At 45.0% G+C, this 101,071-nt stretch overlaps 1 protein-coding gene across 1 annotated transcript; it reads right to left on the bottom strand.

Annotated features, from left to right (window-relative positions):
- Window positions 1-21,088: 21,088 nt before the first annotated feature.
- On the bottom strand, window positions 21,089-86,004 carry pcloa (piccolo presynaptic cytomatrix protein a). The gene is made up of 27 exons (XM_029761668.1): window positions 85,359-86,004; window positions 81,755-82,781; window positions 78,594-79,622; window positions 57,946-58,200; window positions 50,280-54,459; window positions 48,306-49,870; window positions 43,181-45,305; window positions 41,505-41,573; window positions 40,654-40,742; window positions 40,296-40,371; window positions 39,614-39,739; window positions 36,004-36,112; window positions 35,278-35,345; window positions 34,825-35,063; window positions 34,521-34,571; window positions 34,264-34,394; window positions 32,526-32,552; window positions 31,648-31,741; window positions 31,371-31,442; window positions 30,923-31,223; window positions 29,949-30,161; window positions 28,399-28,605; window positions 26,148-26,286; window positions 25,988-26,049; window positions 23,918-24,052; window positions 23,550-23,695; window positions 21,089-21,915 (listed from the first exon to the last, which is right to left on the bottom strand). The coding sequence occupies exons 1-27, from the start codon at window positions 85,565-85,567 to the stop codon at window positions 21,772-21,774; spliced, it is 12,888 nt and encodes a 4,295-aa protein (XP_029617528.1). The 5' UTR covers window positions 85,568-86,004; the 3' UTR covers window positions 21,089-21,771.
- Between the last annotated feature and the right edge of the window lie 15,067 nt (window positions 86,005-101,071).

Below are 101,071 nucleotides of genomic sequence, written 5' to 3' on the forward strand. Positions count from 1 at the left end.
CGACCTGTATGCTCTAATCGGCTGGCCCTCGCTACATATTCATCGCCAGACCCACTGGCTCCAGGTCATCTTTAAGTCTTTGCTAGGTAAAGCGCCGTCTTATCTCAGCTCAATGGTCATGATAACAACATACCACCCGTAGCACACGCTCCAGCAGGTATATCTCACTGGTCATCCCCAAAGCCAACACCTCCTTTGGCCGCCTTTCCTTCCAGTTCTCTGTTGCCAATGGCTGGAACGAATTGCAAAAATCACTGAAGCTGTAGACTTATATTTCCCTCACTAACTTTAAACATCAGCTATCCGAGCAGCTAACCGATCACTGCAGCTGTACACAGCCCATCTGTAAATAGCCCATCCAATCTACCTACTGTGGTGCTTATGTCTCTACTATCAAATGAGGAGAGACAAACTTATCACACAAGTCAGAGTTATACTTAAACTAAATCTTTAATAATAAGAGCTTTGCAATAGCAATGACTTGTCAACGATTCACCATTTCTAATGATCCTTTGAGAGAGTCAATACAAAAGTACAAAGGTCTTTTATAGCCAAGATACACCCCTTTCAACCTACATGATGAACAACAGATACATAGAATGTGTCACAAGGTTAAGACTCCAAACTAGAACCATCTCTTCCTGGTACGGTTATAGAGCAGAAACATTAACTCATGTTCTCTGGAATGCTCTTTAGGTTTTATCACCCAAAGACATCGTAAATCTCCTCTGTCAGTGCTTTCTCATAGAGGCCAATCCTCAGTAGAACACACACACAATAGTTAACAGAATACTCTATTCTGTTGAATAAAACAAGCATTATAATGCAATACAAGCATTAAAACATAATCTTGCAATTTCCATGACACTACCTCATCCCCATATTGTTTTTATTTACTTTTCTGCTCTTCTGCACACCAGTATTTCTACTTGCACATCATCATCTGCACATCTATCACTCCAGTGTTAATCTGCTAAATTATAATTACTTGCTACTACAGCCTATTTATTGCCTTACCTCCTCATGCCATTTGCACACACTGTATATAGACTTTCTTTTTTTCTATTGTGTTATTGACTGTGCGCTTGTTTATTCCATGTGTTACTCTGTGTTGTTGTTTGTGTCGCACTGCTTTGCTTTATCTTGGCCAGGTCAGAGTTGTAAATGAGAACTTGTTCTCAACTAGCCTACCTGGTTAAATAAAGGTGGATAAAAAAAAAGTATTACTAAATGTATCTGTATAGAATGCTAAATGTATCTATATAGAATGTAGAAAAGTTGTCATAGGCGTCGTAAGGATAGGACCAAGGCGCAGTGGGTAAAGTGCTCATCTTCTTTATTTATTAGAAATAACACTTAAAAAAAGAAACAAACAACGAAACAGTCCCATAAGGTGCACAGACTATACAGGAAATAACCACCCACAAAACACAAGTGAAACAAACCTCAACTAAATATGGCCTCCAATTAGAGACAACGACAACCAGCTGCCTCTAATTGGAGGTCCTACCAAAAACCCAACATAGAAATAGAAAACTAGATTGAAACATAGAAAACATAGAACCTAAACCAAAAACACCAAACTACAATGACAAATAACCCCTTTTACTGGTCAGGACGTGACAAAAGTGAATAGTATAGAGGATATGTTTTGGATATTGAATCAGATCGTGAAACTTCAGGTCGTGCCAATTCATATACATCTGCAATAGTTTAGTCCATTATCTGTTATGATGGTCCACATATTCCAGCATCGTACAATTCCCATAGCTGCCATTAAAATATCATATCCAGGGAGCCATAGCCTCATAGAGGTCACTGCGGCAACCAAATCTATCTCCGTAACCGACCGTCCCAAGTGACAACCGGGGTCGGATATGCTTCGCTGGCTCTCTGAGGGGAACGGATGGTGACTGTCTGGGATATGATGTTTGGGGAATACGACAGTGGTGAATGTCGTTCCCCATTTCAAGTGACTGTTGGCATTATCTTTTTGGAAGGCTTTGCTATCGGAGGGGAACTCGAGGAAGGACATATAAGCCTTTTGGGTACCCGGGGAAGATGGTAGGTTAAGGGAAGAAGTCCCACAGAGACAGATGATGGGAAAAACAAAGATGCCCATTCTCAAATCAACCCCTAGCTCCTAACCCTTAGACCAGGGCTCTCCAACCCTGTTCCTAGAGAGCTATCTTCCTGTAGGTTTTCCCTCCAACCCCAGTTGTAACTAACCTGATTCCTCTTAGCAACCAGGTAATTATTAGAATCAGGTTTCCTAGATTTGGGTTCAAGTGATTGGATAGGTTTAAACAATATGGTGAACATTCATTCTAGTCTATCATAGAGCAAGGTAGCGCCACTCCCCTGTTGTTGACACCTGTCCTATCGTTCCAATCTCGTGTCTAGATCTACATGTAATCCGCTAAGAGAAGGCAGTGTTCACCAATAAGTCATTCCCTCATGGAAGGAAGAGAGGAAGGGACAAATTGGATCATTTTAATCTATTTAATCAATTAAAGATCCCAATTGAATCACCACCAATGGGCCAAACGGGTGGATCATGGGTGATTCAGCAGTAAACCAGATCAAGTTTGTGCTTCTGTTTCTTGTGTCAGGCCATTAAGAATTACTATACAAGTCATAACTGCCTGGGATGCTGATTAAACTTTAACATTGACCGTTGCCATGGAAACATTGCCTGGCTCTGGAAGAATTATAAAACAAATTCCACTTGGCAGGCCCATAAGAGAATGAAAGAACATTATTTGTTGCACGAATGTAATTTCCAGTATTCCGCTGTCATCCAGAATGTCAGAAGGACATTAAGTAGAAAAAGAGAAATGGGGGTAAACCGGGACCCATATGTATTAAGCATCTCAGAACAGTGCTGATCTAGGACCAGGTCCCCCCTGTCCATAGAATCATAGTCATTATAATCTTAAAAGGTAAAACTAATCGTAGATCAGCACTCCTTCTCTGAGTACAGCCCTGATGCACAACTTCATTGCTTATTTAAACATTCATTCATGTTGCTATCCTTATTTGTATACATACATTAATTTAAATCCAGTCAATCTGAGATCATCACATCATGTAATTAATCTCACGTTGGCTATTTTATGTCTGAGACATTAGTCTCAGGTATAAGTGACAGCTCCTCCCTGGCTATCTGACAGCCGGGCCTGATCAGGTGGTTCAGTATAAATATAGTGGCCCAGGAAAAAGGGCCAGTCATTAAATTAAAGTCCAGATGGACCCCGCCTCTTTATCCAGCTACCCGGCAGGTCCCCCATGTAATTATATTACCCTGTCTAATGGCTTCTATTATGCCGCTTATCTCGAGTCTGGAGGGAGGGATGGATTGAAGGAGAGATGCAGGGGGAGGGAGAGATGGAGATAGAAGGAATGGAAGAGACAGGAGACGGCATGAGGAGAGAGAGAGAGAGAGCGAGGGAGGGAGAGAGGGAGAGAGCGAGAGAGAGAGAGAGCGAGGGAGGGAGAGAGAGAGCGAGAGAGAGAGAGAGAGCGAGAGAGAGAGAGAGGGAGGGAGAGAGCGAGAGAGAGAGAGAGCGAGGGAGGGAGAGATGATCCAGAAGGTTATATAACAAGACGGGGAGGGGGGCATTTTGATACACCACAGAACCCTCTCTGCACCCATTAACAGGTCAGGGGTCTCAATCTGGCAGCTGTGGTAATATCTGTATGTCCTAACATGGTGGAGAGAACAGAAGACGATTGGTGAAAGCCAAGTTATGACACACTACTGCCCACTGTAACCCATGGCACAACATGCCATTTGGTATTATCTATTGAGTAGAATGACAATGGTAATAGGTTAGTTCACAGTCACGTCCATGCAATCATGAAGCCATAGTACCATTCCACTCATACATTGAGTATAAGGCCTTTTTATTGAGGACATTTCTAGTTATGACACCCTACAGTCCATTGTTACACATGGCCATTTGGCACATACAGTATTTTCTGTTGAATAGAATAACCAAAGGTCGCAATTCTTTTTCAGATCAGTGCAGATGAAGCACACAAGGCAAACAGAAGATTGCACAACATTAGATAATTGACACATAGCTACAATAGGTAGATCAAACCCTTCAACTCAGTTTAGGACCAGAAAGTCCTTCACTGTTTACCCTGGCTTCAACCATGTTCGGTCGATGTCCCTAGCCTGAACTTTACAAGAGGATGAACCTCGTCTAGATGGCCTCTCCAGATCACAGTCAGTTTGATCATGCTCAAATCTGAGGCACACAATGACAGTTGAATAACCAGGCTTTGTTGATGTGACTGGTCTTTGAAGGCACAGAGGCACAAACAGATCTTTAGAAGTGCAGGATCTGAGAGACCTGGACGTAGAGAAAAAAGAGAGAGAGAGACACAATGTGGATGAAAGAGAGAGCTCAATCAGCGAAGGAAAGACAGCTGTGTGCTAATCAAAGCTGCGGTGTGTTCAAATGGAAACATGTACTAAGTCGGCAAACCAACATCCTTCAACGCTCGCCCTTCAAAGTCCATTGCCAGCTTCCACTCTACCATGGCTATATGTAGGCTCGGCAAACATGAAACAGTATCAAATAACCAGTATTTAAACTAACTAACTAACTAGTTAGCTAACAAGCTAACTAGCTACTTCTCAAGTTCAGATTTGTAGTTTAAGACCTTGCAGTAATTAACTTAAATGACCCTAGTAGCCTATCTCAGCGATGTGAAGGATATCTTCTAGACAAGACTCCCAGAGGGCATTGGGTGTAAAACAAATGTTCTGTGTCAACAAACATGAATTCGTTTGTGTAAGGCAGGGGCTAGCTAGCATCTGATTCACCCTTTTCACTTATGTAACGGCCGACGTAGAGTTGCCCTCTGGCCAGACATGGTGTTAACAAGGGAGAGATCGGACATAGCTGGCTTTCCCTTTCTGGAATGTTCTCTGTCTCACTTCAGGAAAACATCACTCAGGAAAACTAAAACCCTTCCTGTTTATAGTCAAGATTCTCCAATTCTGTCCTCCTCATGGGGTTTTAAGTGGATCCTTGAAGTTAAGACATTCCAGATTTATGGAATGAAAAGGAAATTCGCTTTCATATATTAATCATTAAAAGTCAAACTGCATCACTGCTATGCACCCTCCGTGACCGACCTTAATACTCTAGCCTAGCTAGTTGTGTAGATCTGAAATAAATCCTAGATTTAGGTTACATATAGCCATATAGGCTATGTGGATTGGGGCTAGGGGTTGTTTCTGGACAGGACTCGTTTCTGGACCAGATGGATCAGTTGGATGGAGGATGGCAGAATAAAGGTTGATGGTTCCATTCCCACATGGGCCTATGCACTTCACTTCAAGTTCTAGTCTATTTCTATACTGTATAGCCCGTTTCTGTGTGGAAATCTGTCCTCCCAGAACTGATTCCTGTCCTGATCCACTGAGGGAGCAGAGGCAGATGCCTGGAGGCTCCAGCTGCAGAGACAGAATGAACAGGTGGGCTGACTGCAGCTCTGCAGGTGCAGAGAGAGACACCATGCATCATCTGCCCAACGTTGGCCTGGTTCCCTACAGTAGGATTCATACAGACATCAAAACACACCTACACATGTGCAGTCAGGCACACACACACACACACATGCGTGCACACTAATGCAGGCACACCCAGAGTTTTCCTTGCCACTGTCAAGTCTAGGTTTGGAGGTGAAGGTCTGAGATTTGTTAATTGCTCTTTGACAAATATGTCAAAAGCATTAGCCATCTACAATTTTGCTTGATTGGTTGATTGAAAAAGACTTGTTCTCAGTTCATAAGAGGTTAGGGTTAGGGCCATGTGGCGAGATAATACTTTCCTGTATATAGTATATTGTGGGCCTTGCATATGGAGATGGAAGAATATTGCCCTCTAGTGATACGCTACTATCATTACTACTACCACTACTTCTGAGAAAGGGTTGCAGCTCAACCGTCTGAAGGGGCTTCCTCTCCTTGCCTTTTCTCAATCTGCATGGATCTGAGATCATTGGGAGAATCTCAATTGCATACTTCTCACTTCCTCCTCAAAACCCATTAGAGGAGAAGGTCAGAGGGGAGGGACCTCTGGCTTTCATATCCAATGGGTTTTGAGAAGGAGGCGAGGAGAGAGGATGCAGTGAGTATGCAAGTGAGATTCTAACACAGTATAGATGAAAACATTTTGGATGCCTACTGGGCATTTCCCTTCACCTTTTCAGATATTTCAGATCAGTGAAGATTAAAGAGATGAGACAGGGAGAGGAAGCTAACTTATACTATTGAGATGCACCCATGGCTTCTACGCAAGCTCCACTAATCAGAAAACCCAATTTACCCTAATGGGCAGCATAAACTGGGTCCAACGTATGAATGATTTGTTTCTGTTTGAGTGAAGGCGAGTATACATGCTCATCTGTTAAATCGTCTAATATAATATTGCTCTGGAGGTGTAATTCATGGGCACTCCCACTCGATAAGCTGATTCATCAAATGATTCACTGGCAGTAGTGTGTGTGTTCTGTATAGGCAGTCACATGATTTCTATATGTCCTCTGAGTATGTGAATGTCAACAGTAGAATGCTGTGTGGGTGTGTGTATTGGCCTGAACACAGGATATGCACAAGCATGCCCGTGAGTTTATATAATGAGTATTTGTGTGAGGGACTCTAAAAGAGAGTGTGTTGGAGCATGTTAGAGAACACACACACACACACACACGTGCACATGAATTTGTGTGTGTTTGCACGTGCTTGTGTTAACATTTCCTTTCCTTCACAATGTCAACACTGCCCCTTAGCTAGTATAGTGTCTCCTAACCTGAATGGGGACCAGATTTACTACTGTATCCGAGCACACACGCACACACACACGCTCACACACACACACGCGCACACACGGGTGCGGGGGGACCCACTGAACTTTAAGCGCCTCCACGGTGCATAGGCTCACCTCACACCCATATAGGCTCGCCTCACACCCATATAGGCTCGCCTCACACCCACATAGGCTCGCCTCACACCCACATAGGCTCGCCTCACACCCACATAGGCTCGCCTCACACCCACATAGGCTCGCCTCACAGCCACATAGGCTCGCCTCACAGCCACATAGGCTCGCCTCACAGCCACATAGGCTCGCCTCACAGCCACATAGGCTCGCCTCACAGCCACATAGGCTCGCCTCACAGCCACATAGGCTCGCCTCACAGCCACATAGGCTCGCCTCACAGCCACATAGGCTCGCCTCACAGCCACATAGGCTCGCCTCACAGCCACATAGGCTCGCCTCACAGCCACATAGGCTCGCCTCACAGCCACATAGGCTCGCCTCACAGCCATATAGGCTCGCCTCACAGCCATATAGGCTTACCTCACATCCAACAGTCAGAGGTCACCAAGCGCAACATAGCTTCAGCGTGTAAATCAGATAGAAAGATGTGTCGGCATCAAGTAATTGTCTCTGGCCCCCTTCCAGTTAGGGGGAGTGATGAGCTCTACAGCAGAGTCTCACAACTCAATCGCTGGTTGAAAACTGTTTTCTGCCCCTCCCAAAAGATAGAATTTGTAGATAATTGGCCCTCTTTCTGGCCTGGTCTGTTGAGGAGTGATGGACTCCATCCTAGCTGGAGGGGTGCTCTCATCTTATCCAATGAAATAGGGTGCAGGCCAGGCCCTGCCAGCTTAGTGGAGTCTGCCACTAGCACAGTCAGTGTAGTCAGCTCAGCTTTCCCTATTGAGACTGTGTCTGTGCCTCGACCTCGGTTGGGCAAAACTAAACACGGCGGTGTTCGCCATAGCAATCTCACTAGAATAAAGACCTCCTCCATTCCTGCCAATATTGAAAGATATCGTGATACCTCACATCTCAAAATAGGGCTACTTAATGTTAGATCCCTCACTTCCAAGGCAGTTATAATCAATGAACTAATCACTGATCATAATCTTGATGTGATTGGCCAGACTGAAACATGGCTTAAGCCTGATGAATTTACTGTGCTAAATGAGGCCTCACCTTCTGGTTACACTAGTGACCATATCCCCTGCGCATCCCACAAAGGTGGAGGTGTTGCTAACATTTACAATAGCAAATTTCAATTTACAAAAAAACCCAGACGTTTTCGTCTTTTGAGCTTCTAGTCATGAAATCTATGCAGACTACTCAATCACTTTTTATAGCTACTGTTTACAGGCCTCCTGGGCCATATGCAGCGTTCCTCACTGAGTTCCCTGAATTCCTATCGGACCTTTTAGTCATAGCAGACCAGTACGGAGAAAAAAATGTATGCACTCACTACTGTAAGTCGCTCTGGATAAGAGCGTCTGCTAAATGACTAAAATGTAAATGTATAATATTAAATTTTTTGGTGACTTTAATATTCACATGGAAAAGTCCACAGACCCACTCCAAAAGGCTTTCGGAGCCATCATCGACTCAGTGGGATTTGTACAACATGTCTCCGGACCTACTCACTGCCACAGTCATACTCTGGACCTAGTTTTGTCCCATGGAATAAATGTTGTGGATCTTAATGTTTTTCCTCATAATCCTGGACTATCGGACCACCATTTTATTACGTTTGCAATCGCCACAAATAATCTACTCAGACCCCAACCAAGGGGCATCAAAAGTCATGCTATAAATTCTCAGACAACCCAAAGATTCCTAGATGCCCTTCCAGACTCCCTCTGCCTACCCAAGGATATCAGAGGACAAAAATCAGTTAACCACCTAACTGAGTAACTCAATTTAACCTTGCGCAATACCCTAGATGCAGTTGCACCCCTAAAAACTGAAAACATTTGTCATACGAAACTAGCTCCCTGGTATACAGAAAATACCCGAGCTCTGAAGCAAGCTTCCAGAAAATTGGAACGGAAATGGCGCCACACTAAACTGGAAGTCTTCCGACTAGCTTGGAAAGACAGTACCGTGCAGTATCGAAGAGCCCTCACTGCTGCTCGATCATCCTATTTTTCCAACTTAATTGAGGAAAATAAGAACAATCCGAAATGTATTTTTGATACTGTCGCAAAGCTAACTAAAAAGCAGCATTCCCCAAGAGAGGATGGCTCTCACTTCAGCAGTAATAAATTCATGAACTTCTTTGAGGAAAAGATCATGATCATAAGAAAGCAAATTACGGACTCCGCTTTAAATCCGCGTATTCCTCCAAAGCTCAGTTGTCCTGAGTCTGCACAACTCTGCCAGGACCTAGGATCAAGGGAGACACTCAAGTGTTTTAGTACTATATCTCTTGACACAATGATGAAAATAATCATGGCCTCCAAACCCTCAAGCTGCATACTGGACCCTATTCCAACTAAACTACTGAAAGAGCTGCTTCCTGTGCTTGGCCCTCCTATGTTGAACATAATAAACTGCTCTCTATCCACCGGATGTGTACCAAACTCACTAAAAGTGGCAGTAATAAAGCCTCTCTTGAAAAAGCCAAACCTTGACCCAGAAAATTTAAAAAACTATCGGCCTATATCGAATCTCCCATTCCTCTCAAAAAAAATTGAAAAAGCTGTTGCGCAGCAACTCACTGCCTTCCTGAAGAAAACAATGTATACAAAATGCTTCAGTCTGGTTTTAGACCCCGTCATAGCACTAAGACTGCACTTGTGAAGGTGGTAAATGACCTTTTAAGTAATGGCATCAGACCGAGGCTCTGCATCTGTTCTCGTGCTCCTAGACCTTAGTGCTGCTTTTGATACCATCGATCACCACAATCTTTTGGAGAGATTGGAAACCCAAATTGGTCTACACGGACAAGTTCTGGCCTGGTTTAGATCTTATCTGTTGGAAAGATATCAGTTTTTCTCTGTGAATGGTTTGTCCTCTGACAAATCAACTGTAAATGTCAGTGTTCCTCAAGGTTCTGTTTAAGGACCACTATATATTTTACCTCTTGGGGATGTAATTCAAAAACATAATGTTAACTTTCACTGCTATGCGGATGACACACTGCTGTACATTTCAATGAAACATGGTGAAGCCCCAAAATTGCCCTTGCTGGAAGCCTGTGTTTCAGACATAAAGAAGTGGATGGCTGCAAACTTTCTACTTTTAAACTCGGACAAAACAGAGATGCTTGTTCTAGGTCCCAAGAAACAAAGATATCTTCTGTGTTGAATCTGACAATTAATCTTGATGGTTGTACAGTTGTCTCAAATAAAACTGTGAAGGACCTCGGCGTTACTCTGGACCCTGATCTCTCTTTTGATGAACATATCAAGACTGTTTCAAACACAGCTTTTTCCATTTACGTAACATTGCAAAAATCAGAAATGTTCTGTCCAAAAATGATGGAGAAAAATGTATCCATGCTTTTGCTACTTCTATGTTAGACTACTGCAATGCTCTACTTTCTGGCTACCCGGATAAAGCACTAAATAAACTTCAGTTAGTGCTAAACACGGCTGGTAGAATCTTGACTAAAACCGAAAAATGTGATCATATTACTCCAGTGCTAGCCTCTCTACACTGGCTTCCTGTTAAGGCTAGGGCTGATTTCAAGGTTTTAATGCTAACCTACAAAGCATTACAAGGGCTTGCTCCTACCTATCTTTCCGATTTGGTCCTGCCATACATACCTAGAGGTTTGCTACGGTCACAAGATGCAGGCCTCCTAATTGTCCCTAGAATTTCTAAGCAAACAGCTGGAGGCAGGGTTTCTCCTATAGAGCTCAATTTTTATGGAATGGTCTGCCTACCCATGTGAGAGACGCAGACTCGGTCTCAACCTTTAAGTCTTTATTGAAGACTCATCTCTTCAGTAGGTCCTATGATTGAGTGTAGAATGGCCCAGGAGTGTGAAGGTGAATGGAAAGGCACTGGAGCAACGAACCGCCCTTGCTGTCTTTGCCTGGCCGGTTCCCCTCTTTCCACCGGGATTCTCTGCCTCTAACCCTATTACAGGGGCTGAGTCACTGGCTTTCTGGTGCTCTTCCATGCCGTCCCTAGGAGGGGTGCATCACTTGAGTGGGTTGAGTCACTGACGTGGTCTTCCTGTCTGGGTTGGCGCCCCCCCCCCCTTGGGTTGCGCCGTGCGGAGATCTTTGTGGGCTATACTCGGCCTTGTCTCAGGATGGTAAGTTGGTGGTTGAAGATATCCCTCTAGTGGTGTGGGGGCTGTGCTTTGGCAAAGTGGGTGGGGTTATATCCTGCCTGTTTGGCCCTGTCCGGGGGTATCATCGGATGGGGCCACAGTGTCTCCTGACCCCTCCTGTCTCAGCCTCCAGTATTTATGCTGCAGCAGTTTATGTGTCGGGGGGCTAGGGTCAGTCTGTTATATCTGGAGTATTTCTCCTGTCTTATCCGGTGTCCTGTGTGAATTTATGTATGCTCTCTCTAATTCTTTCTTTCTTTCTCTCTCTCGGAGAACCTGAGCCCTAGGACCATGCCTCAGAACTACCTGGAATGATGACTCCTTGTTGTCCCCAGTCCACCTGGCTGTGCTGCTGCTCCAGTTTCAACTGACTGACTTTCTTGATGTCTATAGTATTTTCTCTGGTATGCAATCTGGTTTCCACTCAGGTTATGGATGTGTCACTGCAACCTTAAAGGTCTTCAATGATGTCACAATTGCCCTTGATTCTAAGCAATATTGTGCTGCTATTTTTATTGACTTGGCCAAAGCTTTTGATAAGGTGGACCATTCCACTCTTGTGGGCCCTCTAAGGAGTATTGGTGTCTCTGAGTGGTCTTTGGCCTGGTTTGCTAACTACCTCTCTGAAAGAGCGCAGTTTATAAAGTCAGAAAATCTGCTGTCTCAGCCATTGCCTGTCACAACATAGCTCAGGCAGTAGGAAGCTCTCTCATCCAGCTCTCTCATCCATTTATATGCAGATGGTACAGTCTAATACTCAGCTGGCCCCTCCCCAGATTTTGTGTTAAATGCTCTACAACAAAGCTTTCTTAGTGTCCAACAAGCTTTCTCTACCCTTAACCTTGTTCTGAACACCTCCAAAACAAAGGTCATGTGGTTTGGTAAGAAGAATACCCCTCTTCCCACAGGTGTGATTACTATCTCTGAGGGTTTAGAGGTAGTCACCTCATACAAGTACTTGGGAGTATGACTAGACGGTACACAGTCCTTCTCTCAGCACATATCAAAGCTGCAGGCTAAAGATACATCTAGACTTGGTTTCCTCTATCACCCCAGCTGCCAAACTAACCCTGATTCAGATGACCATCCTACCCATGCTAGATTACGGAGACATCATTTATAGATCGGCAGGTAATGGTGCTCTCGAGTGGCTAGATGTTCTTTACCATTCAGCCATCAGATTTGCTGCTTATAAGAAACGTCACTGCACTCTATACTCCTCTGTAAACTGGTAATCTCTGTATACCCGTCGCAAGACCCACTGGTTGATGCTTTTTTATAAAACCCTGTTAGGCCTCACTCCCCTCTATCTGAGATATCTACTGCAGCCCTCATCTTCCACATACAACACCCGTTCTGCCAGTCACATTCTGTTAAAGGTCCCAAAGCACAAACATCCCTGGGTCGCTCTTCTTTTCAGTTCGCTGCAGCTAGCGACTGGAACGAGCTGCAACAAACACTCAAACTGGACAGTTTTATCTCCATCTCTTCATTCAAAGACTCAATCATAGACACTTACTGACAGTTGTGGCTGCTTTGCGTGATGTATTGTTGTCTCTACCTTCTTGCTCTTTGTGCTGTTGTCTGTGGCCAATAATGTTTGTAACATGTTTTGTGTTGGTACCATGTTGTGTTGCTACCATACTGTGTTGTCATGTGTTGCTGCCTTGCTATGTTGTTGTCTCGGTCTCTCTTGTCGTGATGTGTGTTTTGTCCTATATATATATATATATATATATATATATATATATATATATATATATATATATATATATATATATATATATATATATATATATAAAAAATATTATCCCAGCCCCCGTCCCCGCAGGAGGCCTTTTGCCTTTCGGTAGGCCGTCATTGTAAATAAGAATTTGATCTTAACTGACTTGCCTAGTTAAATAAAGGTTAAATAAATAAGCTCACCTCACACCCATATAGACTCAACTCACACCCATTTGAAACATTAAAAAAATCCCCAAATAAATGTACAAACAGGGTATAAATAAACATCTCAATAACTAGAAATAAATAAAGAGGAGGGTCTAAGCTTCTATCAAAACGTGTGTTTCAACTCTAAACAATGAGTGCAGGAGGAGAGGTAGTTACAATGGAGGTGTCACTGATCCCCCCATGTCCCCTATGCTCATTGTGCATGACTCAACACATATTAAAAAGTACAATATGCAATATGTATTGGTGTTCAATTGTTCAACATAAATGGAAGGTTCCCGGGCCCATAAGTAGTTTGGTCATGACCAGGGTAGACCTGTAGTGCCATCTTGTGGTACTTCATGACTATGCCTCCCTTCACTACCACATATTAGGTCAATTAGACTCACAGGCAGACACCCAGCGTAACCTTTCCTATGACTATTTTACATTTACATTTAGCAGACGCTCTTATCCAGAGCGACTTACAGTAGTGAATGCATACATTTCATACAATTTCATACATTTTTTTTTCCTGTGCTGGCCCCCCGTGGGAATCGAACCCACAACCCTGGTGTTGCAAACACCATGCTCTACCAACTGAGCTACAGGGAGGACTATTCTAAACAATATAGTCATACATAGTTTTAATGTGAGGTTTTCTATGAAGTCATTGGGCGTGTTCCTTTGCCCAGGCGTTGCTGACGCATGCCAGATCTTAAAACGCCTGAATAGGTATTTTACGTATCAGCTAACCACATCATATGTTATAACAATCTGGTGGCCGACAGCACAGTCGATTACGTGGCACACAACCATTGGTTGATGCAACGTCTGAGCATGGGAAACCGACCATTGTTTAATTTGAGTAGGCTATTGACAAGGAAAATGATTGATCTTGAGGACTTACCAAACAGAGAGGAGGGTTGCTTGTGAAAGCCTTGACAGTCCTTGGTCCAACTCAAGTGAGCAACTTCTGAATGTGCATTTAGAGTTGGTTGGAGTGAAAAGCCATAGTTTCTGCAACTGAGAATTGAATACTTTCTTGGGGATATTCTCATTAGGGAAAAAGATGGTCCTCTCTTTGACTCCTCCGTCCTCTCTCCTCCATGACCCGGGAAACCGATGAGTGGTCGAGGAGAGTGTCAATTATTCGTTTTTTTTGTATTTTATTAGGATCCCCATTAGCTGTTGCAAAAGCAACAACTACTCTTCTGGGGGTCCCCACAAAACATGAAACATGGCATAATACAGAGCATTAATAGACAAGAACAGCTCAAGGACAGAACTATATACATTTCAATTAGTTAGTAGGCGAACGGAGGAGTGTCCTCGCTTCCTCAACAGCCTCGTCTCGCAGAGGAAGCACAAGAGTATCCTACCTGAGTACTCTGCGGAAGAGTTTTCAGATCCACCACACCCCCTCTGAATCAGCTGTTCTTTACTCAGAAGAGAAAAGCTTGCACGTTGCACGTTGCACGTTGCACGTTGCTTTTGTATAATAGCCAACCTCTACCGACTAGCAGCACTGTAGAAACTATTACATTACAACGGAACGACTTGATTAGTGTAGTGTTGTGTTAGTTAGCTAGCATTTTCGTCATTTTAGTCAATAAGATTTTCGCAACGTAAGCTTAACTTTCTGAATATTCGAGACGTGTAGTCCACTTGTCATTCCAATCTCCTTTGCATTAGCGTAGCCTCTTCTGTAGCCTGTCAACTATGTGTCTGTCTATCCCTGTTCTCTCCCCTCTGCACAGGCCATACAAACGCTCCACACCGCGTGGCCGCTGCCACTCTAACCTGGTGGTCCCAGCGCGCACGACCCACGTGGAGTTCCAGGTCTCCGGCAGCCTCTGGAACTGCCGGTCTGCGGCCAACAAGGCTGAGTTCATCTCAGCCTATGCTACCCTCCAGTCCCTAGACTTCCTGGCGCTGACGGAAACATGGATTACCACAGATAACACTGCTACTCCTACTGCTCTCTCCTCGTCTGCCTACGTGTTCTCGCATACCCCTAGAGCATCGAGCCAGCGGGGTGGTGGCACTGGAATCCTCATCTCTCCCAAGTGGACATTCTCTCTTTCTCCCCTGACCCATCTGTCTATCTCCTCATTTGAATTCCATGCTGTCACAGTTACCAGCCCTTTCAAGCTTAACATCCTTATCATTTATCGCCCTCCAGGTTCCCTTGGAGAGTTCATCAATGAGTTTGATGCCTTGATAAGTTCCTTCCCTGAGGATGGCTCACCTCTCACAGTTCTGGGTGACTTTAACCTCCCCACGTCTACCTTTGACTCATTCCTCTCTGCCTCCTTCTTTCCACTCCTCTCCTCTTTTGACCTCACCCTCTCACCTTCCCCCCCTACTCACAAGGCAGGCAATACACTTGACCTCATCTTTACTAGATGCTGTTCTTCCACTAATCTCATTGCAACTCCCCTCCAAGTCTCCGACCACTACCTTGTATCCTTTTCCCTCTCGCTCTCATCCAACACTTCTCACTCTGCCCCTACTCGGATGGTATTGCGCCGTCCCAACCTTCGCTCTCTCTCTCCCGCTACTCTCTCCTCTTCCATCCTATCATCTCTTCCCTCTGCTCAAACCTTCTCCAACCTATCTCCTGATTCTGCCTCCTCAACCCTCCTCTCCTCCCTTTCTGCATCCTTTGATTTTCTCTGTCCCCTATCCTCCAGGCCGGCTCGGTCCTCCACTCCTGCGCCGTGGCTCGACGACTCACTGCGAGCTCACAGAACAGGGCTCCGGGCAGCCGAGCGGAAATGGAGGAAAACTCGCCTCCCTGCGGACCTGGCATCCTTTCATGCCCTCCTCTCTACATTTTCCTCTTCTGTCTCTGCTGCTAAAGCCACTTTCTACCACTCTAAATTCCAAGCATCTGCCTCTAACCCTAGGAAGCTCTTTGCTACCTTCTCCTCCCTCCTGAATCCTCCTCCCCCTCCCCCCCTCCTCTCTCTCTGTGGATGACTTCGTCAACCATTTTGAAAAGAAGGCTGATGACATCCGATCCTCGTTTGCTAAGCCAAACGACACCGCTGGTCCTGCTCACACCACTGGTGTCCCCCAGGGCTCTGTTCTAGGCCCTCTCCTATTCTCACTATACACCAAGTCACTTGGCTCGGTCATATCCTCACATGGTCTCTCCTATCATTGCTACGCAGACGACACACAATTAATCTTCTCCTTTCCCCCTTCTGATAACCAGGTGGCGAATCGCATCTCTGCATGTCTGGCAGACATATCAGTGTGGATGACGGCTCACCACCTCAAGCTGAACCTCGGCAAGACGGAGCTGCTCTTCCTCCCGGGGAAGGACTGCCCGTTCCATGATCTCACCATCACGGTTGACAACTCCCTTGTGTCCTCCTCCCAGAGTGCTAAGAACCTTGGCGTGACCCTGGACAACACCCTGTCGTTCTCCACTAACATCAAGGCGGTGACCCGATCCTGTAGGTTCATGCTCTACAACATTCGCAGAGTACGACCCTGCCTCACACAGGAAGCGGCGCAGGTCCTAGTCCAGGCACTTGTCATCTCCCGTCTGGATTACTGCAACTCGCTGTTGGCTGGGCTACCTGCCTGTGCCATTAAACCCCTACAACTCATCCAGAACGCCGCAGCCCGTCTGGTGTTCAACCTTCCCAAGTTCTCTCACGTCACCCCGCTCCTCCGCTCTCTCCACTGGCTTCCAGTTGAAGCTCGCATCCGCTACAAGTCCATGGTGCTTGCCTACGGAGCTGTGAGGGGAACGGCACCTCCGTACCTTCAGGCTCTGATCAGGCCCTACACCCAAACAAGGGCACTGCGTTCATCCACCTCTGGCCTGCTCGCCTCCCTACCTCTGAGGAAGCACAGTTCCCGCTCAGCCCAGTCAAAACTGTTCGCTGCTCTGGCACCCCAATGGTGGAACAAGCTCCCTCACGACGCCAGGACAGCGGAGTCAATCACCACCTTCCGGAGACACCTGAAACCCCACCTCTTTAAGGAATACCTGGGATAGGATAAAGTAATCCTTCTAACCCCCCCCCCCCCCAAAAGATTTAGATGCACTATTGTAAAGTGGTTGTTCCACTGGATATCATAAGCGGAATGCACCGATTTGTAAGTCGCTCTGGATAAGAGCGTCTGCTAAATGACTTAAATGTAAATGTATATTAAAAAACAATATGCTACTTATCCTTTTATCTATGACATGTCTAGGACAACTAGCTAAATGCCTTTTTACTACTACTATACACATTTCATTTGGGATTCCACCCCTGTCCATGTCATTTGCATGATGGCACACTAGTGAAGGAAGTGAGGAGAGTACAAAGGACGGAGGAGTTGAGAAAACGAATTGGGAGAATCTCATTTGCATACTCCTCGTGCTCTCTTCTTGCATTATAGCACATCCAACTAGTTCAAATTGCTGCCATACAAATTAACAGACAACATATTTCTGGAAAAAAATGAATACTAAACATTTTGAAATACAAAAGAATCAATGCAATTGTGTGGTTTGCATCACTTAATGCCCAATGTTACATATACGGAACAAACTTTTAAGTGACTATACTTTGCCAAAAATAAATATTTTTCTAAGAAATGTATTGAATTTCAGAAACTCACCTTTTTGACAATTTACAACACCATTCGGAGTAACATAATTCACTTTTTTGCCATTGTTGAAGTCCATCATTTTCAGCGCCAATCTCTGATAGTGTAATTACAAAGATCGGGCATCAAATGGTGTCAAGTGTATACTAGGATCTCTTCTTGACGATCGTGGTTTCCTTTTATGTACTGATCGGGTTCAGACACTTTACCAGGTGTTTAAAGACACTGGTACATATATGTAACATTGGGCTTTAAAGGGTTAACAAGGTGATCAACTTTCCCATATTAATTTTCAGTACTTCAGTATTCGTTGCTTGTATGATAATCAGCAGGACAACAAGACGAGTATAAGAGGAATATACTTTTTGGATTTGACAGAACAATAATGATTAAATAAACTGAGATGGCTATATAATATGCTACACACTTTAGATGATATTATGTTGGAATGCCTTGGTAGATGTATGCATAGCCATCATCACATATCACATACAAAAACATTGTCAGGAAATCAATATACAAAGAAACACCCACCTTGTTTTCTTTGTACAGATATTTAATATTTAGACTTGGGGCAACAGCCGTTGTTTTTACAGCACAATTTGCATAATTTATCAATACCTCCTGTGTACAATCACAAAACCATGACGTTAGATTTTTCTGTTTACATAGAAGTGGAAAACCAGACGGATTTTACAAGCATAATCTTTGTACAGTCAGCATACATCTTTAAATAATCTGAGAATTATTCTTCAGAATTTCATTCCCCTCGTAACATTTGATCTCTCTGTCTATCTTTCTTTTTAAATAGAATTTCTGGACACAAAAATAGTATGAACGAACCACCAACTAAACATGCAACATCCATTGTTGTGAGCACATTTAAATTCTCCTGCAACTACTTGAGTTGATAAGATAAGGTTTGTCAGTGTTTGTATACTCTGGTAAAACTCTGTTGTGTCCGGTGTAAGGACAAGGTTTATAAGGTCTTTACTCCATCTAACTCCTGTAGGTATTCTGCCATGTCAAGAGAGTAACATACTGCTTGGGTTTTCATCCCGTGATCATATGCGTTAATGTCAGATATCAAGGAAATATTTCGGTTTCCTCTTGTAGAAAAAAAATATATGTATTTACAAGGTAGGAAATTAAGAGATGGCATTTCCGTGTGTGTGTGTGTATGTGTGTGTGTGTATCTTAGCTAGACCACACACATAGGAAAGGGAGGTCACTTTCAGGAGGACTTGGCCATGCATGGTGTGGTACGGAGAAACTACTCACCCACGCTTGTATCAAAAAGGATCCATCTCAGGTGGGTAACCATTTTAGATAGAACATCAAGTCATTACATTGTTCAACTTTTTTTGGTCATTTTTCAAATTACATATATACTGGAAAAATAAAACTATTTAAAAGTGGGGGTGCGTAAAAACTCAGTGAAAAGCTGGAATCTGGTGGGAATGTGTCTCTGGTGTTAAGAAAGTGTCTCCTTAGATTCTAGTCTATGTGAAGAGTCACTACTGTGTGTGTGTGTGTGTGTGTGTGTGTGTGTGTGTGTGTGTGTGTGTGTGAGAAAGAGAGTCTGCTGGGACATTGGGCTGAAGACTGAGATTCTGGGTTGAAATACAAGCACTGGATAATTTTGCTGAAAACAAAATACCTTTCCAATTAGCTATGTACTGTACATCTAACATGTGATGATGTAAAAAACATATGAAAACAACAGCTTATGTGCATTAAATAAAGTTGCATTTAACAGTATGAGAAAGCATACTTATAAAAATCAAATCTTAAAAGCTATATGTTCTTATTCATTCCCAAACTTGAAAGCAGTAAAAAAAAAAATATACATGTGAACAATACACAAACAGAATAACCCATTGTCCCCTAAAATGCATTGCTAACTCAGACTGTAGAATCTAGATTGACTCATATAATTCAGACACAACACAAAGTCTATGTTGCATAGAATCAGCTGGATAGAACCTGTGGTGTTTGGTCAATGTTTGGCAAAGATCAAAGGTCAAAGGTCAAACCAACCATCCCTCACACACCTTGACCCTAGACAGGACATCACTCTGAGTGTGTCCTTTCAACTGAAAGCCACGATACACACCTTCAAACCTCACAGGTCCATAGCTTATAGATGCACACCAGCCCATAGCAAAATAATGTGTCACCAGGACTATGACAAACATACCAAAATGTAATCATTGTAGCATTTCTTAATCAAAGCAACTTTGATTGAACTCATCTACAAACAATAGCCCCAGCTACCAACCTCTCCCCATAGACAAACAGAGAACCCCAATAGGATAGTTTGTACCTAGACATGTGATGGAGATAGACACACCAACAGAAACAGTCCAAAGCATGCCGCATCCACTAACTCCCCCACCCCACCCACCCATCCAAAGTATAGATAGACAACTGTTTGGAGGGGACCCTGATATATGAACCATGGGACACACTTTACTATACTATATGGTCACCTAAATTATATTACTATAATATATTACTATATAATTTATTTAATATATTCATTTGATATACTTATATATATTATATTTCTCTACGAGTGGGGACATACTGTATATTCATCTATACATTCCATAACTTGACAAAGTGCTAAGTAAAACATGACAGTGTGCATGTGAAGAGATATTTCAAATGTGTGAATGTAAGAAGTCAGAACTACGCTAGTCTTATGCATAGCAGTTCACTGTGTATCTTACTAGGAGACAAACCAGGCTTGAATCACAGCTAAAACCTGTGCCCAATATTTCACAATCCAAAAATAATACGTTAAGCCACAATCATCCACAACGGATTGTCTGTGATAAGAATATATCTATTTATCTCTCACAACGACAGTGTACTCAACTATATACAAAGTCAACCTCATAGGCAACAATGCAACTTTTCACTGTCACGTTCATTAGGTCACCCAACCTTAACATTTTGCAACGGAAAACTAAAATGAGCATTTCTTCCTGGACAACAGCAGGTAGTCCCCTCCTTGTTTCAGTCTGTTTTCTTCCATTTGGTGCCTAATAAACATGACCCTGTGCACAAGACTACCCAGTCTGTTTAAACCACACCAATTATACTTAGAACAATGTTTATATAATATATCTGATATATCAGCATCTAAATTTACATCTAGAGAAAGAAGAGAAGGGGAAATATTGTTGTCCCAAAATGTAAAAACATGCTTGCCAAGGGCCAGATGAGGGAGTCATTTCAAATGGAGAATTAGAATTAAAGTGAGAGTATGTCACAGAATATACTGTGCGTCCCTGGATTCAAAATTCTTCATTCATCATTCAGTACTTAAACAATTGAGGAGAATAATCAATAAAACTCTAATAATCATAATTATAATACAAAAATAAGAGGTGCAATCTCCATAGAATAAATCTTCAACATTTAATTCCCAAAATGCTTCATAAATGAATTAAATTCTTCTAACAATATACAAAGCCATGAGGGGAATCCACAGGTAGTTATAATTTCATTCATAAATAAAAACATCTCCAGTCAAATAAAGCAATGAGAGAATCTAAACGTGTCCATCCCCTGTATTTATGTGTCAGTCTCTTACGATCATCTTTCTTTGTGGTGTGTTTGAATGTGTTTGTGACTGTGTGTGTGAGCGTGTGTGTAATACCTGGTTGATTCTGTTCTTGCTTTGTTGCCTCATTGTCCTCCTCCCTCCCCTGGCTACACTACTTCCTGTAAACACAAGGTAATTTCCTGTAAACACATACCTACTTCCTCCCCACTACCCTTATCGCCAAATGCATGTCAAACAAAGGTTCTCTCCCCAATTCCCAGTCACAGCTCAAGCAATTCAAACGCTGACCCCTGACCCTTGACACCAAAACTCAAGATCCACAGGATACGTCAGAGATGTCTAACTCCCGCACTCTAACGGTCCTCGCCCCCACCCCAATGGTGGACCTGTGAGTATGTCCAGTACGTCCATAAAGAGCGGATCAGTGATGGAGAGATGTAAACTCGAGCGCCCTAGCCATCCTCGTCTTTCTCTCTGTGAGTTAAGAGCCTATAGAATAGACAAGGTTAATAGTAGGTTATTTAGGAGTGGATCTGAGCAGAGCTAGCCAGCAGTTTGTGCCAGCTGACCACTCGCTTCCGCACGTCCACCTTATCCAGCCAGATGTAGGCCTCTCCGATCAGGGTCTTCTTAATGAACTTCCCCCCATTGGACACCAGGAAGAGCTGGACAGAGGAGAGAGAAGAGTTAGACACCAGGAAGAGCTGGACAGAGGAGAGAGAAGAGTTAGACACCAGGAAGAGCTGGACAGAGGAGAGAGAAGAGTTAGACACCAGGAAGAGCAGGACAGAGGAGAGAGAAGAGTTAGACACCAGGAAGAGCTGGACAGAGGAGAGAGAAGAGTTAGACACCAGGAAGAGCAGGACAGAGGAGAGAGAAGAGTTAGACACCAGGAAGAGCTGGACAGAGGAGAGAGAAGAGTTAGACACCAGGAAGAGCTGGACAGAGAAGAGTTAGACACCAGGAAGAGCTGGACAGAGGAGAGAGAAGAGTTAGACACCAGGAAGAGCAGGACAGAGGAGAGAGAAGAGTTAGACACCAGGAAGAGCTGGACAGAGGAGAGAGAAGAGTTAGACACCAGGAAGAGCTGGACAGAGGAGAGAGAAGAGTTAGACACCAGGAAGAGCTGGACAGAGAAGAGTTAGACACCAGGAAGAGCTGGACACCAGGAAGAGCTGGACAGAGGAGAGAGAAGAGTTAGACACCAGGAAGAGCTGGACAGAAAAGAGTTAGACACCAGGAAGAGCTGGACAGAGGAGAGAGAAGAGTAAGACACCAGGAAGAGCTGGACAGAGAAGAGTTAGACACCAGGAAGAGCTGGACAGAGGAGAGAGAAGAGTTAGACACCAGGAAGAGCTGGACAGAGGAGAGAGAAGAGTTAGACACCAGGAAGAGCTGGACAGAAAAGAGTTAGACACCAGGAAGAGCTAGACAGAGGAGAGTTAGACACCAAGAAGAGCTGGACAGAGTACCCGGAGCGCCAAGTCTAGGTCCAAGAAGCTTCTAAATAGCTTCTACCCTCAAGCCATAAGACTCCTGAACAGCTAATCAAATGGCTACCCCGACTATTTGCATTGCCCCCCCCCCAATACGCTGCTGCTACTCGTTGTTATTATCTATGCATAGTCACTTTAATAACTCTACCTACAGTACTGTAGATGTACATATTACCTCAATTACCTCGACACCGGTGCCACCACACATTAACTCTGTACCGCTACCCCCTTTATATAGCCTCGCTACTGTTATTTACTGCTGCTCTTTAATTATTTGTTATTCTTATCTCTGACTTTTTAATTTTAGGTATTTTTCTTTGTATTTTCTTAAAACTGCATTGTTGGTTAAGGGCTTGTAAGTAAGCATTTCACTGTAAGGTCTACACCTGTTGTATTCTGCACATGTGATAAATACAATTTGATTTGATTTGAGAGAGAAGAGTCCTGTTTAGAACAGACATCTAGCAGGCACTTTGATCCAGAGTATTCTTGGTAACCAGGACCAAACATTGCGTGTGAGCGAGCTGGCCGGCTACTCGATTTATGTAACTTTCTGTCACAAGAGTTCATATCCAGCGTGACACACAGAGCATGTGATATAGGGGCAGCAGTACCCGACACATACGAGCATCTTACGTATTATACTTTAAATGACATATAACAGTATCTAAGACAAGAAAAGAGATGCACGAGGTAAATAGACATTCAGGCAGACAGACAGACAGACAGACAGACAGACAGACAGACAGACAGACAGACAGACAGACAGACAGACAGACAGACAGACAGACAGACAGACAGACCTGCAGAGAGTGGCCGGTGGGGTTCATGCAGAATCTGAAGGTCTCGTTGAAGGAGGGCTCGCGGTCGTGACGACATACCCGGGTCTTCTTCTTGATGATCCTCTTCTGGGTCGCAATGTTCACCACATACAGCTTCACATAGAGGTCTGTAGACACACACACACACACACACACACATGCACTCATATAAACACACACTACATTTGTCACAAAAGAGTTATCTTCTATGTATGTGTACCTGAATTCACATGTATCTGTACCATTTGAGTGTTCGTGTGTGTGCGAGCGAATGTGCATCGACATGAGTGTGTAAACGTGTGTGTGTGTGTACATGTTTGTGTGTAATGTACATGTGCATATAGCAGTACCTGGCAGGTGGTCTGGAGACTTGAACTTGTAGGTGATGTTTCTGCACTGGAGGATCTCCAACACCAGCTGGTCTCCCTCTGTCTTCAGTTCCTTCCTCAGAGCTATCTTGATCTCTCCCATTACCTGGGTCTTACCTACACACACACACACACACACACACACACACACACACACACACACACACACACACACACACACACACACACACACACACACACACACACACACACACACACACACACACACACCGGTGGAGGTCGGTGCCGTTTTAAGATAAGGGAGGACAATTTTTTTTTTTTTTACGAGCGTGGCCTTATTTCTATTACAGCATATTGGATGACTGTCATTCATATTCCAATCACCCAATTCAATGTAACAGCAATAGGTTTAGGCTACTACATGATACTACAATTTTCCCTGTACCCATCATGAGGTTGCTACAACCTAGTCTGTGAATGCAAGTTTACAATGTAGGTGCACAGGTGGAGAGAAATTTGAGTAATCAGTGACAGACATTGACACATTCACATTGCCTGCCTCTAGCTGAGCTAGGGTGTAATCATTAGTCCAACAGTTGAATATGAGAGTTTTCATTGGACAAATTCAGGTATGCTGATCCCCCGTTTCGTTCCGTTTGCTTCCGTTTAAGAAACTTTTTTTTTCAACAGAATCGGAGGAATGAATACACCCGTGATCACATGCAAACACAGTTCACTTTGATCCCTTTGATCATTGTGTAATCCCTTATCACATCTACATGCTCTCCTCCTCTCACCTTTTCCCTTCACTTGGGGATTTCACTGCACAACACATTCGCTGCCTGTGACCAGGCAAAACAAACTTTCCAAGCCAAACCTTCATATCATAACTGCTAACTGCTACACACAGCCTACATCGTTGTCACCATATTAACGTCATAGTCAACATAGCTACTAGAACTAATGTGTTAGTAAACCCGCTATAATCATGCAGTACAGTGTACAGTCAGCAGCAAGCAGTTTAGCAGTTACACCAGCGGGCCCCTGTGGCAATAAATTAATCAAACCAAAAGCTTACCTTGACTTGGAAAAGTTCCAGTGTTGGATAGCCATATCCAGCTAGCTAACATTGCATCCCTCTCTGTTTGAGCCGGTTTGTTTGAGTAGGCTAAACTAGCTAGCTGCATTCGCTAGCTAAGTGAAAGTGAAAAAAATACAACTAAATATATCGCTCTCTCCTTCATTTTTAAAGAAATGAATTTGTTCAAAGCTGTTCAACTATTGTCTTTCTCTTTGAGTCAACTACTCACCACATGTTATGCACTGCAGTGCTAGCTAGCTGTAGCTTATGCTTTCAGTACTAGATTCATTCTCTGATTCTTTGATTGGGTGGACAACATGTCAGTTCATACTGCAAGAGCTCTAATACATTGGAGGATGTCCTCTGGAAGTTGTCATAATTACTGTGTAAGTCTATGGAAGGTGCTGAGAACCAATAGCCTCCTAGGTTTTGTATTGAAGTCAATGTACCCAGAAGGGGACGGAAATTAGCTGTGCTCCGGCTACACCATATTGCTATCCTACAGAGTGCTGTTGAGTCTACTGTCGACCTTCATTGCAAAACAGTGTTTTAATAAATGCTTTGCTGTCGTGAATATATTTAGTATAGTTTTATCTAAAAAGGATAACTTTTTTAATGTTTCACTATTTTAATGAAATTCAATAAAGATGATGGTCCTCCCCTTCCTTCTCTGATCACTAGAGTGTTCCTTCCATGACACGTGTCAGTACTGTATGAAGTATGCTCATAAGGTCAGATGAATGTGACTGGTGCTGTCACTTCTTGATGACTTATGACTTCACACCAATCATAACACTCACACTGGGATTCAACTAAACCTGCCCTAGAGAGCAGACCAGCTAACCATAGTTATATCTGAGGGAGGTGTTGACACATACTGTACACACTGAAGCTCACAAGGACATACTCACACCTATACACACACATGCATGCACACCATAGAATTACACTTCCACCTCCAGGTGGTATACACACACACACACACACACACACACACCACTGTGACTTACCCTCAGAGTCCATATTGGACATTGGTGACATCATCACGTCGGTGCCATTTGGAATCTTCCCACTGTCCGGAACAAGATCATATCAAAATACAGAAATATATACACTGAGTGCACAAAACATTAGGATGTAAAATACAGTGTATACAATAACCAAACTCACAACCGAGGGACCTGGAAGATGGCACTGTCCACGGCATTAGTCCCACCCTCATCCTCCAATAGGCTGTAAGCACTGCCACTCAGACCGCTGTCCAATGAGGCGGCTGTTACCGGGGCGTCGCCGGACCTGCCGGGCCGTGCTGTATGGAGATTGGACCACACAAGTCATGAGAGAGAGAGAGGGAGCCCTATATAGGCCTGGTTGAGAATGTACTGCCTTATGTGGGTGCACTATAGGTCTCAATAAAGGCCTGGGTAACTGTCTCCTTTGGTTCCATTTTTTATATAGTATTACACCACCCATGCCTACTGTTACCATATTAAATATTATTTAGCACTTTGAGTGTGATGTATAGCTCTTCCACATTATGTGACATAACATGGTGTGTGTGTGTGTGTGTGTGTGTGTGTGTGTGTGTGTGTGTGTGTGATCTACAGAATAAGGGCAGCCAACACCTCTCATCCAATACACACCAAATTGAATAGCACCACAATACTATAGAAGACAGGCATGAAGCATACATGTATGGGCAGATGTAGTAGCATACATACAGTATCATCCCTCACACATAAACAACATTTTCAAACGGCTTCATCATTGGACACACAGAGAGAACACAAGGACATACACACATAACGATCCAGAGAAACAGTATCAAACATTAAGCAACATAAATATGTTCACAACAGACCAAACAAAAGACCCACAGACCCTATTACACGTTAGTAATCTAAATGTTGGACTACGTGTGTGTCTCTGCTTTGTGGGGCTAACTAATCATTTTACTCTAAAACACATTGACGTAACGTTACTTATAAGCAATTTTACATTTGTTACGCAATCATCACAATTACATCTTAGTAACTGATCGTAATTTCAAAACTTGAATTGTTTAAATGCCTATTTATGTGTTTGCTTTGCAAAAGTTACGTCTTATAAATGCACTGTTTATATTCACAGCAACTTCTACAGTAAGTAAGTGTGTAACTGACTGGGTTTGACCTGGGTCTTCTTTGTTCCACAAGACTGTGTTAGCCAGCTGAGCTAAAATCTAGGCACTTCTTTAGGTCTGGCAAGGTTATACACAAAACCACCTCTGTTACATAAGTGCAGTGGTGAGATAGATATAGAGTATGACTGGTTGGTTGTGAATGGCGTGGCGTGGGATGTGTGAGTCACGTGACATGAAACTGGATCTATGCCGACGCTCTTCTCTCAGGCCTCTCGACACGATAAGAAAAAATAAACGTTTGCTAATACCATTTAATGACCCAAGGGAAAAACGGAGTAAAAAAGTGTACAGGTACTTTATAAAGTATTATAAACTGCCCTGAATGCTGATTGGCTGAAAGCCGTGTTATATCAGACTGTACACCATGGGTATGACAAAACATTTATATGTACTGATTTAATGACGTTGGTAACCAGTTTATAATAGCAATAAGGCACCTTGGGGGTTTGTGATATATGGCCAATATACCGCTGCTAAGGGCTGTGTCCTAGCACTCCGCATTGCGTTGTGCTTATGAACAGCCCTTAGCCGTGGTATATTGGCCATATACCACACCCCCTCGGGCCTTATTGCTTAATGGTTTTATGCTAATTGCTGTCAAAGCCTGATTTATTGTTAGGGAACAATGCCTGAGCCCTGGATTGATAGTCTATTTCCTGGTATTAGCAAACTGTGTCTCGCTGCATGAATCTCTGGCTGTGTGGCTGGCTGTGTGGCTGGCTGTGTGGCTGTGTGTTAGCTCTTTCTCTCTTTCTTTCTCTCTCTATGGTCACAATCTCTCCTAATATCCCTTTCTGTCTGTTGTACCTTGTCAGATCTCTTTCTGTCTGTTGTACCTTGTCAGATCTCTTTCTGTCTGTTGTATTGTGTCAGATCTCTTTCTGTCTGTTGTACCTTGTCAGATCTCTTTCTGTCTGTTGTATTGTGTCAGATCTCTTTCTGTCTGTTGTACCTTGTCAGATCTCTTTCTGTCTGTTGTATTGTGTCAGATCTCTTTCTGTCTGTTGTACCTTGTCAGATCTCTTTATGTCTGTTGTATTGTGTCAGATCTCTTTCTGTCTGTTGTATTGTGTCAGATCTCTTTCTGTCTGTTGTACCTTGTCAGATCTCTTTCTGTCTGTTGTATTGTGTCAGATCGCTCTCTTTCTGCAGGTGTGCGTTAGTAGTATCCCAGCCTGTCTCTCTCCGGCTGCAACAATCTTTGCAGTCAGTCACACGACAGAGACGTGCGACTCTCACCTCCTTCCCTCTGTGGCCTCTCTTCAGACATGGCTTTCCTGAAGGTCAGGTGTCTGCCGTCTGCTTGGCTCCCATTGGCCGATGCTGCCGGGCCCGGCGGGGCGGGGAGCGAATCGGATTGGGCTTTCTGAATGGTGAGCACGCCCACTATGCTGTGTCTGTGGTGCCTCAGGGAGAGGCGGCCTCTTTGGGCTGGGGGGTAGGAGACTGGAGGGGGTAAGGGGCGCAGGCGCGGGACAGGGTCACGCCAAGGGGGTAGAGGGCAGAGGTCAAGGCCGGGGCAGGGGGCAGGCAAGATGGAGACTCAGAAAGCAGGAATGTCATCACCATTGAAACCAGCTTTACTGTCAGTCACATGCAGCCACAGTGCGCGGTGCACAGTCGCCCCGGCCCTCCACATCACATAGGGGTGGGGCATGGGCCGTGGGCCGTGGGGCGTGCAGCGTCTACTGATGTGCATTGTGGTCCAAAAATAAAAAAAGGGTGGGTGGGAGAGGGGCAGCGGACTGCATGCACAGCCATCTCCGAGTAGAGTAGCTTCAGAAAGCCGGCCATTTTGGTATAAAACAGAAACCAAAATAAGTCCAAAACACAGGGAAAAAAAGGGATCATGAAATTTAAACGGAGGGAGAGGGTTAGGTTGGGAGACTTTCTTCTGAGTTCATCGTTGTAAATGCTTGGATCAGGTAGTTGAAACGATTCAAGTGATATCTAAGTGTAATTCCTAGCCTTCCCTCTCTTGGACCATGACACCATGACTAGTCCAAACTGAATAAAATATACTGTGTCTACTAATCTACTGAGTCTACTGTGTGTACCATAGTAGTCATTGGCTTGATTAGTCATGTGAGAGCTCTGGCAGTGGTGCTGTGTTCGGACACTGATTGACAATTGGTCCCAAAGTGACTTTTCAAAAGCCCTACTTCTTAGTTTGGAGTCAGTCTTGTTTAAGATCATCGTTGTCATTCTGTGACATTGTGTTAACTGTCTTACGAAATGAATTAATACAAGAACATTTAAAAGAATGTTTGAAACAAACTTGGTTTAAGGGAGGATGATTAAGACTGCAACCTTATAATTTGTTATTTAAACGTTTAGTTCCAATTTATGACATAATTTAACAGAGGGTTTAGTGTCTGTTTTTAGAAACGTTAGTTTAATTGTAGTAATTGTATATTTCCTTTTTATCAAACTTTTAATCAATGAAGTATAAAATGTTTTTAACAGCAATCTTTGTGGCTCTGGAGGTTCGTTGAAACAGGGTAAACTTAGGAGTAAACTTAAGTGTAAACTCTAAAACAAGAAGTGCTAGAATACGGTAAGTGTGATGCTGGATCTACACACCGTGGGAACATACAGAAGAGAAGCAGTGAGAGGGGGGGGGAGTACGGAAGGCACCAGAAGTAGGAAAAAGAAAAAAAAGGAGGGGAAAAAAATAGAAGGAATAGGGGAAAAAAGAGAAAACAAAGAAAACAGCTCAAACTGGACAGAAGGGGGAACAGATGAGCGCAAGGCGGCCATGCTGCGGAGGCTTTATTTGCGTCTTTTACTTGGTTGGAGGCGGTGCTGTTGCTGCGAAGCCGGAGCTTCACCCGTTGCTACAGCGACACCGCCGTCGCCATCCTGCTGGTGTTGCCTTGCACTTTTGCGAGGCGCCGCACGTGGAGCCGCGCGTGGCGTATGTTGGCTGTGGCCCTCGGACGGGGAAGGCTTCGATGTGCCGGGGCTACTGTGAGATTTCTCAATAGTGGGCACCTGCGTGTCTAGAACAACCAAATTCACCAATTACCATCTATTACTACCATTAAAGCTACCATCTGTTGTTGTGCTCTTCTGTTTTTACATCAGGGCTAGATAGCTACTAAGCTACATGCCACGTTCTGTAGCGCCCTGTTTAAATGACCCTTTGGAAGTGGGTATTTTCCAATTGTTCGGGCCACATAAGTTTTCCACTTAAATTTGGGGTTTTCCAATGAAGTTTAGGGTTAAGACTGAGGAGGTGGGGGTTGTTTTCAAGCCTTCCATGGCCATGTTGTGTCAGGACGAGAATGGAGGAAGCTGAGAGTAGGAAAAGTCTGAGCTGAGTGGAGTCATGGCAACAGCAGAAAATAAAAACATGGCAAAGCAAAGAGCATGAATCCAAAGCTATAATGGGTGAGTCTGAATAGTGAGGGAGAAGTGACAGAGGGGGGATAGAAAAAGAGACAGAGAGAAAGAGAGAGACAGGCAGAGAGATAGATAGGCAGACAGAGAGAGAGACAAAGACAGCTAGAGAAAACAAGAGAGAGAAGTGAGAGACAAAGACAGAGAGAAAACGAGAGAGAGAAGAGAGACAAAGACAGAGAGAAAACGAGAGAGAGAAGAGAGACAAAGACAGAGAGAAAACGAGAGAGAGAGAAATAAAGAGAACAAGGGAGAAAGGGAGAGAGAACCAGAACAGGTACAGATAGAGAGAAAGGAGTGGGGTAGGTTGTTCATGATGACTAAGAGGTCAGAGGGAAGGGAAAGACAGAACCTCTCCTACCCTTGGCTGGATCAGGGAAGATCCCGTGGCTCCGGCTCTTGATGACCGACGACTTGGGCGAGTCCTGGTTCCCGTGGGCGGGGGTTTTGGGGGAGGCGTGCTGCGAGGAGGGCTTGGGGGAGTCCTGGTTACCGTGGGCGGGGGTTTTGGGGGAGGCGTGCTGCGAGGGGGGCTTGGGGGAGTGCTGGCGCCCCTGTGCTGAAAGGGAGCGCCGGTGGTGCTCTCCCTCACTCTGTTCCTTCAGAGGGAGCCAGCGTGGGACGTTATCCATGTTAGCTGTGTTGGACAGGTCCATCAACACCTAGAAGAACACCCACACACATCCCCTTTAACATCAACCTCACATACTGGATGGCTGCTACTTATAGGTAACTTACAGCAGCATCACAGTAATGTACGTCACCCTCACAGAAGTGCTATGGACAAAATGCATGTCTCTCTCTCTCACCTCTCCCAGAAAGTCGTTGGAGGAGCACTTGTCGTAGTCCCACACGCTCACCTCCAGCAGCTTCTTCCTCAGCTGAAACACACCACACACACACACACACACACACACACACACACACACACACACACACACACACACACACACACACACACACACGCACACCACACACTATTATTCCTCTAAACTCACAAATGCAGTATTCACAGTAACCAACACACGTGAAACACACAGGACATTGTGGTTATTCCAAAAGCAGTTAGTGATACTGTACCAGTACCTGTTCCAGGTGGATGTTCTTATAGATAACGGTCTGGTTCCACTCTGGGTTCAGACTCTGGCCAGCTTGTTTTGATCTCCTCTTATTCTCAGCACTGGAATCACACACAGACACGTAGACAGAGCAGGCCATTAGTAAGGTATGCACACACACACACACACACACACACACACACACACACACACACACACACACACACACACACACACACACACACACACACACACACACACACACACACACACACACACACACACACACACACACACACACACAAACACACACACACAAACACACACACAAAACACAGAGCACAATAGCACAATGTTAGGGTGCAGGGCACAATGAAAGGAAGTAGCGAGCTATGTTAAGATGTAGGGCACAATGTAAGGGGGTACGGAACAATTTAGGGCACAATTAAAATGGAAGACTATAGGGAACAACACTGGATACAATGGAAACCACAATATCAACGTCAGGGGTGGTACAAAGTAAAACACAATGTTAGAAAAACAATTTAGGGTATTTTATATGTCTGACAGACATGTAGGGAAATGAGTTATGGGAAAGTGGGGAATCATATGTCAGGTCATATCGTAGCGATTAGAGGTAGAGTCTACTGTAGTATGCATATTAGAACACAATCTAAGGAGGTAGGGAACAATATGAGGGCATAGGGCAGAAGTGTACAATGCATGGGAGTGGAAAGGTGTTAGAGTGAGTACATGGTGACTTGCTGGGGTTATACGCTCGTCACCAGCTCCACATGCATTGGGCCCTGAGCCTTCAACTCAATCGGCATCACAATCCAGGTCCAACCTTACTACAACCTAACAGCAACCATCAAAGTCAAAAGTCAGAGTGGGCAAATCACATACCTGGCATTCTGGACAACCATGACCTGACTGAATGGGTCCAGCATGCATTAAATATAAGAACAGCATACAAAAACAAAGGTCAGTGTCAGGGGGAGGGTGTAGGAGTGTGTGTGGATGTAGTTTTGGTGGGGGGGTTAAGTGAGCAGTGAGGGTTCAGGTGTGTGGTGGGGAGGGGGGGAGTGTGGTGTGTGTGTGTGTGTGTGTGTGTGTGTGTGTGTGTGTGTGTGTGTGTGTGTGTGTGTGTGTGTGTGTGTGTTTGGGGAGGTCAGTAACAGGGAAGTGGGCATGGGGCACAGGATATGTGTTGGGGCAGTGAGAGAGGAATGTGTCTGTGTGTATTGTGAGTGTGCATTTTCCCCCAGCGTGTGTGTGCTTGTATATGCATGTGTGTAACACTATAAAAGTCCAGTGGTCTCTAAGGACTCCATAGATAAGGGTAGGGTAAGTGGTAGAGCTGATTACAACATGACATAATCACATTGAGCACTGAGATCCAGACGGCTACAGTGTGTATCGTATTACGAGCTATTATGAGTCTTATCGATTTCCCTGCTCTATTCCGCCTAGCAACAAGAGCAAAGGGGAAAACTCAGCAGAATTACATGGCAAAATATAACATCATTTACATCCTGTTTAGGGTATTACATGTGTGTCGTTTGACGCTGGTTAGGTGTTAGTGACTCCCTTCATAAAAACTAGGTATCAAATGTCTACATAGAAACAGTTCCTAGAATGGTAATTACATTTCATGTCATGTGACAGGCTTGTAACAGGCTTATCATAGTGGCATGATGGAATTGATCTGACATCAGGTGTGGGTGCATAGAACACAAAACATGCCATGGCCAGCTAAAATCAATCGTTAATCGATTTTAAGATGAATGGGAGTTCGTTTTGAGCTTTCCAAAATGGCTTCCTTTTGAAGCGGTCTAGCCATGGTTTTAATGGTTATTTTGGTTCTATGCATTTCTTCCGTATGAATGCGTTTGTCTACATGACCTGAAATTCATAAGGCCTTTTACACACGTGAAACACCCTGAAACTAAACGAATCACCTTTCCAGTGTTTTATATACACTTAACACAATTACAGTAACACTTTACCACACAACCATTCAACACTGCTATCGATAATGCTTCCACTGCGATATGACACAGTTCCTTATTAACTCACAGTGATGCACATCCGATAAGGAAATGCTCTGGTAACATTACAGAGCATAGATACATGGACAGAGCACAGCAACAGAGCAAGGATGAAAAGTGAAAGAGTTACATAATGGCTGCAGGGTGTAGGCTACTATAGGTGATCTGTGAAGTATACTGTGAAGTATACTTAACTTCTCTCACCAAAGAGATTGTTCTCTCCTTAACTTGACTTGTTCCAGTGTTTCTGTCCCTACCTCTCTGCTTTAGTCTAGAATCCAAATGGAATACCACTCCTCACTGCTTGCCTGCAAACTAAAGTGTATATACTTTCATTTCAATTTAAAAAAATAGTGATATTCAGTTTGGATTCCAGACGAGCTTTCTTTCTTTGGTAGGGTTGTAGAATTCTGATAAGTTTCCCAAAATTCCCAAGTTTTCCAGAAATCCGGATCGGAGGATTCCGGATAAGCCGCTTATTCTCTCCTGACTCCAAGAATCTTCCAGACAGGATTTTATTTAGAAACCTGGGAATTTTGTGAAAGTTATGAGAATTGTGTAAACCCTACTGGTAGCGTATCCAACAGACTCACCCCCTCCCCGGTAGGAGGTAGACTTTGACGAAGGGGTCGGAGTAGCCGTTGTTGTCTCGGGGGGCCAGGTTCCTGGCTTGGAGCACGTGAACAATCAGGTTCCCCAGCTGCTTGTCATAGTTGATTTGAAGCTGCAAAATCAAGAGACGGTGGAATCTCAACGAGACGACTGGTCTTAGTAAAACACCTTATGAAGTGCATGGATATACAAGCAGTGGTGAGTCAAGGAATCTCAAAAGAAGGCTTGGTCAGCTGACCTGTATCTCTCCAGTAACAGGGTGGGATTGTGTCTTCACTGCTTCCGCAGACTGGAAAATGAGAGAAACACATTTAGAAACAGCAAGTGTGTGTGTGTGCATGCAAAGAACTGTCAATGAGTACAGAATTATGCATAAGATTAGTTAGAAACGCTTTCAAACTAAAATGCATACAACATACAGTATGTGCCAATATAGAATTTCCTCTATTGAAAATTAGACAGTTCTTTTGAACATAAAATATGTTCTAGTCATGCAACCAGAAGTGTTCAATTTATCTCCACATCATCCTCCACCCGTTCACCTTGCTGCTGTGGCGTTTCTTGCTGACGGAGGGCGACCCCGGCTGGCCCGGACTCTGGATGGCGCTAGAAGTGGCCGAGGCGGTGCCTGAGATGGCAGAGTGCGGACCTTTCTCTCCCCCCACCGTGGAGGAGGAGGACGTGGCGGTGGTAGGTGGAGGAGCCTGCTGCTGGGACACCTTCTGTAGCTCTGCAGCCAGTTGCTTCGGATCCACCCCCGGAGACCTGGGGGGTCTGTCACCTAGAGCACAGACACACACGTATGGACACAAATTCACAAAGAGAAACACACACACACGTTTGAAGTTATGGAATCATTCACTGTGGTAGAGGCCATAGTGATTGAAATATTCTAGTTGCAGAACCTTTAGTGAGGAGAGTCAAGGGAGAGAGGGGAAGTTGAGAGAGAAGGGGACGGACACCCTGGGGGTGAAGAGGCTAAGCTCTTAGTCTACCTGGTTTGTTCTGGTCTGGGAGATCAAGGTGCTGAGAGCCCTCAGAGTCAGCCAGCATGTTCAGATCTCTGAGAGAGAGGGAGAGAGAGAGAGAGAGAGAGAGAGAGAGAGAGAGAGAGAGAGAGTGAGAGTGAGATTATGAGAGAGAAAGTGAGAAAGAGAGAGAAAGTGAGAGAAAGTGAGAGAGAGCAAGAGAGAGTGGGTGAGAGAGAGAGAGACAGGTTGGGAAGAGAGAAAAGAGAAAAAAAATTTGTCAAAAAGAGAGGACAGAGATGAGTGTGAGAGAGAAGTCACCAGTAAAGTGAGGGAGTGCGAGGCAATGAGATGAATTTAGAGAAGACTGAGATTTTAAAAAGAAATGTACTCTATGTGAATCAGAAACAGCCCACTCTAGAGAACAACTGAAGCTAATGAAGACTGCTCACTTTCAAATATTTGAGGTGGAACCCCCGCAAGGCTCTTATCAGTGAGTGTAGGTGGCTGTGCTCAAATATATATCTTAAGGCTTAAATTCCTCCTCCTCTATCAAATCGTGACAAACGATAAAGGGAGAAGAGAGAGAGGAAGGTAGCTGGACAGAGAGAAACTGAGAAGGAGAGGGAGAGACATAGAGAGAAGGAGAGTGACAGGAACAGAGAGAGAGAGGTAGCCTAAGACCAATAAGAAAGGGAGAGACAGTCACAGAGAGAAAGTGGGACGGACAGGGCGAGGAAAAAATATGCTCACAGTCTCACGCAGAGTTCTGCCTCGCCACACTGCTGTACCACAAGCCCCTGCACTTCCTCGTAGGTCTTCCCCGTCAGAGGAAGCCCGTTCCACTCCAGCACCTGCATTCCTATATTCACACACACACACACACAAACATAGTTAGTTTATTATATGAAATGTATCACACCTAATTCTCACACTCGAAAACTGAAACCAATTAGCTAAGTGTAAAGTGTATCACCTCACACACATACAGAAACACACCACACCCTCATCAATAACACACAGTACCAATGAGTCCTGTTTTAACACCACAACTCACTGCTGTGCAGCCTCTTATAAACGCTCTCTTTCTCCAACAACCCCATGCTTCGAAGAAAGTTAAACCACGTGACCACAGGGTCAGTAGCAGGGTTTGGATCAATTCCATTTCAATTCAGTCAGTACATGAGGTCACATTCAAATTCTAGAATTGAAAAGTGTTGCTTTTTCAGGTCTTGTACTGAAGTTTTGATTCACTTCCTGAATTGAAATGGAATTGACCCTGGTCAGTAGAGGTCAGATCAGGAAAAAGCACTACACACACACACACACACACACACACACACACACACACACACACACACACACACACACACACACACACACACACACACACACACACACACACACACACACACACACACACACACACACACACACACACACACCAGTCCTACAGCACTGCAACGCACACACACTCCGTGCTGTCCAGCAGCACTCACACAGGTGAAAGCGAGTCTTGACGTAGGCCAGGTAGACTCTCTGACTGCGCCGCTGCTCCTGAGCTGTGTTACCCACATGGAGTTTCACACTAGTTACTCAGTGACACAGTATGGCAGTATGACTCATCACACACACTCGGCCTGAGCCTTCGCACCTGCTAGAATTGACACAGTTCTGTATTCACACCGCTCACTGTGAGAAACCATGTTCCAAAGTTTCAGCGGAAGTGTCACCTTACACAGAGACACTTTGTTTGGAACTGACACAGTCATAGCTGCAGCTCTCCATGGTAACGTTTTCACTGACAAAACGATGAGCTCTGTGAGAGTGAAAGGTAACAGTGTCACTAGGCTGCTACCCATCTCTTTCAGGCCTGGATGTTTTAGTCATCGGATAATAAATACTTCTGGTGAATGCACCTTCTTGGGATCATCTTAAATGTGTGTGTTAATGAGTGCATGCAGATATGTGGAGTAAGAAGAACATGTATTTAATTTGAATGAGGATTGATGATCTGCACTGTTTGGAGATGGACATTTATTAGGGCCGTGTTCAGTAGGGAAAACATCTTGAAACAGAGAGCTACTGGATCTGAATTTGTACAATAAGAAGAACACAGGTGTTCATTATCAGGTGCAAAATGTTTTGCGATGGTGTGCCCTAATGAACACAACCCAGGTGTTGACTGTATGCAGAAGAGATTGAAGATGGTGCCTCCACAGCTGACCTATTAGACGAGTGCAGAGGTGAGATCCAACCTGTCACAGCATTGATAAATACACACACAGGTCCAGACCAACCTGTAGTTAAAGATCATTCTGAGACAGCTGATACAGAGGAAGAACAGCTGTTATTCAATTTATAAAAATGTTATTTAACCTTTATTTAAGTAGGCAAGTCAGTTAAGAACAAATTATTATTTACAATTCAAGCCCATGATAAATCAGAGAGGGAAGGAGGGAGGGAGGGGGACAAAGATAAATTGAAGGAGGAGAGAGGTCAGGTGCAGGGAAAAAGGGACAGAGATAAAGCAAGAGGGAGGGAGGGAGGGAGGGAGGGAGGGAGGGAAAGATGAAGAAAAATGGAGAGAGAGGGCACACACACACCGAATGCATGCACGCAAACACAATAACACAGACACACACACAGTGTGACAGATGGTTGGCCCTAGCTCCCACCAGGTGGCTCTGGGCTGTATCTCTTCCCTCTTCTCTTTACAGTCCTCCGACCCACCTCTCATACATCAGGCCCCAGACAGCCCCTACAGAGGCAGGGGCCACAGCCGTGCTAATTCACAACCGTCCAGCATGGACCCTGTACAACCCCCAGACTGAGACAGAGAGAATGAGAGAGAGACCAGAGAGAGAGTGAGAGAGATACCAGAGAGACCAGAGAGAGAAAGAGAGAGACCAGAGAGAGAGAGACCGGAGAGAGACCAGAGAGAGAGTGAGAGAGATACCAGAGAGACCAGAGAGAGAAAGAGAGAGAGAAAGAGAGAGACAAGAGAGAGAGAGACCGGAGAGAGACCAGAGAGAGAGTGAGAGAGATACCAGAAAGACCAGAGCGAGAAAGAGAGAGACCAGAGAGAGAGAGACCGGAGAGAGACCAGAGAGAGAGTGAGAGAGATACCAGAAAGACCAGAGCGAGAAAGAGAGAGACCAGAGAGAGAGAGACCGGAGAGAGACCAGAGAGAGAGTGAGAGAGATACCAGAGAGACCAGAGAGAGAAAGAGAGAGAGAAAGAGAGAGACCAAAGACACAGAAAGAGAGAGCGAGATAGAGAAAGATACACAGCACCACTGCGCGTGGTCTCCCTCCAGTCAAATCAATAAGTCTCATGAAATTCATTTCTGTTAATAGGACATAGCCATCCATCTTCAGATAGTGTTGTATTGACAACTGGCCAGGAGTGAGACTGTCTAGGGATAAATGGACAATGCTTACTGCTTGTTGTGCCTAAGGCCCCTTAGTTTGGATTCAGATCTATACCACTCTGGGCCCTAGCCCTACCACTGAGTTTTAGCACATTCCCAGAGATGTAGTAGTGAAATAATATGGGTAAACCCTGACCGAAGGTCAAGATGACAGGAGTAAAGTAACAGAAACGCTAATGTGAACATTGCTAAGTTGGAGTAATAGTTGCTAACTTACAAAGCCATTCCGAAACATACAATGCATTTTGAGCTTTGATTGAAGAAAACCTGTGATATCATTACATTCAGAATTCTGAAAGCGCTTGGGTGAAATCTCTCAAACATTTCGTTCTCTAAAGCTCCCCCCCCCCATGGACCATTGCCTGGAGGTGACAAAACAAAATGCAAATTAACTTCTATTTTTGTCATCTCCGTGTCATTCCCCCTCAGTCCTCACATCTCACTCAAGTCAGATTCCTCTCAAACCATCTGTCAACAGTGAGCCACTGCTGCATTTATACACACATACTAAGGATAGAGAATGACAGGAGAGAAAGGTAAACAGAGAGAGATACGGACAGATAAACAAACGGATTTAAGGAAACAGACAGATGGAGAAAGACAGATAGAGCTACGATTCCTTCTTCTGATAAGAATCACTCATGTCCAGGCTTGGACTACTTGATTCTTGCAACTGATTGATTCTTAAAGGGGAAGTACATTTCACATATAGAAATGTCTCTCTCAAATGTTTTTTTGAGCAACATAAGCACTTGACTGATATGCCCATTTTGCACCATTTCATATTCATTATGGCCACGCAGAAAATGAAAACAAGCATTTCTTATTGGACGAGTTCAGGTAGTCCCTTCCTGGTTCAGTCAGTTTGGTGCCTAATGAATACAACCCAGAAGTACAGTATATATCCCAAGATTTGTGAACGTAACTTACCCTCTAGTATCTTCCCAGTCTGTTGAGCAACTCCTCCAGGTAAGACTTTAGCTACGTAGGCGCCGATGTCTCCGTTGGTCCCTGGAACCTCTTTACCTCCCACCACTCTGATACCCAATCCATTCCCTGGAAATGAAGAGGTAGAAACCCACAAATGAGTGAGAAGCATGAACACACAACTATACACATGCACGTACAGTGGTCAGACACCCATTAAGAGTATGCATGCACAGGAATATGTATCCAGTGTAGAATGTAGACACACACATTTATGTGCATGCACTCACACACATACATACACATGCACACGCACACATGCAGACACACAGTCGTTTAGAGATCAGTCATTTAAACTAAAGAGTAAATACACGCTTATCACACTGACACAGTCATCCAAATCCCACAGACAAATGGTTCATTTTAGCACTTCTCCACATAAACAAGCACCTTCTTTGTGGCCTGCTGTCTAATTGCAAAACGCTAATCCGGTGTGTCAATGATATGCCATTTTGAGCCAGGATGGATGACTGATAAGAGTGGAGATGTGCCAAATCAACAGAGGAGCCACGAAATGTCTACCCCATTTTGGGTCAAGACAAACATTAAGTCCTGTCACTGTGATAAGACAGCTGTGTTTATGACAGATTGTGTCCATGTGCAAGGTAAACTGTGTTTCCCTTACCTGATACGCTGCGGTCCTTGGGATCCCTCTGCAGTTTGACTCTGGTGTGAGGAAAGGGGTAGTAAACACCCTTCCCCTGAGAGACACATACAGGAAACTACATAAGTATTTTATAGGCTATTACACCTCAACAGATAGCTGCAGTTACAGATACAAATGCATGCTTGAAAAAGTCTCCACAATTATGTAGTCATGAATATGTATGTAATTAGTTTGGGTTATTTCTGCAAGAAAGAATAAACAGTAAAGCATTGTTTAAAAGTCTGTGTGCATACGGGCATTTCTCAACTTTATGACTTGTGCCGTGGGTGGGTGGGTGGGTGCGTCGTGGGTGGGTGGGTGGTTGCGTGGGTGTCACCTGTCTCCTGTCTGGCCCTTGTCCGTTCTCTGGTCGTCCCTCACGTGGTTTGTCAAACCAGTCCGTTTCCTCTCGCTGTAGGTGGTAGGCTTCAGAGACAAATAGGCCATGATCATTAACCATGTCAATCAGTCCCTTCTAACCTATCAGTGGGGACAAGCTTTCTGATTGGTTGGAAGAGGATTGCATGCTGGAGAGGGGACATGCAGTTGAAACAGGAAGGAAGAGAAAGAGGCCTCCAAGAAAAGTAAAAATGTAATAATTTAGGGCATTTTAAGATATAAATGACAAGCAGCTAAATGATAATACTTTCCTGTTGAAATATTTAACGCCAGGGGTAACTTTAACTTATCTTAGCTCTCGCAGATGTAATTTATTGGCATTAATGATTGGCATGTTTTTGGTGGCATGTTTTTCACACTGTCATGCCAACCTGACCAATGCTCTTTTTAGTTACTATGGCACAGTATAGGGTTAGTCCGTTTTCTTTCCATAGTTTATCACAACTGGCACCAGTTATTGTACAGTATGTAACCATGGTAACAGTCTGACGTTTAGGCCAGTGTAGCTCACTTTTGGAGTGCTGGTAAATGTGAAAATAAATGTACGGTTCTGTATCTTTAGATCAGCATTGACAAACTGCAGGTTTGAATTTCTGATTGGTGTAAAGCAACCTCCCTGACTCATCAATAAGGAACAAACGGTACACAGAAGCCAGCTAACATCTACCAACATTGAGTCATATTGGAAAAACATGTTGACGTCTGGAATGGTTAAGATGTTGGCTTATGGATGATTGACAGGTAGGGGGCAGGGGAGGAGAATGGAACACCCTAGAACTAATACTCTACCGTTTGGGATATTCTCATGTGATTGTGGGGGATCATCTCTGTTCAGTGCCAGCATGGAGTCACTTAGGGCTGTAACCAAGGGAAATTGATAAACATGGAGTTTTCTGCCCTATATGACATCATGTAGGTCAAAGGGTCAAGTTCTACACACTTATTATGGGATAGGGTCATAGGGACTAGGGTGTTTACTTCCTGTCATGACAAGACCTATTGGCACAGCTGTAGATTTTTTTGTTCATATGTATATGAAATCAAGTAAACGGTGTTATGAAGGGGATTGTTTTAAAATAGACATGGTTGTCAGCAGAATAGAGATGGAGACATAATCGTGAGAGAAAAGAGAAAAGTGTAATGCCTGCATTTTGTTGGAGCATGCGTAAAAAACCCTGATAAAGAGTGACAACACAGAATCAGGAAGAGCTTTGTTCATGCTACAATAAACATTATATTCCCCATGCAACATGTACAACAAAGGTATGACACCCATGCACGTATTCAGACAAACACATGCAAATTAAATGTATTTATTATAGATTAACGGAACATGCATTAACATAACATGCATTGGAAAACCCTTAGAGATGGACATGCAAGAAAGTGAGAAAGAATTCTAGAAAAGAGAGAAAGGATCCTTCCCATATCATCTAGAAATTGTCAAGTGTATATCATCCAAATAAGAAATACTGCACTGATGCAATGATAATACTGTATGTATCTAACTACCACAACAAAATACTTTTTAAACCTTCCAATAGATCTGTAATAGGCCTATCATAGTCTAAATAGATCATGTATAATGTAACATAACATGCAGTGTTCACACAGATACACATTCCTATGATGTATCATATTTTGTCCTCAATTGAACTACTGAATTTGAAATAAACATCAAATATCTGAAGGACAAAGCAATAAACACATTCCATAACATTTTGCTAGCCAGAGGTACTTTTTCAATTTATCACTTTTGAGAAAGCGAGGCTCTTTTCCCATTTCCCTGCACAATCTGACCTGAGCTTTCAAGTAGAGGGATTATTCTACTCCCAACACCTGGCATTACATAAACAAGCAAGTTGTGAAATACTACGGAAGTCCTCTAGGACTTAATGTACAAAACCATATTTTCAAGTATGTCAGTTATAGAGCAGAAATGACAACATTTAGCAAACTACACTGCTGATCAGTTTCAGAGAGAGAATGCTATTGGAAGAAGGATACCTTCTACATATCTATAAGTGATAGACATTCTAGAGTAACATATATAGAGATTAAATAGGAAAATATATCTTATATAATGATTCCAACGCAGACACAATCACATGCATTTAGAGACCAGAAGAGACCCAAATGAGGGCTTAAACACCAAAGGACATCAACATAGACAAATACAAAATACAGTAATTACATTCAGTAAAGTCAACTTGTCCTTTGTATTGAGACCAATACATCAAATCAAAGGAAGAGGGAATGAATACATTCAGAATAGACAATAGATGAAGAAACCAGTAAAGACACAGATAAGACATAAAGAAAGTCAAAAGTCATGGGTGGTGGAGGTGGGTGGTTCATTGGGTGGTGTATTGGGTGGTATATTGGATAGTATATTGGGTGCATACAAGCAGAGTCAGTTTGAAATAGGAAGAAAACAATTCTGAACTGATGCCGTTGTTGTTTACCTTCGCAGTCCGACATGGTGCCCTGGAGGTCGTCCATCAAGACGTAGCCCCGCCCCCTCGTTGGCTCTTCCCTCAGGTGCTGCTGCTGCTGGGAGTCCTGCAGGGAGAGGCACGAACCAAACTGGTCCCGTGAGTCGGCCGAGATGGGTGGCAGGGGCCCCGCCGATGCCCGCGCCATGCCCATAGGCTGGCCCACAGGACTCAACGGGCTCTCCTCCTCAGAGTTCTGCGCCACGATGGGGATGCGCCCCCGGCCGCCCTGCACGATGGGCAGGCTGGTGGGCTTGGCACGCCCTGATGGCATCTGGTAGCTATCTGAGGCCGCCTCACCGTCCCCCTTGAGCCTCAAAGAGGAACTGGATAGGTCCCGTTTGAGTGAGAGATCCAGGCCATAGACGGAGTTGGGCCTAGAAGAGGGCCGTGACCGGCTGCCACTGGGGTAAGAAGTCGAGTCCAAGGCCAGGCTCTGGCCGAAGTTGAGCGAGCCAGCCAAGTTGGCACCCAACGTTGAGCCCAGGTACTTCTGCTGCTCTGCAATGTTCTTGCGTAGTCCAAAGGTGATCTCGTCCTGAAGGAGCCGGCTGGATCTGGGAGAGGCACTAACGTTACTGGACCCTAAATAGCTGGTATAGTCTGTCTCCAGACTCCTGCCGTCTTGCATCGAGGAGTACTTGGAGACTTTGGGATCGGTCAGCGGGGCTTTGTGCTTCTGGTACAGCATGGACGCCGGGAGCTGCTTGGCTGCCTGCTTCTCTAGGGTCAGCCGGCTGATGCTGTATTTCTCCGTCTTGGGGTAGTGTCTTTGGGAGTAACTCTGGGAGGAGGAGACACCCGAGCTGGGGGTGCCGTAGTAGTTGTGGGAGAGACCCGTCAGCGGGTCCAGGCTCTCTGTTCCCCCTGTGCTCCTTCGGAACTCCTGCTTCAGCTGCTGCTTGAGGAGCTTCAGCTCGTAGGGGTCGTCCATGGAGTCCTCATCGTCTGGGGTCTTTCCATACCCGGAGTGGAGCCTGGAGCTGGAGCCCAGGTAGTCGGTGGAGGTCAAGTCGGCTGCACTTCTTCGCAACAGCCTTTCTGCTTTAGCCAGCTCCTTCTCGGCCTGGGCGTAGCTGGATGAAGCCAGACTCGTGGAGCTCTTGGCCAGCTCTGCCGCATCTTCTAGGAGGACGTAGCTTCGTGGAGTGTGGTGGTGGTGCTCCACGTCTCCATAGAAGGAGTCGGCCGACACGTTGGACATGGGGCTGCCAGCCATACTGCCCCCCACCTCCAGGGCCCGGAGGTCCAAGTGGTTACCGTACTTGTCGTACCTGACCCCTCCCATGTAGGCAGAGGACACGGGGTCGGGCTGTCGGCTGATGACTTCGTACTTTGACGACGCGTCCAACTCTTGGATCAGGGCCGCCTGCCTGGCTGCCTTCTGCTGGAGAAGGAGCATCTGGTGGTAGCTCTGCTGCTGCGAGCTAGACAGGGAGGGGACTGAGGAGTAGATGGACTGAGACTGGTAGGACTGGGGGGACTGGTAGAGTGACTGCTGCTGGTACAGCGTCTGGCTCAGTGGGTACTGGTACTGGGAGTACGTGCCATACTGGGCCTCGTGTGTGGTCTGTGGTGGCACAAAATCATCCAGCTCTGACTGGGGTGCCGTCCTGGGGCGCTCCAGCCCGTGGCTTCCCATCTCTTCATCTTCTCCACTGCCGCGGCCGCTCCGTGTCTCCCGGATGTTGCTGACCTCGCTGTCTGACATGTAGTCACGATCCTCGGCCACGCTCTGCAGGTAGGCCCGCTCCCTCTTCTCCCTCTCCTTGAGGAGGGCGTCTTTCCTGCGGTTGATGCCCATCTCCAGGTAGCGTAGCTTGGCGTCAATCTCCTTCTCTTCTTCGTCCAGCTCCGCCTGCTTGTGGCGGAGCTTGGACGACTCACGCTCCACCATGTCCAGCTCACGGTCGATATCCTGCAGGATCTTGGCCCTCGCCATGTTGGTGTTGCGGCACATGCGACGGCGGGCCGAGCCAGTGCTGTAGGCCGTCTGGCCGGCGGCTGTTGCCTCCTCCTCCGAGGGCGGGTTGGGCAGGGTCCTTTTCACCTTCTTGCCGGTGCCAGTTGGGGTGCTGCCCGACGAGCTTTTTCCCTGGCGGAGAAAACCAAAACAAACAAATAGTTATAAAAACGAGAATAAATTGCTTCTTTAATTATTTATACTCAAACGTCACATTGTGATTTCACACTGAATGGGTACAGCATCTGAATGATGACTTTCTCCAAACCTTTACTACATGGACTAAATTAACCGGAAAGAAGTGTTAAATCTTTCATGATTTCAATTATCTGATTAAATTAATGGATGACTAAAATAGAAGAGCGATCTCTATCCCGGTGTCTCTGTGTCCTGATTACAATCAGGCACGGACAAGAATCTGGTGTCCTCAGAGTGAGGGAAATCTTATTGAGAAACACAGCATATTGATTGCTGGTGAGTTTCACAGGAAGATACTGTATGTGCCCCTGGCCATAAATGTTACTTACTACCTTAAGAGCAGCCTCAAAATATGTAATTTATTCACATTAAACCCCTATGGATCTGTGGCATATCAATACTTTCCTACAAGCTCAGCTGTTTGTCCACCCCTTGTATGCACAGTATGAGGAGCTCTGTGGTGTATCACTCAGGCAGAAAACTGATTTATATACCCCGGGAGAGGGCCAGAGGAACAATGAGAGGCTTGATTAAGTATGTATAATGCTTGGCTGGTATACCATATACAGTGCCTTCGGAAAGTATTCAGACCTTTTAACTTTTTCCACATTTTTTTTACGTTACAGCCTTATTCTGAAATGGATTAAATAAATAAAAATCCTCAGCAATCTACATAACCTATATACAGTACCAGTCAAAAGTTTGGACACACCTACTCATTAAAGGGTTTTTCTTTATTTTTACTATTTTATACATTGTAGAATAATAGTGAAGACATCAAAACTATGAAATAACACATATGGACTCATGTAGTAAACCAAAAAGTGTTAAACAAATCTAATCTCTATTTGAGATTCTTCAAAGTAGCCACCTTTTGCCTTGATGACAGTTTCCTAGAGCTGGTCGCCCGGCCAAACTGAGTAATCAGGGGAGAAGGGAGGTGACCAAGAACCCGATGGTCACTCTGACAGAGCTCTAGAGTTCCTCTGTGGAGATGGGAGAACCTTCCAGAAGGTCCACCATCGCTGCAGCACTCCACCAATCAGACCTTTATGATAGAGTGGCCAGACGGAAGCCAATCCTCAGTAAAAGGCACATGGCAGTTTGCCAAAAGACTCTCAGATCATGAGAAATAAGATTCTCTGGTCTGATAAAACCAAGATTGAACTCTTTGGCCTGAATGCCAAGGATCACATCTAGAGGAATCCTGGCACCATCCCTTCGGTGAAACATGGTGGTGGTAGCATCATGCTGTGGGGATGTTTTTCAGCGGCAGGGATTGGGAGACTAGTCAGGATCGAGGCAAAGATGAACAGAGAAAAGTACAGAGAGATCCTTTATGAAAACCTGCTCCAGAGCACTCAGGACCTCAGACTGGGGCATAGGTTCACCTTCCAACAGGACAACGACCCTAAGCACACAGCCAAGACAACGCAGGAGTGGCTTCGGGACAAGTCTCTGAATGTCCTTGAGCGGCCCAGCCAGATCCCAGACTTGAACCCGATTGAACATCTCTGGAGAGACCTGAAAATATCTGTGCAGCGACGCTCCCCATCCAACCTGACAGAGTTTGAGAGAATGGGAGAAACTACCCAAATACAGGTGTGCCAAGCTTGTAGCGTCATACCCAAGAGGACTTGAGGCTGTAATCGCTGCCAAAGGTGCTTCAACAAAGTACTGAGTAAAGGGTCTGAATACTTATGTAAATGTGATATTTCCGTTTTTTATTGTAATACATTTTTATGATAAAAAAAAGAGTTTTTGCTTTGTCCTTATGGGGTATTGTGTGTAGATTGATGAGGGATATATTTTTAAAAATCCATTTTAGAATAAGGCTGTTACATAACAACATTTGGAAAAAGTCAAGGGGTCTGAATACTTTCTAAAGGCACTGTCTCTGGATACCGCCCAACTCTAGTATTTATAACCTACTGTAAGTATATATCTTAACTTAATCATCTTCCATTACATTTTGACTATGTCTGAAACCGGTCCCAAAGTTAAAAATAGATATTACATGTACTTTATCTGTGCTTGATTGAGCTTGTCTGACCTCATGGAACAATAGAATCATCACAAAACGACAAAAAAAAAAACTAAAACCTGGCTCTCTAGGCAAGCTAGAGCAATGTTATGTTTTAATACAACTAGTAGATACTAAACGAATAGCTGTAACCTTTGTACTAAGTCATTTGCAGTATCTCAAATATATCCTGATCTAGTTAGTCTGGTTGGAAAGAAAGAATGTGGAATATCTACCAAGGATGCTACCAGTCCCAAATCACATTGAAGAGGCACTGTGCAATGACTCAATGTATGAAATATGAAAAATGGAAACTCTTCTAGAAAATTGCCTCCAGTCTTGCGGGCTTTGCCTTCAAACTAAAATGCCAATATAAATATATCAGCTTTAGTGCAGCAATGCCTTTGAAAGGGCATTCTATGAGAGGCTCATATGAATTTAGACAGCAAACTCGCCAAATGAATAGCAAGCTGGGGGCTACATTAGATGTGTATGAGAGAAACGGAACTGCAATAAGACATCATTTTCAGGGCAATAATGGAGTAGCGTTATGACAAGAAGTGCAACCTGAAAATACATCCAAATCTGGTTTCAAAACAGAACAGAAATGCATCCAAATCTGGTTTCAAAACAGAACATTATCCTGGATTATGCTCTACTTTGTTTGTCCAATGTCACAGTATATCATACTTCGAAAAACTCAAACTCTAGTTGTCTTAATATAAAATGACAAAATAAACCCAATTATCTATAAATAATAATATGCATGTGTTAGCGCCCTTTTGTACTGTTTCTCCTTGGGGTGAGAAAACTGACCTTTTATATAAAGCCTGCGTGCCTAAGGGAGAAACTCTATGCCCATTTGAATAGAACACATCACAACTGCAAACAATTATTAAACCAGAACTCACGGAGTAACCGTCGCCATACTGGAAACTGGATGATGCCTTCTCCTCTCCAGTGGGACTCATGGGCTTGGGGTCGGACATGGATCTCTGCATGGCCTTAGGTCCCTTGGGGCTGCCGGTTGGAGAAACTTTGGTCGGATCAGTACTCCCTCTTATTCTCTGTGGGCTTGTATCACCCAATGATTTCTCATAGGACACAAACTCAAGGGATTTGCTCGGGGATATGCAGGGGGATATGGGAGAGTAGAGAACATTGGGGGATTTGGGCGGGGCCTGAAGTGAGGAGAGGTCAGCTCTGAGGTGGCCAGACTGTTCTATCTCCAAGGGCGTGGGCCGTCTCTTGTCTTCCCAATGTGGACTTTCCGAGTCGGAGAGCTCCATCCTGGCGTCCATTCTTACATTCCCCGCAGAGTCTGTCTGTATGGAGATCTCAGAGTGAGCCTGAATGGACATATCGGAAGTCTGTCCGCCTCTGTCCCCCCTTGACGTGCGAGGCCTGCTACGTCTGGCCCGAGCAGGCTCCCACTCCTCCTGGTCCTCATCGTCCGTCTGCACGCAGCTGTCTACGCTCTTCTTGGCTGTGCTTCTCTTCTTCCTCCCCGCCGTGTAGGCTTTATCGACAACACTGTCCTCGTCATCCGTCTGACACCCACTATCCATGATTTTCCGGGCCAGCTCGGTGCCGTCCGGCCCCAGGACGACTGCCTCCTGCTGGCCGTGCCCCAGCAACACCTCCACCGGGTACATCTTCCGGAACTTCTGCTCCTCCAGTTGTGCTCGGAGCTGCTCCTGGAGCCTCTGGATCTGCTCTAGCTGCTGCTGCTGCTGGGCATAGGTTTCCTTTTGCATCATGAGGTGGGCCTGGCGCTCATCCTCCTGCTGGCACAGGATGGCTTGCTTCATGGACTGCAGCTCCTCCAGCTCCTTCTGCACCAGCATCTGTTCCTGCTCGCGGAAGCGCTGGATCTCCTGACGCTCCCACTCCAGTTCTTCAGCCAACCGCTGCTGTTTGAACTTCTCCATCTCCAGAATCTCACGCTGCATCTGGTACTGGCCCTCCCCTGGCACACAGGGCGAGGACAGGGCCTCCAGCGAGGCGGCGATAGCCTCCAGGGACGCGTCCGTGTACGAGTCCAGCCTTTCCAGGGCCAGGGTGACCGTTTTGGTGGTGAGGGCCGTGGAGGTGGATATGCCATCTTTAGCGAGCTCCAGGTTGAGGGGGACGTCCCCTTGATCATCTGCAGAGGTGGTGGAGATGAAGCTGTTGGACCGAGTCATGGGCTGGTTCTGGAGAGTGGACAGGGATGGCATCGTGTCGCTGGTGTGCATGCCCGCCGACAGGGAGTTGTAAGTGGTGCTGAATATGGACCCAGGTTGTGTGGTGATGGCATAGGGCGATGGGATTGGTACTGAGACTGAAGAGTACACCACCCCATTGGAGGATCTCAGGACACTGCTCGTGCCAAAGTGTGTCCCAACAGCTCCATTGACTCTGGCTTGGGAATATGGGGGGATTATCATTCCTGAATATAACCCTGAGCCTTTGGTGGAGAAGTCCAAAGCTACACCTGTTGGGGAAAATACATCTATTGAGTCCACAAAAACAGGTAGCCTTAGTGGTGAAACATCAGACAGAAAGCCATGCTCCATCGAAAGCAATGCTCCATCGAAAGCCATGCTCCATCCAAATAAATAAAAAAGCAACAACAAAAATGGAAAAACCTCCAGTCTTGCCAGATCATGGATGATGTAAAGTCAAAGCAAACAGCATGCAAGCACATGCATCGGTGTACCAAAAAAATGATCATAAAGGTAGAACGAAAAAATAAGGTAAAATGTCCATGCAAACAACTCATGAAAAAAAAGAAGTGAACGAAACAACAAAATACACTAAAATGCCACAGGATCAGCCATGAATAAGCAGAGGCATCTCAAAGTGACATTTCAGCGAGAGGTCGGCGATGTCACTGCACAAACCTGCATCAGATGTCTTGGAGGATGTCAGGTCTACTGCACCCTCTGTGGTGCCATGGAAATTGTAACTGTTCTTGCTCTTATAGAGGAAAAGCCCGGCCTCAGCCAGATTGGTGTCGGACATGGAGGGTTTGATGCAACCGAAGCCCCTCATGTTGTAGGGTGAGCGGTCGTATTGGTAGTGGTCGTCTCGGTAGCCAAAGCGGTCTTCGGGCAATGGCGTAGTGGGCTGCTGGGTGGTGCAGCTACCTGTAAATGGCAGCTTGTAGACAACATCACAGCAGACGGCTCTTCTCCCAGCCGTCAGGTCCACGGGTTTCCCATCCTCTTCTGTGATCACAGCCGTGACCACTTCTGCGGAGGAAGCGTCGACCGAAACCACGGTGTTGAAGGGTTTGGCTGTGCTAAGGTCCACCGCACCTGCTACTGTCGGCATCCCGCTGCTCAGACCATTAGCCACACACCCTGGGGCAGGGGTAGGGGCAATAGTGACAGGTGTCTGGAATGTCCCTAAGCCTGTACCAGGTCCTACAGAAAGGTTCATCGGGATCTCAGCATTGTTGCTGGTTGTGGGCTGTGCATCTATGGGCCGATAGATGATCTGACAAACAGGCTCGAAGGCTTTGTTTGTGGTTGTAAGCTGAAGGGGCAGAGAAGGGACTTGGGATATGTTGGTATTTTCGTAACTTTGTATGGTGGCAGCACATGTAACTATGGTGATGCTGTCAGTCACTATGGAAACACTGGTTGACTCAGTGCTAAGATTGACCACTGGGGACTGCACTGCACTTGTCTGACGACCGTTGATGTCTGTGGCCAAGGACTGGCGTCTAACATCTGACGAAGACAGATCCACCACTTTCATGGCCGATTCTGAATTCACCTTCATGGTACGAAGGTCTACTACCTCCCCTGGCTGGTAGCCCTGTGGACTCTGTGTCTGTTGTGGTTTAGGTTTCTCCAGTGAGATTGGAACACCGTTCGCTCTTGGGGCTGGAGGTGGGGGCGGCGACCTTTCGTGTCGGACAGACACCATGGTTCTTTGAACTTCTGTCGTCACAAACTGAGTGACCTGCCCTAACCTGACCTCTGGGGGTGGAGCGGATGCTGAAATAGCCTCAATGACATGACAGGAGCTTGACACAACTTTCTCTGGCCCACATATCTCTTGACTTTCCATGGACTCAGTGATGCGAGTGAATGCCAGGGGCACCCTATTTGTGTGTGGTGGAGGTGGCTGTGGTTGTTTCTGGGGTTGAGGATGTGATTGATACTGTGTTTGAGGTTGAGGTGGAGGTTGGGCATGTCTTGAAGGAGATGCTGGACCTGGACTGGATGGGGCCTGGGTGGTGATCCCTTCCACTGGAGAGCTGGGCTGGGATGGCAGAGTTATAACCACATAAGTTTCGTGTCGATTGCCGTATCGTGGAGAAGTGGGGGATGGGTGACCCGAGGAGTGACCCGAGGAATGACCTGAGAAGTGACCTGGCCTGCTTTCAGCTGAGGGGCTCAGATTCAGGGCTATATCAGCATGGCCTGTGTGGAGGGCAGTGGGTCTTGGATATTGGATGTGGGCAGGAGAGCCATGCTGAGAAACAGGTTTTGGAGCAAGGGGTGGTTTGATGTTTTCCCCTGGCCTGTGGCTGTACCCCATTCCAGCAGGGATGGCTGGCTTTGGAGGAACCGGTGGGGGGACATGAGGCTGTCTTACCGGCGACCCTTGGGCTGTTGTCATAACAACATGTTCTGACCTGATTATAGCCTGAGATGGAAGCGGAACAGGGGGTTTCCTGGGGTAAACCGATGGCTTTGGCATGGTGGGAGGGGGCAGTGGAGGGGGTTCAGGAATGTCTGCTTTTTCCTGAGACAGAGCCCTGTGCAGGATGGCTGGTTTGGGGGGCACTGGTGGGGTGGTTGACACTACACTGGGGACAGTGGGGGTGTACTGAGGGAGGGTGGGTAAGGGCGATACACTGGCAACAGCAGGGGCTGAGGACTTCATACTAGACAAGTCCATGACATCCTGTTGGGTTATGTCCAGAGGCTGGTCAGCCTGGGAAGTTTCAATGTGTGTCTGTGGTTGGTCTGAAGTTGTTGATGAGGGGACCTTGCAAGCAACTGATTTGGAGTCAGTTTCTGCAGCAGCTGTTAAGGGTGTCTGATCAGCTTTAGGAATGTCTGATGAAGTCTTTGGCTTATCTTGACTTTTGGTCTCAGTGGCCTCTTCATCAGCGTCCTCCTCCCCTGAGGAGCACTGTGTAACCCTCAGGTCTGGTATGGGACGCAGAGCCCTTCTGGATTCAGTGCCTTCGAACTCACCACCAGGGGCCGCCCCAGATATATCAGGACCTTGCTGTGTCGGGCTAGTCCCAGGAGTCAGAACTTTCTTCATGAGCTCCTCATACGCAGCCTCAGCATCGAGCAGTGGTTTCCCATCCTTGCCTATAGTAACTGTAACACTCGTGGAGCTGGTTGGCTCAGTGGGTTGCAATACGATCTCTGGTGTGGGTCTTTCTGACACGGACTGTGCTTTTTTCAGTTCCTGCTCCAGCTGCATGAATTCTTTCTTCTTCTCCATCATGTCTTCGTAAACCTCATCTGGAGATCTCAGAATTTTGGGCTGAGCTGGCACTGAGATTTTCTCAGACTTCTGCTGCTGGACTTTCTTTCCATTTTCATCAACAAGGGACTCATAGGCATAATCTTCTATCAGCATCCCACCATAGAGGGACTCTTTCCCCGGAGGGATGTCCACCTTTTCCTTTGTGGGTGTTCTAGCCTTTAGCATGATCTCTTCGTAGGCTTCGTCTGCAGTTTTCAGGGCTCGTTTTTCAGGGCTTTTATTAGCACCTTGATCAGCTGTTGGAGAGTAGAGAGAAACAGATGTAGGAAGTTGGTATACTTTCTGTACTGCTGCAATCTTTGCAGCATTGATCTCAACTCCCTCTGGTTCTGACTCGATGCTGGGAGAGAAATCAGATAAAGATGATCGCCTGAACTCCTCCATCTCTGCCTCTTGCCTCAGCTCTTCTGTCGGGGAGGCATCTTCAATGGGAGAGAGGTTGCTGGGCGGCGTTTTGGGACGCTCCCGCCTCCTCTGAGCTCTGATCTCCTCTTTGTCCTTCTTCGACTTCTTCCCAGAGCCTTTCTGCTTCTCCTGTTCTCTTAGCAGCTCCTCCTCCTCTCGTAACTCCTCTTCCTCAGAAGAGTCTTCGATGGTGGGTAGACCTTGGCCTTGTTGTCTATGCTTCGCTTTCCTGTGCTGTTTCCCCTCGCCACTGTGCATGCGGCTGGGACTACTGCTGTCACTGTCCTCATCCAAAGAGGACAGGGATGTAGGCGATGTCCCAGGGGTGAAGCTGGATGCGTGCAGGCTGGAGGACCCATCGCCCCTGGAGCGATCATCAGGGGAGTTGGTGAGGCTTTCCATCTCAAGTTCTCCATCATCTGACGTACCCGGTATGCGCACAGGGGTGGTAGTCGTGTTGAGCTCGATGGTTCTGAATTGTCGTACTGCCACGACTCTATCTGCCGAAGGCTGTTCCCCTTCCTGAGAGTCTGAGACTTTGGGTTCCGATCCCTCTTTCCATGCCTTGTCAGGTTTATCCAGTGAGAGTTTCTGCTCATCTTCGTCCTCAGGGCTGATGGTGTTCTTCTTGAGGAGCCGCCTGCCTTTTGCCATTGCACTTCTCTCCTTCCCCTCCCCTTTCTCCTGCTCCATTCTTTTCCTGTCATGATCTCGGATCTTTCGCCGGATGAGGTTTTCTTCGTCGGACGGCGAAGCATCCTCGTTCTCACTCATCTCCATGATCTGTTTACGAATGAAGTCTTCGTCATCCCCTGACACGGGACTATCTTTCCCTAAGCTCTCACTGCTCTCCTCCAACGAGTCACCCCTGATGTCTGTCGGCACCAGCAGCTTTTTCTTTGCTGAGGCGTCCTTCTTCTCTGAGAGTTCTGGGTCATCCTCTGTGCTGGGAGATTCAGGTGAGAGGGGTAGCACCTCAAGTTTGCGTCTGGTCTTGAGTGAGTCGGTCAGTTTGTCCGAATTGTCCTTTGGTTGTGTAGCCTGGGCCTCTAGTATGGGAAGGACAGTGCTCTCCAGCTTAGCAAGGTCTGAGGGGCTGGTGGGACTGCTATCCTTGGCGACTGTGTTTTTTTCTCCAGGGTCTTTCAGCGTTGCCTGTAAATTAAAATAATAAAACACAATTATTGTATAATAAATATGTAGATGATAATCATCCATAATTGATCATAAACATTACATTATTTGGAACATTTAAAATGGATATATGAAGATGTATAAAGGGAAGATATTTATTTTACAACTAATGTCTGTAGATTATTTTACATAACTAAAAGGTCTGTAGAAACATTTGTGAAAAGAGCCCTTCTGACTTGAATCATCTAATTCTCAGCCACTACTGTTGCTACATACTACAGTCACCTCTCCAACTGCATCCACTTCAGCCTCTATTATCCCTTGAATTTCAGGCATTGACTTCTCTTCATTCAGGGGTTTGTCTTCGTCCTGTTTACCAACTACAGGGACTAGGGTGTCAGGTTCTACTACAGGGGCTGGGGCTATAGACACATTTTCAGATACAGTTTCAGATGTTTTAGTCTGCTCTGGTGTTGTTTTGTCTTCTACGCTGCCCTCTCTGTCACTCATAGCTTTCACCTCTGATACTGAAATAGGTTCCTGCTTTTCACTAACTACAGGTGGTGACACAACCACTTTCTCTTTCTCTGGCTGAATGCTCTCAGACACAGAGTCTGTCTTTGGAGTTTGCTCGGATTCATCTTCTTTGGATAATTCTTTCTCTTGCACTGCTTTCTCATCACACACAGTAGGAGTTGGCTCCCTACTCTCAGCTATAGACACCTCTTGTTTATTTTCAGCTATGCTGCCAGCTTCTTCTCCTTCCTGTGTGGGTTTCTCCTCAGAAACGTTCTCAGGGGCTTGTGGCTCACTAGCAGCAGATGATAGTGACGATGCCTCTATAGCTTGTTCTAAGTGCTCTGTTTTGACCTTTTTTTGCTCTTTAGTTTCAGAAGCTGGGGGAGTAGACTCATCCTGGGATTTTTCAGCCTTATTATCGGCTGTTGGCTCTGGTTCAACCTTGGTATCCACAGATGTCAGATTTTCCTCCTTCGGACCTACACGTTCTGATCCAGCCTCAGTTTCATCTGTGTTTTTTTCTACTACTGGTGCTGGAGCTTCTACAGCCTCCTGAGGTGGGATCTGATCAACTTTAGCTGATTGTGGTTCAGGTTCTGGGAGCTGTTCAGGGACTTTTTTCTCAAAAGGGGATGGTGAAACTGACTCCTCGGATTTGACTTCTGGGCTGGGTTCAACCACTGTTTCTGACTCTGTCCTTTCGGCATCTCTCTCAGGGCTAACGTTTTCTGGTTCAGCAGCAGGAGGTGCAAGAGAAGCCTCTGGTACTTTCTTTACTCCTGCCTCACTTTCTACAGGCTTCTCCTCAACTTGGGCTGGCGGAATTGGCTCTGCCTCCTTCTCTACAAACTTCTCCTCAACTTTGGCTGGCGGTATTGGCTCTGCCTCCTTCTCTACAGGCTTCTCCTCAACTTGGGCTGGCAGAATTGGCTCTGCCTCCTTCTCTACAGGCTTCTCCTCAACTTGGGCTGGCTGAATTGGCTCTGCCTCCTTCTCCTCAACTTGGGCTGCCTGAATTGCCTCTGCCTCCTTCTCTACAAGCTTCTCCTCAACTTGGGCTGGCGGTATTGGCTCTGCCTCCTTCTCTACAGGCTTCTCCTCAACTTGGGCTGGCGGAATTGGCTCTGCCTCCTTCTCTACAGGCTTCTCCTCAACTTGGGCTGGCTGAATTGGCTCTGCCTCCTTCTCCTCAACTTGGGCTTCATGAATTGCCTCTGCCTCCTTCTCTACAAGCTTCTCCTCAACTTGGGCTGGCGGAATTGGCTCTGCCTCCTTCTCTACAGGCTTCGCCTCAACCTGGGCTGGCGGAATTGGCTCTGCCTCCTTCTCTACAGGCTTCTCCTCAACTTGGGCTGGCTGAATTGGCTCTGCCTTCTTCTCCTCAACTTGGGCTGGCGGAATTGGCTCTGCCTCCTCTACAGGCTTCTCCTCAACTTGGGCTGGCTGAATTGGCTCTGCCTCCTTCTCTACAGGCTTCTCCTCAACTTGGGCTGGCTGAATTGGCTCTGCCTTCTTCTCCTCAACTTGGGCTGGCGGAATTGGCTCTGCCTCCTCTACAGGCTTCTCCTCAACTTGGGCTGGCTGAATTGGCTCTGCCTCCTTCTCTACAAGCTTCTCCTCAAATTGGGCTGGCTGAATTGGCTCTGCCTCCTTCTCTACAGGCTTCTCCTCAACTTTATCAGTAAATAGAGGAGGAGATGTGGCTACAGACTCAACTGCCTCAGTTTGTGGAACGGTCTCTACCTCTTTAGGCTGTTCATTCTCAGCAACTACAGGGGGAGTTTCTTCTACCGCAGGGGGCACCTCCTCTTTTTGTGAAGGCACAGGCTCTAGCTCTGCTGGTTTGGGAGATGTACAATCCTCTACCGGCTCATTTGGGGCTTCGGGAGCTGACGCCGAATTCTCTACAATCTTAACTGGTGGAGCAGGAGCCACCTTTGGCATCTTAGTCTCCACAGCCGTCTCCACAGCTGAACTCTCTGCTACTGGACCTGTATGTACTGAAGACACCTCAGTTGGAGGCTGTTCAACAGTAGTTGCTTGAGGCTCTGGCCCTTTAGGTTTCTCCTCCTGCTCGGTGAATGCAGGGGGTGAAGAAGCTGTCTTCTCAGCTTTAGGTGGCTGGCTAGGTTCTTCCTCAATCACCACTGCTTTCCCTTCCTCCTCAGTGACAACAGGAGCTGGCGGTACAGGCTCTGGTGATTGGTCAGGTTGGACAGTAGTTTCCTGTGTGACCGTTTCAGGTGTTGGAATCACCTCTGGCTCTACCGGCTTAGCATCCTCTTCAAGAACCTTCTCTAGGATGGGCTCCTCTTTCTCACTACCTGCAGAGGGAGCCGGTGAGATCTCCTCTGCTTTAGACTCACTCTGCACTGTATCTGGGCTTCGAGTTGGCTCGGGTGCTGCCTCAACAGACTTTTCTGACTCATTCTCTACAGGGGGGGCAATGACAGGCTCCTCTACAACTGCAAGCTGGAAATCTGATTCTGCCCGAGTAGTGTCGGGTGGTGACTGTTCTTCTGTAACTTTCTCTGGCATACTCTCTGGATGATTCACTACCGGGGCCTCGACAGCACTCTCTGCTACACTCTCTGGCACAGGCTCATCCAGTATAGTCTCAGATATAGATTCTATCGTTTCAGCCTGCTCTGGGTCTTTCTCCACCGCTGAGGCTTCGACAGCACTCTCCACTGCACTCTCTGTCACAGGCTCATCCAGTATAGTCTCAGATATAGCTTCTATCACTTCAGCCTGCTCTGGGTCTTTCTCCACTGCCGGGGCCTCGACAGTACTCTCCACTACACTCTCTGGCACAGGCTCATCCAGTATGGTCTCAGATATAGATTCTATCATTTCAGCCTGCTCTGGTTCTTTCTCCTCTGGGACACTATCAGAGGGAGGGGTGGCATGCTCAGGTGGGATGGGTGTGGTGTCTGTGTTTGCAGACACAGCGTCTGGTGTTTGGGGTGGGGTGCGTTCTGTTACTACCTTGGACATGGAAAGCGGCTGGGTGTCTTCCTTTGCTGCTGCTGCTGCCTCTGCCTGAGTGACTGAGGGGCTTCTTGTTAATGGAGAGGCAGCAGCAGCAGCAGCAGGGGAGGCAGGGACTTTGGCAGGGGAGGCAGGAGGGGTAGGGGTAGCTGTGGGTAGTTGCTTCTTCACAGGAGATGGTGGAGGGGGTATATCGCCCAGCTGGCCAGAGAGAGCTCTTTGGGTCTGGCAGTTGAGACATAACCATTCTTTCTGTAAGACAGAAAAACAAAGAAAATGTTAGTTAGTGTTGACCTTGTAAAAATGCTCACTCTAATACATAGTTGTTGTAGTGGATGATTAAAATGTTGACTTTAAATAGTATTTATGTTTTATGATCATTATTAGAAAACTGGACCCACGGTTTTGTAACACTTGGACTATGTGTAGACACGGGGCCAGTGTAGCCTATTCTAGTTCAGGCAAGCTTTTTACATTTATGTAACTTAACAGATAGTCCTTTCATAATGCATGGTAATGGCACAGAGGTTTACCAATGCATGTCAGAATGACTCGGGCAGCGGGTGCAGACATTCCACAGCAGAGCCAGGGTGGAGGCTGTGTGTGTTTGTGTGTGTCTAGCTGACCCATCTACACAAAACTATTTTACACAGTGCATCCATCAGGATGAACACATATTAGGCCCTATGACTTAATGACACAAGACCATAACCCCAGACCACTGTGCCCCTTAGTCCCATGTCCTAAATTCAGCATGATGTACAGTATGTTAGGGATGAGCAACTGTTGGCCCGTGGCCCCCCTTTTGAAGGCCCTCACATCAATTTCCACAAAAATATTTGTATTATTTTTGAAATGTTACCTTTATTTAACTAGGCAAGTCAGTTAAGAACAATTTTTATTTTACAATGACGGCCTACCGGGGAACAGTGGGTTTAACTGCCTTGTTCAGGGGAAGAACGACAGATTTTTACCTTGTCTGCTCGGGATTCAATCCAGCAACCTTTTGGTTACTTGCCCAATGCTCTAATCACTAGGCTACCTGCCGCCCCATAGTACAACAAACATTTGGAACTAATTTGGGGTCTCAAACATTTTAAGATTGCTAAGTTAGTTTAGCGGCCAGCTATCTAAACTTGTTATTGTGGTCGAATGATCAGCTGGGGGGCCCCCATTGATTTTGTTTGTCAGTCTCACTCAGATCATATTAAAAACAGCTAATTTTTCTTTCCGCCCCATGGCAAAATTTGTATAATTGCATGAAATTAGTTATAAAATTGCTAAATGTTCTCTCCGCCACTTAGCAAAATGTGTAGAATTGCAGCAAACTTGCTTTAAAACTGCAACATTTTCTCTACACCCCATGGCAAAATGTGTAGAATTGCAGCAAACTTGCTTTAAAACTGCAACATTTTCTCTACACCCCATGGCAAAATGTGTAGAATTGCACAAAATGTACTAAAAAATTGTAAAAATGTCTCTCTGCTGGGTTCTGATTTTTTTGTAGCCCCCACCTCCATCAAAGTTGCCCATCCCTGATCTATGTTTTACATTCCAACCGTGGAACACTAATGTTTCTGACAAGGACCTTACAGTGGGATGAACTGAAACATCTTATGTCAGACCAATTCAATCTGTCAGTAAACCCAGCTCAAAGGCAGGCAATTAAAAGTGTGCATTCAGTAAACGGTTTATCCTGCGTAGTGCGATAACTTCGGCATTGCTTATTCTTCCCATCCCGCGGTTGGGACCAAACCGACCCTCTATCTCTGAAAATAACCAGAGTGCATCAGCAAGAAAGACAACAAACCGCCACGAGTACAGCTGTTCAAATCCTTTGTCTCGGAGGGCCTCTAATTCTGTCCTGTCATGGTTATCTGACTCAAGTCGACAATCACAGCACTAAAGAAGTCATTACAGAAGGGCTCCACTGAGAATTGTGGTTTAAGTGTTGTACCCGTTAAGACGCTTTAATATTCGATATCTCGACAAGAAAGGAGAGAAAGAAACGATGGTAAACATTTGATTCCTAGGGACTTTGGGTCTTACACTGTAGCACACCAGAGCTAATGTAAGTGGGACTAACGATGGAGAGATGTTGTACTGTATGTGTAGTTGTACTGTAAGTGTATTGGTAAAATAACACATCCACGCACCATACATACATATTCTCTCTTTCTCTCTTGGGGTCTAGTCAGCATGGGTCTAGCCACCCCTCCAGTCTCCGTTTCAAGTAAACACCCTATTTCCTGCATACCCGTTTTGTGTGCCTCCACAGGCCAGTAACGTGGGTGTGTGCCCTCCTGTGCCTGGCTTAAATGCGGGGCTTATGCTAAATCCATACCAGATGGTGTGAGGCCTGCTAAGCAGTGGTGGAAAAAGTACCCAATTGTCATACTTAAAGTAAAAGTAAAGATACCTTAATGGTTGCCTCATAACGTTCTCCATGTTAAATGGTTGGCATGAAGGTTAGAATGGCATTTTGTTATCATACGATTGAAATGGAGAGTGTGTGTAAAAAAGAGCAAGAAAGAAGAGGAGAGGGGAGGGAGAGAAGAGGAGAGGAGAGAAGGGGAGAGAAGAGGGGAGAGAGAGAAGAGGGGAGAGAGAGAGAGAGAGAGAGAGAGAGAGAGAGAGAGAGAGAGAGAGAGAGAGAGAGAGAGAGAGAGAGAAGGAAATAGAGTGAGAGCAAGAGAGGAAAGAAACAGGGAGCCGTAGGATTTCACCTTTATTATATATGACTTCATTAATAATATCATAATACAGCCCCATAGCCATTCCAACCCTATGTAGAGGTCCCTCTCCCTACAATCCAGGATGCCGTGCCACCCCCACAGGGCATTGGCTTTCGTAGCTTGACTGCTCCATCCATTTACACCACAGAGAACAGCTCGAGAGGCAGAGAGATGGTTCCAGATTGCCACTGATAGGGAATAATGAGAGCCCGGACAGAGCCAGTCAGATATCTGTCGCTTCAGCTTCAAACCACTTTTACCCTTGTCATCACCGACGCTATCAGAGATCTGCAGCCTACGGTCCCTGGATATCACCCATCCACCAGATCACCATCATAAAAAGCATCCTGTCTCTCCATCTCTGTACTTGTCAAATACACACGTGCACACAAACACACACCCTGTCTCTCTCTCTCTCTCTCTCTCTCTCTCTCTCACATGCACACGCACACAGACACGCACACAGACACAGTGATACAGACACAGTGATCCACACACAAACACAGACTTCCACACACAGACACAGTTAGCCACACACAAACACGTATACGCACATAAGTGTCACACTACAACTTTGTCGTATTGAAATGATTTAACCCCCTTTAAGCCATTACATTGACTCCCTGATTGAAGCTAGGATGCTAATGGGTGTTCATGTTTTCCTAACAAGCCAATTACAAAGCATTCCTAGTAACAGATCACTGCAGCTTCAATTCCTTGAATTAAGAGTCCAGTCTTGTCCAGTCTTGTCCAGCGCCTCATTAAGATAAGAGAAACGATGAGTCATGTCACAGAGTGTGTGCCATCAGTTGGTCATCATAGTAGCGATGGGGGATGTATAATCATCAGCATCCTCACATTTGTATAGCTGTGTGGCTGTATGGCTGTGTGGCTGTGTGGCTGTATGGCTGTGTAGCTGTATGTCTGTATGGCTGTGTGGCTGTATGGCTGTGTGGCTGTATGGCTGTGTGGCTGTATGGCTGTGTGGCTGTGTGGCTGTGTGGCTGTGTGGCTGTGTGGCTGTATGGCTGTGTGGCTGTATGGCTGTGTGGCTGTGTGGCTGTGTGGCTGTATGGCTGTGTGGCTGTATGGCTGTGTGGCTGTGTGGCTGTGTGGCTGTATGGCTGTGTGGCTGTGTGGCTGTATGGCTGTGTAGCTGTATGTCTGTATGGCTGTGTGGCTGTGTGGCTGTGTGGCTGTATGGCTGTGTGGCTGTATGGCTGTGTGGCTGTGTGGCTGTATGGCTGTATGGCTGTATGGCTGTGTGGCTGTGTGGCTGTGTGGCTGTATGGCTGTATGGCTGTATGGCTATATGGCTGTATGGCTATATGGCTGTATAGCGGTGTGGCTCGATGGCTGCATGGCTATATGGCTATATGGCTATATGGCTGGGTAGCTATATGGCTGTGTAGCTATGTGGCTTTATGACTATATGGCTTTATGACTGTATGGCTTTATGACTGTATGGCTGTATGTGGGATCCACCCTCTCATGTACATCCCTGTGGGTTGTGAATCAGCCATGCTGCTGTTTGCTAAGCACACACACACATATACACACACACACACACACACATATACACACACACACACACACACACACACACACACACACACACACACACACACACACACACACACACACACACACACACACACACACACACACACATGGTATCACAGCTGTACAGTGATATGCACATCCCACATGGATCTGGGTATAACACTGTAGATAGAAAGTAAAAGGAGCAGCATTAGTGTGGGAGCCTTTCCTTTCTTTACTAGAACTATACAACCCTGACTTTACAAAAGAGTTCAAACGTTCAAGGACGCTACAAGAAACAACACTTTCAAACTACTAAACTACCTCAAGTCTCAAGACATTAACATAAAAAGTCTGAGATAATTCAGCAAATCTGGTGAGTCTATCCTCCGTGTTGGGTCATTGGTTCCTCCTCTCAGGGGAGGTAAGCGACGTGAAGGTCGAAGTGATATCCTTTTATTAGGATCCTGCAAGGGTTTACCTCCTAAATTTGGTCAAGTCTGACATGAGAATTCCAATGGGTGGAGAAGGGAGAGGATATTTGAGGTGACTTCACCTGTTGCAGATAGCAAATTAGCTAGTCAGTATTAGTGTTTCTTAAATTATTTTAAAAGGGAGGCTTCTGATATGAAATCATTTCCCCCACAAATACGGATATAAATGTAGTGATTTAACCTGCCTTTAAATGGGCCAAATCTGGTCTCTGGGGATGGGAGTATCACACTTTAACCAACTAGACCATCAAAATCATTTGGTTCAACTGTGCACCATGTTGTCATAGAAACTACACTTTGACATTTCTCTGGTTAGGTTGTTTTCATAGAAGGTTGAATCCTTAGCAACCTGCCCAGTGTTGAGAATATGTTGCTTGGTGTACTGTACAGTACACCCGCATAGCTACAGTGGACTAGAAAGCCTTGTTAGTGCGAAGGTCAAGTAAGGAGTTGAGGTGTTCATTAGGATTTTCTCTTATCTGCTATTGGCAGCATCACTTCAGAGTTTCATGTCATCCAACACACAATGTCCAATGAAATATTCACAACATGGATTCAACTATCCAGCATTACATTCCAAACCTTTCTACTAACCATACAAACACTTCCCAAATACAATTACACAACAAATACTCTCTGACACCAACAAATGTGTACCTCAGTATTGTATTTTCCTAGTGTTTGACAGGAGTAAAGAGGTGCTGTGGTGTCCCAGGTGGTTTGGGTTTGTTTCCCAGGAGGTTGGGGTGTGTGTTAAGGGATACTGACAGGGAAGGTGAGAGACAGCACCATATTTACTCTGAGCTAGGTGAGAGACAGCACCATATTTACTCTGAGCTAGGTGAGAGACAGCACCATATTTACTCTGAGCTAGGTGAGAGACAGCACCATATTTACTCTCCAGCTAGGTGAGAGACAGCACCATATTTACTCTGAGCTAGGTGAGAGACAGCACCATATTTACTCTCCAGCTAGGTGAGAGACAGCACCATATTTACTCTCCAGCTAGGTGAGAGACAGCACCATATTTACTCTGAGCTAGGTGAGAGACAGCACCATATTTACTCTGAGCTAGGTGAGAGACAGCACCATATTTACTCTGAGCTAGGTGAGAGACAGCACCATATTTACTCTGAGCTAGGTGAGAGACAGCACCATATTTACTCTGAGCTAGGTGAGAGACAGCACCATATTTACTCTCCAGCTAGGTGAGAGACAGCACCATATTTACTCTGAGCTAGGTGAGAGACAGCACCATATTTACTCTGAGCTAGGTGAGAGACAGCACCATATTTACTCTGAGCTAGGTGAGAGACAGCACCATATTTACTCTGAGCTAGGTGAGAGACAGCACCATATTTACATTGAGCTAGGTGAGAGACAGCACCATATTTACATTGAGCTAGGTGAGAGACAGCACCATATTTACATTGAGCTAGGTGAGAGACAGCACCATATTTACATTGAGCTAGGTGAGAGACAGCACCATATTTACATTGAGCTAGGTGAGAGACAGCACCATATTTACATTGAGCTAGGTGAGAGACAGCACCATATTTACATTGAGCTAGGTGAGAGACAGCACCATATTTACATTGAGCTAGGTGAGAGACAGCACCATATTTACATTGAGCTAGGTGAGAGACAGCACCATATTTACATTGAGCTAGGTGAGAGACAGCACCATATTTACATTGAGCTAGCTGAGAGAGAACTTAGTAAAGGAGGAGAAAGGAAGACCCAGCAAAACTAGGTAGGTGGGTGTGTCCGTCTGTATGTCTGTCTGAAGTGTTCTTCCGTTTTGCCATCTGTCTACTGAACTTTGAACCCAGTGTTATTTTGTGTGTATCAGCTTTTTGCTTCATGGTATCTTACACAGTACATTAGGTCGGTTCGCCAGCTGCAGTTAAAATGGGCTTATCAGCTGGTGTGTGTGTGTGTGTGTGTGTGTGTGTGTGTGTTATCGGGTTTCCCCTAGCGGGTATGTCTATACAGATGGACAGGTGTGAGATGCTAGCTTTCCTGTGCTACTGGAGGCAATGAGAGAGGGATGGAGAGGGGGGATCTCCTCTCCTCCTTTCAGTTTTAAAGGAGGGATAATTAAGACCCACAACAGCCTGCGGGAATGAGCGGCATTTGGAGTTCGGCTGCTGTTTTTGCTTTTCTGTTTGGGGTGAGAGAGAAAGAGACTGTATCACTTTGTGACTGACAGACCTGGGATCAAACACCAAAATCATTGCAAATATACTCAACAAAAATATAAACGCAACATGTAACGTGTTTGTTCCATGTTTCATGAGCTTATTTCTCTCACATTTTGTGCACAAATTTGTTTACATCCCTGTTAGTGAGCATTTCTCATTTGCCAAGATAATCTATCTACCTGACAGGAGTGGCATATCAAGAAGCAGATTAAACAGCATGATCATTACACAGGTGCACCTTGTGCTTGGGTCAATAAAAGGCCACTCAAAAATCTGCAGTTTTGTCACACAACATAATGCCACAGATGTCTCAATTGCATGAGGCAGCATGCAATTGGCATGCTGACTGCAGGTTTGTCCAACAGAGCTGTTGCCAGAGAATTTAATGTTAATTTCTCTACCATAAGCCGCCTCCAATGACGTTTTAGAGAATTTAGCAGTACGTCAACTGGCGTCACAACCGCAGACCACATTTAACCACGCCAGCCCAGGTCCTCCATATCTGGCTTCTTCAACTGCGGGATCGTCTGAGACCAGCCACCCGGACAGCTGATGAAACTGTGGGTTTGTACAACCAAAGAACTTCTGCACAAACAGTCAGAAACCGTCTCAGGGAAGTTAATCTGCGTCCTCTTCATCATAACCATGGTCTTGACCTGACTGCAGTTCGGCGTCGTAACCGACTTCAGTGGGGAAATGCTCACCTTTAATGGCCACTGGCATGCTGGAGAAGTGTGCTCTTCACAGATGAATCCCGGTTTTAACTATTGGGCAGATGGCAGACAGCATGTATGGCATCGTGTGGGCGAGCGGTTTGCTGATGTCAACGTTGTGAACAGAGTGCCCCATAGTGGTGGTGGGGTTATGGTATAAGCAGGCAAAAGCTATGGACAACGACCACAATTGCATTTTATCAATGGCAATTTGAATGCACAGATATACCGTGATGAGATCCTGAGGCCCATTGTCGTGTCATTCATCCGCCGCCATCACCTCATGTTTCAGCATGATAATGCACAGCCCCATGTTGCAAGGATGTGTACACAATTCCTGGAAGGTGAAAATGTCCCAGTTCTTCCATGGCCTTCAAACTCACCAGACATGTCACCCATTGAGCATGTTTAGGATGCTCTGGATCGACGTGTCCGACAGTGTGTTCCAGTTCCCGCCAATATCCCGCAACTTTGCAACGCTATTTGAAGAGGAGTGGGAAAACATTCCATAGGCCACAATCAACAGCTTGATCAACTCTATGCGACAGAGATGTGTCTTGCTGCATGAGGCAAATGGTGGTCAGACCAGACACCCCTACTTTCTTTTAAGGTATCTGTGACCAACAGATGCACATCTGTATTCCCAGTCATGTGAAATCCATAGATTAGGGCCTAATTCATTTATTTCAATTGACCGATTTCCTTTTATGAACTGTAACTCAGTTAGATCTTTGAAATTGTTGCATGTTGCGTTCATATTTGTGTTCAGTGTAGTTTAGCTGGGCTTGATTGATTTTGCCAGTTGGTCTGGAACCAAAAGAAAAGTCCCAGGAGTCAATGCTGACAAAACTAGCCTCCTCTCCACTAGCCCTAATGCTAACAACACTAGTCTCCTCTCCACTAGCCCTAATGCTAACAATACTAGTCTCCTCTCCACTAGCCCTAATGCTAACAATACTAGTCTCCTCTCCACTAGCCCTAATGCTAACAATACTAGTCTCCTCTCCACTAGCCCTAATGCTAACAATACTAGTCTCCTCTCCACTAGCCCTAATGCTAACAATACTAGTCTCCTCTCCACTAGCCCTAATGCTAACAAAAGTGGTTTTGTACTCAATAGCTTGTTAGCATTTTATTAAAGCAGCATGTAGCTGGCACACGTACATCCTCTGTGACATGACATCCAACCCCTCCTACTGCTTTCCTCAATCATCCTGTTCCTCCTCTCCCAACCACCTCCTCTCCTTTGTTCACACTCATCCTACCTCCGCTAATCACGTCTCTCTTCTCTTAAACATCTCCCTCAGTTTCCATCACACTCATTTTCTTCTTTCCCCTCCCCCTCCCCCTGCCTCCTCTACCCTTTCTCCCATTCCCTTCCAACTAAAGGCTACAACTAACGTTACAATTCAAGATCTTGATCAGCTTGTCAAGTTCCTGAACGCCTGTGAAAGACTAGACCAGTCAGAAGATGTAGAATCGCTGATACTCAAAAGCACTTTCAAAAGTGACTCTCCATTGGAAGTGCTTTTGAGTCCAGGAGTAGGTTTAACCTGAGCATGCGAAATAAAGGTCTGCGTCTTTCACAAGTGTGTGTGTGTGTGCGTCCCTTAGTGTTGCACGGTATACCGATAGTAGAACATGAAAAACGATTCCGTAATAGAACTTTTGTTACTTTCGGTACTTCTGTCAAGTCTGTCTATCAGCTGATGTCTCCTTATAGCTCTAGAGCACCGTGCCTGTCAAGTCTGTCTATCAGCTGATGTCTCCTTATAGCTCTAGAGTACCGTGCCTGTCAAGTCTGTCTATCAGCTGATGTCTCCTTATAGCTCTAGAGCACCGTGCCTGTCAAGTCTGTCTATCAGCTGATGTCTCCTTATAGCTCTAGAGCACCGTGCCTGTCAAGTCTGTCTATCAGCTGATGTCTCCTTATAGTTCTAGAGCACCGTGCCTGTCAAGTCTGTCTATAAGCTGATGTCTCCTTATAGCTCTAGAGCACCGTGCCTGTCAAGTCTGTCTATCAGCAGATCTCTCCTTATAGTTCTAGAGCACCGTGCCTGTCAAGTCTGTCTATCAGCTGATGTCTCCTTATAGTTCTAGAGCACCGTGCCTGTCAAGTCTGTCTATCAGCTGATTCCTCCTTATAGTTCTAGAGCACCGTGCCTGTCAAGTCTGTCTATCAGCTGATGTCTCCTTATAGCTCTAGAGCACCGTGCCTGTCAAGTCTGTCTATCAGCTGATGTCTCCTTATAGCTCTAGAGCACCGTGCCTGTCAAGTCTGTCTATCAGCTGATGTCTCCTTATAGCTCTAGAGTACCGTGCCTGTCAAGTCTGTCTATCAGCTGATGTCCCCTTATAGTTCTAGAGCACCGTGCCTGTCAAGTCTGTCTATCAGCAGATGTCTCCTTATAGTTCTAGAGTACCGTGCCTGTCAAGTCTGTCTATCAGCTGATGTCTCCTTATAGCTCTAGAGCACCGTGCCTGTCAAGTCTGTCTATCAGCTGATGTCTCCTTATAGTTCTAGAGTACCGTGCCTGTCAAGTCTGTCTATCAGCAGATGTCTCCTTATAGTTCTAGAGTACCGTGTCTGTCAACTCTGTCTATCAGCCCAGCAGATGTCTCCTTATAGCTCTAGAGTACCGTGCCTGTCAAGTCTGTCTATCAGCTGATGTCTCCTTATAGCTCTAGAGTACCGTGCCTGTCAAGTCTGTCTATAAGCTGATGTCTCCTTATAGCTCTACAGCACCGTGCCTGTCAAGTCTGTCTATCAGCAGATGTCTCCTTATAGTTCTAGAGCACCGTGCCTGTCAAGTCTGTCTATCAGCTGATGTCTCCTTATAGTTCTAGAGCACCGTGCCTGTCAAGTCTGTCTATCAGCTGATGTCTCCTTATAGTTCTAGAGTACCGTGCCTGTCAAGTCTGTCTATCAGCTGATGTCTCCTTATAGCTCTAGAGTACCGTGCCTGTCAAGTCTGTCTATCAGCTGATGTCCCCTTATAGCTCTAGAGTACCGTGCCTGTCAAGTCTGTCTATCAGCAGATGTCTCCTTATAGTTCTAGAGCACCGTGCCTGTCAAGTCTGTCTATCAGCTGATGTCTCCTTATAGTTCTAGAGCACCGTGCCTGTCAAGTCTGTCTATCAGCTGATGTCTCCTTATAGTTCTAGAGCACCGTGCCTGTCAAGTCTGTCTATAAGCTGATGTCCCCTTATAGCTCTAGAGCACCGTGCCTGTCAAGTCTGTCTATCAGCTGATGTCTCCTTATAGCTCTAGAGCACCGTGCCTGTCAAGTCTGTCTATCAGCTGATGTCTCCTTATAGCTCTAGAGCACCGTGCCTGTCAAGTCTGTCTATCAGCTGATGTCTCCTTATAGCTCTAGAGTACCGTGCCTGTCAAGTCTGTCTATCAGCTGATGCCTCCTTATAGCTCTAGAGCACCGTGCCTGTCAAGTCTGTCTATCAGCTGATGTCTCCTTATAGCTCTAGAGCACCGTGCCTGTCAAGTCTGTCTATCAGCTGATGTCTCCTTATAGCTCTAGAGCACCGTGCCTGTCAAGTCTGTCTATCAGCAGATGTCTCCTTATAGTTCTAGAGTACCGTGCCTGTCAAGTCTGTCTATCAGCTGATGTCTCCTTATAGCTCTAGAGTACCGTGCCTGTCAAGTCTGTCTATCAGCTGATGTCTCCTTATAGCTCTAGAGCACTGTGCCTGTCAAGTCTGTCTATCAGCTGATGTCTCCTTATAGCTCTAGAGCACCGTGCCTGTCAAGTCTGTCTATCAGCTGATGTCTCCTTATAGTTCTAGAGCACCGTGCCTGTCAAGTCTGTCTATCAGCTGATGTCTCCTTATAGTTCTAGAGCACCGTGCCTGTCAAGTCTGTCTATCAGCTGATGTCTCCTTATAGCTCTAGAGCAGCGTGCCTGCTCCACTTCCTCATTGCTAGCTCTAGTCTGTTCTAAGTAACCACTGAACTAACTGGGCTGCATCACCACTTATGCTGAATAGAAGTTAACACACTTGAATAATGCAACACAGTAGAAATGTTGAAACTGCTAATTACTGTTCCCAACACAATGTACAGGCTAGAACACTACAGTGCAAGAAGATACTGGTAGCTTCCAGCTTTGTAGGATAACTTTCCTTGCTAACTTACAGCTGAAGCCAACACCAATTCACAACCCCAGTATTTCAAAATATTGCTGATTACAAAGGTAATTCTCAGCAAAAACGTTACTCATTCACTTCGTTTACCCCGGCACACATCTCCCCCAGTCAAGATCATCTTTGCTTCAGCCTAGAAAACTGACTCTGTGTGTGAATGACATCACGGGTCTTAAAGAGACAACGCACACTTTTATAAAATAAGATATTGCTTCTTCTATGCAAATGTTGTTGATCAGTACAATAAAATAAGTCAAAATTGGAAGGTAAACAGATTGTTTTTCATCTGTAGCCTCGTGAAATCAACCAAAACAAGCTCAATAACTCAATGCATGCACACACTCCTATTGAATATGCCTTCACCTGTATTGTGAACAGACCAAGACTACATCTTGATTTACCCAGATGATCAATAGAGAATTACCATTCAAATAAATTATTACCATTATACTGTTATGTAGATTGGTTAAAAAAAATGCAGTGAGTCATTAATGAATACATTCAAAAATCAAACATTTCAAATGATATTGAACACACAAGATCTGTCCGGATCAAGTGCCATTCATTTAGCTAATACGTTGTCTTTTTTGTTGCATTGGTATCGTTTTGGTATCACTTTGGTATGAGGTATCGTGATGGTATTGAGTATTGTGATACTAAACCTGGCATTGAAGTAAAAATTCTGTGTGCATACGTGCCCACGTGCGTGTGTATGACATATATCTGGCAGTGTGTCTGTGTATCTTTGCATCTGACATAAGCCAAAGCTGACCTGACGCAAATACAACAGCTTGCGCTATCGGAACCAGGGTCTCAGTGTGTGTCTCTGTGCATCTCCCCCTCTCAATAGGACTTAACACTGGCACCTCATCGATTTCCTGGCGCCGGTATCTTTTGGCCACAGTCGCTCACTTGGCTTGGCTAAAATATGGCTTACGTCTCCTAAACCTCCAATCCCTCGTAAATGTGCTGTAGATAAAGAAGAATCATGACCCAGTAATAGGTCTGTATAACAGGGGGAGCTGTACCGACTAGGGACCTGGAGGTCTGCTAACCCCATATGTCACACAGAGGAAAACCCCAAACAGATAGTACAAACACTTTACTACATGTGATGTTCAGGCAGCTTCCATTTGAAGTTGGACATTTTACATTTCACACTACATAGTATTGGTCTGTGGGAAAGGGAATATTAAACACATAAATGTACACAAACACAACTACATTCACCAGGCCTCCCTAAAACTGACCCATAGTCACACATACTTTATTGGGTGTACATGCTAAAGTTTTCTCTCTTCCTAAGACTCACACACCTCCATGGTCGAGAGAGAGAGAGAGAGAGAGAGAGAGAGAGAGAGAGAGAGAGAGAGAGAGAGAGAGAGATATGATTTCCCATGGCGCCCTGTAGTTGCTTGTATCCTCAGTAGCTCTTTTATAGCTCAGGCTATTTTTGCCCATTTCTGTCCTCGGGGCAAGTGATGGGAGTGAGAGTGACGGTAGTGTATACAGAGACAGACAGAGACACACACACGCACACAGAGGGACGCACAAAGACACACGCACACAGAGGGAAGCTCAAAGACACACACACACACACACACACACACAGGGAACTCAGGTCTACTGTATACAGCAGACTTGGCTGGCATGGTGGATTAGTAAGGCTTGGGAGAGAGAGAGAGAGAGAGAGAGAGAGAGAGAGAGAGAGAGAGAGAGAGAGAGAGAGAGAGAGAGAGAGAGGTATGCTTACATTAACACTGCACAAGGCTGTGTGAGTGTGTGTATCTCTGTGTGTGTCTGTGTACAGTATTGATGCTTTCCATTTGTCTGTGTGTGTTTCTGTGTCTGTATCTCTGTATGTGTGCATTTCTTTGTCTCTGTGTGCATCAATCTGTGTGCATCTCTGTATGTATGTACAGTTGAAGTTGGAAGTTTACATACACCTTAGCCAAATACATTTAAACTCAGTTTTTCACAATTCCTAACAATTAATCCTAGAACAAATTCCCTGTCTTAGGTCAGTTAGGATCACCAGTTTATTTTAAGAATGTGAAATGTCAGAATAATAGTAGAGAGAATTATTTATTTCAGCTTTTATTTCTTTCATCACATTCCCAGTGGTTCAGTAGTTTACATACACTCAATTAGTATTTGGTAGCATTGCCTTTAAATTGTTTATCTTGGGTCAAACGTTTCGGGCTTTGTGGGCTTTGTGATGGCCACTCCAACACCTTGATTTTGTTGTCCTTAAGCCATTTTGCCACAACTTTGGAAGTATGCTTGGGGTCATTGTCCATTTGAAAGACCCATTTGCGACCAAGCTTTAACTTCCTGACTGATGTCTTGAGATGTTGCTTCAATATATCCACATAATTTCCCTTCCTCGAGAGTCCATCTATTTTGTGAAGTGCACCAGTCCCTCCTGCAGCAAAGCACCCCCACAACATGATGCTGTCACCCCCATGCTTCACGGGTGGGATGGTGTTCTTCGGCTTGCATGCCTCCCCCTTTTTCCTCCAAACATAACGATGGTCATCATGGGTAAACAGTTCTATTTTTGTTTCATCAGACCAGAGGACATTTCTCCAAAAAGTACAATCTTTATCCCCATGTGCAGTTGCAAACCGTAGTCTGGCTTTTTAAAGGCGTTTTTGAGCAGTGACTTCTTCCTTGCTGAGTGCCTTTCAGGTTATGTCGATATAGGACTCATTTTACTGTGGATATAGATACTTTTGTACCTGTTTAATCCAGCATCTTCACAAGGTCCTTTGGTGTTGTTCTGGGATTCATTTGCACTTTTCGCACCAAAGTACGTTCATCTCTAGGAGACAGAACGCGTCTCTTTCCTGAGCGGTATGACGGCTGCGTGGTCCCATGGTGTTTATACTTGCGTACTATTGTTTGTACAGATGAACGTGGTACCTTCAGGCGTTTGGAAATTGCTCCCAAGGATGAACCAGACTTATGGAGGTCTACATTTTTCTTTCTGAGGTCTTGGCTGATTTCTTTTGATTTAACCATGATGTCAAGTAAAGAGGCACTGACTTTGAAGGTAGGACTTGAAATACATCCACAGGTACAACTCCAATTGACTCAAATGATGTAAATTAGCCTATGATAAGCTTCAAAAGCCATGACATCATTTTCTGGAATTTTCCAAGCTGTTTAAAGGCACAGTCAACTTAGTGTATGTAAACTTCTGACCCACTAGAATTGTGATACAGTCAATTATAAGTGAAATAATCTGTCTGTAAACAATTGTTGGAAAAAATACTTGTGTCATGCACAAAGTAGATGTCCTAACCGACTTGCCAAAACTATAGTTTGTTAACAAGAAATTTGTGGAGTGGCTGAAAAACAAGTTTTAATGACTCCAACCTAAGTGTATGTAAACTTCCGACTTCAACTGTAGATACCGATGAACTTACTGTATGTATGTATGTATGTATGTATGTATGTATGTATGTATGTATGTATGTATGTATGTATGTATGTATGTGTGTGTGTGTGTGTGTGTGTGTGTGTGTGTGTGTGTGTGTGTGTGTGTGTGTGTGTGTGTGTGTGTGTGTGTGTGTGTGTGTGTGTGTGTGTGTGTGTGTGTGTATGTGTGTGAGCCAAAATAAATACATTCCTGTTCATATGCTAGCAGTGTGGGCTGAAGCAGGCTCACAGGGTGGGAGGCAGTGTGGGCACCAACCTGGAATAATAAGGAGACTACAGGAAACACCACACAAAGCCAAGAAATAGAGGTGTGTGTGTGTGTGTGTGTCCAGCCAAAATAACACAGACAGTAAGCAGATCATTCAGGGCAGAGGAAACAGGTGGGGCTGTGTGTGTGTGTGTGTGTGTGTGTGTGTGTGTGTGTGTGTGTGTGTGTGTCTGTGTGTCTGTGTGTGTCTGTGTGTGTGTGTGTGTGTGTGTGTGTGTGTGTGTGTGTGTGTGTGTGTGTGTGTGTGTGTGTGTGTGTGTGTGTGTGTGTGTGTGTCTGTGTGTGTGTGTGTGTGTGTGTTAGTATATAGGGCCGGGACGATACCAGTATTGCAATACTATCTTGGCAAGGAAACAAAACAAAGCGGATTTAACTTCTTTATGAAAACAAGCACCATTTTGTTGTCATCCAGAGTCACATTTTTATTTATTTTCCAAGGTATAGAATACAATATTTTCCATACGGCAGGTTTTTAAAAGGTTTTTAAAAGGTGTACCCAGCTGACCACAGGTGTACCCAGCTAACCACAGGTGTACCCAGCTAACCACAGGTGTACCCAGCTAACCACAGGTGTACCCAGCTGACCACAGGTGTACCCAGCTGACCACAGGTGTACCCAGCTAACCACAGGTGTACCCAGCTAACCACAGGTGTACCCAGCTGACCACAGGTGTACCCAGCTAACCACAGGTGTACCCAGCTAACCACAGGTGTACCCAGCTAACCACAGGTGTACCCAGCTAACCACAGGTGTACCCAGCTGACCACAGGTGTACCCAGCTGACCACAGGTGTACCCAGCTAACCACAGGTGTACCCAGCTAACCACAGGTGTACCCAGCTGACCACAGGTGTACCCAGCTGACCACAGGTGTACCCAGCTGACCACAGGTGTACCCAGCTGACCACAGGTATACCCAGCTGACCACAGGTGTACCCAGCTAACCACAGGTGTACCCAGCTAACCACAGGTGTACAGCCATTCATTTATCCAGGATGAATAATGTCACATCTTATTGGTCCTGTAGACCTATTGGTAAACAAACACAAACTTCCTCAGATAAATACATATTTATCTTTGATATGATGGCCAGATAGAAAAGTTGAATGTTGGATCATGAACCTAAATGTTGGATTCAGCTTCCCCATGATGGTGATGGTGTCTACTAGAAAGTATAATAAATGATTTATATGACTACAGCATATTCATTGTCTCTGTATGTTGGCACAGAGACATGTCTGTGAGGTTGTCCACCAGAGCAGGCTTTGGAAATGGCTTAGTAAATGTTGTAGCTCAGGTGTCAAGGTTCCTCTCCCTAGGTTATATAATATCATTCTGACAAGGGCCTTGGATGCTGTCTGATGTGAGCAACAAGGCAGTCTCATACAGAGTGTCTGCATCGCAGCAGTCTCATGCGTTACTGAGTGGACTATAAATATAATATAACAAAAATGATTTGAAATGAATAAACTGCATATTGTTATTCTAACACACCTGATTCAACTAGTCCACTAATCAGCGAGCCCTTGAGGTGTGTTAGTGCTGGGCTGGAACAAAAATGACAGGGAAGAAGTTTTAAAGTGTTGTGCAGGGCAGAAGCCACTTCAGAGACAGAATCAATGTATTTTATGCTTGATGAGAGCAAGAGTAAGTATTGTCAAACAGTAGAGGCAGAACAGTAGAGGCAGAACAGTAGAGGCAGAACAGTAGAGGCAGAACAGTAGAGACAGAACAGTAGAGGCAGAACAGTAGAGGCAGAACAGTAGAGGCAGAACAGTAGAGGCAGAACAGCCAGAGATCCTTGAGAACAACATCTAAACTACTAAAGAACAGATTTGATTTGATCAGCTGATGGGTAGAAGAGAAATAAAAAGAGGGAGAAAGAGAGGGACAGAAAACAAAATGAAAGAGATCGTAAGAGAGAGAGAGGGACAGAGAGACAGAATCTAGGTTCCCATCCATTTGTCAAAAGATTTCCAAGCAAATATTCTAATATTCGGACAAAAAAATGAATTATAATCCACCTGTAAAACGTAATTTGTTTGATCAACATTTAGGAAAGGTTCCCAACAATGTTCTGTTTCCATCAGGCCTGTTTTCAGTTTTTTATCTGACATGTACAGTTCTTTACTCAAATAAACATGGAAACAGAGAAATGAACAGAGATAATAACAGAAGAGAGAGAGAGAGAGAGAGAGAGAGAGGCTCATATTGAGGAAGGTTAAGGGACACCTCCTCTGACTGGGACAGGCTTCCTGATGCCCTTTAAATCCTTTTAGGAAGCAGAGATTACTTTTTCTACAGCACGCCTACACAGCAAGCAACACACACCACACACCAAACAAACACCAACACACACCACACACCAAACAAACACCAACACACACCACACACCAAACAAACACCAACACACAGATAAATGCTCCTTCAGACTCAATGCAATGCATGCACCAATCCCCACACATACACACAACCCCCTAAACACACACACACACACACACACACACACACACACACACACACACACACACACACACACACACACACACACACACACACACACACAGAAATGAACACAAACAAATACACAAACAAATTGTCAGCTCGGAGCAAGTGTTGGGAGAGTGACAGAGGTGAGGCATGTCTGCTGACGAAGCAGAGAAAGGGGTGGATGAGTCAGTGTACTGAGGTAGGTAGACTGAGGCAGTAGCAGCCTCGTTCACATGGCCATCCAGCACCACGCTCTGTCCTAGACCAATGACTCACATCATCTATCTATTCCTCTTCATCACAAAGGACTCAGGGCTCTACGTAGCTCTCCATCAATCACCACAAGTTCAGTTTCATGAAGCATCCTTGAATGGATTGGATCAGATTAGATGTGTGTCTCGTTGGGTTGAATTTCAGCTCAGTTAAAATCAGGTTTGGGATCGAAATTCAACATGTATCAATCAGGAAATTAGGACTTTTCAATTAGTATGTTTTTCAGTGAACCTTTTCAATCCATGATCAGAATGTCCTATTCATTCTCCACTGAGTAAAGATGAATTTACATAGTCCCTGAAACATGGTGGTATTTCATCTCTGCCGGTTATACTCTGCACCTGGGTTGTGTTCATTAATGCACACTGTCACAAAGCGTTTTGCATTGGAAATGAAAATGAGCATTTCTTATTGGACAAGTCCAGCTAGTCCCGCACTATTTCAGTCAGTTTTCTTCAGTTTGGTGCCTAATGAACAACACCCTGATTTTGAGCAAAACAAGTATTTTGGTTGCAGTGTTAAGACACACTGGTCCAGAGACACCTAATCTTTGGCTCATTAGGCCGTCTAAGAACATAATCACCTAGGATGCTGATCTCCCCAACGTAATTACACATTTCCCCATGCTTTGGACTTAATTCGAGGAATACGCTGCTCCTCATTACTGCCAAAGATGAGCCAGTACGACAACACAGAGATACATACTAGTCTATGATATTGGTAGCATTTTATATTGAGTTGACCTGTGTAGTCCAGAGGCCGTAACCTGAGGACCTTTGCTCCTCTAGGAGCTAAAATTAGTAGGTAAAGTAAGTGCCACCTGTGTAGTAATGAGGTAATTACACTAGTAACAACCTTAGGGTACATAGTAATACTATAGTAACTAGCTGTCTGAGCCAACACAAAGACACATGAGGATCTATGATGTGTGTTTTACCTCTATTTTAACTGTCTTTTGAAGTACTGTATGACATCACAGTGTATGTGTTTCTACATACAATAATGTGAAATAAACCTATAAGTAAATGATGAACTCCATCAAAAAATGGAGAGCCTCTTCAGTGACGTTGTTTCATAATGGAGTGGCGGCCATCTTGTTGGGGGTGGTGGTGGAGTCATGGTTCTCACCATGTGACAAGGAGTTAGTCTGCCTAATCTCCTCGGAACACCTTAAATAGACCAGTAGCATGATTACTAAGGGAACTGGCCACGTGCTACGCCGCTAAACACTAAACTACAAACTAGCATAGTGAAGCTAGCATGTGAAGCTACGCCAAACCTGCCATCGCGTGAGCTCAACTATACCTGCTTTCAACACTTTCACTGCTTTCACTCAAGGTTGAACAACTTACACTGTGAGTAGCTCCTAAGCCGAGCCAGACATGGTCGATAACAAATACAATCTAGTCACAGTTCAACCAAACTTGCTATTAGAATTGAGAAACCAACGCTACCCGTATTACACCCTATTAACCTGTCAACCAAAATATACAAAAGTTACACAGTAGACAAGCAATAAGTAGGCTACTGCTGTATTTTCCCATCAGAATACTGTTTGACAGCGAGCTATGATTCTCCAAACTGAATGAAATGCTGTGCAGTTCTTCCATTAATATAATTTGATGACCCCATAAACCATCTGTTCTTGTGAACTGAATGTAAGTGATGTATGTTAATTCAGCGTCAATGGGACACGCTAGTAATAACACTCTATAACCCCCTAGGAAGATGAGAAATCAAAGAGTATTTGGTTCCTATGACCACACACACACACACACACACACACACACACACACACACACACACACACACACACACGCCACTCTCTTAGATTACAGAGTCAAGTGGCAGCCTTTTGAAGTGTAAAGGGAGCTCAATAATGAGATGGCCATTTAAATGGCATTCATGTAGCCTTATTAACCTAGCCCCACAATGGCTTAGTTAGACTACAGGGCAGCTAGGAGGCTAGGGAAGGCTAAACACATCAACCACAAACCACTCCCTCAAAGGTCAAACACGTGCAGCAGTCATGACAACCAAGACCGTGACCAACGTTCAGGTTCACTTATGGTAAGAGGGGTACCTTTAAACAGGGTGTCAATATTGGTGTCCTGTTTACAATTGGAAGATATAAAAACCAAATTGACTGCAGACGTGGTTTTTATATAGCCAGTGAGTGACTGAACAACATGGAGTGTACAGAAGACTGTAGCCCTAACCCACCTACTGTAACAATGGAAACGGCTGAAATCCTTGTATGGTGTGTGTACCTTTCAGCAGAACTGTTTCTATTTTAGCAGTAGTGAAAGCTGTACTGGTCTTACCTCCCCAAGATGAGGTGTGGGGTTGAAGCCACACAGGTTGCACACACTCTTCTTGCACTCAGTGCAGTTGCTGTAGTTAGGGGTGTCTGCTGATCCAACGTTCAGCTCCACCTTACACAGAGGGCAGTTTTCCTGGGCCCCCGAGCCTGGGGCCGGAGTAGGCGGCTCCCCCGCTTTCAGAGGCTCTGCGGGGGGCTCTGCTTCAATGGACTTCTGGTCCTTCAGCAGGGAGACGGCACGTTTGGGGGCCTTCTTGAAGGCAGGCGGGGTGTCAGGGCTGTCTGAGTCGGGGGGAGACCCGGGAGCGGAGAAGGGAGAGTCTGGGGGAGAACTGGGGGGAGAACCGGGGGCAGAGAAGGGGGAGTCTGGGGGAGAGCCGGCAGGAGAACCGGCAGGAGAATCGGCAGGAGAACCAGCTTTCTCATCCACAGAGTCCACAGAGTCGGTGGTCAAGAGGTTAGTGGCCGAGCTCAAGATGGACGAGCCAAAGCCGAACATCTGGGAGGCAGCCGCCGGGGGCTTGGCTGTCTCGGTAAAACCACCGAACCCGCTGAACATCTTCCCCGTCACCGACTCTGCTGTTTTTTGGGGACCAGCAGCGGCTTTGGCCCGATCAGGTTTGGCTGATCCAGTGAACCCACCAAAGCCACTGAACATTGTTCCTGTGATGGACTCGGCCGCCTGGGAGGCAGCGGCTGGAGGCTTGGCCACGTCGGTGAGTCCCCCTAGGCTGATGCCCCCCAGGCCTCCGAAGAAGCTGGACTCCTGTTTACTTTTGGCCGGTGAGGGCTGGGGGCTGCCTTTCGGGGAAGATGGGCCGGGGGATTTCTGTTTGGGCGTGGTTGGAGGGGTTAAGCCTCTGTCGGAGATGCTCTGCTGCTTAATCAGTAGATTGGGCTTCTTGCCATCTTTTCCAGGGTCTTTCCTTGAGGGTGAAGGAGGGGCAGAGCCCTTGCCCATCATAGGAGGGTCATCCATACCCCCCATAGCCCTCTGCATCTGGCAGTTGAGACACAGCCACTCTTTGCCCTGAAAAGATCCAAAACATGGTCAGACACACATACGACACACACATATACACACATGTACTGTATGGCCGGGACGGTACCAGTATAGTGATACTCATTAGTAACGTGGCAAGGAAACAAAACCCGAAGCGGATTTAACTTCTTTAGGAAAACAGCCCTAATGTTGGAAACAAATACCATTATGTTGCCATCCAAAGTCACATTTATTTATTTTCCAAGTTATAGTACACAATATTTTATATAGAGCAGGTTTTTAAAGGACCAAACAGTATGTTCTGCTTTGTATTTTATTTTTGCCATGAAAACAATATTGCGATATCACTGCCCAATATCACAGCCCTAATACAGGTACACACACACACACACACACACACACACACACACACACACACACACACACACACACACACACACACACACACACACACACACACACACACAATCCTTTCCATTAACTGAAACATCCCAGTAATTCAGAGAAAAAACTACTTCATTAGTCAATTTCAATAACATGCATGATTCTCTTTTCACACTGTAAATTGTTTTTCGCTCGGTTCATGAGGGATTTAAAAGCAAATTGAATGATTTATACTAATTACGTGTTGCAGTAACGGGAGCTGTATTTGCAGATTGTGGCAATTTGCAGAACCACCATTAAATGTACTATTCGACAAGGCTGCATTACAAATGGAATATTTCCCTAATTTGAGGCAAAAATCCTATCATCACAAACCATTTTATTTGTTTTATTTGAGATGTTTATTGGTCGATTCATTCTTGAAATACAAGAAAAGTACTCTGATGAAAGTAGATGCATTTCATGGTTAGTTAGAAATGGGAAACTACTGTATTGATGCATCTGTAACACTTTATAAATATATCATTAGATAATTATACTGATTTCCTACACGATATATACTGTATGTTTGTTCTAAAGATGGAGTTTCGTCACATATCCTGACAACTAGCTTAGCTACAGTGTAATGTTTTTGTTCCCTATACAGGACATGGCCTTGGTTACCATTGTCTACAACAAGAAACCCTACAAAAGAGGACAATATTGACATGGTTATTATCAGTATCTTGCATAGAACAACACTCACATTTCCGTTCCCTCTTTGTGATTACCATGCTCAATAATTCTACCCCCAGAAAAAGAGATGCTAAATATGATCACTTTGTGATTCTGCTGTTTTATCTGATAACGTGTGCAAAGATATACTTTTTTTGAGGGGCACTGATGACCAAATCTTTGAATTCATTATTTGCATTGTATTTTCTGTATATCTATCTATAATAAATACCTTATATGGATAAGTATCAGATCACCTGCCCCCCTCAGTTTCAACAGGCATGATGCCTCGGGGGTGTATGGCTCGTGTGGTTGGTTACTGAAATCCGCCAGTGGCCAGCGGTTGGAGGCTTCCTGTGCCCATGACATGAGTCACCTTGATAGCTTCCCCACTGTCCATATGGCCCCTCTGTTCCTCAAGCTGTGTGGCGTTAATATGAGGGGCATTTCCAGAGCTAGGCCTGACTGCATGGGCATCTCTGGAATGCTAAATGCTCAAAGGCTAATGCTAAAAAGGCTCATGCTAAAAAGGCTCATGCTAAAAATGCTAATGCTTAAAAACTATCGCTCGTCTTCTTTAGATATCAGACTTAACTGTTGGTTTTTATTGATTCACCTTTTTTATGTATATTTTGTACTGTAATGGTGTACTGTGCTTCTCTTGTGAAGTTGAAATGTCATTTAGACATGCTGGGTGAATTTTGTACTAATAAACAGGAACCGAAAACTGAAACTAATTCAAGGCATGCGTTGGTTGTTGTATCTATGCAACGACACTGGCAGTAGACATTTAATTGAATGAAGTGTCTGATACATCTGAGACAGAATGTGATGCGAAAAAACACCATATAATAGACCTCAGTCAGTACAAACTACAGTACAAATACATTTTAAGGGTAAGAGAGAGAGCAAGAGAGAGATAGAGAGGAACAGCGACAAAGGAAGTGTGGGAAAATTGAAATACGGGGGAGAGAGAGAAAGGGTAGTATAAATATATACCAGAGAACAGGAGAAAGAGAGAGAGGAAGAAAGCAAGCTAGAGAGAGAGGGCCTTCTCTTACCTCCGAGTCTGGGGGGCTGAAGCCACATAGGCTGCACACCTGGTTCTTACACATGGTACAGTTGCTGTAGTTGGGCGGCTCCTTGGAGCCCACGTTGAGCTGGGTACTCTTGCACAGCGGACACAGTCCACCTCCAGGTGGTTTACCAGGGCCTTGTGGACCAGGGGGACCCCCAGCTTTAGCTGGCCCGCTTGGCTGTGCACCGGGGCCAGGGGGTCCTTGCTGCCCAGGGGGCCCTTGACCGGGGCCAGGGGGTCTAGGTCCTTGCTGCCCAGGGGGGCCTTGACCAGGTGGTCTGGGCCCTTGCTGCCCAGGGGGCCCTTGTCCAGAGACAGGGGGTCTGGGTCCTTGCTGGCCAGGGGGGCCTTGACCAGGGGGTCTGGGCCCTTGCTGCCCGGGGGGTCCTTGACCAGGGGGTCTAGGCCCTTGCTGACCAGGGGGGCCTTGACCAGTGGGTCTGGGCCCTTGCTGCCCGGGGGGTCTGGGCCCTTGTCCGGGGCCAGGGGTTCTGGGCCCTTGCTGCCCAGGGGGTCCTTGACCAGTGGGTCTGGGCCCTTGCTGCCCAGGGGGTCTGGGCCCTTGTCCAGGGCCAGGGGGTCTTGGCCCCCCCTGCTGGGGGCCCTTGCTGCCCGGCCCTGGGGGCCCACCTTGGGGCTTCTCTCCAGGCTTCTCTTCCTTGTCAAACAGGCCAAATGAGGGCATGTTGACCCCGGAGCCCATGGAGGTGACCTCGGAGGACATGGAGGACATTCCAGAGGACACCTGGGACGTCATGGACGAGACAGCGTTAAGCGGGTTGGCCCCACTCAGGAAGCTGGAGCCAAACATGCCTGTTTTCTTCTCCGGGTCCTTAGGCTCCTGCCTGAATCGGGACTCTAAGAGGCTGAGGGACGAGGGACTGCGGCCAGGGGCCGGCCTGCCAGTGGGGCCCTCTCCAAACGCGTCTACGGTGCGACTCTTGCTGAGCCGACCAGAGTGTCCAACTCCTGGCTGCTGGGGCCGCTGCTGAACATCTGCCTCCGAGGGCCTGAGAGAGAGAGTGCGAGAAAGAAAGAAAGAAACAAAGAAACAAACAAAGAAGAGTCATTTGGCAGTACAAATGGAAATAGATGGTGTATATGAATTTCAATACTCTGTGACTTCCTTTCTTTCCCTCCTTTCCTTAATCTGTACTGATGTGACAGAGCTGGATAAGTGAAAGCAAATTGCCATAGGCTTCCACCATGTTGTTGCATTTTCAGATCAGCGAAGAGGAAGGAGAGGAGACAAGGAGGGGAAGCTACTTTACACTATCAAATGGCTGATATTTGCCGGTTGCCAAACTTAGAGATGAGACTAATTAAACACTCATGATCACCATCGCCGCAGAAGAGCTCCTAAATACATCATTCAACACACATACAGACACATATGTATTCCAAATAAACAGATCTTCCAAACAACCAAATCATTAAGAATGATAATCGTTATGTGACAACTCATCACTCAAATTCTACAGACATCTCAACAATCTGGTTTGATGTGTTGTAATAACATAGCCTACTTAACTACAAGGCCTACATGAGATGTGGCTTTTGGGGGTATTGCGCAATACTGTAGGCTAAATGCTCAATGATGAAATGCACTTAAGCCTCTGCCCGACACAACAAGCTAACCTTTCACCCCAAAGCCATTGGACATAGGCCTATCATCGGCACAGTGAGCACAAAGCAAGCATAGCACCAGCCCTAGGCTAGTGCTGATGGGAAGGTGAATAGCGCTGAATGACATCTACAGTTGAGAGATCATGGAGATATAGGAGAGTGAGAGACAGCTCAATGGGGTAAGATGAGATGGCCTTATTAGATGGAGCTGAGAGGCGGGATAGACAGCCTCGACTGAGATTGAACCTGTCACATAGATGATAGATCAATGCCGAGCACGAAATAAGATCAAACGGTTCAGGTTTGAAACAGTGAAGCATCATTGTGAATTTGAACTGCAGGTAAAGCATGACTTACAGAGAAAAATAGCTTGCCATTTGAGGCTAACAGACCATAAGCTAATTGGTGTTTAAAAGGAAAACTCCACCCAAAAACTATCTTTTGGTATTTGTTTCATTAGTCCATTGTTGACATAGTCCCAACATGTTTTGCTTGTCAGAAATCAAGTTTTCAAGTTATGTAACTTTCAAAATACAGAAATCATCCCTGTATGATGTATTTTGCATCATGTGATGCAAAACGCAGCATAATATGATGCAAAATACATCATATGTGGATGATTTCTGTATTTTGAAAGTTACATATCTTGAAAAAACTTGATTGCTGACAAGCAAAACATGTTGGGACTATGTCAACAATGGACTAATGAAACAAATACCAAAAGATCGTTTTTAGGTGGAGTTTTCCTTTAAGTGCCCAAAACAGCCCGCCAGTTCTGCCATTGGCAACTGTTGGTTTCAGCACCATGGAAAGCAACTAGCTCACAGACAGACCGCTCATCCACTTGGCTAATGCGTTTCCTTCCACAAGATGTTCGATATCTTTCCATTTCCAAAATGAAATTCAAAACCCACTTTCAAGAAGCAATAAGGGGGAAATCAATGACTGTGATGACATTTGCGATCGCTATTCTATATATAGTCACATTAATATGTATGTATCCCCTCCCCCTATTCTGGCTTGGGTAATAATAACTGTTCTCACCAACAGAGCGAATTAGTGATAAGGAATTTGTGATAACGTGTATCGTGTGCCAATGTATATTTTAATGATATACTGGGGGAATTGTTGGTTAATAGGGGACACACAAGCAATCCCATTCAACACCATTGATGGCTTGTTATTCACACAGCCAGCGTCGGCCTGAATATCGACTCTTGACATATATTTGCAATAGAAGCTACGTAAATACGATTAGGCTATGATATATAATTGACAACATTGGAACGGTTATATACAATGTTGGCACCGTGAGTGGAGAGACTATTTGTTTGGTGTGATAGCGTCCTTCGTGGGGAAAAATACAGTGGCTTGACAGAGTCATTTTTACCCAGGAGGCATTTCGATTCTTTACAAACGCTGGTGTCTTACCACCGATTTTACAGAGGCTATCCTTCGATAATGGTACAATTAAACGATTTACGCAGTAATTCGCATGCAAATAATTGTTTCAAGAGATTATTTCAGTATCATACCATTTAGTGCATTCTAATATTTGATCTGATGCGGTATTGTGAACGAACTGACAAATTGTCCAGCATTTTATCAGATGCTTTAATTTAATAAATTAAGCGAATTAACAATTTAGGGTAAAAACAGGATTGGTCTTATGCCTATCAATGCTTCAAGACTATCTTTGTAAATGTCAATAACAACAACCAACTATGATTTTTGAATGGTATCATCTATTCCCATGGTAAATGTGAATGGGTGTGAACATGCATTCTCCTTTCCTGTGCATTCATAGTGATACACGGCTGACAAGCTGCAGTGCTCTGCCTAATCAAAACACGGCATAAACACACGCCTTTCCTTCTCTGTCATGAGTAGGCCCGTTAAATGACGGGGTACAGAGAGGAGTGGACATTTTAAAGTGCACAAAAATGCCAGTAAAATCCTGCCTTCGAGCGGGCGCGCCCCCGGGCTTGTTGGCTTGCGCCCTTGACATAGCCGCGGCGAGTTGCTTCCTGTCGTCCTCGCTGAGTTGGCTCAGGTCCACCTGTGCCCCCGTGGAGGTCCGAATGAAGCCTCCTTTCCCGTCCGGTGCGAGCCCCTCCGGTAATCCAGCAAGCACCCCTTCGCCGCCTTCGAGGCTCGCTTCGTTCCCCATGATGGCCCCTCCCGCCGCCCCCCGTTTCGATTTCGACGCGACGCTCTGCGTTTTTAGCTCCAAAGAACGTGGTGAAAAGCGGTGAAAACGACCCCCCTCGACTCTGCGTGCATCTCAAATTATTTCTCCATCTTTACATCGCCCTCTCCCTCGTTCTCTCAGTTCTGTGTTGATATCGCGCATCTCTTCAGTCGATGGACGACGGTTTTCCTTGTGGGTCTGTTTTCAGTTCTATCCTACTACACCACATCCTCTCCCTCTCTCCCTGCGCTCTCAAACGCGCATGTTCCGCTTCTGACAGGTGACAGAAGACTTCACCGAAGGAAAATATGTAGGCTTTAAAGGGATCAACGTTAACCGTTAAAAACATAACGTGTAGGCTACAGAAGAGCTCTTGTTAGTTCAAAGGGGCAAGTGTATTTTCCTTTACTCATTTGTAACCTGAACGACAATGACACGACCTAAGTTGCTGACTATTGATTTCTGTAATACATGACGTCCCGGTGACATTTTGGCTATTATGTAAATATCACGATGATCATGTAATCTTAAAGTAGGCCTACAATGAGTGGGTTCAAGTGATTAGGCGTCACACATCCAGATGTATACACACACACACACACACACACACACACACACACCTAAATGCCAGTGATATGCCATTATAGCATTGTAGTGCTCTGGGTCAAGAGTGCAGGTGTGCATGCTTTTGTTCCAGCCAAAATACCTCTTCAATATATTATCAACATTTTGATTGATTTAATTGAAACTAAACCCTGCAAATCATGTAGTTCTCCTCTACCAGACTGGCAGCATACTGCCCTGCATCCCACTGCTGGCTTGTTTCTGATGCTAAGCAGGGTTGGTCCTGGTCAGTCCCTGGATGGGAGACCAGATGCTGCTGGAAGTGGTGTTGGAGGGCCAGTAGGAGGAACCCTTTCCTCTGGTCTAAAAAAATATTGGATTGTGTAGAATGCTGTCTTTTGGATGTGACGTTAAACAGGTGTCCTGACTCTTTGTGGTCACTAAAGATCCCATGGCACTTATTGGAAGAGTAGGGGTGTTAACCATGGCGTGCTGGCTGAATTCCCAATCTGCCACAGACACCTAATCATCCACAGTTTACAATTGGCTCGTTCATCCCTTGTAACTATTCCCCAGGTTGTTGCTGAGAATGTGTTCTCAGTCAACTTACCTGGTTTAATAAAAACTACCAGAGTTGGTGAACATGGGGCTTGGATGAGACTTCATTTCCCAGAGTGCATCACTGTGGCTGGATCTGTTTATCTGCACTGAACCTCAATTAGCTGCTTTTTCCTCATACTTTACCCATGACACTATTCAATCAAATCCTATTACCAGGTTTTTGGGGTGTTCTGGTACAATTTGGATTCATGTTCCAAGCAGAATAATGTTTATAGTTTGGACATTCATGTAGCATGTAGCTAATCTTGGAAAAAAAGAAAACAGTTTTAGACTGAATAGGGCCCTGATATGCATAAACAGTATTTACACCACGTTAACAGTTTGGTATTTACACCACGTAAACAGTTTGGTATTTACACCACGTAAACAGTTTGGTATTTACACCACGAAAACAGTTTGGTATTTACTCCACGTTAACAGTTTGGTATTTACACCACGTAAACAGTTTGGTATTTACACCACGTAAACAGTTTGGTATTTACACCACGTAAACAGTTTGGTATTTACACCACGTAAACAGTTTGGTATTTACTCCACGTTAACAGTTTGGTATTTACACCACGTAAACAGTTTGGTATTTACACCAAATGTATTAATCTACATATAATAATCATTAAGTGTGTGCTTACATTTGTCCTATTTCACACATGTTCAAATTAGATTTTTTGTTGTATATCCCACTGAGACAGCAATCAGCCATTATTGACAGCGACCCTGGAGCAATTAGGGTTAAGTACCTTGCTCAAGGGCACATCAGCAGATTTTTCACCTAGTCTGCTTGGGGATTTAAACCAGCAACCTTTCGGTTACTGGCCCAACGCTCCTAACCACTAGGCTACCTGCCACCTGAACATGATGCCTAGTTTATGGGGAAAATATGTACCATTCTTTTAATTCGTAACAGATTTATACATAATACTCTCAAAAAAACATCCACAAAATGAAAACTATTCAGCACAGTTGTAGCTCAAGCGGAATTCCACACTCACGTCCTCCACACACAGGGATTCTAATTCTATATTCCAAGCAGGCACACCATCCAGATCACTGGTTATGATATTAAAGAGCGTCCACTGTGCTTTCCATCTGTGGGATGCGCTGTCATGTGATGGCCAGTGCTTATTCACAGCTTACAGAGCTCCAGGCTGGATGTGTCCTCTGTGTACCTAGCTTTAGGCTCTCCCTTCCTGGGTAACGGCAGAGGAGAGGTCCTAGGGTGGGAGAGTCATTGCGGTGAGCAATTTCTCTACAGATATCTTGTTATTGGCTGTGTTTCAATCTAAAAGATCCTTCGGTCTAAATTCATTGCCCTCATGGATAGAAACAACTGAGTAGGTGTAATCACTAGATCCATCTAGTTCCCACCATATTGCTTTCACCTATCCAGCCCTATCAGACCTGTGAAAGGGAGTGAACGAGGTCAGAGGAGAGGGAACATCCTCTTGGAATAAAACGCAGCCATTAACTTACAGTGCTGTTTTACTTGTGTTTATTATAGCAGTGGATGGTCATTGTGTTTATTATAGTATTGGATGGTCATTGTGTTTATTATAGCAGTGGATGGTCATTGTGTTTATTATAGCAGTGGGTGGTCATTGTGTTTATTATAGTATTGGATGGTCATTGTGTTTATTATAGTATTAGATGGTCATTGTGTTTATTATAGTATTGGATGGTCATTGTGTTTATTATAGCAGTGGGTGGTCATTGTGTTTATTATAGTATTGGATGGTCATTGTGTTTATTATAGTATTAGATGGTCATTGTGTTTATTATAGTATTGGATGGTCATTGTGTTTATTATAGTATTAGATGGTCATTGTGTTTATTATAGTATTGGATGGTCATTGTGTTTATTATAGTATTGGATGGTCATTGTGTTTATTATAGTATTGGATGGTCATTGTGTTTATTATAGTATTGGATGGTCGTTGTGTTTATTATAGTATTGGATGGTCATTGTGTTTATTATGGTATTGGATGGTCATTGTGTTTATTATAGTAGTGGATGGTCATTGTGTTTATTATAGTATTGGATGGTGATTGTGTTTATTATGGTATTGGATGGTCGTTGTGTTTATTATAGTATTGGATGGTCATTGTGTTTATTATGGTATTGGATGGTCGTTGTGTTTATTATAGTATTGGATGGTCATTGTGTTTATTATAGTATTGGATGGTCATTGTGTTTATTGTAGCAGTGGATGGTCATTGTGTTTATTGTAGCAGTGGATGGTCATTGTGTTTATTATAGTATTGGATGATCATTGTGTTTATTATAGTATTGGATGGTCATTGTGTTTATTATAGTATTGGATGGTCATTGTGTTTATTATAGTATTGGATGGTCATTGTGTTTATTATAGCAGTGCATGGTCATTGTGTTTATTATAGTATTGGATGGTCATTGTGTTTATTATGGTATTGGATGGTCATTGTGTTTATTATAGCAGTGGATGGTCATTGTGTTTATTATAGTATTGGATGGTCATTGTGTTTATTATGGTATTGGATGGTCATTGTGTTTATTATAGTATTGGATGGTCATTCTGTTTATTGTAGCAGTGGATGGTCGTTGTGTTTATTATGGTATTGGATGGTCATTGTGTTTATTATAGTATTGGATGGTCATTGTGTTTATTATAGTATTGGATGGTCATTGTGTTTATTATAGTATTGGATGGTCATTGTGTTTATTATAGTATTGGATGGTCATTGTGTTTATTATAGTATTGGATGGTCATTGTGTTTATTATAGCAGTGCATGGTCATTGTGTTTATTATAGTATTGGATGGTCATTCTGTTTATTGTAGCAGTGGATGGTCGTTGTGTTTATTATGGTATTGGATGGTCATTGTGTTTATTATAGTATTGGATGGTCATTGTGTTTATTACAGTATTGGATGGTCATTGTGTTTATTATAGTATTGGATGGTCATTGTGTTTATTATAGTATTGGATGGTCATTGTGTTTATTATAGTATTGGATGGTCATTGTGTTTATTATAGTATTGGATGGTCATTGTGTTTATTATAGTATTGGATGGTCATTCTGTTTATTGTAGCAGTGGATGGTTGTTGTGTTTATTATGGTATTGGAGGGTCATTGTGTTTATTATAGTATTGCATGGTCATTGTGTTTATTATAGTATTGGATGGTCATTGTGTTTATTATAGTATTGGATGGTCATTGTGTTTATTATAGTATTGGATGGTCATTGTGTTTATTATAGTATTGGATGGTCATTGTGTTTATTATAGTATTGGATGGTCATTGTGTTTATTATAGTATTGGATGGTCATTGTGTTTATTATAGTATTGGATGGTCATTGTGTTTCAGTTGAACAGAACAGCCTTCTGCGCGTTTCAATTGTAAACATAGTAAGGCAGTAGACTCCTCCTCTCTCAGTAGTGTCTCTCCTCTCTCTTGATCTTTCCATCACTTTCCCTTCTCCTTTCCATTGTATCTTTCCTCTCTCTCTCTCTCTATCTCTCTCTCTCTCTCTCTCTCTCTCTCTCTCTCTCTCTCTCTCTTTCCTGCTCACTGTCGCTCTTCCTCCCCTCTACCCCTCTCTCACTCTCTCACTCTCCCTTTCGTTTCCTCTATTCCTCCTCCTCCCCTATCCGTCACTCATCCCCTCCTTCCTCTCCCTGGTGGTGACAGTGTGTGTGTAGATGGAGGTGTGTTTTAGTCAGGCGCTGGGTGCTGTCTCCAGTGATAAACTATGGTATTGAACAGAGAGCCTTCCCCACACTGGGCTGGCCACTGGAGCGAGCCCTAATGGCCTGAAGTCTGTGGAGCGGAAACAGCCCATACGCGCTCACACACACACACAGGCATACACCCTACACACCCACACACACACATAAGCGTGCATACACTGGTGTACACACTCATATCCGTACACTGACGCACACTCATTTGCATACATGTATACACACCATGTGTGTGTGTGTGTGTGTGTGTGTGTGTGTGTGTGTGTGTGTGTGTGTGTGTGTGTGTGTGTGTGTGTGTGTGTGTGTGTGTGTGTGTGTGTGTGTGGCTAAGCCAGGGAAGAATGTAATGGAATCTGGTAACCAGATCACACACACTGGGCTGTGTTCATTACATTTTAATACACACCTGAGGGCCAAATGTGGCTAACTAGTTTCATTTCAGTCTGAGCTATCTAAAATAGATCCAGAAGATTTGTACAATATTAATAGAAATGCCATAATATATATTTCACATAGTAAGGGCTCAATATAGAAATAGATTTCTCTTACCAAAAGACAAGACAAGAATAAACATGGAGTGATACAATTCCTACCACTGAAATCCTACAGTAAGTGTTCACTGAAATATGCAACTAGTGAACATCCAATCACCAGCCTTGGCAATTCCAAGGCAAATCCCTCCCACTCTGCAGCATCAGGTGTCAGAATCAGAAAGTTATTTTCATAAAGAGAGAGAAGCAGTCATTTACCTTTGTCAGGGTGTATATCTTGTGTCTGTCCTCTACTATCCACTCTGAGAACAGGTTCCTCAGTGGTTCCAAAGTAGCGCTAGCCCTGCGAGCAGAGCGATGTTTAACCAGAGGTTTATTAGTCCTGAGCCCTTTCTATTCCCATTAGCGACCTGGCACACGTCTAACTCTGCCCTTAACACCAGATTCTTCTGACCGCTGACCAGAGAGAAGCCCTGAACTAAAAATATTTTTAAAGGAACAGTGTACTCTATCTCCTTCTCTCTCTCTCAAGACACACCTCATAATCCTCTTTACTCTGAGAGATAGGCCAATCACGAACTATACTATAATCTGTTGTTGTACACCAGCAAAGTTCAGTCTGTCACTCAGACGACTCCGACTAGGGGTCAAATCTGGGGTCAAATTCCACCTTTCATCAGGTAAAATTACATCAATCTTCAGATCTGATTGAACTGAAAAGGGATTGAACACAAGTCGGAGAAACACCTTTGCTCATGGTGTAAAACCATCAGTCAACTCCTAAAGCAAACACCAGTGAACATCCCAACATGAGTAATACCGCTAGGGTGTATTTCAAGACATGTATACAATATGCATACTATTGCGTTCAAGCAGCTCGCTGTCAACAGAGTACTGCATCTTTTCCTCTGTCTGAGAAAACCACGCAGTTAAATTCACCACAATGCCTAGACAGCCTTCTGGTTACATAATGTTTCTATCTAAACTCTTTGTTCCTCGCACACTTCATACCGCCAAACTGATTTACAGAGCTCTGGGTCCTATTTATTAGGCACCAAACAAGAGAAAACAGAATGAAAAAGGGAAACTAACTTAAGCTTGTCCAAAACATTTTGCTACGGTGTGTCATAATGAATACAACCCTGTTTTGGCGAAGTAGGATGACGTTGCCCCTAGACACTGATGCTCTAAGGTCAGTTTTGTGTTTTCCTCATCATTGTCAAGGTAGGGTTGGAGAAGGGTAAGCTGATAGATCTGCAGATCAGGACATTCAGGCATTGTCTGCCAGGATTTGTTTTGGTGCTCTGACCTCACCAGGAGGGTGAGGGTGATTAATAAAGGACATCAGGTCCTTCTGTTCTTAACGGGATTTACAGGTCAGAGAAGTCCCTGGTCGCATTCCCCTGTTCGGATGTTGCATGCATCAACCAATGGTTGCGTGCCATGTCATCGACCATGTCATCGACTGCCAGATTACTATAACAAATGATATGCTTAGTTGATACATAAAATACTTACTTGTAAGATCTGTCAGGAGTCAGCAACATGTCTTAACCAATGGTTTCCCTTCGAATGGTTAAGGTAAGGGTCAGGCATGCCTCTTACCTGTCTTCTCAATTCAGTCACTCCACCAAATTTGCATTTAACCTTTATTTTACTAGGCAAGTCAGTTAAGAACAAATTCTTATTTACAATGACGGCCTGGGAACAGTGGGTTAACTGCCTTGTTCAGGGGCAGAACGACAGATTTGTACCTTGTCAGCTCTGGGATTCAATCTAGCAACCTTTCAGTTACTGGACCAAAGCTCTAACCACTAGGCTGCGCGTCACAGGTGGTGATGTCACTGTAACAAGGCCGGTCCACTTGGAACAGATTAGGAGGAGGAAGGTGGAGAGAAGGTGATTAGCCAGGCTTGTAACAGATGAGTCACACTGAAGGACACACACACATACACACACAGGCAGAAAAAAACACATGCATACACACGCATACAAACAAAGAAGGCAAAAACACACGCCTACGTACAGGTCTACATACTGTATATTAATTCAAATACATTATAAACATTGCGGTAAACATTCAAGGTGAAAGACACCCTGAACACATTCAAAACAACATGGGTTTTGACTACAGCAAATAGAGGATTCTTTGAGTGCAGTAATCTCCCTAGGGCAAAAACAAACCATACAAACTCCAAGGCAACTCAAGTCTCTGACACAACTTTCTCAAAATGACCTACCCAAGCAGTTGTTCTGTAGCCTGGTCCCAGATCTGTTAGTGCTATCCTGCCATATCCTTGTCACTCATTGCCACACCGATAGGTATGTCCTTCCACTTAAAGGTCGACTTTGGGCACCAAAAACGGTCCAAGTCCGTCTCTTTCTGGTCCGTCTGGTTCATTGATGTGTCATTCTGGTGATTTGCGCCGTGATTGACACAGCTAGTTCCTTAGCTAAGCTAGCCACTATAGCTAGCCTCCTACAGTATGTGTTGACGTCATTTCACAGGATGTATTTTTTGGACAGAAGCTGTCGACATTGGTAGGAAATGGCACTTCTGTAGCCAAATATCTTATTCATAATTTTGTTTTGTTTTTAAGCGTTAAATGGCCTGCTATGATGGTTCATTTATCGGTTATACCGTTTAAAGCCATTTGTTCCCCCCCCCCCCTCCCAAAGTCGACCTTTATAGCTGGAATCCACATTAGGGAATGCATCGCCACTGTTTACCCCAGCACATTTGTTTTTGTTCATGAAACAGGAGAGGAGCATCATGGTTAAAACATTTTTTGCAATAAATACTTTGCTGTTCTATCGTGCATGCAATAATGTGAATCGATACTGAGGGAAAAAAACATTATTCGTTGTTTAAAGTAATTTCTTTATATTTGTAATATCGCAAACGGATGTGACAGTTTCACCATTACTGATTCCAGCTTTAAAGAGCCACTGAACACACTGATTGGCACGTGTTTTTGTGTTGCTCATTAGAAAAACAAGTTTTCAGTCTTGGAGGTGTGTTTCCTGACCGATTCAGCATTTGGTTAATGATGTTTGTCCCCCATAAGACACTGTAGACATGGAAGCCTATTTCACTTCCTCAAAATCCCCAGAATAAATCTAAGACAACTCAAGAAATCTGTAATGAATTTTCTCGTTTTTGCCGAGGATGTTTTAGTTGCGCAATTTTACATCTGACTAAGGTGTTTGGTGCAGTTTTTCTCAAGTAAAAAAATGCACAACGTGTTGTCTTATGTAAACAAAGTCGGAGCTCCTGGGCAGTGCTGGACAGTTTCACTGTCACCGCAGCTGTTCACCCCATGTTAGTGGGCAAATGGACAAAACCTTCATTTTAGACTAGAATGACATTATGACTAAATGTAGTCAATTTGAACAATAAAATAACAGTTTCTGACTCATATCGATGACGCATAGGCTGTTTTCAAAGGGATTTGTTGCTATTTAACTCTCTTTAACACTGGACACTATACGTCTGTATTCCATCTACTCAGGAGAATGGCCACAGAGGAGCTATTGATCACCTCATCAGTCCTAACCTATAGCAATCAATAGCCTCACAATCAAACCCCCAGTGGGGAAGATTTTATGAGGTCCAACCTGCGTGTGTGTGTGTGTGTGTGTGTGTGTGTGTGTGTGTGTGTGTTGCATGAGTGGGGGGGGGGGGGGGGGGTTGTGTGTGTCTGTGTGTGTGTGTGTTTTATGTGGATGAATTGTATGTGTGAATTTTGTTTTGATTGACAAGTGTGTGTGTTTACGAGGTCGAAGGGTGTGTGTGGTTGAACCTTGAGGGTTTGTGTGTACAATAGGATCCATCAGACATGAATACAACATTCCCAGAGCTCACTGAATCCTCTCACACTTCTCCTGGGAATAGCTATGGAAACTGGGAAGAGAAGGAAAATGGGAGGTGAAAATTATATAACTGACCACTATTAGAAATGTAAAACCATCTCTGCTTTTAGACCTGTACATAAGACTAAGTGGTGTTCTTGAAGTCGTCACAGTGCTGGGGCTACTCACTATCTGTTAATGAGGTCTTCCAAGGGCTCGGTCTAGACTCAAAATGGCTGCCAGTGACTCCTCTGTTTCCTCTGGGAGTTTCTGCAAAGCAACCCTTCAAGAGTCAAGCGTTGCCATGGCATCTGTGAACCCCTGCCGCCTGAGGGGTCGTAACTATGGGGTGAGGGAGGGTTGGAAATCCCACATCAGTCAAGGTGCTCTGTGTGTGTTTGGCTGAATTTGTGTACTCAAGAGCAGCCTCTAGGTATCATTGTTTTACACTGTGCTTAACATTAGCCTTATGCTAAGTTGTGGGCCAACTGGGGAATAAAGAGAGAATAGGGTTCAGCTTGGTACAGATGTTGAGAGGAAGAGATGAGGAAGAGATGATTAGAGAAAGCATGGGAGGGAGAGGGAATTAAATAAATAGAAAGACAGGAAATAAATAACAGAGAGAAATGTAAGGAGTAGGTCTGTGTGAGCGCTGTCTTGTCATGGACCTGAATCTCCTCTCCCTGCTGACAGAGTTGATTTTCCCAGAATCCTTGGAGCCCATTCCTGGGCTGCGGAACGAGTGTGAGTCAGAGCTTCTGAAGAGCCCAATCTGGGAGTCGTGAGGAGACTGGGAGACACACACACATAGAGGACGAACACAGATGTCACATACACACATATATACCATATATACCATTTTGAGGGGGGGGGGGGGGGGGGGGGTCTCTCAACTTATTATTAAGAGTTAGAATAGTAGAATACACCAGATGCAATTTCTAAATGTGTCGTGCATCAGCAGTGTTTCTCTTGTTATGTCACTCCATTAGCCATGTCAGCTAACAATCTATAGACTGGTAGATAGTCTAGCCAGCTATCTAAACTTGTAGTAATCGTGAGCGAATACCTGACCTCCAGGGGGACCCATCGATTGTATCAGTCATTCTCACTCAGCTCTTATATTAACACGGCATAAGTCATTACAAAATGTGTAGAATTACAGAAAACTTGCTTTAAAACTGCTACATTTTCTCTACGCCCCATGGCAGTGTTTTCTCTGCGCCCCATGGCAGCATTTTCTCTACGCCCCATGGCAATGTTTTCTCTACGCCCGATGGCAATGTTTTCTCTACGCCCCATGGCAATGATTTCTCTACGTCCCATGGCAATGTTTTCTCTACGCCCCATGGCAATGTTTTCTCTGCGCCCCATGGCAATGTTTTCTCTACGCCCCATGGCAATGTTTTCTCTACGCCCCATGGCAATGTTTCTCTACGCCCCATGGCAATGTTTTCTCTACGCCCCATGGCAATGTTTTCTCTACGCCCCATGGCAATGTTTTCTATGCGCCCCATGGCAATGTTTTCTCTACGCCCCATGGCAGCGTTTTCTCTACGCCCCATGACAATGTTTCTCTACGCCCCATGGCAGAGTTTTTTCTACGCCCCATGGCAGCGTTTTCTCTACGCCCCATAGCAATGTTTTCTCTACGTCCCATGGCAATGTTTTCTCTACACCCGATGGCAATGTTTTCTCTACGCCCCATGGCAATGTTTTCTCTACGCCCCATGGCAATGTTTCTCTACGCCCCATGGCAATGTTTTCTCTACGCCCCATGGCAGCGTTTTCTCTACGTCCATAGCAATGTTTTCTCTACGCCCCATGGCAATGTTTTCTCTACGCCCCATGGTAGCGTTTTCTCTACGCCCCATGACAATGTTTCTCTACGCCCCATGGCAGAGTTTTTTCTACGCCCCATGGCAGCGTTTTCTCTACGCCCCATAGCAATGTTTCTCTACGCCCCATGGCAGAGTTTTTTCTACGCCCCATGGCAATGTTTTCTCTACGCCCCATGGCAATGTTTTCTCTATTCCCCATAGCAATGTTTTATCTACGCCCCATGGCAATGTTTTCTCTACGCCCCATGACAATGTTTTATCTACGCCCCATGGCAATGTTTTCTCTACGCTCCATGACAATGTTTTATCTACGCCCCATGGCAGAGTTTTTTCTACACCCCATGGCAGCGTTTTCGCTACGCCCCATGGCAATGTTTTCTCTACGCCCCATAGCAATGTTTTCTCTACGCCCCATGGCAATGTTTTTTCTACGCCCCATGGCAGCGTTTTCTCTACGCCCCATAGCAATGTTTTCTCTACGCCCCATGGCAATGTTTTTTCTACGCCCCATGGCAGCGTTTTCTCTATTCCCCATGGCAATGTTTTCTCTACGTCCCATGGCAATGTTTTCTATGCGCCCCATGGCAATGTTTTCTATGCGCCCCATGGCAATGTTTTCTCTACGCCCCATGGCAGCGTTTTCTCTACGCCCCATGGCAGCATTTTCTCTACGCCCTATGACAATGTTTCTCTACGCCCCATGGCAGAGTTTTTTCTACGCCCCATGGCAGCATTTTCTCTACGCCCCATGACAATGTTTCTCTACGCCCCATGGCAGAGTTTTTTCTACCCCCCATGGCAGCGTTTTCTCTACGCCCCATAGCAATGTTTTCTCTACGTCCCATGGCAATCTTTTCTCTACGCCCCATAGCAATGTTTTCTCTACGCCCCATGGCAATGTTTTCTCTACGCCCCATGGCAATGTTTTCTCTACGCCCCATGGCAATGTTTTCTCTACGCCCCATAGCAATGTTTTCTCTACGCCCCATAGCAATGTTTTCTCTACGCCCCATAGCAATGTTTTCTCTACACCCCATAGCAATGTTTTCTCTACACCCCATAGCAATCTTTTCTCTACGCCCCATAGCAATGTTTTCTCTACGCCCCATGGCAATGTTTTCTCTACGCCCCATGGCAATGTTTTCTCTACGCCCCATGGCAATGTTTTCTCTACACCCCATAGCAATGTTTTCTCTACGCCCCATAGCAATGTTTTCTCTACGCCCCATGGCAATGTTTTATCTACGCCCCATGGCAATGTTTTCTCTATTCCCCATAGCAATGTTTTCTCTACACCCCATAGCAATGTTTTCTCTACGCCCCATAGCAATGTTTTCTCTACGCCCCATGGCAATGTTTTGTCTACGCCCCATGGCAATGTTTTATCTACGCCCCATAGCAATGTTTTCTCTACGCCCCATAGCAATGTTTTCTCTACGCCCCATGGCAATGTTTTATCTACGCCCCATGGCAATGTTTTCTCTATTCCCCATAGCAATGTTTTATCTACGCCCCATAGCAATGTTTTCTCTACGCCCCATGGCAATGTTTTATCTACGCCCCATGGCAATGTTTTCTCTATTCCCCATAGCAATGTTTTATCTACGCCCCATAGCAATGTTTTCTCTACGCCCCATGGCAATGTTTTATCTACGCCCCATAGCAATGTTTTCTCTACGCCCCAGCAGGAGACCACATACCTTCTTTTGCCCTTATATCCATTGTCCCATTCTGTCTATTATAAAGAAGTGATGTTGAACTTCCATAGGTCATCTTCACAGTACGGGGATCTGTGTGCCATCTAGTGGCAATCACATGACAACAACGGTGACTTGCATTTCATTACAGTCTACAATAGGCCAACCTACACACAACCACAAAGAAACAAACCTCTGGGTTAGCAAACATGTGGTGTCTTCCTATTCATTCACCTGATTAAGACACAGTACAAACATATTCTTCCATATAAGAGATATGAGTGGAACCTCGAGCAGTGGAGGCTGCTGAAGGGGGGAACGGCTCATAATAATGTCTGGAACGAAGCGAATGGAATGACATCAAACACATGGCAACCGTGTGTTTGATGTATTTGATACCATTCCACTTATTCCGCTACAGCCATTACCACGAGACCATCCTCCCCAATTAAGGTGCCACCAACCTCCTGTCGTCAAGAGAGCCTCTTTGCCATGGTAACACTAGGCATATTTCAATCCATCTCTAAATCCGAGATAGCTTGTTGTGAGACACGTCGGTGTTACATTCCTACCTACCAGCTGTTTAGCCTTGTCTACGCTGCAATACAGACCTGTCATTGACACAACAGAACAGAATGCCTCAGTTCAAAGCTACATGAATATGCATAGATGTAGCTTAATTATGCTTGTTGTAATGGCCGCATTCCAGGTTGATGTTTTTGCAGTCGTGCTGCACGTTTCCGAGGATTGCTGTGTCATTAATAGGTTGTATGTATCAAGCGTCTCGGAGTAGCTGACATAGGATCAGATTCTGTGTTTTAGATTATAACGAGTATGATTATATGGACAGGGGAGACCTGACCCTAGATCAGCACTCATACTCTGAGACACTTGATACATACAACCCCTGATGATTAGCGCAACACAACTGCAAAAGGTTAAGTGTACCCCCTGGGCCACTTAACCTGGATCAGCACCGATGTTTCAAGCAGTGAGCAAGTGGGTGCCTCTGCTTTGAGGAATCTAGGGGTGTATCTCAGTAATCTAAAATGGATTCCTCTCCTTGTCTCCTTTCCGCCATTGGCATCCACCAAATTGCTTTCAATTTTCAGATGAGTACAGATGAAGAAGAGACGAGGGCAGGAAGCTACTCCAGACTATTGAGATGCACCCGAAGAGAGTAGTCACTGCACTGTCAATGACATAATAAACCCTGTGCTTAAACAGTCTTTATTACCAAGGGGTACAAATATGCTGTAGTGTGTTGTTTATCATTGGTAGTCACCTATCACACCATTCCAAAGGTGTGTGCGTGCACATGCACACGCATACACTCACCACAGGAGGTTGGTGGCACCTTAATTGGGGAGGATGGGCTCGTGGTAATGGCTGGAGTGGAATGAGTTTAATGGTATCAAATACATGGTTTCTATGTGTTTGATGCCATTGCATGTGTGCCGTTCCAGTCATTATTATGAGCCGTCCTCCCCTCAGCAGCCTCCACTGTCACACACACACACACACACACACACACACACACACACACACACACACACACACACACACACACACACACACACACACACACACACACACACACACACACACACACACACACACACACACACACACACACACACACACACAGCCCTTGTGGTCTCGGGGCAGTACCCATGGTAACGAACCCTGCGAATTCACTACACGCTTGTGACTCTTGGGGCTTGGGAACATAGATTATGAAACTCTCATCAGTTAAGCTGAGGTTTCCACATGCACACTCTCTCTGCGTGACTGGATGGCTGCAGCGTCTGTGTGTGTGTGTGTGTGTGTGTGTGTGTGTGTGTCAGTCAGAGGGTTCAGGGAGTATGTGCCCACGCAGAGAGTGGTAGAGAACCTTTTAAGGTACCTGCAGGGATTCAGTGGTAGAGCACCATTTTAGGTAACACGCTGTGCCACTGTAGGCCCAATTAGAGTGGAGATGACGACCTCACGAAGGCCTTTAGTGGCACTGTGTTAACTGTTAACCATCTGTCTCCACGCCAGTGGAACCTTCAACACTATAGACATAGGTTAACACACAGCGCAAGACATTGTGGCTGATGAACATAAACAGCTGATGGTCATTGCATTCCAGTCACATAATTGATATTCCGGGTTACTTAGACTACTAACTAAAGTGTTAGAACAGGGGTGTCAAACTCATTCCATTGAGGGCCTAGTGTCTGTTTTTTTTGTTAAGACCTAGACAACCAGGTGGGAGGAGTTCCTTACTAATTAGTGACCTTAATTCATCAGTCAAGTCCAATGGAGGCGCAAAAACCCACAGACACTCGGCCCTCCGTGGAATGAGTTTGACACGTGAACTCGAATGACAACAGCTAAAATGCAATCCCCTGAAAAGCTCGGCAGAAATGGAAGTCCATTGGAACAGAGAATAGTGTCCTCTTGTGGCTAATCTAAAACATGAACCTCAAGTTGAATTATTCATGACTAGGGGGTGTTTCCATCACTGCCTGTTACTTATACAGTATAACATATCAATTACCTTTTTTTAACACATAATTTCTGCCTTTAGTCAATGAAATCTCTCTATGGGAGCCGTGGTCAACCCACTGAAGGATGTGGACAGAGAGCTGGTGATTGTACTAGTATTTACTATACTCAGCACTGAGAGCCCACTATGGCTGCGTTTACACAGGCA

Source organism: Salmo trutta, chromosome 8 (genome assembly GCF_901001165.1).
Source record: "Salmo trutta chromosome 8, fSalTru1.1, whole genome shotgun sequence".
Classification (NCBI taxonomy): domain Eukaryota; kingdom Metazoa; phylum Chordata; class Actinopteri; order Salmoniformes; family Salmonidae; genus Salmo; species Salmo trutta.

Bases quoted from the DNA above. Each gene is read 5' to 3' on its own strand.
- pcloa (XM_029761668.1), bottom strand. From the start codon at position 85,567: ATGGGGAACGAAGCGAGCCTCGAAGGCGGCGAAGGGGTGCTTGCTGGA. The intron at 82,782-85,358 runs GCAGGATTTTAC...TCTCTCTCTCAG, and splicing joins GGGGGCGCGCCCGCTCGAAG to GCCCTCGGAGGCAGATGTTC. The intron at 26,050-26,147 runs GTGAGTTTGGTT...TGTTCCGGACAG, and splicing joins ATCTTCCAGGTCCCTCGGTT to TGGGAAGATTCCAAATGGCA.